Raw genomic sequence first — 144,179 nt, forward strand, 5'->3', positions numbered from 1 at the left:
TATTTATAGCGTCTTTAGTCACAATCGCCAAAACTTGGAAGCAATTAACATGTTCTTCCATTGGTAAATGGATAAATTAACTGCAGTAATATGGACAGCAGAATATAATGACATGAAAAGATAAAAGGAGCTACCAAACACAAAGAAATGAGGGACCTTAGTGCTTATTACAAAGTAAAAGAAACCATTCTGGAAGAGCTATAGGTTATATGATTGTGACTGTGACATTCTGGAAAAGTTAAGACTATGGAGAAAATAAAAAGGATCAGTGATCTCCAAGGCCTTAAGGGGACCTGGTGGAACCTGGAGGATTTTTAGGGCTGTGAAAATATTTTGTATGATACTACAATAGTGAGTACATGTCAAAGCTCATAGAATGGACAGCAACAAGAGTGAACCCTAATATGAACTACGGCTGTTAGGTGCCAATGATATTTCAATATTTTTTTGTTGCTAGCAAATACACCTCTGTGGTGCGGGATGCTGATGGCAGGGGAGCCTGTGAATTTGAAGGGGAAGGGTGTATATGCAAAATCCCTTTGCATTGTCCACTCAATTTTACTATTAACTTAAAATTGTTCTAAAAGGACTGGTTATAGGATCACAGAACTTTTTCTTTAATTCTCTTGGGAGGAAAGCTTTTTTTCTCATTGGACATGACTGTTCAAATACTCTTTGAAATCTGTGAAACTACTGTTGCTGATTTGTACATCATCAGTGATATATAAAAAGGGAGATATTGATATAACCATTAAAGGTCAAATCTCAAGGAAATTCAGAGATAATAGACCCAGCGGTTTTCAAGCTTTTAGTATAGACTATTTTATTAAAGCATTTTAAAAATCTGAAACGTGAAATGGAAGCTAGCAGACCAAAGAGATGAAGTTGAGATTAAAAATGGAGTTGGGGTGGTAAATCTGAAGTACCACCAGCTTGGTTCCCCCTCTGCTTCAGTGGATATCTGAAAAACATTTTCATGACTTGGAGGTTACTGATTTTGCCCAATATTCTCATTTTCCTGAGAGATGTGGCTTGCCTCAGGTTAGCCAACAGGCTGGTTGAGCTCCGGTTTTTTTTAATCTCAGGCCAGAGCTTTCTCTATTCTGTTCCATCTTGATTTATTTGGAAGGGTCCTCAGGCCAGGTTAACAGAGTTAGAGCACAAAATGGACTCAGTCAGAGGAAGACAACAGTCAGACAAGGGAAAGTAGATTGGGAAGAAGAGCCAAATCCTGTGTAAGTCACAGACTGGAGTCTGTTTGGGGTAAAGGAACCCATAAAGGTGTGAAATCATCAAATGTGTTTCTATTCTCTGGAGGCCCAAGGATCTAAGAGAGATTCATTCATCATGAATCTTAACCAAGTGGGAAAAGACTTTCACAGATAATGGCAAAGGAGTAGCATGTGGGCTTGTAATGGGTTCGGCTACTCTGCAGCATCTAGGACTGGAGCTGACATTTCACAGGTGTGCAATAAACACTGGGGGAAACGAATGACTTTATTAGACAATGAATGCATCATTACACTCTAAAAAGCTGTCTAAAAAGGCAATGCCCCCTCCCCCCCGCCCATGCCTTCTGGAAAATAATTCTGGCCTTTGAATGTGGAATTATGTCACTCTTTAAATAATGGGATGTGAACTACTGATCCTCTCCCTTTGTTTTAAAAGGTATCATCTTTTTTTTTTTTTTTTTTTTTTTTTTTTGACAGGCAGAGTGGACAGTGAGAGAGAGAGAGACAGAGAGAAAGGTCTTCCTTTTGCCGTTGGTTCACCCTCCAATGGCCGCCGCGGTAGGCATGCTGCGGCCGGCGCACCGCGCTGATCTGATGGCAGGAGCCAGGTGCTTCTCCTGGTCTCCCATGGGGTGCAGGGCCCAAGGACTTGGGCCATCCTCCACTGTACTCCCTGGCCACAGCAGAGAGCTGGCCTGGAAGAGGGGCTACCGGGACAGGATCGGTGCCCCGACCGGGACTAGAACCCGGTGTGCCGGCGCTGCAAGGCAGAGGATTAGCCTAGTGAGCCGCGGCGCCGGCCTAAAAGGTATCATCTTACCCAGCATGGATTTTCTACCTTAATTTTAATTTTAAAATATTGAATTAAAATATTATTTGACTCCTGAGTTTTGCTCCCTTAATTTTGTATCTGAGGTACAAATCTCACATGCTTCATCTGAGGTCCTTATGTGAAGTGATATTGAAAACAGAAGGCTGGGACCGGCATTGTGGCGTAGTGGGTAAAGCTGCTGCCTGCAGTGCCGGCATCCCATATGGGCGCTGCTCCACTTCCGATCCACCTCTGCTATGGCCTGGGAAAGCAGTGGAAGATGGCCCAAGTTCTTGGGCCCCTGTACCCACGTAGGAGACCTGGAAGAAGCTCCTGGCTTCTGACTGGCGCAGCTCCGGCTGCCGTGGCCAACTGGGGAGTCAATCAGCAGATGGGAGACCTCTCTCTTTCTCTCTCTCTGCCTCTCTATATAACTCCGACTTTCAAATAAATAAATAAATCTTTAAAAAAAAAGAAAATAGAAGGCCAATATTTGTACATACTTATAATTTGGGACACATGCGTAGGTTTTTCTTCTTTTTCTTGCTTTTTTTCACTACCCATCTTTCAACAGAAATATAGTCAGTATTAGTTATGTGAGAAGGAATGCTGGGGATTGTCAGAGTTGACACCCTGAAAAATCAGCAAGTTAACTACAGCCATAGGAGTAAAGTAGGAGCATGATTTCAATTTATGGTAGAGAAATGCTGTAAGAAGATGGAACTTAAAGTAGGGACTAAAAATGGCTTAGATATGGCCCAGAACCTTTTGAAACTGCATAGGAAATCAATCAGTCAACCGACCAATCACTAAAACGGGTAGATTTTGTGATGATCCAAAGAATGGGTATGACAATAGCATGACTATTTTTCTTTGGTTTAATTCCACACAATAATGCAAAAGCAGACTTTAACAATAACGGTAACAATAAATAACTCAAAATGACTACCTCTCTTTTTGTAGGATTCTAAATCCATTTTAAGTTCTTGAGCCTGCCAGAGATAGCTGACACTGAAGGCAGTGGGATCCCATAAGTGAGACACACATCCTTCTGTTAGGAAAATTTAAACTAATGATACAGTAATCCCCAAGTATGCCAGGGATACTTTTGCCCCCTGCTGGTATGAAAAAATGTAGCAGGTACAGCAAACTTTTTTTTTTTTTTTTTAAAGATTTATTTGTTTATTTGAAAGACAGAATTACAGAGATGGAGGAGAAAATAGAGATGGAGGGAGAGAGAGAGAGAGAGAGAGAGAGAGAGAGAGAAATCTTTCATTGGCTGGTTCACTCCCCAAATAGCCATAACAGCCAGGTCTCAGCCAGGCCAAAGCCAGGAGCCACTAACTCCATTTGGATCTCTCACGATGGTGGCTGTGGCCAAGAACTCGGGCCATCATACATTGCCTTCCCAGGCACATCAGAAGGGAGCTGGATTGGAAATGGAGCAGCTGGGGCTTGAACCAGTGCTCATATGGGATGCAGGTGTCACAGGCAGTGGCTTAACCTATCTTTCTTGCCTATCTACTGCACTCAGGTCTGCATTGCTTAGATTATTCTTAGTGAGAAGGTTATCTGTATTGATCAAGCAATAGTAACAACAAAAAGATGTGACTAAAAATTGAAACTATACTCCAGAGTTTTGATGAAAATGCATTAGTGATAAACTGTATCTTCTTAAACAACTTTTTAAAAGGCTTGTTTGTTTATTTAAAGGCAGAGTGACGGGGAGAGTCAGAGAGAGAGAGAGAGGGAGGGAGGGAGGGAGAGAGAGAGAGAGAGAGAGAGAGAGAGAGAAAGAGATTGTCTTCTCTGGTTCACTCACTAAATGATTATAGTAGCCATATCAGGAGCCAAGAACCTTATCCAGGTCTCCTATGTGAGTGACAGAAGTGGAAATTTCACTTTTATGAAAATGTAAAGATTAGCCACAGATTGGGAGAAAAATGTTTACAAAATATATATCAAATAAAGGACTTACATCAAGGTGTATATGTGTGTGTAGACTCTGACACCTCCAAAGTAAGAAAATGAGCAAATTAAACATTGGGTATTTGAGCTGTCACCCAAGAAAGGTACATTTAGCAAATAAATCCATGAAAGGTACATTTAGCAAATAAATCCATAAATCCATGAAATAAATCCATAACATTAGGGAAATACAAACTGAAGCAATTACCCAGCAATTAGAAGACACAAGTAAGAATAAAAAGGACAATAACAAGTTCAGTATGAGGGTGCAGAGCAGAGATAAGTCTCATAGATGCCTGGTAGAAATGAAAAATGTAATAGTCTCTTTAGAAAACTATGAGGCAGTTTCTTATATGGTCAAAAATATAATTTTTATAAGGCCTTGTGATTCTATTCCTATGTAATAAACCAAAGGAAATGAAACCATGTGCCTATACAGTGATCTGTATGTAAATGTTTATAACAACTTTATTCATAATCACCCCAAAGTGAAATAACCCAAAGTCTATTAACTGGTGAATGGATCATGGTACATGCATGCAATGGGATACTAGGCACCTATAAAAAGGAACAATATATTGACAATAAACAGCACCGATGGACCTCACAAGTATTATATGAAGTGAAAGAAGCCATACAAAGTCTATAAATTAATTCCATTTGTATGACATTCTGGAAAGGACAAGACTACATGAACAGAAATCAATCAGTGAGTACTAGGGGCTGGATGTGAAGGGAAATAATTGAATACAAAATAGTACAAAAGGAGTTATTTGGGTTGATGAAAATATTCGATATCTTAAATCGAATATATATATAGTATATATTTATATATATAAATATATAAATCGAATTGGTACAATAATTGAATTGGTTTTATATCAGTCTATAGTCATCAAAACTCATCTAATTAGATATCTGAAATTTATTTTACTCTATGTAAATTATGCCCCAATAAACCTAAATTTAAAAATTAACAGGGTGGATGAAAACTATGTATATTTCTTATTGGCACTTAGGTTCAAGTGATCGTCATTATAAAGCGCTAAGAACCTAACCAAGGCATGCTGTCTTCAACTAACAAGTTAACCCCTACCTGTTTGTGCCCGCTTATCTTCCCCTACTCATCCTTTGCTGAATACTTACAAAGCATATGGATTCCTTTCCTGTCTCTAACTCAGGAAGATTGTGATGGTCTCAGGCTCCTTGCACTTATTATCTCTGGGATCTCTGCCCAATTCAGTCTTCATCATTCATGTCATTTTTCCAAATCTACCTTCTTGTGCCACGCTGTCCTAGCCACCCACTTATAAATTAGCTTCCTCCAACCCACTGTGCTATCACATAATTCTATATTTTCTTTTTCCTTATAGCCTTATTTGCTTATCTGTCTTCCCACTAGAGGGTAGGACTTTTGTCTGTCTTTTTAACCTTCTAGAAATGTGCCTGGCACAGCAGACACAATATTAACTATTTTAGTAAACTTGTTAAACTATAGTAGGTATTTTTAAAAATATTTATTTTTATTTATTTGAAAGGCAGAGTTACTGAGAGAGAGAGATCTTCCATCCACGGATTCACTACACAAATGGGTGAAAAGACCAGGGCTGTGCCAGGCCAGAAGCCCAGAGCTCCTTCCCTTCTCCTACATGGGTGCGGGGGCCCAAGCAATTGGGCCATCTTTCACTGTTTTCCAAGGCACATTAGCAGAGAGCTGGATCGGAAGTGGAGCAGCTGGGTCTCTAAGTGGCACCCATATGGGATGCCAGCATAGCAGGCAGCAGCTTTACCCACTTTGCCACAGTGTCAGCCCCTTTGGCAGGCATCTTTAAGAAACAGACTTTCCATTTAGATTCTGTAAGTGTTGGGCACCAAAAAATATGTTGTGCCCAGATCATTAGATCCCCGCAGAAACCCCCAGAGAGTCGATCACACCAAACTGCAAAAACAAGGTTTATTCAGGAGTACAAGCTGCGACAGGGACCCCATCCAACCAACCGGCACAGTGGAGGAAGGAGTGAGGCCCTGGTCTTTGTTTGGGAGAGTTTTTAAAGGAAAAAAGGGCTACATCAGCAGGAAAAGAGTTACATACAGCATGGGAGCTCTGGGTACAGGGAGTTACAGTGGGGGCTTACAGCAGGGAAGCTTTGGGCGCAGGGAGTTACTTTGTTCAGTAATCTCTACTGTGCTGTCCTTGGTCTACCGAGCTAGCTGTCCCTGGTAAGCTTTGATATCTCCGGAATGCCTGAATGCCTGCTTTTACTAGGACCCGGGTCTGCTACGGGAAATGGAGGCTGCTTTTTTTATTGTTTAAAAATGGAGTCACTTTGGTTCTTCATTTCCATTTAGATTCTGTAAGTACTGCCACATAAATCAATGTTTAATATACAGTATATTTTCTCTAGCCCTTCTCATGTATTTCATCATCATTTGCAATTAATTGGAAAGAACACTACCGTAAGAATCAGGAGTTCTAGATTCTAACCCTCACCCTATCAGTAACTATAAGACACTGTACTTTGCAAGCCAGTAGTTCCATCTCTAGAAATTTGTCTCAAGGGATAAACTGTGCTCATATACAAACATATATGCACTAGGATATTCATAGTCCAGTGTACTTATAATAGCAAAAATTGGAGGAAAATAATTTCAAACAGCAGGATTTTTGCTAAACAGTATGTGATATAACTACCAAAGTCACACTATAAATTCATTTGAAAATGATGAGTACATTTTGTTCTTTATTCAGTAAATGTGCATTGAATTCTTGTCACTGTCAATACTGTTGTGGGTGCTGCACGTACAGCAGTGTCTGAAATTGATGCCCTATGCTAATAAACCTTGTGTTTTAATGGAGAAGGAAGACAACAAAAAATCAGATAAATATACTTAATAGGCTGATTTCAGATGGCAAGTTCTATGAATGAAAGGTAATACATAGAAATAAGTATGGGGTATCTCCCAAGTGAGTAACTGGCATGTGCTATCCTACGTAGAGTGGCCAAGGAAGAATTCTCTAAGTCAAATCTGCCCAGAAACCTGAGTGAAGTGAGGAAGTGAGGCATGGGGACATCTATGGGAAGAGTTCCCATAAGTGAATGCTCTGAGGCAAGAGGGTGTTTGGTAATTGTGAGGGAAAGAAAGAAATTCAGTGTAGCTGGAGAAGAGGGAGCACGGAAAATATGTGGGAAACAACATCTAAGAAGTAGGCAATCCCTAGAACGTGCAGAACCTTATGAAGGTCATGGCGAGGACGTTGGACTTGATTCTTAATGTGATAGAAAGGCTCAAAGAATTTTGAATGGAGGATCTGACTGGACTTATATTTTAAGACACTGTGGTAATCAAACTAAGGCATGACAAACTGATAGCAAGGAAAGCAGCGAGCAGGCTATTTTCAAAGTCCAGATGAGAATCATGGCATAGAGCAGGATCACAGCAGTGGGGATGGCGGAAATTAGCCATATTTGAGGCTTTAACTATGTTAACTATGAGGGCGCTTTAAAAAGTTTGTGGGAAAATGGAATTAAAAGATAAATTTATTTTGGTACAAAAAGTTTTTTAAATCCATGCATAGTTTTTATACAATACACACAAACTTTTTACTGAAAAAACCTCACCTGGATTTCAAATTTCTTTTGCACCAAAATAAACTGAGCTTTTAATTTCATTTTCCACAAACTTTTTGAAGTACCCTCCTAGAATTAATACAAAAGCCTGGTATTGGGAGACAAACACATTTCCTTAGATTTGAGCCTTTGCAATCGGGTGAAAGGCAGTTGAGTAAAGATGTCTAATCCTGTTGGATTCAAGGTCTGAAACACAGAGAAGAGGGTATTCCAGGGCCCAGGTGATTGAAATTCCCTGGAAGTTAAGACCCGGATGAAACCTGACTGAGAAGTCGTTCTAGAACTAAGCTCTCAGGCAATCCAAATGAACAAAGGCTGAACTGCGCAGACAACTGGAGTACAGTGAGAGCTGAGAATGGCCAATGGAAGTCACTGGTTTGGGACATACTGCGGTCAGTAGTGGGGAGAAAGTCTTGGTTGGGGTAGGGTCAAAAATGGGTGGATTTCTTGATGAAATAAACTAATGTGTGTGTGGCAGTAAGGTAGAGGGAATCAAGATGGAAGAAGGAAACTATAGACTTAAAAAAATAATTAAAGGCCACATTGGCCCCAGCAGGCACTGTGGGCATTAAGCTGCTGCTTGCGATGCTGGCAAACCATTTCGGAGCACTGCTTTGAGTCCTGCTGCTCTGCTCATCCATCTCCTTGCTTATGTGCCTGGGAAAGCAAGGGAAAACAGCTGAAGTGCTTGGATCCCTGCTACCCTCGTGGGACACCTGGATGGAGCTCTGGGCCCCTGGTTTCTGCCTGGATCATCCCCAGGTATTGCAGCCTTTTGAGAAGTGAAATCAGCAGATGGAAGATCTTTCTGTCTCTCAACACCGCCTTTCAAATAAATAAATAAATCTCCTAAAATAAATACATAAAGGACACATTGGCCAGTAGAAAAAGAAGAGGCTTACTTGGAACCTGAGGCACTCAGAATTCAATTACTGGCCTGATATTTGATATTGTTAAATAATTGATTTATCTTTAAATGAGCAAATGGTTATACTAAAAGGGTCCTTAATCTTTTAGAAATGCACGTGCTGATATAGAGACCATTTTTGAAATTGTGTGGTAAGTAAACTGGTCTCTGCAATTTTTTTATATGATTGAATTTTCCATAAGTTTTTAAATAGTAAAGTCAAATAACTTTATTTTTAAAGAAGTCTGAATTTTTATCAGCAAAATTATCGCGCATTTTATGTGCAACGTGCTTTTGTAAGACTCCTACGAATTTAGAAATTTGTGACACTTCTTGTGAAAACAGCCCTCCAAAGAAACATTTTTCTCAACTTGGTAACTTGTTGCATAACAGATAAGAGATAACTTGCATATTAGATAATAGATATCCCCGAATTCCCAAGTGAAAATAAAAGTGAACAGATGGTGAAGAAATGGAGATTCAGAATATGTTGCTGATTCTCATGTTCACAACACTTTCATATTTAAAGGCATATATAAATAGCAGCGTCCAATATCATTTTTAAAATCTTATTTCCGACAGTGGGTTTGGAGTTGGAACGTTTAAAAACATCTGCTTACCTGTGCTTTCCAACTTTTACTTAAGACATACAGATGCCCTTCAATTTCAAGCATTACATTTTAGAAATAAAAATAAATAAACGGAGAAACCAGCTGCTACTTTTACTGATAAAAAGTACAGAGATCCAACCCCAGCCCGCAGGCCACTATGGTGGGCGGGTTGGGGGGAGGGGGGATGGGACATACGCAAGCGCAGTACCGCGCTCTAGCTCTGGGGCGGGACTGGAGCCCAGGAGAAACGGCAGCTCGAGCAGCCAATCAAGGGCAGCGTCGGTGGCTGCTTCCTGGGGAGGGAGAACGGAAGTCAGATTTCGGTTGCGGTGGCGAAGGTAGATTCTGGCGTCAACCAAGTGTAGAGGTGAGTGGGCGGCGTGGGCTTGGGGCCCCGTGTTGTTGGTTTTTCCTCCCGGACCCCGCTGCTTCCTCTCGGCCGGATTGGGAGTTCGGGAGGCCGTAGGGCGCTCGCTGGTTTTCCTTTTCTGCGGTCTTCCAGGGCCGTGGCCTGGGGCGGCGGGCTCCGGGTTTCCTCAGTGTGGGGTCGGCGCGGGGACTGGAGGTTGGGAGGCCTGGGTTCTGGCCCCGGCGCCGCTGGTTTTCCGAGGCAGGGGCCCCCGGAGAGGCGGTTATCCTGGCCACTTGTACAGTGAGAGTGGCCCTCCCTGCCTGTTCCCGTCTCTGAAATCTGCCGAGTTAGTGAGGGGAGAGCGAGGGCGGCGGGTCCCAAGCCTCAGAATCGTCACACCCACCTCGAGAGGTTCTAAAAACTCGGTAGTCCCAACGGTAGAGAAAGGGAACCAAATCCCTGAGGGTGGACCCTAGAATAGCTTCCTGGCTTTGGTGACGTGAAATCTCCTCGCCCCCAGGGACCCCCCGAACATTCTAGAAGGTGGCTTTTCAGCTAGAGAACCGGTTTCGACGCTCCGCGCTGATCTTCCTGAAAACAAGTAAAACAAACCTCCATTAGTTCAGAAAAGTTCTGTCTAGAGAGGTGATACGGAATAAACATAATTGTGTTAGAGTCCCAAGTTTTTCTTGGACCCTTAGACGGTTCGTGGCTTAGGGATTTGTGATTGAAGAGATTTCGCGGGTTGGAGCTGAAAGGACGTGGGGTTAGCAGTTGTGCGATCTGCAGACACGTGCCCTCGAGACTTGGGATCCTCATCCGAAGAATAAAATTGATCGTGTACTTAGGTCATAGCATTGGCAGGAAGATGATGTGGAGAGGATGTGAGACAGTGATGCCTCTTAGGGAGTTGACCCTGGGAAGATGCCAGCTGAAATCGAGGGGTGTGCATCCGCAGAGGCACACGGTACTTGCCGCCTCCTGACGTCGGAGAGTTGTGTCTTAAAACTGTTCAGATCGGTTTAAAAGAGCACTTGAGACTCTTCAGATCGGATGATAATACCTATGTTTAAAAAGGAGTAAGTAGAAGTGATTGTGGCCATAGAAGCTGTGGGTTTGGATTTGGGTTTCAAGTTTCTATAGTAGATACAGAAAGGTTAGTAAATTGTAGCATAAAATGTAGAAAAAAGATACAGACTTGGATAATCATTTCATCTAGGAGCCTTGGATGATACTGGGTGTCTAGATTTTAGTAATGTTAATTTTGTCAAAATGTTTGAGTTATTAGTATTTACTTTGGGAAATCACTTTGTAATAGTAAAAGTGATTGTAGGGGCTGGCATTGTGGCGCAGCAGGTTAAATGGCTCCCTGCAACACCAGCATCCCATATGGGCACTGGTTTAAGTCCTGGTTGTTCCAATTTTATCTGGCTTCCTCTCATATGCCTGGGAAGGCAGTGGAAGATGGCCCAAGTGCCTGGACCCATATCACTCACAGAGGAGATCCTGATGAAGTTCCTGGGTTCTACATGGCCCAGCGCCAGCCCCAGCCCCAGTCATTAGCAGCTATTTGGGGAATGAAAAAGCAGATGGAAGATAGTCCTTCTCTCTCTGTAACTCTGCCTTTCATATCAATAAAGTAAATCTTAAAATCATCTACCTTCTAAAAAAAAGTGATTGTGATATGTGTTTGGGCGACAGCATGTGTAGTTTTGCTATAAAGAGATGTGGAGAAATGGGACATAAAAGGTAAGTGGTGTAGAATCCAGAAGACTTTTCTTTATAAATGAAAAGGTACTCCAAGATACTGGGAGAGAAGTATTAACAGGGAATGAAAAATAATGTGGGTTGTTGAGAATATAGTGCTTAATTAGAAAAGGATGGCAGCCATTCTGAGTTGTAAATGTTAGCTTTGAAACTACCGGAAGAAAAGGGGAGTACTCTGTAAACACTAAATGTGACAGGTTTGTTTTGTAGTTCTTCTGTGAATCTTTGGTTTATTTTTGTAGGTGCTTGATCTTCCACAATGGGTGAGCCACAGCAAGTGAGTGCACTTCCTCCACCTCCTATGCAGTACATCAAGGAATACACTGATGAAAATATTCAGGAAGGTCTAGCTCCCAAGCCACCCCCTCCAATCAAAGACAGTTATATGATGTTTGGCAACCAGTTCCAATGTGATGATCTTATTATCCGCCCCTTGGAAAGTCAAGGCATCGAAAGGCTTCATCCTATGCAGTTTGATCACAAGAAAGAACTGAGGAAACTCAATATGTCTATCCTTATTAATTTCTTGGACCTTTTAGATATCTTGATAAGGAGCCCTGGGAGTATAAAACGAGAAGAGAAGCTGGAAGATCTTAAGCTGCTTTTTGTCCATGTGCATCATCTCATAAATGAATACAGACCCCACCAGGCAAGAGAGACCTTGAGAGTTATGATGGAGGTCCAGAAACGACAGAGGCTTGAAACAGCCGAGAGGTTTCAGAAGCATCTGGAGCGAGTGATTGAGATGATTCAGAATTGCTTGGCCTCTTTGCCTGATGATTTACCCCATTCAGAAGCAGGAATAAAAGTAAAAACTGAACCAATGGATGCTGATGATAGCAACAATTGTACTGGACAGAGTGAGCAACAAAGAGAAAATTCAGGTCATCGAAGGGACCAGATTATAGAAAAAGATGCTGCCTTGTGTGTCCTAATTGATGAAATGAATGAAAGACCGTGACTCATGTTAGTTTTCTTTTTTTCCCTTTTGGTAAATAGTATAATATTATTGGTTTATTTTCTTTTGGGCAGTCTTAAAATGAATAACTAAAAGTTTAAATGGCCTTTTTCTTGACTCTCCAGCTTTTTCACTTACGTAATGTCATAGGCAGCAATTTCAGTATATAACAAGTGTAGGCAAACAGGGACCTGTGAATTAAGAATAATGACCTGAAAAAGAATGTTTGCTGCTGATATGTGGGGCATTCTTGTTTTTGGAGTTGCAGTAAAACTTTGACAGTGTCCTTGGTAATAGCAAGCTTTCATCCTTAAAAAGTAAATTTGTCATTTGCTTTAAGAATGATGGATAAATACTCTAAAATGTGAAATTACATAATATTTAAAAATTTACCTAATCTACATAATGTAGAATAGCATTTTAAAAGAGACCCATTTGTTATAAAACAGAAACTTTATTTTTCCTTGTGATTCTTGTAACTCTACTACCTCAGTAGACTCTTTTTTCTTATCTTGAACCTTGGTAGGTCCCATAAATTGGTTTTTCTCAGTCACTTGGGTAGAAAGTCTTTGGTCAGCTTAGTTAGACATTTTAGATTACAGATTTTAGTAATTAAGAGGATTGAAATTACAGATTTTTAAAAAAGATTTGTAATTATTTAAAATTACACATTTACTTAAAGCTAAGCTCAGACATGATCAAGGCTGGTAGACTGCAGTGGGAAAAGGGTTTGGTGGGAGCAACTGCTCGATGTTCACCAGTGATTCGCGCTTCTTGTTGTTGAGATATCACTGTTCAGCCAGTGACCACATTTCCCTACTGCCCTCTATCTGTGAGACCATGTGACTAAGGCCATGTGAAATGGAGTCTGTGCCATAAGATTTCTTGCACTATCTTCCATTCTATTCCCCAGTCTGCTAGGTGTATGCCCACACCCATGCAAGCCTGGTGACAGCAGTTTATAGTAATTTGGTTCTAGGATGTGAAGAGTAGGTCCTCTTTTCATTAACTCTATTCTTCCTTCTACAGCTAACTTGACTTAATGTGAACAAGAAATAAACTGTCTTGGGTACTGAGATTTTATTTCTGTACTTTCTTCTCTCCTCCCTCCTTCCCCCTCCCGCCCATTGGCCTCGTATTAGGATCTTTGCCTGCTATTCTCTGACAGAAGCCAGTGGTTCTCCAGTGTGCTTTTGGACCAGCAGCATTAGCATCACTTGGGGATTTGTTAGAAATCAAGCTCCTCTGGCTCCACCCTGGACCTTCTGAACCAGAAACTTGCTGGTGCACAGCGCGTGGCAAGCTGGGTGTTAAGGCTTCTTTCAATTCTGATGCATGCTCAAGATCACCATCTATAGAGATAGGCCTTTTCCTGGGTGATGTGCTTTTGATTTCTCCCTCATTTCCTGTTTACTAGCATAGGGATTTGCTGCATTAAGGTCTCACCGACTCACTGTAAAATGGTTACAGGCCAGTTTCCCTGTGTGAAATACGCATTCTTTGCATTCAGACAGAGGCTGTTTCCAATTAACACTTCTAGCAGACAAGAACTAATTAACAAGTCTCAAATTTAATTTTTTTTTTTTTTTTCTCCCAACTGGAATATGTTTGGTGTAGACCTTGGGACCAGAGACCCCCAAAGGACATTCTGGTTTATCTTAATTGTTTCACAAATGTTCCACACCTCCTCCCCCATACCTTGGTCAATGAGCAAGATGGAAATGGCTCTTGAACAACTCAACAACCATTTCTCTTTTGACTTTTTAAAAAATACATTGCTGTGCGAGGAGTGTTGGGCTGAGGTACAAAACCAATTTGGGACTACTTTGAAAATCCTTGCATGTAAGAAATGAAATAATTTAACATTGTTAAGAGTCACAACAGTTACTTGTAAATTTGTGTGTGTGTGTGTGTGTTTATTGAGGGGAGAGGTATTGATGGATTGCAATGCCATAGGTTAGCTTCACTTTAGCTCAGAGCTGATCAAGGAGTTCTGTGCAGTTGCATCTGACGTAACTCTTGATATTACAGTGGAATGAAACATTAGTGTTCTGATAGTTGCTGCAATTTTAAAAACTTACCATACATGGACTTTTGTGAGGATTAAAACACATCTCTGGACATCTGTTTATGATGAATATTCCTGAAAGATCGATTTGCCAGGGCCAGTGTTGTGGAGTGGGTTAAGCTGCCGCCTGTAACACTGGCATCCCATATAAATACCAGTTCAAGTGCAGGTGCTCTGCTTGCAATCCAGTTCCCTGCAAATGCGCCTGGGAAAGCAGAGAAAGATAACGCAAGTACTTGGGCCCCTGCAAACCATGTGGGAAATCCAGATGGAGTTCGAAGCTCCTGGCATTGGTGTGGTCCTAGCTGTTGAGGCCCTTTAGGGAGTGAACCAGTGGATGGAAGTGTGCATGTTGTCTCTAACAGCCTTTCAAGTAAAATAATTTTAAAAAATTGATGGAACAAAGTAAAATGTCTGCAAGAATCAACGCAAGTTGTTCTTGAAATGCCTGATGCTCAAACTGTGGAAACGTTTAACTTCATTTTATTGATTGAGGGCCCAGGCATTTTGTTTTTAAATGAATGCTAGAAATTTTTTTAGATGCATGTATTCATTTGAAAGAGTAATATGGAGGAGAGAGAGAAAGATCTTTCATCTACTAGTTTATTTTCCAAATGGTTGCAACAGCTGGGCTGGACCAGGCTGAAGCCAGGAGCCAGGAGCTCCATTTGGGTCTCCCATGTAGTTGGCAGGGACTTAAGTCCTTAAGGCATCATCTGCTGTTTCCTAGGCACATTAACAGTGAGCAGAAAATGGAGCAGCCAGTACTGGAACCAACACCCCTATGTGGGCTGCCAGTGTCCCAGGTGGTGGCTCAATGCACTGTGCTACTGAGTCCATCCCCTGATGTTGATTTAAAGAAATCTGCAGGTGATTCTGCACAGTGGTTCAAAAGTTTTATTAGTCAGTGTTCTGTTAATTGGTGACAAAATGTTATGCAAGAAGATGAATTTGTTGGAAGGATAATCGGATATGTTACATGACTGAACAAACTGAAGATGATATGGATGGAATTGAGTTAGTTGCCCTATAGACTCTCCTGATTAGCTCCATTCTCTGGACAGACCAACTTCTTTAATGATACGGGTGGAGAACATGGCTGCTAACAGGTCCCAAGTGTTAGGTCTTTTTCTATCTTTCTTGTTAGCTAAGTGTGAGGAATTGGTGTTTACATACCTGATTCCAACTGGACCAATCAGCTGGGGCCTGGATCCTGTAAAAATGAACAGTCCCCACTATGTCCATGTATGGAGGAAACCATCCATTTTTCAGAGAAAGGAAGTGGTGCTGAGCTGACAAACTGTAGCTATACATGGCAAATTAAGCACATGCAAAGTATGATATAAATAGCCAAATTAAACAGATTGTCACAATCATGTTCTTGTGGAGGATAGTTTACCCCAGTTTCTTGACTCTATTCATTTAATGGATGTTTATTGTGGTTCTTTCTCTCTGCCTAAGTGATTTAGGTTTTGGATGTGTGGGGAGGGAGAAGGAAATGTAAGAAAGATAAATTAAAATTTGAAAGCAGTTTTTGTATTAATCACCCCTCCATTACAGTACCCTCAGAAGAACCATGCTGCTAGTTATGTTCCTGTTTTACTTATTCAAAACAGCTTGTCCACATTATCTTCATTTTAAGATATATTTGCATGTTCATGTTTGTTTAGGGCTTTGGAAGGCAGCTTCAACTCACGTGCTGTGTTGTGGAGAAAATGCCTGTGCCAGGATTTGAGGTCAGTGGAAATAGCAGATGCAAGCACTTTCTGAGGAAGACCTAAAGTTGGTATAATTTGAGTGAGAAAAGGTATCATGGCTGCAATATAGTGAGGGAGGAAGTTGGAGATAGAGAAGCAGGTGGATTTAGGTGGCCATGGGAAGGAACTTTTAGTCCTGAATCTGATGGGAGGTCAGTTGCAAACACATGCATAGGATGTTGCTAGCATTGTTCTCATCACTACTACACAAGAGTCATTTTATCCTCACAACATCCCAAGGAAATCATTCAGGTTTATAGTCATATTACAGATGAGGAACTGGAGTGCAGAGAAGTTACCTAAGATTCCTGGGGCCATGCAACTAGTGAGTAGCAGCCCAGATTTTAGTTTCAAAGCTTAGCACCAGGTCTCCATTCTCCATCACACTTCTATTCCATCGTGTTACCGACAAGTCATAGAGGTGAACACATAGTAAAACAGAGTGAAATCCAGTATTCTGACCCTGAAGGCTATGCTTGCATTTACTACATTGATACTGGACTGAAGGAGGAACAGGTTGAAAGGTGGAAATCATGAGTTTCCTTTGAACCTGTTAAGATACCCACATCTTAGGTTAGACTTCTATGAATATCTTTTTTTAAAAAAATTGTTTTTAAAGATTTATTTTATTTGAAAGGCAGAGTTACAGAGAGCGAGTGAGAGAGAGATCTTCCATCTGCTGGTTCACCACACAAATGGCTGCAGTGGCCAAAGGTGGGCCACACTGAAGCCAGGAGCCAGGCCTTCTATGTGAGTGCAGGGGCCCAACCACTTGGGCCATCTTGCGCTGCTTTCCCAGGCACATTAGCAGGGAGCTGGATTGGAAGCAGAGCAGCTGGGAATCGAACCTGTGCCCATAGGAAATGCTATCCATATAGCTCTAAACTTAAAAACCCTTTTGGATTTTGGTGTGGCTCAGTGCATTCAGCTGCTGTCTGTAATGCTGGCATCCCATATGAGTGCTGGTTAGAGTCCTGGCTGTGCTACTTCTGATCCAGCTCCCTGCTATTGTGTCAGGGAAGGTAGTGGAAGAAGGCCCAAGTGCTTGGACTCCTGCCACCCACATGGGAGACCTGGATGGAGTTTCTGGTTCCTGGTTCATCTTGGCCCAGACCAAGGCATTGTGGCCATCTGGAGAATGAAGCAGTGGATAGAATAGTCCCTCCTGCCCCCAGCTTCCCGTTCCTTTCAAATAAGTAAATAAATAGATCTTTAAGAAAAACTCTTCTTAGTAGGTATCCCCAGTTTATTAGTAATGAAAACTGGGGCTTAGGGTTTGTGGTTTGCTCAGGTTGAAATTTAGATCGAGAACTGACAACTTTTGTAAATATTCAGTTGGTGAATATGTTAGGCCTTGAGAGCCACACAGTTTCTGTTGAAATTATTCAACTGCATGGCTTCAAAGCCCAGTGGAATGATTTTCTATTCCTATAGATAATATGTATGCAAGTTACAGTGTTGTGTTCTCATATAGCATTATGTATGCATGCTGATATTTGAATTTCAGTAGTGTTCACACATGAAATAGCCTTATGGCTTCGTTTGACTCTTTGAACATGTAACATTCTTAGCTATACAGCATCAGACAGCAGACTGGATTTGACTGATAAGATATGATCTAGGTAGTTGAAATCTAACCCTATAGTGTTTTCTCAAAGCTACCAATAACTACACACAGTAAAAAAAATTTAGAAGTTTCTTCATAGGATTTTTCTAAGGTTTAAATGACAGACTGGGTATAATATACTTAACAAAATTCCTAGTACTTGCTAAGCTATCAAAGTTCAGCTAAAATCCTTCCTATGGGGTCTTCTGTCTTTTGACTACCACCAACATTTAGAATTAAATCTAAGAGCTGGTTTGCGGTGTGAGGCAGTTAATACCCATCTTGAGATGCCTGCATCCCGTATTAGAATGTGCGGGTTCAAGTACTGGTTCTACTTCCTGTTCTAGCTTCCTGCTAATGTATGCCCTGGGAGGAAACCTTGGTGGCTCAAGTACTTGGGTCCCCGACACTCATGTGGGAGACCTGGATTGTATTCCTGGCCCCTGACTTCAGTCCTGACCCAACTCTGGAAATTGTGAGCTTTTGAAGAGTGAATCAGTAGATGGGAGATCTTTGCCTTTCAAATAAAGTGAAAATAAAATTTAAAAATTGCAATGTGAGCAGGCTGCCAGTAAGTGGCACTCTTACCTCAAGTTTAAGGGGCTATAGCAGTGGAGAGGATGAAAATGAAGAAACCCGGAGGCACCTCCTAGGGTACTCAAACTCGTGACACCCTAATTCCGAGTACTTTGTGTAAAGCATTAGATTGAGTCATTAGATCCTCATTGGTACCTGTTGAGTCAGAATGGGTTGGTGTTGGAAAACATGTCAGAATGTTGAAATTTGGGCTCCACCATTTATTAACTGTGTAGCCTTGGTTTGGTGTATTAACTTCCATGATACTTAATGTCTTTAGCTTTGGTAATTACAGTACCCATGTCTAGTGTAAGTAGCATCTAATGTTGAGAATGAAAGAAGAGACTCCCACTAATTCTTTCTGAAGCTCTTTGGCCTCCAAGCCACATGCTCAGGTCTCAAGACTCGCTAATCACCTTCGCAGGAGGGAGGGACAAAGGAAAAACAATAGCAGAAATTAAGGGAGGGGGTTGCTACTATAGATATTGCAGAATATTCTGCAGATACAGCAGAATAAAACAATATTATAAATAGCTTTGTCCCAATAATTTTGAAAACTTAGACAAAATAAATTCTTACAAAATTACCAAAACTAATTCAATAGGAAGCTGAGTAGTTTTCTAACAACTTAGAAAAAAAGATCAGTACTCAAATTTTTCTTACAATGCAGACCAAACATTGCCAGAAAACACACACTTAAACAATTCTAATCTATACAATCTTTCTTACAGAAGAGAAAAACAGTAAACATTACCCCATTCCTTTATGGGGATTGTGTAAACTAAATTAGCAAGTTAAGTCCAATAATATATATATAAAAAAATTTGAGTGTTTCATGGTTTATCTATCTCACAGTGTAGAATAGAAAATTAATGTATTCTTTCACTATAATAAAGAAGAAAAACAATTTGATAATTTCAACAAATGTGCAAAAGGCATTTATAAAATTTTGCATCCACTCATTAAAAAGAAAAAAAAAAAACCTCCTAGAACATTGAGTATAGAGGAGAAGGTCCTTAGTATAATAAATTATTCTATAAATTTGTAGCATGTATTATACCCAAATTAGAATATGAAACCTTGCCTTTGAAATCTGGGGAAGAATGTATACTAGAGTTTCTAACCAGCATAGCATGGGGAAAAAAATGAGTAGTATGAAAAGGAAGAAACTAAGCTATCATTAGCTGTAGAAAATAATTGTCATCATAGAAAATTCAATACAATCTCTGATGACTTGTTAGAGTTTATGGGCTGCTGAGAAAAAAAAAACAATATTCAAAAAATAATATACCAGCAGAAACAGAAAATAAAAATTTTAAAATAAGATACCATTTGAAATAGCATCAAGAATATATATAGTGCCCAGGAATAAATAAAAAAATGAAGACTTTTTGTGGAGAACATTTTTAAATGTTTTTAAGAGATGATAAACCTCAATGGAAAGGAAGACAAAATGTTTATGGGTTGAAATACTTAACATTGAAAGAGGTCAAATTTTGTCCAGACTAATCTATGGATTCAACATAATCTAATCATTTCTGCCAAGTTGTTTTTTTTAATTTGATAAGATGATTCCAAAATTGTTGGAGTTACAAAGAACCTAGACAGATAACCTCAAAAAAGGACAGAGGGGAAGGATTTTCCCTACATGACATCAACCTTTATTATAATGCTGCTGTGATTAAGACAGTGAGCAAGTTTAGAGAATTTGAGTAGAACAGAAGGACAGGAATCAGATCCATGCTTAGATGATTTTTGAAATATAACAGATGACATTACACAATAGTGGGAAAATGCTGGAATTTTCTAGGACAGGACATTGAGCCTAGTGGTTAGGAAACTGGCATCCTCCACTGGAGTGCCTGAATTCTGTTCCAACACTGACTCCTGGTTCCAGCATTCTTGCTAATATAGACCCTGGGAGCAGTGGTGATGTCTCATGTAACTGGAACACCTGGGCTGTACTCCTTGCCTCAGCCCCAGCCCTGGCCATTCAGGCATTTGAGGAATGAACCAGGAGATTCTCTCTGTCTCTCTCTGACTCTCAAATAAAAATATAATAAATGCTGGAACTTTCAATGAAATGGACTAGGATAGAACATGAGAAATCCATTTCAGGAGGATTAAAACCTAACTGAAAGATAAAAGTACGAAGCTTTTCAGGCTAATGTGGGTAATAATTTCATAATCCTTGAATAAGAGAAAATTTTCTTAGGTAAAATACAAAATGCACTACTTATAAAAGAAAAGATTGGTCAATTTCACTACATTGAAATCAAGAAACTGTTCAAGAAAACATTCCATAAACAAAGTGAAAAGCCATAGTGTGAGAGGAACTATTTGCAACAGATGAAACCAGCAGGGTAGTATTACCCAGGATACATAATTATTTGTATAAATCAGTAAGAAAAATATCAACCCAGCAAAAAAAAAAAAAAAAAAAAAAGCCAAAAAATTAAACAAGCACTTACCCAAGGAAAAATTCTAGGGGCTGGCATTGTGGTATACTGGGAAAAGCCATTGCCTGTGATGCCAGCATCCCATGTAGGCACAGCTTTGAGTCCTGCCTGCTCCACTTCTGATCTAGCTCCCTGCTAGTGCACCTGGAAAAGCAGCAGAGAATGTCCCAAGTGCGTGGGCCTGTACATCCACGTGGGAGACTCAGCCCTGGCTGTTTGTTGCTGCCATTTGGGAAGTGAACCAGTGAATGGGAGATCTCTCTCTGTATCTCCCTTTCTCTCTCTGTAACTCTGCCTTTCTGATAAATAACAAAATAAACCTTTAAGAAAAACATCCAAATTATTCATAAACAAAAGAAAAAGTGCTTAGCATGTTAGTAACCAGGGCAACGCAAATTAAAGTCACAGTGAGATGCTATCATATCTTTACCACTTTGGCAAGAATGAAGTGCAAAAACTGAAACAGTTAACAAAGTCATCTCTGGCAGCGCCAAGTGTTAAAGATATGGATAAGAAATTCTTACATGCTGCTGGTAGGAGTCTTGGAAACTAATCAGTGTTATTTAAGAGGGTCCAAGTTAGTTATACCCTCTGACTCAGTAATTCTACTCAGAAATATATCCCTGTGAAGCTCATACACATGTGCTAGGATCTTCTATGAGAAAGTCCAGAATGGCTTTGTTTATGGTAATTGAAATGGAAAATGACGTGTCCATTTAGGATAGACTTAACAAAGAATTTGAAATACATCTATTCTCAGGAAAATTATTTTGTCATGTAAATAAACAACCTACAGAAACACACTGGAGCGTAGATAGATCTCACAAGCACACTGTCAAGTGCAGCACGTTTTAATTCATGCAGTGTAAAAACCAAGCAGAACTTTAGATACAATTTTGAGAAGTAAACATGGATGATGAAATTATACACTATAGATGAACTCAGATCTGTCTTTTATTATTAATGCTCTATAACAAATGCCTGTAGGACAAGGGAAAGGGAGACTGTGTGATTAGCAAGAGGTACCCATTCTTGGGGTGGAGTTGTCAACACAACTTTGGGAGGCTGGCATCGTTTTATGTTTTGTTTGAGGACTGGTTACTTGAGAGTTTATTTCAAAAGTATATGTAAGCTCTAAATTTATGTTAATGCCATGTTTGGTATGTCTTGTATTTTCTATTAAATAATAGTTTAACCTTAAAGCTATATTATGACATCATCATATTCTGTTGTATTGGAAAGAGTTAAAATGTTTCACTAAAAATTAGTCTGGTTAAAGACTTGGAGCCTCAGAAGCTCCTCACTGTCATTGGGGGTAGAAGCTAGAATAAGCATTTTAGACAGTGGCTTAACATGACCCTGTGTAGGGGATGCCAATGAAAAAACAGAAAAATGAGAATGCAGGTCAGATCTAGAGGGAAAAATAGTAAGATGATATAAAACAAGAAAGGGACCTCCTTGGGACTGATGGTGAGTGTGTGAACTAAAGAGGATGATCAGCTGAGCTATGTGAACCCAGAGTAAAAGATGAACAAGAAGGGGCTGGCACTGTGGTGCAGAGGCTTAAGCCACCATCTACAGTGCCAGCATTCCATGTGGGTGCCCGTTGGAGTCCCAGCTACCTCACTTCCAATCCAGCTCCTTACTGCAGATGGCCCAAGTACCTGTGCTCCTGCACCCATGTAGAAGACCTGGAAGAAGCTCCTACCTCTGGCTTCAGCATGGCCTAGCCCTGGCTGTTGTGGCCATTTAGGGAGTGAACCAGTGGATCTAAGATCTCCCCGACCCCTGTAACTCTGCCTTTCAAATAAACAAATAAATATTTAAAACAACAACAACAACAACAACAAAAAAGACCAGAAAGCAGAAAGAAAGAAAAGATAGCATGCAGGGGAAGGTACTCTGAAGGAGGGAGGCCATTCATGTGCCCCTCCACCAGCAGGGTTCTTGTAGGGTGCACAGGGCCTGTTCTATCAAGAGAAGTCTGCAGGGGTCAGCACTGTGGCACAAAAGGTTGAGTCTTTATCTGCAGCACAGGCATCCCATGTGGGTGCCAGTTTGGTCCCGCCTGCCCCACTTCCAATACGGCTCCCTGTGCATGGGAGGGCAATGGAAGATGGCCCAAGTGCTTGGGCTTCTGCACCCTTGTGGGAGACCTGGAGGAAGCTCCTGGCTACAGCCTGGGCCCTTGTGGTCATCTGGGGAATGAACCAGTAGATGAAGGATCTCCCCCCCCCCCCCCCCCCTTTCTGTACCTCTACCTTTCAACTGAATAAATAGGTTAAAAAAAAGAACAGCCTTACCCACAGAGCAGCTTTAAAAAAAAAATAAAAAGAGGAGCCTGCCCAGGGACTTGGCACACTGACTCACCCCTCCGCAGAGTTTCCTTGCTGGTGGACTCCTTTTCTCTCTTTCAGTTTTGCTCACTGAGGGTCCAGTTGGACCATTAAGGGTGCTATTTCCACAATGTCACTCTTTCCCCTAGCTGAAAGAGGTTTGGTTCCTCAGGCAGTAGCGGCACTGCCTTCCTGTGAAAGCCACTTGCTGGGGAACTGTTGTGACGTCTCAGACCACTGACCCTTGGTGCTGTGGGGCAGAGAGCCCAGGAGAGGCTCTAAGCTGGCTCTGGCACTATGTCGAGGGTGACCTTGACCCTCATCCGTCTGGCTGTCGCTCATGGCTACTAATACAAAAACTACAAACACACGAGCTCTTTATCTCTTGTCAGGCTTGTGAAGAGTGTGTCCTGGTAAGCTTAAAACCATTGCATTAGTAAAATGCCATTTTGTTAGTAAGAAAAAAAAAAAAAAAAACCTGTCTGTTTGGAGGGGCAGGTTTCTTTCCCCATCTCCTCCACCTCATCCTTTTCTTGGAGGAGTCTCTAGTGGCCAGTTATCTTTGTTGCTCAGCATTCAATTCTCCTCCTGCAATGCACTGCACCCTTCTTTCACTTTCAGGACATGAGGTTGGGGCAGACGATCCAGGCCTATGCTTTTTCAACCTTTTGGTACAGTGATCATCCAGAAATGAGTCAAGTTGAGCCTTTGAGGATGCACGAAGCCCTGAACCTGTGTGAGAATAGCCAAGAGTTGTTCCAGGTGTGTGCATGTGAATACTGTAGGTGTGCAAGAGGGGTCCTTGTGGAATCTGAGAAAGAAGCCAGCATTAGACAGTCGCGTGCCTATTTCAGCTAGAATCTAGGTCCTCGGTCACTTCACTGGGGCCAATGAATCAAACCATGATGGAACCTGGATTTTTCAATATTGTCATCCACTCAATCCATTTTATAGTTTAAGCCACTTGCCACTGGGCTCTCTGTTATTTTCAGCATAAATAAATCATTGGGTCTTCATTGAGACAGTTTACTGGCAAACATACCCTCTAATATCCGTGTAAGAACACCCAGAGTCTTACTGTGAGAGATAGTCAGTAGCAAAGGAGAAATGTATTTGTAAACGTTCTGAAGGCCCTGAGAGTTCCTTCCAGGAATGTCCAGGATCTCATGGTCTGAAACACCGTCTACCTTGTGGGGAGGACAAAGGTGTCGAAAGTAACTCACCACAAATGAGAGGATTGAGGCCACAAAAATAAAATTATTTCCATCTGATGTAGTGTCTACAAACTGAGGCTTAATAGGGAATACAAAAAATTGTTTTGTCATGGATGCCTGTGTGTTCATGATGGTCACAGTTGTCCGCAGCTTTTTCTGATAATATACCCCTGGGACATACTGACATTAACAAGGAATGAAACGTTTGTGAATATTTGGAGGCCTGTTGAAAAACAGTGGACCTGTTATGTTGAAAGTGGTTATCTCATGGTACTGGCATTATAATCTTTGTTCTATATCATTTCAGAATTTTCTACAGTATCTGTTACTTACATGATGAATTTTAAAAAATACTGTAGAAACACACCCGGTGACAAGTACTTTTAAAGGGAAGTAACAAAGCTAGCTGCAATCTTGAAGTCAGAAGCTCTCTCAGAGTTGCTTAACTTAACCTCTTACCCTTGATAATTAACCTCAGCGTCTCCCTCTACAAAACTCGGGACCGATGGTCCATGTAGCATACTGATATGTTGTACTTTAAGTAATTGTGGCTTATCAACTGCAATCAAGTACATATACCTCAGTGATCATTGTGGTTACTCCCCAGTACCCACTCTACTGCTCTTCCCCATCACATAGCGTAGATTCCAACTGGACTGAGCTTTTCCAGGTAATCTCATTTATGTCAACCATGTTTTTCTGTCTCCTGACCAAGGTAAAATTCTTTGACTTTGACCTGATGAATTTTGTCAAGTGGTCCCTTAATTATCTATTATTGTGCAGTTCTAATTAGGCATAATTCTCATATTTTCATTCAGAGCATGGAGGCTATATTTAAGGAGTCTGAGATTTCCTCCATTTTTCTTGATGCCTAAAGGGTGAAAAAAAAACTTAACCTCTACCAGAATATCCTTTTAAGTAATTACAACCAACATGTAACAAGTGGCCATTCAAAAATTTCATGATTCAAGTCTCTAAACATAGTTCAGAAGCTAATTAATCATAATAGAAAAGACTTTGTCAGAAACATCATACTTTACTTTTATTTAAAAAAAAAACTTTTATTTATGTATTTTCATTTTTTTGAAAGGCTGAGAGAGAGAGAGAGAGAGAGAGGGAGAGAGAGATCTACCATCTCCTGGTTCATTACTCAAGTGTCTGCAATAGCTGGGGCTGGACTAGGCCAAATCCAGGATCCCTGATCTCTGGATGGCAAGGACTAAAGTATTTGAGCCATTGTCTGCTGTCTCTCAGGGTGCATATTCTCAGGAAGCTGGATTAGAAGTGAAGTAGGCAGAATTTGAACCAGGCACTCTGATATGGTTTGCAGCAACCCCAAGTTTAACCTCTGCACCAAACGTCTGCCCTCAAAGGCTCCTTTCAAAAAGCGAACTCCCACTATGTGTAATTAAAAAACTGTAGACTTCGGTGGATCTTTCAGGATCACCTTTACAAAAAACTGAAGCAGGAAGAGTTCATATGAAAGGGAATTAAAGCTTTGCTATTTTCTCCCAGTGTTTTCCTCCACTGTGATTTTTATAGGTGTAATAAAGGATGAGGATATTCTATGTGAGCTAAAATATAAAGAATTTAAGATTATAATGTTAAGTGTAAAAAGAAAGATGCAAGTTGGTCAACCTTGACCTCTGAACATGTGGAGCAATAGGACTATTATGATGAAATATGAAGCACAGGTTACCAGCTCTGAAGTATTTTTTGCCAAAAATTTAAACCTGAAAAGTTAAACCCAAACCTCAAGTGACTAATTTCATTTGCAGGAAATACAAAGAAAAGAATAACAAGGCCAATGATACCACAAGGAAACAGACAAACCCAGGATGTAGAACATTCCACAGGACAACTGGTTTGTATGAGTGTAACCACTTGTGGCTGGCGGGTGGAGGGAAGACTGGCTTAGATTAAAAGAGACTCTAGAGACACAACAGATGCCATGTGTGGAGCTTGTTTGGGTCTGGATTTAAACAAACCAATTGAAAATGTATAATCTGGGAAATTTGATTATGGACTGCAATATGAGGTGTTGTGAGGGCATCATTATTAACTCTGTTATGTGATACTGGTATTATGCAGCAGAATTCCATTTTAAAAAAGAAAGATGCACACTAAAGTTTCTAAGACTGAAATAACCTGTCTGGGGTTTTTAAAAAAAACACATCAGCAAATACAATAGCAAAAATAAAACACAAGGTAAAAAAAGTGTTATGAGGTATACTATTTTGTCTAGTAAAGGAGTGAATACAAATACATATTTCACTTTGTTATTTTTGTATTAGTAGTATACATAAGAGACTTATGAAAACAGAAGCCTCAAGGGCAAGTGGGAGAAATAGGGAGGGGTGAGAGGAGGGCTTCTTAATATTAGCTTTCTATATTGCTCTATTTTTTTCAGTCATTTGATCATATTACCTGCTATGCTTTGGAGGTGGTTTGTCTTCCAAAGATTCATGTGTTGGGAGCTTGGTCTCAGTGTGGAAATATTCAGAGGAGTGGCGACTTTAAAAGGTGAGGCCAAGTAGTAACTGATTAGGCCATAGGAAGCATTGCCCTTGGAAGAGATGAAGCTAGTTCTCCTGGGATCCAGAGTTTGTTTTCCAGAGAGGGTTATTTGGAGAAATCCTGGCCTCTCCCACACTCTGGTTTCCTGTCTCACCATGGGATCTCTCTCTCTCCCTGTCTTGCACATGTTCCCACCGTGATGCCATCTGCCATTGGAAACTCACCAGAGGCTAAATCAATGGGACTGTCTTTCAGCCTCTGAAACTATAAGCAAAGTAAACTTCTTTGTTAGGTACCAAGTCCCAGGTATTTCATTAAAGCAATAGAAAAACAGACTAATACAGAAAATTGATACCAAGGTGTAAGATTGTTACTACAACTGTTCCAGAAAATGTGCGAGTGGGTTTGGAACTGGTTAATGAGCAGAGGGTGGAAGAGTTTGGGGGAACAAGATAGAAAATGCTATAGGTAGAGCATTATGGATGATTCTGCTGAGACCTCAGGAGATGAGGACAAGGGAGCTACTCTCAGGTAGAAATGAGGGTCCATTGGAAATTGGTAAAGGTCATCCTTCTTACATCATTGCCAAGAGCTTGACAGAACTGTGTCCACATGCTTGAGCTTTATGGGAAGCTAAATTTAAGAATGATGAGCTAGTTTATCTGGTGGAGGAATTTCTAAACAGCAAATCATTCAGACAGTGGCAATGGTAACATGGGCGCTTTTAATCAGAGGCACAGTGAGACTTGAGATCAAAAGGAAACAGAACAGAAAGACTTGGGAAATTTGGAGCCAGGTCTGTGATGAGGGAAAAGGAAAAGGGTTAACGGATGTGGCTGAGTGACCTGTTGCTGAAGAGAATAGTGCAGATAGAAAGGACTCGGTTGCTTTGCATCAGGACAATGAGAGAGAGAGGCTCAGGGAGCATCTCGGGAATCTGTGAGACTGCCTTTCCCATCACAGACCTTGAAAGCTCTCAAAGCAGGATCATTTTAAGAAAGTGCCCTGGAGTGTCCAGCTCAGGTTTGCTGCCCTGGGCTGCCTTGGGATTCACCTCTCTTCTTTTGATTGAAGTGCTCTGGGCATTGGCTATGTGGTACAACAGGCCCAGGTGCCACTTAATTCAGGTGGCAGAACTTTGTGCTGTCTGTGTTGTGCTGGTTGAAGACAGAATGCAGGAGTTGTAGGGAGATGGCATTTTCTACCACGATTCCAAAGCCACCATGGGAAGCGAGGCAGAAACTGGCTCCAGGGACAGCATTCCCGCGGAGATTCTCCACTGGGAGAGTGCCTTCGGGAAGCTCTGGGGGCAGAGCAACAGCAGACATGACAGCAAGGCAGAGCCATCAGCACCGGGCCATGTCAGCCTCTCGCAGGCACCAGTCACAGAGCAGCTGTGTGGCCTCCAACCTGCAAAGCCACAGAAGCAGGGCTGCCTGAGGCCTTGGGGGCCACCTCACTGCTGCAGTCTGTACAGGATGCCAGACTTGGGGCTTTCATATTTAATGTCTACCTTGCTGGGTTTTGGTCTTGCTCTGTGCTGATTCCTCATTTCTAGTTACCTGTATCTTCCTCTTGGGATACGAATGTGTATCTTATCTCTGGGCTGCCATTGTATCTTAGAAATAGATAACTTGTTTTTCAATTATATAGGAACTCATAGCTGAAAGAGTTTTCCTTGAATGTCAGAGGAGATTTAAAAATTGGACTTTCGAGTGGTGCTGGAACAAGTTTCGACTTTGGGACTGTTGACACAGAAAGAATGCCCTTTGAATTGTGGGGACATGTACTGTGAGGCCCAGGGATGAGTGCTATGATTTGGTCGTGGTTTGTCTGCCAAAAGTTCTAGAAACGTAGTCCCCAGGTGGTGATGTAGTTTTCGATACCAACAAAAGCTGAGCCTAGTTGGAATTGATTAGGCCACAGAGGATATCACTCCTAGAAAGGGTGAAGATAATTCTCATGGGTCTCAGAATTAGTTCTCAAGAGAGGCTGGTTATAGGCCGGCGCTGTGGCTCACTTGGCTAATCCTCCGCCTGCAGCACCGGCACCCTGGGTTCTAGTCCTGGCTAGGGTGCCGGATTCTGTCCCGGTTGCTCCTCTTCCAGTCTAGCTCTCTGCTGTGGCCCAGGAAGGCAGTGGAGGATGGCCCAAGTGCTTGGACCCTGCACCCTCATGGGAGACCAGGAGGAAACACCTGGCTCCTGGCTTTGGATCGGTGCAGCGTGCTGGCCGTAGTGGCCATTTGGGGGGTGAATCAACGGAAAAAGGAAGACCTTTCTTTCTGTCTCTCTCTCTCACTGTCTAACTCTGCCTGTCAAAAAACAAATAATAAAGAGGCTAGTTATAAAGAAAGGAGGCCTGAACTCTTTCCTTCCTTAGTCTTCCTGCCCTACCATGCGGTCTCTCCCTTGCATGTAGACTTCCTCCCCTATGGTGTTATCCATGGTGAGATCATCACCAGCGTCAAGCTAATGCCAGTGCAATGCCCTTGAACAAGGAGCTAAATAAACCTCTTTTTTATTTTATTTTATTATTTATTTTACTTGAAAGTCACAGTTACACACACAGAGAGAGAGAAGGAGAGGCAGAGAGAGAGAGAGAGGAGAGGGAGAGAGAGAGAGATGTCTTCTGTCCACTGGTTCACTCCCCAGATGGCTGTAACGGCTGGAGCTGTGCTGATCAGGAGCCAGGAGCTTCCTCCGGGTCTCCCACATGGGTGCAGAGGCCCAAGGCCTTGGGCCATCTTCTATTGCATTCCCAGGCCCAGCAGAGAGCTGGGTCGGAAAGGGAGCAGCTGGGTTTTGAACCAGTGCCCATATGGGATGCCGACACTGCAGGGGCAGCTTTACCCACTATGCCACAGCATGGTCCCTAAACCTCTTTGTGAGTTTTTAAGGTGCAGGCATTTTGTTACAATAATGGAAAATGGGCTAGTACATTATGTACACAATTTTCAAAAATATGGAAGAAGTAGAAATTAACCACCCCTCCCCCACCACATACACAGAAAAAGAAAGGATTAGAGCAGGTCTCTAGGCTCCTTCATATCTAGAAGTTAAGGGTCAGGAAATCATTAATATGTTAGAATGCAGGTCTCAGCAGCAATTCCAGAGATGCACAGACAAGAGAGTCATAAAACCAAAACAAGCACAGAAACTGAGGACTGATGCTTTCAAGACCGCTGCCCAAGGTCATGCAGCTTGTAAATGTCAACCCAACCCCTGTTTAATCCACACTACCTCATACTTCAATATGAGCATTTGATGGTTGTTCTTAGTTATGTGAGCAGACAAATTGAGGACAAAATTAAGTTTTGCAACAGTTTATAGTCAGAAAAATTTGGAGCTTGGGGACTTGCATTCTATAAAATGAGGAAATTAACTATGACCTCTTGAATACCTGCCATTCTATGATACTATAAAAGTATGCACTTGGAGCAAGTTCCATATTTATAGTAAATGCATTTAATAGCATAAAGGTGACTGACAAGGTAACTCAGGAAACCCAGACATTGAGAAAGGCCACAGGATTTTCAGAAGCCACTGTCTGTGAACTCACTTCCTTTTTGTCAAGAAGCTTTGGCTCTTAAGATATCCAGATAAAAGTCACCCTCCTTGAGTTTGAAATTTTACCTCAGTATAATGGATACCATGGCTGGAAATCAGCGTTTTCTGAATTTCATACCTGAAACCTTCCAGGAGGGGGAAAAAAGGGCTGCCTGTGTGCATAAGAGGAAGATGGACATTGAGGTCCCCCCAGTTGCATCCAGGGCAGAGGGAAAGAAGCAGTGCAGAAGGAATACATCTTTCTTTAGATGGAAAGTTTGAGGGTATAAATGTTAAAGTCAAAAAACGAGAGCTGAGAGGTGTCCGTCTTCACCTAACACCATATCCCCATATTATACATGTTATAAATGAGGAACACAGATCTTGCAAGGTTATAGAACACAACCTTACCTGTGTTATCAGGCTCATGACTGGGTGTAAATGGTCAATAAATATGGGGATGAGGTGCATAGCGGTCATTACTGCACTCTCGGGCTCCTGGTCCAGGGTCCGGCAGCAAGCAGGTGCTTCCTAGACATTAGCCACAGTCTGCCTGGTGGACTGGCTTGACTGGATCGATGCATGAATGATACAGTCATACTCTGTGTTACCCGTTAGCTGGGTGGGCTGATCCATTTCAGGTGTATTTCATCTGAGGTTTTAGAAGGCTCTTTTTATTTGCCCTCACTAATACATTGCTTCCCCTCTAGAACTGCTTCCTCTTTGAAGACATCTGAGGCTAAATATCAGAATGCATACAGGATGTGTGTGGTGTGGCATGACAGAAAACTGGGGCTTCCTTTTTTTGTGACAATAGACGTGGTAGCATCAGTACAGGAATCATTGGTGTGCTTGTGATCCTCAAGGGTGACTACTGCTCATATGATTGTGGAGTGGAGACACAGGCAGAGAAAGCACTCAGTTCAAACAGTGCCTAACCAGAGCCATCCTTTGGTGTTTCTTCTGCAGAACCCATGTTTTCACATCTTTGCTTTGACTGTGTCTTGCTGCTGCTGTTGTTGCTACATACAAGTAAGTATGGGTGTGCGCATTTACAACGGGAGAATGGTGTTGTATGGAGTGCACAAGAGAGGGATATAAGCATGGCCATAGAAACATTGTTTGTGATAACAAAAGTATTGAAGCAGCATAAATATCTGTAAGTGGAGAGTGAGGAAATACATGTGATATATGTATGATGGGGCAATGAAGTTGACAAAACTTAATGGTATAGAATGCCTCCAAGTCATATTGTTACTGAAAGAAGCATAGGACAGACTGATGTTTGTTTTAGGTTTCTGTGTGTGTGTGTGTGTGTGTATTCACATTGCAGGGGAGCAGGACATAGTAGGACATTTCCTAATGTGTAGGCTCCAGGAAGAGCAGCTGGGAAATAGGAGAGATGGGAGAGGGAATCACCGTTTTTATGCTACTTGAATGGTTTACTGCGTATAGATGTATACATGTTATACTTTTAAAGAAAATGATTTTAAAACTCCAGGCAACCTGTGTGTGGTTTCAAATGTATAAGCTTCTTATTTGGACAAATGTTTTTACCTAACATTAAAGAAAAAAGTAAGAGAGAGGGGCGGCGGTTGAGGGATAGTGGGTTAAGCCGTTGCTTGGGATTCCCACATCCTGTATTAGAGTGCCAGTTGGAGTCCTGGATACTCTGCTTTCAAATCCAGCTCCTTGCTCATGTACCTGGGAGGCAGTAATGATGGCCCAAGAACTTGGACCTCCACCACTCATGTAGGAGACCTGGATGGAGTTCCTGGCAGCTTCAGCCTGGGCTGGCCTGGCTATTGGAGCCATGTGGGAAGTGAACCAGTGTATGGAAGATCTCTCTCTCCCCACCCATCACACACACTCTCTCTGTCTCTCTTTCTCTCTCTCTCTCACTTATTCTGCCTTTCAAGTAAGTAAGTAAATAAACAGGTTTTTAAAATAAGAGAGCAATTTATGTTAGTGAAAACACCATTGGTTGATGAACAGACAAGCCTTGTCCTCTCATGTTCACAGAGCTCCTAGGACACAGTTCTCTCCTAGGACAATGGTTCTGAAAATGATATTTCATGACCAGCAACACCTGGGAGCTGTAAGAAACGCAAGTTCTCAGGCTCCACCCTAGACCAACTGAGTAGTTGAGGAATCTGCATCTTAACAAGGCTTCCCAGTGCTTCTGATGTCTTGCAGATCATTGCCACAATTAGTCATCCTCCAGACTTAACAGTGGCAGTGGTTTCATCTTCATTCTGTAAAGCATTACCTTCCATTTTCCTGAGATGCGCCCACTTCACACGTTGCAAGGGACTTAATTTCTTTCCCTCTCTCTTCAGGGTCTTTGGAGTCGACAAACATATTCAAGGTGGGTCAGAATGCCCTTCTGCCCTGCAGATACACTCCAGCCTCCTCAGGGAATCTTGTGCCTGTGTGCTGGGGCAGGGGGGTCTGCCCTGTGTTTCAATGCCACGATACGGTGCTCAGCACTGGTGAAAGGAGTGTGATCTATCGGAAGTCCAGCCGATATCACCTAAAGGGAGATTTCCACAAAGGAGACGTGTCCCTGCTCATAGAGAACGTGACTCCAGCAGACAGCGGAACCTACTGCTGCCGAATACAGTACCCAGGCCCAATGAATGATGGCAAATTAACCCTGGAGTTGGTCATCATACCAGGTGAGTGGGACTTTGCAGCCTTTTTATGTGTAAGATTTACCTATGGGTCCTATATTAAATATACTGATATTTTCACCTCTGGCCTCTTTTATTATGGCCCTGGGGGTGGGCTTTCAAGACCGAATATTTGACAGGGCCTACCAGGGATGCCCAGTGATGTTTCATACCTTCCATCTGTTTTGCTGCTTACAGCCAGGATCTATGGAGGAAAGGCCTATACCTATGGTTCAAGATCCCAATTCTTCTTTGGAATCACGTGTAGAGTTTTTTTTTTTTTTTTTTTTTTTTAACAACTGCAGATGCCCAGGCCCCACCCTCAGTCTAGAGAAATCAGCATCTCTGCAGGCTGAGTCTGAGAATTCGTGTTGTACAGAGTCTGTGCCAGACGCAACCTGGATTGTGAACCACTGGATTGTGCGTGGGGGGGGGGGGGGGGAGTGCATGGGATTGTATGTTTCAAGATTTACAGAGTACCTATTTTGTGCCCAGTAAGGCAAAATTCAAATTCCAGTGTACCTCTTCCAAGCCATGTAATCTTGGGCAAGTATTTAAACTCTGTTCTCCTCCTTGTAAAATATAGCAATAATATTTACCATTGAGGTCACCAGAAAGATTTTGAGATAATTTGTATTCAGATGTTTTAGCGTAGCCAGGTGTGTGGTTGTCAGTTCTGTTATTAACAAGGAAGCTGTAATAGTGAGGACTGCATCTCACCTCTGCCAAACAGTGGAAGTGAGTGACACCCGCTAGATGCAGGTGTCTGGGTAGGTTTGGGAGCTGAGGATATGTTTCTCTTTATTTGTTGTCTTTCCTGGTTTTCCTGCCTCTCCTTTAATTCCCTGAAACAAGCTCTCTGCTCTCAGAGAAGCCTCACCTTTATGTCGGTTTCTGTCATTAGCCAAGGTCATCCCTGCTCCGACTGCACAGACGGACCGGACTACAGCCTTTCCGAGGACTCTCACCACCAAGGAACAAGGCTCAGGTAATTACGCACGGGACATGGACAGAAGCCTTCAGCTGGTTTCTCAGTTCAGAGGGTTCTAAACATGGGAAAGGTTGGGAAAACAGTCTAGGAGTCCAAATGTGAATGTTCTCTGTACCTGAGGTATGGCATAGTGTTTGAGGGGAGGGAGATGGTGGAGACACACTTGTGTTGGGGAAAAGGCTCCGTGGGTTAGCAATCAGAATTAGCCAGCCATGTGACCTGGGCCAAGGTCTTTCACTTCTCTGGAATATAGCTTCCTCTTCTGTCTAAGGAGTGGGTTCAGAGAGTTTTAAATTTCATGGCCCAGGAAAATTCCCCACTTCCCAAGAAAAAGTTTTGGTAATCTACATGTTTTGCCAAATAAGGGAAAAACAAGTCTTCTATTCATGAAGCCATCCTTGTGCTAAAAAGGACACTCTTTTAGTCATTATTTATGTTTTCACTTAAAACTAAATTAAAAAGCTGGCGCCACGGCTCACTGGCACCCGGCACCCTGGGTTCTAGTCCCGGTTGGGGGCGCCGGATTCTGTCTCGATCGCTCCTCTTCCAGTCCAGCTCTCTTCTGTGCCCCAGGAAAGCAGTGGAGGATGGCCCAGGTCCTTGGGCCCTGCACCTGCATGGGAGACCAGGAGGAGGCACCTGGCTCCTGGCTTTGGCGGTAGCGGCCACTTGGGGGGTGAACCAACGGAAGGAAGACCTTTCTCTCTGTTTCTCTCTCTCACTGTCTAACTCTGCCTGTCAAAAAACAAACAAACAAAAAAAAAAACAAAAACAAACAAACAAAAAAAAAAACAACTAAACTAAATTAAAAAACAAGTATTTTTCTTAAATATTAAGTACATTTGATTTAGTGAAAAAACTGCTAACATTGCCCTTATCAATGTCTTATTTACTCCTGGATTGGTGCTGTTTTATCATGGATTGGCCCTAGGCTGTGTCTGGAGACTAATATGAGAGTATTTCTTTCTTTATTTTCTTTCCCCCCAAAGATTTATTTTAATTATTTGAATGGCAGAGTTACAGAGAGAGGGACACACACACACACACACATTCAGAGGGAGAGACAGAGAGAGACAGAGAGATCTTCCATTTGCTGGTTTACTCCCCAAATGGTCATAACAGCCAGGGTAGGGTCAGACCAAAGCCAGAAGTCAGCGGCTTCTTCCGGGTCTCTAGGATGCAGGGGACCAAGCACTTGGGTTGTCTTTGGCTGGTTTCCCAGGCACCTTAGCGGGGAGCAGGATCAGAAATGGAGCAGCCATTGCTCAAACCATTGCGCATATGGGTGCTAGCATCTCAGGCAGTGGCTTTAACCATTATGCCACAATGCTGTCTCCAAAATGACAGTATTTTAAGAAGTTCCTGGAAAGTAGAATTAAAAGATATGTTTATTTTGGTGCAAAAAATTTTGAAATCCACACATGGATTTCTCACAATACATATTTTCATGAGCTTTTGATTCTCACTTCTTCTAACTGGGATAAAGCTCATCAGCTTCTTTGCATTCCCGCCTTAGAAGGAGCAGCTGAGTGCTTCAGGTAATTCTTCAAGAACATTCCCAGGCAAGAAAAGGGAGAGCAGAAAGGGCAGACCTCAGACTCACTGACCCAGGAGGTTAATCTTGAGTTATTTCCGGTCAGAGCCCTGGTCTCTCTGACTCTTTGGAGCTCTTTTTTTTTTTCCCCTACAAAATGAGATGATAATTGGTGAGTCTATTAAAACCAATCTCATACGATAAGATTTAAATGCAAAGTTGAAAGTCAAAATTGCTTAGCTCAGGGTGTGAGTACAGTGTATACTCAATAGCTATCGTCATTAGTGCCATCAGTAAGATGATGAGGCAGAATGAAATTGTGGTTAAGTACTTCTGTAATAAGTGAGCAGGTTCTCAGTTCAGCTCTTCTCATGAGATCTGTGAACTTAGTAAGGTTTTTTTAAACACTCTGACTTCAGTTCCTTTATCTCTACCTTAAAGGGTTTTCCATCCATACTTCCTAAGGTGCTGTAAAAGTTCAGCATGAGAATGGAGGTGAAGTGCTCAGCAGAGTACCTTGCCCATAGGAAGCACTCAACTATTAGTTATTGTTATAATAATAACAATTTACTTTTAATTTATTTTTAAGAAAGATTTATTTATTTGGAAAGCAGAGTTACAGAGAAGGGGAGAGGCAGAGAGAGAGAGAGAGAGAGAGAGAATTTTCCATCTGATGGTATACTCCCCAGATGGCTGTAATAGCCAGGGCTGGGCCAGGTGGAAACTAGGAGCCAGGAGCTTCTTCCCGGTCTGCCGCATGGGTGCAGGGACCCACTGCTTTTCCAGGCACATTAGCAGGGAGCTGGATTGGAAGTAGAGCAGCTGGGGCTCAAACCGGCACCCATATGGAATGCAGGTGCTGCAGGTGATGGATTAACCTACTGTGAAACAGTGCTGGCCCCTTAATTTTTAATTTACAAGGGTTCTGAACTATATCCTCCCAACCCCCCAGCCCCACCCCAGTGATTGGGAGCCAGTACATCTTACACAGTTGATGAAGTTAATTATGGTGGGAACAGATGATCACTCAGGTTTTGGGCTAATCAAGTCATATCAGATATTTATGGTATGTCATTGTTATATTTTAAAGAACTTAAATTCACAGGCATGGGAAGGACTTGAGGAGTTGTTTAGTTCCAATTTCCTATCCTGGGCTTCAATGTACTTTGCAACATCAGCAGTGAGTGGGTAAATACTGCATATGCTCATACATACAAGCATACAGGGATGGGAGTTCACTTCCTCATGGGACAGTACCTTCCCTTGCACGTAAGCATACCGCAAACAGAAGTCTCCTTCTCTGTAGTTCCTTCCCTTCAGGGCAACAAAAATCAGGCCATCTATTGCATAAGGGAATATAGGCTTAGTACATAGAGTCTCTGAATTTTTGAAGGATGTGGTTAAGAAAATATTTAAATAAGTAATGATTCAAAAATAGAAAGATAAAAACCGGAAATGAATGAATATTTAATGGCTTGTCTGTAACATGTAACATTACGTCAACCAGTCCCCAGCAAGTCAACTCTTAGGTAGTTAAATATATATTTTTTTTAAATGTGGGATGTGGGTGCATCTGATAGGTTTGGTATAAATGCAGTGGAATCTTTAGATTTCCAAGAGCTGTGAAATCTCCTAAACCCACCTTGAACACAGAACAAACACAGCCATTCTCTGTTTTGCCTGAAGAAGGCAGGACTGGGTCGCAGGTGTGTCTCCACCTCTGGGACAGAACTGTTCTGAACCCCAACTTTCCAATGAATAGCTGTATGATCTGGGGCAAAGAAGCTCTTGGAGAGTCAGTTTCTTCATCTGAGAAATGTGTGAAATAGTAGTAGGTCCTTATTGTGGTGAGTGTAAAATTACATTGTGCTTTTATATTGCTAAGCAAAGTGTCTATCATGTAATTAGTTTTGAATGGGTGGCAACTACTAAGTTTATGCAGTAATTTTGCATCCCACCGCCACTGCCTTACCCTAGCCAAGTCTTGCATTCTCTAAGAAAGATGTTGCTCTTCCTCTCACTGCCCCACTCAGCGTGGTTGATGGCCAAATCTGTATGAAAGTAATTGTAACACAACAGCACTATGTATTACTGATCAGTTTCATAACAAAGTTAAGTAAAAAAAAAAAAAAAAAGCTTTGCCATTTAAACTAAGAGAAATCATTATTGGGAAGTAGGAACTGAAATTCCCTTTGAAATTCTTACTTGTGGTTAAGATTCATGTTTACTTAGAAGTTCTATCTACATGGTTCCTATGCTTTAAATTTCTTCTGGGTAATAAGAGAAAAGGTAACTGAATCATTACCTCTGTTTTTTTTTTTTTTTTTTTCTTGAATAGTTTTAAGTTTGAGACTGTGCCTTTTATATGTAAATTATAGTCTGTTAACTGAGCATTTGGTTGAACACTTTACACACATTAAAATAATTTAGATTTTAAAGCTTTCAAAAGATGATCCTTACATTTAAGGAGTTACAAATTCTCTGACTTAGCCAGAAAATGTGTAACCATGTTTAGTTTTCCCAAAGATGACAGTCTATTTATTTTTAGAACGCAGTATCCACAAGGTCGGGGCCTGTGTCCATCCAGTTTGCTTTTCTGTTCCCTGTGCCTGGCATAGAGTAGAGAGGTATTGCATAGCCTTTGAATGGCTAAGCAGATGAAGAAATAAATGAATCCAAAGGAAAGATGAGCAGGCACCTGAGCACGGCGAACCTCTGCATAGTGTGGCAATGCAAGGGGAACGTTGTTGAAGGCAGTTTAGTTTAGAGTGCATGTTTAAAGGCACATGTGCTCAATTGGAAGGCTATTTCTGTCACTCACGAAGCTGTGTGACCTTGGGTAAGTCACTTTCCAGTTCATCTATATAAGCAGAGTAAGGATACTGCAGGGTAGTTGTTTTGAATGCTAAATGAGATACTTCATTAAAATGTTTAGCATGATGCCTGGCTCCTGGTAAATTACAGCTATAGTTTTTAGTTACTATTTCCATTTGTAGGCAACCGAATACTTTCTTCTGATAAGCAACGGGTAAAAATTTTCAAGAAAATATTTTTTTGTTGTCTTTCAAAATCTAATTTGAATACAATACCTGAGTATTATCTACGTCATTGGATTTTTGTAGAACTCATGATGGTCCTGTGGGCAAAGCAGATTACATCTTCAACATAGGACTTCCTGGCAGAAGTCTCCATTTCATCAAACATGGAACAGGGGTCATTAACTAAGCAAAAAAATGTGATCAGACTAAAGTCAAGTCAATTTTGTTGGTCTCCCATGTATTACAAACAGTATGGAGTAAAATGAGTTTTAAATGAGTTATAGACATCTTTAAAATTTTTCAGATATAAGAAAATATTCTTAACTATTATTTACTTCTCTCTCTCTCTTGTTGCAGAGACACAGACACTGTTGACTTTCCATGATAGAAATCAAATAGTAAGTAACTCTTTTGCCTGTGAGCCAATATAATGCTCAACTTAAAAAAAAAATCTGGTTTTAGACTATCTTCATGCCTGCCATTTGCTAGGGGCAGAGTCTGAACCTCCCTTAGCCTCAGGTCGCTGGGCTGTACCAGGTGGATGTTGACAGTCCTAACTGCATAGGCCCATCGCAAGGATGGAGCAAGGTTATGTGTGGGAAGTTCTTGTCCCACAGTGAGTGCTGGAAAGCCAGAAAGAGGAAGCAGTAGAACTTTGTCCCTGTTCTCCACTTTCACAAAACTGTGTGCCATTGTGGAGGATTCAAAGACTGCTTCTCTGTAAAATATACTTCTTTTTGCTTCCATTGCAATCCAGTAAGAAAGACTGTTTAAAGTTGTTTACTTACATATGCTCAACACCAATCAGGAATATTAAAAGCCAAGAATTTATGTCTTTAACGTAAAGAAAACAGTACTTCAGTTAATCATGATTTTAGTGACCCCTACCCTCTCAGAATAAGAGGAAAATCACTAGACAGCAAGCTTGTATCAGTGACTTAAAAATTTTTTGCAGATTTATCCAGGAAGCTGTATTCACTTGATTCTCTCACCTACTTGGGTATTCACAACCCATGATCTGAATCTTTTGCTTGTCCCTCCTCTCTTTGTGATCAAAGACTGCTTTTTAAGTACCTCTGAGTGCCCCCAGTGCTTAATGCACAATGTCTTGCGTACAGGACTTCTGCTACTGCAGGGCTAGTGTATATGGAATAAATGTACAAATGTGTTTTGAATAAATGGAAGATTAAATTACCTTGACTTCTTTGCTTTAAAATTTTTTGAAAATAGTATTTGAGAGATAGAGCAGCAGAGAAAGACAACTGAGAGAGGATACTCCCATCCAGCAGTTCATTCCCCCAAATGCCCTCAGTGGCCAGAGCTGTGTTGGGTAAAAGCTGGGGGCTGGGAACCTCACCCAGATCTCCCGCGTGGGCGGCAGAGACGTCAGTACTTGAGCCTTCACCACTGCTTTCCAGGGTCTACGTTCAAAGCAGCTGGAGTGAGAAGCTGTAGCCGGGAATTGAGTCCAACTATTCCAGTGTAGGACATAGACATCTTAACTGCTAAGCTAAATGCCTACGTCCTACAGATGTTTGCTATTACTGTTTTCAAAGAGAGAAAATGAACTAAAATTTTAGATATAGAATTTTTTTTAAAGGTTTATTTATTTATTTGAAAGGCAGAGTTACAGAGAGGCAGAAAGAAGAGAGAGAGAGAGAGGAAGTCCTCCATCTGTTGATTCATTCCCCAGAATGCGCCGATCTAAAGCTAGGAGCCAGGAGCTTCCTCTGGGTCTCTCATGTGGGTGTAGGGGCCCAAGGACGTGGGCCATCTTCCACTGCTTTCCCAGGCCATAGCAGAGAGCCGGATTGAAAGTGGAGCAGCTGGGACTCGAACCAGCGCCCATATGGGATGCCAGTACTGCAGGTGGAGCTTTACCCACTATGCCACAGCACCCACCCCAGAAATAAAATTTTGTGTTTGACTTTGAATTATCAGAATATCAAACTGAGGGGCCAGTACTGTGGCACAGCAGGTTAAAGCCCAGGCCTGCAGTGCTGGCATTCCATATGGGCACTGATTGGAGTTTTAGCTGCTCCACTTCCAATCCAGATCCCTGCTGACGCACCTGGAAAAGCAGTAGAAGATGGCCCAAGTGCTTTGGCCCCTGCACCCATGTGGGAGACCTAGATGAAGCTCCTTGCTCCTGGCTTCAGAATGGCTCAGCTTCGGCTACTGCAGCCATTTGGGGAGTGAACCAGAGGATGGAAGGCCTCTCTGTCTCGACCTCTTTCTGTGAATCTGTCTTTCAAATAAATAAACTAAATCTTTTTTTTAAGAAAAGAAATCAAACTGAATAGTAGCCACAGTAACTATCATTTACTTCATCATGTACTATGCCCTGTGATAAGCATGTTGTACTTTTTGTCACTTAATCCTATCAGTAATTCTACAAGGTCCTTGGGCTCATGGTGATAGAACAGGAAGTTCAGCCAAGGACTTTCTGGCTTCAGAGTCTTACGTCTTAAGTCACTGCTTTTCTGTGAAAATGGAGATTTCGATGTTTAGAGAATAGGCCACTCCAAAACTCTGTGGAGCTCCAGGACCTCCTGAAAGAACAAGACTGTGCTCCAGCGCCCACCTGTGCTCGGGAAGGAGCAGTCTATTTACTAAATGCTCCATGTCTGGCTGGTGCACAGAAGGGCATGTATTTTTCCCTGCTGACTCCAAATATTAGAGTAGCCCTTTTCTTAGGGTGATACTTTGAGGCCTGTCTACAAGAGAAGAGATCAAGGATGGTTTTAAGGTCCCTGCAATCATGTAATACTGTGGTGATGGTGGCTTAATTCCTAAATCATGAGATTGACTGAGTGTACAACCAATTCCTGGCTGTTTGCTACTTAAGTTCTGTTTATGTCTTAACAGCAAGGATTCACACTGGCTAGTGAATTCCAAGGTTCCACAGCAACCACCAGGATCCATGTCTACGTTGGAGTAGGAGTCTCTGCTGGGGTGGCTGTCATTCTTGTTTTTGGTGCTTGCATTCTTAAATGTAAGTCATTTGATGTTGCTTCTCTCTCCCTTGATTGGAAACCAATACGAACTTAGATAGAAATACAAGTTTATAGGGATATGGGAGGATGATCAGGCTGAACACCTGTTCATCCTCTAAACCCTAGCAGCAATACTAGCCAGTTTTTATTCCGTTCTTACCATGTGCCAGTCAGGCCTTGTGTGAGAATGTTTTGCATACATTTTATTCTCATCACCGTATTGTGAGACAGTATTGTTATGCCTGTTTTACAGCAGAGGAAAATAAGGCTTTGAGGTAGTAAGCCACTTCGCTAAGGTTCCGGAATCAGTAGGTGCAAAAGCTGGAGCTCACATTCAGGGTGTGCTTCCAGACCCCACTTTCTTTTATTTGGCTAAGAAAACTAATGTTTTCCACTCATGACCATGTCTAGGTGTGTTTGGAAATGATAACAGTAATAGCACCCATTCAGTTCTGGGCATGTGTCTATGATTGTTTCTTAGGCAGAGTTCTTTATGGAGGGGTACCAAGCTCCTTTAACACTGGGTTATGACCAGGGTTACAGAATTTGTTTTTCTCCATCATGGCACTCATCACAGACAGCTCATTCCAAGCCTCGTATTTACATTGAAAAGACCTTTTAAAAGTGTAATTTACAGATGATAAACCGTACTTTTAAAGTATGTTTAATGTATGAATTTTGATGGGTGATTACACTGAGAACACCACAACCATGATCAAAATATTCCCACTATCCCAAAAGCCTCACATCCATTGACAATCATGACATATGCTCTTTTCCATCAGGGCAGAGGCTGAGGTCTTATACCAGCTTTTCTAGCTAATAAAAAGCAGAAAGCAAAGCAAGGACTGTGAATGTAGATGTACCCATCATCCCCAATTTGCCCAGGACTGCAATGGGTTCCTAATATATGAGACTCCCAGTGCTAAAAGTGGTACATTCCAGGGAAAAGTGGGATGAGTTAGGTTGCTTGATTGATCTTGGCTTGAACCTGCCAAATTCTATATATGCATTGAGCCTTGCATTCACCACATGAGATAGGTACAAAAATTATTCCCATGGAGAACCAACATGTGAAAAGTGAAGTGGCTTGCCCAACTTTACACAGTTGATTGATTGGGTATAGGATTTGAAACAAGGGCTGTGCTGTTTCTCACCACTATGTTTTCTGCCATACCCTGTCCACACTCACCTGGGTTTACTCACAGAAGCAAGAGGAGTTTGTGGATTGGTCATATGAATTTTTTTTTTTTAAGAAGTAGTGTTACAGACAAAGAGAGAAAGGTCTTTGATCTGTCCACTGGTTCATTCCCCAATTGGTCACAATGGCCAGAGCCAGGCTGATCTGAAGCCAGAAGCCAGGGGCTTCTTTGGGGTCTCCCATGTGGTTGCAGGGGCCCAAAGACTTGGGCCATCTTCTACTGCCTTCCCAGGCCATAGCAGAGACCTGGATCGGAAGTGCAGGAGCTGGAACTCGAACTGGTGCTCACATGGGATGCTGGAACTATAGATGGAGGCTTAGCCTACTACACCACAGCACTGGCCCCAAATATGAAGTTGAAGGGCTGTTAAGGTGCAATAATAATTTTCTGAAATCTGTGAAGTTCTTCATCTAAGGGACCACCCTAGTTTGTATAATGGATAAGAGGTGTGGGAGAAATCTAACGCTTTGTATACACATAGAAGTGGCTGGCCAGCCCTGACAGTTCTGCATTTATGGTTTCATCTAATCTCAAATGGAAAATAATTGAAAACAATTAGCATGTGTACTTAACATGTGCAGACTTTGATTGCTGGCTGTTATTCCCTAAATGAAACAGTATGACAGTTATTTACAGAGCATGTACGTTGCATTAGGTATTTTAAGTAACCTAGAGGTGATTCCAAGTGTACAGGAGGATGGACATAGGTTATATGCAAATATTATGTCAGTTTTTAAAAAGGCATTGGATACCTGCCAGTTCTGGTGTCCCCTTTAAGTTCTGGAACTGGTTCCCCATGGATACTGAGGAATGACACTGCATTATTCCCCAAACCTAGCTATTCAAAAGAACAAACATGAAAGTGCTGTTCAGTGTGCAACCTTTCCCTTGCAACCTTCTCTGGAAAATCTTACCAAAAAGCTGATGGGTTTTTAAGTCACGTTCTCAGTACCCGAATGTTCCCTGATAATGCCTGGCAGTTGTGTCTCTTTCTTTTTTTTTTTTTTTATTAAACTTTTATTTAATGAATATAAATTTCCAAAGTACAGCTTATGGGCTACAATGGCTTCCCCCTCCCAAAACTTCCCTCCCACCCACAACCCTCCCCTTTTCCGCTCCCTCTCCCCTTCCATTCACATAAAGATTCATTTTCAATTCTCTTTACATACAGAAGATCAGTTTAGTATATATTAGGTAACGATTTCAACAGTTTGCCCCCATATAGCAACACAAAGTGAAAAAAAATACTGTTGGAGTACTAGTTATAGCATTAAATAAGAGTGTACAGCACATTAAAGACAGAGATCCTACATAATATTTTTTAAAAAAATTAATTAATTTTCTATGCCATTTCCAATTTAACACCAGGTTTTTCTTTTTTTTTCATTTCCAATTATCTTTATATACAGAAGATCGATTCAGTATATAATTAGTAAAGATCTCATCAGTTTGTACCCACACAGAAACACAAAGTGTAAAAATACTGTTTCAGTACTAGTTATAGCATCACTGCACATTAGACAACACATTAAGGACAGATCCCACATGGGATGTAAGTACACAGTGACTTCTGTTGCTGACTTAACAATTTGACACTCTTGTTTATGGCGTCAGTAATCTCCCTAGGCTCTAGTCATGAGTTGCCAGGGCTATGGAAACCTTTAGAGTTCGCTGACTTTGATCTTATTCCGCTAGGGTCATAGTCAAAGTGGAAGTTCTCTCCTCCCTTCAGAGAAAGGTACCTCCTTCTTTGATGGCCCTGTTCTTTCCATTGGGATCTCACTCACAGAGATCTTTCATTTAGGTCTTCTTTTTTTTTTTTTTTTTTCTTTTGCCACAGTGTCTTGGCTTTCCATGCCTACAATACTCTCATGGGCTCTTCTGCCAGATCCGAATGCTTTAAGGGCTGATTCTGAGGCCAGAGTGTTGTTTAGGATGACTGCCATTCTATGAGTCTGCTGTGTATCCCACTTCCCATGTTGGATCTTTCTCTCCCTTTTTGATTCTATCAGTTAGTATTAGCAGACACTTGTCTTGTTTGTGTGATCTCGGAAGTTGTGTCTCTTTATAGTGCACTCTCTGAGATGACCTTCCATACCTCACTGCCATTGCGTACGTCTCCCTCTACTAATGAGCTCGCATAGGCCTGTGCCGCATATGTTGTCTCCATAGAGACTTTGATACTCTTTGTATGCCTTTCTTCTGACTCGTCCATCCCTCCTTTTCTGTTTATGCTGCTTTGGTTAACATAAAATATGTCCTGGTCTGTATGCTTCCCTGCAGCTGCTCCATCTGGCCATGTCCTCCTCAGCAATGCTTCTTGAATGGGTTGTGCCCACTTCCCACCCCTCTGTGCTCTTTGACCGCTGTCATCTGGCTTCTAGCCCTTTGGCACCACGGACATAGTTTTGCTCAAGTTCACTCATGGCTTCCATTTTTGCCAGTTCTTAGACATCGTAGTCTTCCTGGTAGCCACCCTTTCATTTTTCTCCCAAGTTGAGTCCCACTCATTCTAGAAAGTCTTCTCTTGGCTTTGGGAACACTGTCCTCCTGCTTGGTTGGTCATTCCCTTTCAGTTATTGTTCTGTTTCCTCTTCTTCTGCCTGATATTTAGATGTCAGTGTTTCTCGGGCTGGGCCTAGCCCTCTCTTGAAACCTTCTAGATAATATATATTCCTATGGACTTAGATGTCATCTTTAATTTCTGTCTCCTTCTATTTTTAATTTTCTTTTTCTTTTTAAAAGATTTTATTTATTTATTTGATAGGTAAAGTTACAGAGAGAAAGGTCTTCTATCTGCTGGTGCACTCTCCATATTGCCACAATGGCCAGAGCTGAACTCATCCGAACCAGGAGCTTCTTCTGGGGCTCCCACATGGGTGCAGGGGCCCAAGCACTTCGGCCATCTTCTACTGCTTTCCCAGGCCATAGCAGAGAGCTAGATAGGAAAGGGAGCAGCTGGGACAGGAACCAGTGTGCGTATGGGATTCCAGCACTGCAGGTGGAGGCTTAGCTCACTATGCCACAGTGCTGGCCCTCTTTTTCTTTTTAATTAACATGTAATGATTGTATACATTTATAGAGTCCAGTGTGATATTTCATGTATATAATGTACACTGGTAAAATCAGAATTTCTATCTCCTTACTGTGTCTTTATGTTTGGACATTTCAAGCTGCTCCCTTCTTCTTTTCCATAAAATACACACAACAAGTTACCATGAGATCCTCTGTGTTGTAGAACTCAAGAACTTACTCCTCCGTTCAGTTCTGTTTTGGTACCTTTTATCCTTCCTCCCTGTAGCCTTCCTAGCCTCTAATAATTACTAGTCTACTTTGTTCTAAATTGAGATCAAGTTTTAACTTCCACGTATGATAGGAAACGTGCAGTATTTGTCTCTGTGTATGGATTATTTCACTTAACATAATGTGTTCTGGTTCCATCATTGTTGCCGAAAATGGCCAAATTTCATTGTTTTCTATGGCTGAATAATATTCTGTTTTATGCCTGTACTATGTCTTCTTTGCCTATCCATCTGTTGATGGGCACCTAGATTGATTCTGTATCTTGGCTTTTGTGGGTACAATAAGCATGAGAGTATATGTATCTCTTTAATATGCTGACTTCCATTTCCTTTGGATATACACTCAGAAGTGGGGTAGCTGGATCATATGGTACATTTATTTTGAGTTTTTTAAGGAACCCCCATATTTTTTCTGCAGTGCCTGTGCTAACATTTCCATCAACAGTGTATAAAGATTCTCTTATACATTCTCTGCATTCTCATCAGTGCTTGTTATTTTTTGATAATAGCCATTTGGACTGAAGCGATACCTCATTGTAGTTTGATTTGTACTTCCCTGCTGAGTTTTTCTTTCATTTACTTGGTGGTCACTTTTACTTCTTGTGAGATATGTCATTCAGATAATTTGCTCATTTTAAACTGGATTATTTAGGCTTCTTCTTCTTCTTCCTTTTTTTTTTTTTACTACCTTATATAATCTGGATATGGATTCTTTATAAGATGAATAGTTTTCAAATATTCTATTCTGCTATATAGATTGTTTATTCAGTTTGTTGAATGTTTTCTTTTTTGCATAGAAGCTCCTTAGTTTACTAAAATCCATGTCTTTTTTTTTTTTTTCACTTTTATTGCCTGTGTTTTTGGTAACTTATCCAAAAAAAATATTGTCTATAATAGTGTTTTAGGAGGCAGGCACCGTGGTGTAGTGGATTGGACTTCCGCCTGTGGTGTCGACATCCTGTTTGGGCACTGGTTCAAGTGTGGCTGCTCCACAACTGTTCCAGCTCCCCGCTAATATGCTTGGAGAAGCAGCAGAGGATGGCCCAAGTGCTTGGGCCCTGAACCCAATTGGGAGACCTGGATGAAGCTCCTAGCTTCTGTCTGGCCCAATTTCAGCCATTGTGTCCATTTTGGGAGTGAACCAGTGTGTAGAAGATCTCTGTATCTCTCCTTCTTTCTGTAACTCTGCTTTTCAAATAAAATAATTCTTTAAAAAAAAAAAAAACAAAAAACAATGTTTTAAAATGTTTTCTCCAAATAGTTTCATAGTTTCAAGTCTTACTCTTAGGTCTTTTGATCCATTTTGAGTTGATCTGTGTATATGGTGAGAGAGATGGATCTAGTTTCATTCTTCTATTGTGAATATCCAGTTTCCCCAGCACTGTTTATTAAAGAGTCTATGCTTTCTCCAAAATATATTTTTGGTCCCTGTGTCAGGAATCAGTTGACTGTACGTGTGTGGATTTATTTCTGGGATCTCTTTTCTGTTCCATTGTTCTTAGGTTGGGTTTTAATGTTTTTTAACTTCTTGGTTACTATAACTCTGCAGTGTATCTTGACTTCAGGTACTGTAAGTACCACTGGTCGTTTGATGGAAACTACATTGAACCTGTACATTGCCTTCTATAATATGGGCATTTGAAGGTATTTATTTGAAAGGCAGAGAGACACAGAGGGTGAGATATAGATAGACAGTGAAAGATCTCCCAACTCCTGGTTTGCTTCTCACATGTCTGCAGCAGCCAGACCTGGGCCAGGAGCTCAATCTGAGTCACCCACATGGGTGTAAAGGACCCAACTGAAATTGGAGATGACCCCCTAAAGTCTACATCAAAATGTGGCCCCTTAAAGTTCCCCAGAAGTGCTACCTGGGGTGCCACATATGCTACCGGAATTTGGGGTGCCATACGATTTCACCATATGCTTATTAATAAATCCTCAGAGGCTTCTTGCCTAATATTTAGAGAATTCAAAATACTGGCACAGATAAACGAGGCAACATGGTACATTTTAGGCTTTTATTCAGTGCCACAGGTGCCTCGGAAAGTGAGGGCTTTAGTTCAATTTGAAGAGAGGGGAAAATCTGGGAACTAGGGTAGTGTCCATACCAAGCAGAGAGCAGGTCAGAAGCCACGTTCAGCAAGCACTTTGAGCTGCTCTCCACTGCTTATCACCAGCAGCAAAGCAGAGGCAGAGCCTTTTGGGACGCTCCTTGCCTTTTTATATATTTTCCACAGGGGAGTGTCTTGTGGGCAGGTGGGCGCTCAGGTATGGTCAGGTAGAGCCTGATGTCACATGGGGGCGTGGTGAGGGTATCAGGTAGGACATGAGGTCACACAGGGGCGTGGTGAAGGCGTGATCTTCCAGCTCACACACCTAATCAATTTTAGCCTGTATGCCTGCCTACTTCACAACCACTTGAGCCATGATGCATTGCCTCCTAGGGTGTACGTTAGTCAGAAGTTGGAATCAGGAGTGGAACCAGGATTCAAATCTAGACACTGTGATATAGGATGTAGCATCCCAAGTGCAAACTGATCACTGTGCCAAATACCTACTCCATGGACATTTTAACAATATTAATCCTTTCATTCCACAAACAAAGGTGGTCATTCCATTTTTTTTCCCTGTCCTGTTCAATTTCTTTTAGCTGTGTTTTATAATTTTCATTATAGAAGTCATTTACCTGCTCAGTTAAATGCTTTGTTATGCATTTTTTGTAGCACTTGTGAATGGAATTGCTGTCTTTATTTCTTTTTGAGCAATTTGTTATTGTTGTATAAAAATGCTGCTAGTTTTTGTATTTTGATAATGTATCCTGCCATTTATTGAATTGGTTTATTTGAATTCTCATTTAGAGGAAATACGGCTGCAACCAGAGACAGAAAGAAAGAAAAGCGGACCCCGCTCCTCCCAACACAGACCTTGAAAAGTGGCTGCTCGCAATTAACTAGTGAAGCACTGCCCACTGTTCTCTTGTCTAGGGTGGGACGATGTCCTAAGTTCTGCTTCTGTAACCTCCAGTCATAAACCTGTCCAATAAATCTGCCCCTGGTATCTCTTTTACAAACATACCAGGCCCACTGACCATTGGAAGTGTGGTCCTAAGTCACGTGACCTGCAATTTAAACCCACCAATGCTGTAACAGCTAAGGTATGAAGCTGATGAACCTATAAATATTGTAAGGAACTGGGGATTGTTGCTCAGTTCTCGGGAAATGATTCCAGTTGAGCCCACTGGCGTAATGGGTGCCTGTTTGAATGGAGAGAATTTTCCCACCTCAGATTTCTGTAACACTAACAGTCTTTTGATAGCATCTTCAGGTTTTTCTGTACACAATATCATGTTATGTACAAACAGGGATAATTTGATATTCTGTGTTCCTTTCTCTTGGTTAATTGCTCTGGCTAAGATGTCCAGTATTGTAGTGACTAAGAGTGGTAAGGTGGACATCCTTGTCTAGTTCTTGATTGTGGCCAAAAACATCCTGCAGCATCCTGATCCAGTCCACACCTCAGACCTTCCCTGGGGCCTTTCTCTTATTCTAGCAGTGTTTTCAGTTTCAGACATTCATCAGGATCTTTACTATTGATTGTCCCTATTGGGAGAGCTCTCCCAATAGTTCTTTTCTCTCACAACTGAGCTCAAAAGCCATCTCCTCTGAGAAGTTGTTCCTGACTACCGTCTCTGTGGTCTCTGTGATCTGTTTCAGTGTTTTGTAAATTTCCTTCATAATATATCACAATTGGAAGTTATCTGAGTTTCCTATTTACTGTTTTCTTTTAAAATTCTCCTTATCTCTCCCTCTCCTCCCTCTGTCTCTTTCAGTAAAATGCAGCTGAAGACTTTCATGAAGTTAGGGCTCACAATTTGCCATTGTGTCCCTGGTGCCTAGCACTCTTCAGAAACATGGATATGCTCCATAATAGTTGTTAAATAAGAAAAATCCATCTTTGTTGCTTTCAAGCACCAACCATATAGTCAACTAAGGCATACGAAGGAGTTTGTTTTAAATCATACTAAGATGAGAGCCAAGTTCCCTAAACAACTTTTGCCTCCAGTGAGTCTGTCTTATTTCTTGTCTCATTTACTTTATGAAGGCATTTGTATTGACTTTTCTTCCCTGTTTTACTTAGGGCATTCTCATAGCAAAAAGAAGTTACAGAATTCAAGGTAAGAATAATGGAATGGGGAAGGGGGATGGGAAGTCTTGAAGGCCCCTACTCTAATATGGCTTTGCTCTGGAAAGTTCTGCTCTGGGGCTTTGAGACCTAAGCTTACACTTGCATTTTGCCCTAGCTCTAATAACAAAATGAAAAATTCAGCATGCTGCTCCAGCTCCTCCTTCATACCCCTAGTGGCCTGAGCCAAGTTAAAGTATAAAATTTATCTCTCTATTAATAAGGAATGCTTATGAATCTGCAATGGCTTTTTCCCAATGAGCTGAACTTTGAGCTGTCTGAGCACATACTTTTAGCTGTCTGAGCTGTCTAAGTAGCCAGGAGCTGGGCTGGACTTTGAGGGTAAACAAGAAGCCTAGAATCTTTTCACAGGGTTTTTACAGCTCAACCCGGGTTATTTGCAGCTCTGATTGCCTATTAGGATCACCTGGGCACTTAAGCATACCAATGCAGGATCAACCCTAGAATTATTCAGTCAGCATCTCTGGGCATGAGGCCCAAGTGTAAGTATGGCTCGTGAGAGCTCTCTAGGTGATTCTAATAAACAATCAGTGCTGAGAACCACTGGGCTAATGTATATCAGTGTCTTAATCTCCATTCCTGACTATGCATACATCCATCTCAAATAGCATAGCTTATATAACTTTGACTAGATTTCAGAGTTTTAGTGACATTTGGTGTAGAGATAAAATATAATAGCTTTGGGGAAAAAAAGATCCTGTCCATCAAATTCTATCTAAACCACTGATAATTTTAGACTAATAAAATATGGAATACAGTTAGCCATCTCTATCTGTAGGTTCTTTATCCTTGAATTCAACAAACTGCTCATGAGAAACAAAAACAATTGTGTCTATAGAGTATACAGACTTCTTTTCTTGTCTTTATTCCCTAAGCAATCTATATATACAGAATATACAGGAATATACAGATTATAAGAGGTGTGATCAATAATCTAGAGATTATTAAAAGTGTTTGAGAGGATATGCATAGATTATATGCAAATACCATGTCATTTACATAAGGGACTTCAGCATCTGTGAAATTTGGTTCATGCAAGTATTCAAAGACAAAGTAATCTGAAGTAAAAGTCAAAGGCGTGGTGTTTAACTGAACAGTTAAGCTGCCAGATAAGATACTCAAGTGGGTTCAGTATCTGCCTCTAGTTCCTGACTCCAGCTCCCTGCTAATGCAGACCTTGGGAAATACCAATGATGGCTCAAGTTCTGGGGTGCCTTCCGCCCACTTGGGAGTGCTGGGTTGCATTCTGAGATATCCTGGCTTTGGCCCCTGGCCCTGAGGACGGTGCAGGCATTTGGGGAGTGAACCAGGGGAGTGCGCTTGCACACTCACGCTCTGTCTCTCTCTCTTCTCTGTCTCTTTCCCTTCCTCCCCCCTGTCTCTGCATTCCCTGTAACTAAATAAATGGCAACTCAAAGTATTTCTTTATCAATGCTTTTAGATTATCTGTGTGAGTATTCTTTATTAGAACTGAAACTTGGAACTATGATAACATTCATCAATAACATTTATAAACATTCATTCATTATCCATGAAATCATGGTTGAGGTTCATCTCTAACTATAAATTGTAAAGTCCATAGCATGTCAGAACTGGTGTGCCATGTGAATAACTATCCCCACTACAGTTCTTGGTACTTAGCAGGTGCTTCATCAGTGTGGGTGGTTGAATGAAAAACAACTTGCCAAGCAGTCCCATTAGGCAGGGCTCTCTATCCTGTTTGATAGCTTAGCATGTTTACACGCTGTGTTTATGGGGTTTTCGTGTTTTGCTCACTTCTGTATCTCTAGATGCACAGAAGTGTGTAGCACACTAAATATTTCTCAATGGACTGAAGGAAAAAAAGGAAACAAAATAGATTTGCCCAAAGTAAAATAGATTTGCCCAAAGTCATATGACTGGCCAATGACAGAGAATTCAAACTCAAGTGTGATTCGATTAAGACATCCATTTCTTTGTCTTTTTCCTTTTGAAATTTCTCAAGCCAAAAAAAGAATTAAAATAACAACAAAGAACAATAGAATATTTTACCTAAAGTCCTCATTTGACATTTGGAGCAACCTGCATTTTCTAGTTCTTTATGTATATCATTTCTTTTTTCTGAACCATTTGTAAAGAAGTTGCAGACACTTTGACACTTCACCTGTAACTCCTAAGAAAAAGTATATGCCATTTTAAAGACTAAGAAAATAAAACTTCCTCAATTGTTCTCAAGTTATATTATAGCCATTTTATGGCTTTCCCCCTTAGCCAGTTACTGATCATGGTTTGTGCACTGCATTTGGTCGCTATCTCTTCAAAACCTCTCCTCTTAACCCTATCCTGTGTTACGTGGGAAATACTTAACTCAGCCTCAGCATTTACTTCCACAGCCCCATCACCTTGGACAATGTGCCCCCATCAGGGTTAGCAAATGCAGTGGCAGAAGGCATGCGTGCAGAAGACAACATCTACACCATTGAGGAGAACGTGTATGAAGTAGAGGATTCTGATGAGTATTACTGCTATGTCAACAGTGGGGTTCAGCGTTGACTGCTTCTGGGTTATCACCTTTCACCTCCATTGCATTTAATCACTCCAATTTTGATCTTGGCATTGTTTTTTTGAAAATGATGAGATCTGTCAGCTGACTGATTTTGGAGGTGCCATCTGTCTGAGCAGAATAATCCCATTTTCTGAAGATTGTTAGCTCATGTGCAGATGGGACTGTGTTACCTGCACTGGACTTACACAGGCAAATCATTACCTCTGTATGTAGCCAACAGAGCTATGCAATCTCGGGATTGCTAATCATGGATGTTAAAAGGCAAATGGGCTTTTACATGGATTAGGAATCCTTGATATGGAATCCCTGGAGTTCAAGGAAATTCAAGCACAAAAGCTATCCATGAAGCTGCTGAAAATGTAGGTAAAATTGTGTTTTGGAATGTATGCATGTGTTTGTGTGTGTGTGTGTGCAGAAAGATGGAAGAGGCCGCTGACTTTCACAGAGACTCGTGCTCCTTAAAAGGTTTAGAATGGACTGGCACAGGACCACACGATCTTGAAGATAGCCTCTGAAGTACGCCTTTTTGAGTGTTGCATCTGCAGCAGTGTGTGCCAGTGCACAGATCTCCTCTGCTTCACTTAAGGACACTGCTCGGCAGGAGTACCTGGAGAAAAGGGAAGTGTGCTTGCTGTGCTTGTTGTATGTTGCTAAGTCTTTTCTGTGTGCTTGAAGAGCAACCATCTCTGACCAACTTCTCCATTTGTGGAGAAGACTGGAGCTGTATTTTTCAGAGAAGCAGCAGCAGTGACTGGAACATAAATTCTGTTTCCTGGTGGAAGGAAGGCAAAGGTCTCTAGCAATTTGTATTGCTAGTGTCAGGACCACTGATGGAGACAGTGGTCCCTGAACTTGAATTCTGACGCGGTGCAGACAAGGCTGTCCTGCTTGTTGTTGCCTCCCCAGGGCCTGGCGTGGCTTTGACACATATGGAAACTTACTGAATATCTTCAGAGTGAAAAAAAACCAGATAAGCAAAAGGTAGCTTTCTGAGAAGACGTCTTCACTGGTGAGCTCAGACATAGCCTGCCTTTGTAACTTCTTTCTTTGGAGAACTCTCAGATAAACTGAAGCTCCCTTATCTGCTCTTATCCATGCCAAAGTGGCAGTTGATTTTCGACATCTCCAAGCTCAAGGTCTTGGGAGTCCATTTCCTTGTTCCTGTTGAGCCCTCCTCAGCCCACAAAGAATGAATCAAGAATATGGATCTGTCACTGGCTGAAAACTGCTCATCCCCAGGTGATGCCGCCTGCAGCAGACTTCGGTCAGGGAGGACGCAGGCAGCCTGTTTGTTTCCAGGAGATTTTTTGGCTGTCTTGTTATATGAGTGACAGTGTTAGAGCTGCATCTGGATAGTTTTGTAAGACATTGGCTTTTACAGCAGGATAAGTAATGGAGATCATTTCCCAAAGTTAATTATAGGCATCAGCTTCCATTCAGGCTGAGAAATTAATCTCAAGTATTTTGAAGTCATGCAGTTCCAGTGAGAGGAACTTCAGAACATATTGTGATCAGATCAGTGGTTTCCCTAGGAGGAGATTCTTATCCTACAAAAATCTTTAGGATGATCATTGCAATGGTGTTTTAAGAGACTTTTTACATCAGTAGTTGCAGTAGTTGATTATGTTATGGTATATCAATACACTGGTGTAGTTGAAAATAATTAGGCAGGCTGGCGCAGCGGCTCAGTAGGCTAATCCTCCGCCTTGCGGCGCCAGCACACCGGGTTCTAGTCCCGGTCGGGGCACCGATCCTGTCCTGGTTGCCCCTCTTCCAGGCCAGCTCTCTGCTGTGGCTAGGGAGTGCAGTGGAGGATGGCCCAAGTTCTTGGGCCCTGCACCCCATGGGAGACCAGGAGAAGCACCTGGCTCCTGCCATCGGAACAGCATGGTGCGCCGGCCGCAGCGCGCCTACCGCGGCGGCCATTGGAGGGTGAACCAACGGCAAAAATGAAGACCTTTCTCTCTCTCTCTCTCTCTCTCACTGTCCACTCTGCCTGTCAAAAAAAAAATAATAATAATAATTAGGCAGTTTTGCCAATGAGCTGTTTTGCTAATTCAACAAATACTTATTAAGTGCTTACCATGTGCCAGGCACTTTGGTGCTGGGACTACAAAGGGGACCCAATAGACACATCCCTGGTTCCATGGACTTTCTAGTCGATCTGACAAGAAGGAGGATTCATGTACACTCATTCATTCAGTGGACATTTATTGACATTTCTTTTGAACCAGATACTGTTCTAGACTCTGGAAAAGTAGCAGCAATGCTGCAGGCAAAATCCCTGCAAGCAGTGGCTTTCAGCACTGTAGCACAGCCCTGGCCCTGAGTATGCACACATTAATATGGTTATCCCGTGGGGACAAATGGTGAAGACCAACTTTCATATTTTTCTTTAATATACCTCTGCTTCAGTTTGAATTCTTTACTTTCTTTTATAATTAAAAATTAAATTGAAGAGTTATAGCGGTGTTTTCCTGTTCACCCTGCTCATGATAAGAAGAAATGAAGACCTGGATGGGTCATGGTCCGGAGCAGAGCGTGGTGGCAAATGAGAGCTGGAACCCTGGTTTTCAGTGTAGGGGCCACTCTACATCAAATATTTGGAATGGGGAAGATGGCAAAGAAAGCAAAACAAAATGAGCAACAGCAAAACCGAGCAAAGGAAAGTTATTACAACGGGTCCAGGAAACAGTAAATAGTAACCTAACTAAAAACAGTGGTAAGAGTGAATGTGTGATTTGTTCACACGAGTACATTGGGATTTTTCTTCCAGACTTGTCAACAGAGAACACACAGGCTCTGAACAGAGGTACAGGAAAGGTACCCGATTTTTTTTTTTAAACTGAGAAAAGTGAAGTCTTACTATGTTTTATCTGCCTGTTGCTTCATGTAGATTTGGAATTCTCAAGGCAGAAATTCCAAACGATTTAGTTTCTTTCTAATTGATTCAGGTAACCTTAATTTATATGAAAAAAATTAGTTTTTCCCTTTTTTAATGTCATAAAAGGATGGATTTATGAAAATATCTTACTGATTTTTAATCAGCATAGTCATCATTTACATACAATAAAAAACACTCATTTTTTTAAGTGTACAGTTTGAGTTTGACAGATGTGTGCACCTATGTAAATCACTCCAAGCAAGATATAAAGCATTTCCCCATCCCAAAATATGTTTTGAATGTCCAATGTTCTTTATGCCTCCTTTTCCCAAAGGTGATATCTTGATTTAAAACACTGAACTGAACACAAATTAATTTTGTCTCCAGATTTCTATGGAAAAAATCTGGATCGTTCTGGAAATAAGTGGAGGTGGTCTTAGGGCAGTCATTTTCGACATTCTCTCTTGTGCTTTTCTGGGACTTAGTTGGGAAGAGGGGAGAGGGTAGGGACTGCTGGCTGTTCAGCTGGGAGATTCTCAAGCTTGAGGAAGGTTCAGATTTCGGTCTATGCTTGGTGGAAAGCTGCCAAGGGAGCAGTATGAGTCAGAAATGTTAGTTTCAGGCTTCTAGATCCTCTTAATCTCATTCTCAACCACACTGACCACAGTAATAAAGGTCATTTCAAGTCCCTCATTTACTCATAGTGGTGAATTTATTTTTTGAATTGTTATTCTAATTCCTTCTGCTTGTGGTGTGACTTTCTTTTGCCAAAGAGAGCAGAGAGATTTTAAAAACTGGCTGTTTAAACCACTCATGTACGACTGTGGTGGAGGACATCTGTCTAAATATACACATTATTTTAATACAATGATGTTGGAAATGGATCACCTTTGGGAAATATTTCATTATAGTTTTATACCCCATGTTTGTAATCTGCTTTGTGATGTTATCACTTATAATTTCTATATTTTGTACCTGTACCTTTTCACTTTATTTTAAACTTAGTGTAAGTAAAATAAAAATATTTTATGTGCCAATGCATTGTTAATTTCTTTTTGTCAGTTTTGAGGGAGCCGTATATCTTCATCTAATCTTTTTTCTTAACTTTGTTATCTACAGTTGTACTTGCCATTAAGACTCAAATGCACACTGAATTTATTTCTTCTTAGAAAAACATATAAGGAAAGAATAACAACTGTATTAGTATAGGTGAAATTATTTCACATATTTTTGTTCCAATATTATAGGTTTCTTGTTTCATTTATTTATCCTAATGTTCACCACAACAAGATTTTAGCAAAAATTCTTTTTTTTTTCCTCAGAAAACTTTATTTATTTGAAAGACAGAGTCACAGAGACAGGGAGAGACAGAGAGACAGAGAGAAAGAGATCCTCCATCCCTCCATCCACTGGCTCACTCCCCAAATAGGAGATCCACAGCAAAGTTATGTTGAGTCCGATTTTCCCAATCAATGCACAAGGCACAGTCGCAGATGCAAAAGCAGAGGTTTATTTGTTACCAGCCAGCTGGGACCCCCTACCCGCACACAGCCCTCTCATTTGCATAAGAGAGGTTTTTATAGCCTCATACTTACAAGGGTGCAGGTCATCTCCTACGTCTCCTAGTCTCCTACGTAGGTTACCTTCTTACTCTCTGTATGGCAAGGTATTGGGACCTAACATGTTCATTGGTTCATTTAAACTTACAGGCTATATATATGTTATGTGGCGGGAAGGCCACACAAAGGAGATGGCATGGGGAAGAACTGGCGGGAAGCATCCGGCCATAAATCCCAGGGGAGCTGGTGGGGGGCAGGAGGTCATAAATTCCAGGGGAGCATAGCAGGCCAAGCAAGCAGCCAGAGTACAGAAGCTGAACCAGCATTTAGCAAGCTAGGGACTCCAATCCCTACAGTTAAACAATAGTAGAGAGTTCTCATGTTCACCCCACCTCATATGGTATTAACAACATACATAACCATAGTATATTTGTTGAAATGAAGTAAAAAATGTTGGTATAGTATGATTAACTAAACGATATATTTCATTTATGTTCTTGCTTTTGGATTTTAAAATGTAAAATGAAATGCTGTTAGAAAAATATACAGTGGAGTTTAAGGTAAAGCTATAAGTCCCCATCCTCTGTCCCTGCCAAGAGACCTTCTCTGCATGCCCACCCTCTAGGAGTAATCAGTGTGATCACTTTATCTTTCGAGACCAACAATGTTCAATACAAATACAATAGGAGCTACCTGTGTAACTTTGAATTTTTTACCTGTTAAAAAAGTAATAAGAGGGACAGGCCTTGCAAAGATGTGAGTTAAACCACCATGTGTGAGGCCAGTATCCCATATGTGGACCTCCAGTTATTTCAAAATGAAAAGTTAGACAGCAATAAGGGAAGCAAAAATCCAACAAGATATGCGTCCTTAAACAGAGACGCTTACTCAGGGCCCCAATGTGCTATAAAGCAATTGCTTTCTAGTTAGTTATCCCATCCCGTGTCTTCCTTGTATACATATTTGTTGAATTTTCCTGAAATCCTGTCAGTTCAGGAAAATCCTGTCTCTTGAAGAGATTAGAGGCAGTTAGGCTTTTGTTTAGGATTAAGAGTGTTGTTGGAGAGAAAAATAAAAACTCCAGAGAACATCCCTGAGGCCTGGGAAACTGGGAGTTTCTAAAGCCCCTCACAGGGGATCTTCATGTCAACCCTCAGACCTGGTCAATACTAGGGTCAAAAGATTTTTTGCCGGGGCCAGCACTGTGGTTGAGGCACCCATGTGGATGCTGACATCCCATGTGGATTTCATTTTGAGTCCTGGCTGTTTCAATTCCAATCCAGCTCCCTGCTAATGTGCCTGGGAAGGCAGCAGCAGAAGGCAAGGGGCCCTTGCCACTCATGTGGGAGATCTGGATGGAATTCCAGGCTCTTGACTTTGTTGTAACCATCTGGGGAGTGAACCATTGAATGGAAGAATAAAAAATAAAAACAAAAGTAATAAAATACAGATGAAATTAATTTTAAGACTATATTTAATTCATTCACTTAGCATGGGTGGGGAAACTTTTTTTCTGCCAAGGGCCATTTGGATATTCATAACATCATTTTCAGGCCATATGAAATTATCAATTTAGGCGCTAGTGTTGTGGTATAACAGATTAAGCTGTTGCTTATGATGCTGGCATTTCATCTGAGCACAAGTCAAGTCCTGGCTGCTCCACTTCCAGTCTAGCTCCCTACTTATGTTCCTGGGAAAGTAGTGGAAGATGGTCCAAGTATTTGGCTTCCTGCACTCAAGTGGGAGACTCAGATTTACCTCCTGACTTCAGCCTGGTCCAGCCCTGGCTGTTGTGGCCATTTGGTTAGTGCACCAGCAGATGGAAGCACAAACTCTCTGTCTCTCCCTCTCTTTCTGTAACTCTGACTTTGAAATAAATAAATCTTTAAAAAAAATTATTAGCTTTAAAATTAACCTGATACTGATTTACTTAATTTTGATTCCCACTTAAGGTTGCCTTGGCAGGATCAAGCCAAATGATTTTATGGGCTTTACATGGCCTGCTGGGTGGGTGTTCCTCACCCCTGGAAAGTAATGTCATCTCTATGAAGAATAAATATAAAATTGTTAATAAGCATTTATAGTCTTTCTTTTGTTTCATTGTAAATCTTAAGTGTTCATTGTGTGTGAGGATTCTTCAAGTTGTCCATGGAAAATGCTTTTTGTGAAAAAACTATGCATGAATTTTGAAATTGTTTTGCATCAAAATAAGCTTAAGCTAATTGTGAGAACATGTTGGAATGGGATCTGCTCTGAGATACTAAGGATAGGATATTAGTTTGAAAAGAGCCCCTTATCACAGCAATATGAATTCTGCTAAAAAGAAACAACAGCAGTATCAAATTTATGGTGAAGAGTAGTTGGAAGAATGTTGAATTTGTTGATGCTTTATGAAAAATTTATGGAGATAACAACCCAAAGAAATTAATGGTTTACAAGTAGGTAACTCATTTTTTAAAAGTTTTTATTTATTTTGGAAGTCAGAGTTAACAGAGATAGAATGAGAGAACAAGAGACTGTGATCTTCCATCTGCTGGTTCACTCCCCAGCTGACCACAATAGTCAGTACTGGGCATTGCTGAAGCCAGAAGCCAGGAGCTTCATCTGGATCTCTCACATGGCTTGGAGGGGCCCAAACACTTGGACCATCTTCAACTGATTTTCCCAGGCCATCAGCAGGGAGCTGGATTGGAAGTGAAAAAGCTGGAACGTGAACTGGTGCCCAAATGATATGCCAGCATTGTAGGTGGGAGCTTAACCTGCTATGCCACAACACCAGCCCTGACAAGTAGTTTCCAAAGGAATAAGACCGTTGTGAAGATGAAGCCTGCAGTAGCATACCATCCATATCAACCTGTGAGGAAAAAAATTATCTTGTCTGTGCCCTAATCGAGGAGTACTGAGGAGTAGTAGCCAACTGCTCAGCTTACACAATCTGGCTGGAAAAGTTGAGCAAACTTTGTTCTTGATGGATGTCGAAACAGTTGTGACCAGGTCAGTTGCAGACAAGAAAAGACCTTTCAAAAGAAATTTGGAAGTGGAATAAAGATCCTGAGGCATTTCTTGGAAGATGTGTAATAGATAAAAGATGTCTTTACCAGTATAATCCTGAAGACAAAGCACAAACAAAGCAATGGCTACCAAGAGGTGGAAGTTGTCCAGTCTAAGCAAACATAGATTACTGACGAGCAAAGGCCATCACAACAGATTTTTAGGATGCTAAAGGCATTTTACCTGATGATTTTCTGGAGGGCCAAAGAATGATAATATCTTCCAATTATGAGAGTGTTTTAGAGAAAGTCAGAGCTTTCACATAAAAATGCCTGAGAGGGCATTAGACAGTTTCTCACACTGACAATGCTCTGCTCACTCCTCCCAGTAAACAATGGCAATTTTATGTGAGCTTTGGTGGGAAATCATTAGGTATCCATTTTCAATTCCTTATTGGCTCCTTCTGACTACTTGTTTCCCAATCTTACAAAAGCTTTAAAGGACACCCATTTTTCTTCAGTTATTTGTGTAAAAAGGACTGCATTGACATGTTTAGGTTTCCAGGACTCTCAAGGTCCTTATGAGATGGGCTAAGTGGCTAGTAGCATCACTTAGAAAAGTGCATCTTAAGAACTAAAGTTTTTATCTTTTATATTTGCTTTTAATTCCATTTTCTACAACCTTATGAACTACTGATATTTTTCATTTATAACACCTCTAAATTATGACCAGTCACATTTCAAGTGCTCAATAGCCACATGTAGTTAATGGTTACAGTTTTAGCACAGTTCTGGGCCACTTTCTCTCCTTTCTCACTCTCTTCCTCTCATGCATTCAGATTGTAACTGCCTTCTTTCTGGTCTCTGTAAAAGATCAATGATACACGTCATAGTATTTTGGAGAACACACTTTATATAGTGTAGTATTAAGTAGAGCAAATTGTGCACACACTCAGTTCTCTTCCATTTCAAATAAGGCAGTGAGGAATATCCTTAAACAAAAACCGGTGTGCAGGTTACTAACCACACCAGCCAATCGTGGGCCTCCCGTAGTGAGCCAATGCGGTGGCCCCACGGAGCACCCCACAGAGCCGCCATAGTCACCCGCGTGCCTCAACCCAACGTCTTTGCCGCGGGCTCGGCGTCGCCGCTCAACGCGGAAGAGGCCCAGGAGACCCGCACTCTGTCTTCTGCAGGAGCTCAGGCTCAGAGTCGGGGACGCCGAGATGTTCTCTCTCAAGAAGTGGAACAAGGTGGCCATGTGGAGCGTGGAGTGCGATACGTGCGCCATCTGTAGGGTGCAGGTGATGGATGCCTGCCTTAGATGTCAAGCCGAAAACAAGCAGGAGGACTGTGTTGTGGTGTGGGGAGAAGTGCAACCATTCCTTCCACAACTGCTGCATGTCCCTGTGGGTGAAGCAGAACAATCGCTGCCCGCTCTGCCAGCAGGACTGGGTGGTGCAGAGAATCGGCAAGTGAGCGCGCACAGGCCTTCCCGGTGCTTTGTTGGGAGCCCTGCTGGATCTAGTGACCAAGTGCCCTACAAAGGCCCGGCGCTGCGGGAGTTAACTCTTCACATGGGAGCCCATGGATCTGTGGGGCTGTGGGACTCCTCAAAGGCCTGGGTTCGCATTTTGTCAGGTTCATTTTCAGAAATCCTTGACAGTTAATAAGATCATTTATTAAAGATGTTCTTCCCTACCTCTGTGGTCTGTGTTGTGCACAGTGTTTATAAGAACTCAAAGACTTTTATAACTTATCTGTTGACGTACGAGAGGCAATGGACCAGTTCCATTCAGAGCAGAACTGTTTGTGTGCCTGTGGTTGATCGGTTATCAAAAAGAAAATGTTATTGTTTAGTAAGTGCAGTTTAAAACCTAGCTTTTATCCCTAAAACAACCAAACCAAACAACAATAACTTGGTGTGCATTTCTGACCTTTCAATGCATAGAGTTCTATACACAAAGTTATTGTGTCCAAAGGTATCTTCTGTTGAAAGCAGGATTATAAAACAAAAATTATGATTCACTCATGAGTGTGTAGCTAAATATATTTCTCTTTTTCAAGGCAATCATTTTAGAAACCAAGTTTTTATTCCAGTAAGTTGCTTTCACTAAACATTTATTTCAGTTTTTACTGTTTGAACTTTGACTTAAGAACCAGTTTGAGGTAAAAGCAAGAACAAAAACAAAGCGGAGTGCCTCTCCTGGGGAGTGTTGTTTTGTAACCAGTTATTTTTACTGTGATTCGTTTCTTCCTTCCTCCCTTCCTCCTCTTCTCCCTTCTGAGAAGTAGCTTCCTAATTGGTAGCCTTCTGTCCACTTTCATTCTCCTAGGAGTACATTTATTTTGTTTTTCCTTGTAAAAAATCATCAGTTGGATTCAATCTCTCTGTTGTTTGAGATTTGTTTGCAGCTTCCTGTGGAACTCACTTTCTGCCGACTTCACCTGTCTCTCGTTGCTCTCTGCTTCAGGCTCACTGGCGTCCTTTCTGCTTCTAGGACAGCCCTGTTTCTCTGGGTTCCAGCCTCTTGGCAGGGGCTCCTCCCTCTCCCTGGAACACTGCAGAGCTGCCCTGTTCTAGTTTTTCAGTTTGCAGTTTATATTTGAGCTAAGAGATTGCCCCAACCACCCTATCTAAAGTAACAATCTGCCCATCTCTAGTGCAGTTTATTTCCTGCATATCTGGACTTCTCTGAATTTGTTTTTTAAATATTTTGTGTGACTTGTCTGACCTAACCCCTAGCTAGAAAGCAAACACTGCCGTTCTTGCAGTATCCCAGGGGTTTAGTGCAATGCTTGAGTCACAGCGGATACTCAGTAAGTACCTGTAGGTTGACTGAAAGGATGAACATGTGCCTTCTCTGTTGCAAACTCGAGCTGGGACACAGCTGCTGCAGATAAAAAGATTCATAAGTGTTTCCTTCCAGGCAGGGTTCATCAGGCAAGACCAATATCTGAGCAAATATTTATAGTAAAAGGCAATAAGTGTAGAGCAGACCTGCAAATTGTTTGATTCTAAATGATACAGAAAAGGAGTTTTGGGTGGTATTTCCTTCTTAGCTTTACCACTGACCAAACATATCTAAAATGTCAAATGACTCATAAATAAGGATAGCCTGACTCATGAGGTATCTCATAATTATTAACTGATGATTTCATGATGTGACCCAGGTGACAGTGACATGTGATCCAACAGTACTGACCTGATGTAGTTCCTGCTTTGTAGATGAACACGGGCTTCACAGTGTTGCCCTTGCATGTTTATTAAAGTATTATTTCAAAATCTTCCATCTTTCTGTCTGCTTGCTGATGTCTGAGTGTAGCTTTAAGCAACTTTTGTTGCTTTCTTTTATGTCTTTCTGGGATAAAGAAAAGTATGATCGACATCTGGCCATGAAAACTTTATCAGATTATTATAACATTTCCATTTTTGAGAAATGCACAGTTTTAGGACTTGTTCTTTTTTGATTTGAAAATATTTTTAAGTATTAATTTATTTGAAAGGCAGAGTGACACACACACACTCACAAATATCATCCGTCCTCTGTTTCATTCCCTGAACACCTGCAGCAGCTGGGGCCAGGCCAGGCTGAAGCCAGAAACCAGGAACTCCCTCTGGGTCTCCCAGGAAGGTGGCAGAAACACAAGTACTTGAGCCATTTTCTGCTGCCTCACAGCTGAATGAGTAGGAAGCTGAATCAGACGTGGAGGTCAGATCCAACCCTAGGCACTCTACTATGGGATGTGGGTATTCCAAGCAGCAGCTTAACCTGCTGTGCCACAACACCTGCCCCTGTTTGTTTTGTAGTTAAAACATTTTATATACATTATGCTATGGCACCATGAAAAATTCATGGAAAAAATTGAACAGTAAGTTTATTTTTTTGACAGCCAGAGTTAGACAGTGAGAGAGAGAGAGAGACAGAGAGAAAGGTCTTCCTTCCATTGGTTCACCCCTCCCCAAATGGCTGCTATGGCCAGCGCGCTGCACCCATCTGAAGCCAGGAGCCAGGTGCTTCCTCTTGGTCTCCCATGCGGGTGCAGGGCCCGAGGACTTGGGCCATCCTCCACTGTACTCCCGGGCCACAGCAGAGAGCTGGACTGGAAGAGGAGCAACCAGGACAAAATCTGGCACCTCGACCGGGACTAGAACCCATGGTGCCGACACCACAGATGGAGGATTAGCCTATTGAGCTGCGGAGCTGGCCAAAAGTACTCCTTTTCTTAGTGTGCTTCCCACCAGATAGGATACTCTGAAAAGCTTGGTGGGTTCATTCCCATGGCATTTATATATATGTATATATATATATATACACACACACACACACACATAAATATGCTGTCATTTGTGTTTTGAAATAAGTTGTTATGTGAATTTTTTCATTTAATATTGGAAATACTTCCATATTAGTGTCCCAATAAAATACTGACTTTATAAAATTCTTTTTATTTATTTACTTAAAAGAGAGAGAGAGAGAGAGAGGGAGCGATCTTCCATCTGCTTCTGTCTGATTCACTCTCCAGATGGCTGGGCTGAGGTGAGACCAGGGGCTTCATCCAGGTCTCCCATGTAGGTAGCAGGGGTCCAAGCAGTTGGGCCATCTTCCTTTGCTTTTCCCTGGCCAATTGTAAGGAGCTGGGTCAGAAGTAGAGCAGCTGGGACACAAACCAGTGCCCTCATGGGATGCTGGCATCACAGGTGTCTTTACCTGCTATGTCACAACACCAGCCCCAGAATACTGACGTTTTTAATCAACCTGTATTGTTAGTAAAAGAGTTAACGTTGTTCAAAGTCACAGTGCACACCACCAGCACAATGCCTTGATGAAAGTTTTTAGCAGAACTCAGTATCGGGGTTGCTGCTAGCATGACTGTTCAGATTGGTATTGGTACCACTCCTGTGGGGAGTCCAGGTTTGGGAGTGTACAGAGTTCTTTATGAAAACTATGCTAACACCATCTGACAAAAGCCTAATACTGCTAAATCTCTTTGGCTTGTTTATCTTCAACAAAATGTGTATTGAAGAGATATATTATCATCATATTAATGATAATAAGCAGCAGGGATCACTGGTTAAAAGTGAAAGTTTTTAAGGATTACTTGAGAAATCGAGCTGCCATCTACTGGTGGACTACTTAAGTTCCCACAGGAGCGGGAGTTGGGCCAGGCTGAAGCCAGGAAATCAAACCTAGTCTCCTGTGTGGTTGACAGGGAACCAACCACCTGAGCCAACAACACTGCCTCCAAGCATGTGCGTTAGGAGAAAGCTGGACTCAAGAGTGGAGCCACGTATTAGATCTGAGTGCTCTGAAGTGGATTGTGCTGTCTCAATTGGCATCTTCACTCCTACGCAAAGCACCTACTCCAAAAAATTAAAGTTATAATCCTAAAGCAAACCCATGATGTCATCCTCAATGTCTTTAAGTAGACAATGCACATTGTTTTGATTTCCTGATTCCTTGGGGACACATTCTGCTCTACACGGGGTAGTGCCCTGCAGCTGCCTGGAGAGAAGGTGATCACATTCAGTTTCTTAACATCCTTGTCATGTATACAATTCAAAGTCTAGGAGGTCTTGGTGAGTGTGTTTCTAACATAAATTATGCTGGGGCATGGTGTAACTGCTTCCATTTTTTTTTCATTTATTAAACTTTTATTTAATGAATATAAATTTCCAAAGTACAGCTTATGGGCTACAATGGCTTCCCCCCTCCCATATCTTCCCTCCCACCCGCAACCCTCCGCTTTCCCGCTCCCTCTCCCCTTCCAATCACGTCAAGATTCATTTTCAATTCTCTATATACAGAAGATCAGTTTAGTATGTATTAGGTAAAGAGTTCAACAGTTTGCCCCTATATAGCAACACAAAGTGAAAAAAATACTGTTGGAGTACTAGTTATAGCATTAAATAACAGTGTACAGCACATTAAAGACAGAGATCCTACATGATATTTTTTTAAAAAAAATTAATTAATTTTCTATGCCATTTCCAATTTAACACCAGGTTTTTCTTTTTTTTTTTTCATTTCCAATTATCTTTATATACAGAAGATCGATTCAGTATATAATTAGTAAAGATCTCATCAGTTTGTACCCACACAGAAACACAAAGTGTAAAAATACTGTTTCAGTACTAGTTATAGCATTACTGCACATTAGACAACACATTAAGGACAGATCCCACATGGGATGTAAGTACACAGTGACTCCTGTTGCTGACTTAACAATTTGACACTCCTGTTCATGGCGTCAGTAATCTCCTTAGGCTCTAGTCATGAGTTGCCAGGTCTATGGAAGCCTTTTGAGTTCGCTGACTTTGATCTTATTCCGCTAGGGTCATAGTCAAAGTGGAAGTTCTCTCCTCCCTTCAGAGAAAGGTACCTCCTTCTTTGATGGCCCTGTTCTTTCCACTGGGATCTCACTCACAGAGATCTTTCATTTAGGTCTTCTTCTTTTTTTTTCTTTTCCATGGTATCTTGCTTTCCATGCCTACAATACTCTCATGGGCTCTTCAGCCAGATCCGAATGCTTTAAGGGCTGATTCTGAGGCCAGAGTGTTGTTTAGGACATCTGCCATTCTATGAGTCTGCTGTGTATCCCGCTTCCCATGCTGGATCCTTCTCTCCCTTTTTGATTCTATCAGTTAGTATTTCTGCTTCCATTTTTAAAGATGACAGCTTATCCCTAAACTTGGGAAGGCAGGAACTGTTGGTTTGTTTCATTTGGTTAGCATGGTCCCTGCTTAGTATGGGGTGCTCTATAAACACTTGCTGAAACAATGCTTGGTTGAATAGCAAGGATAGTGAACTAGAAGTACTGAAGCCTGGCTTTCACTTCTGTCTCCACCCCGGTGGCTTCAATGGGTCTCATACTTTATTCCTCTTTCTGGACTTGTTTATGCACTTATAAGTTGAGGGAGTTTGCCACAGGTGGTTTAAGGTCCCTTTGTGTCCTGGAGTCCTGAAATCAAGACCTTGGCTGAATGCATAGAAACAGTCCAGCAGGGATCAAGTACAATTTCAGCACAGTAAAGTCACTCTGGAATCTGTTTATGTTGCTTTTTTTTTTTTTAAGATGTATTATTTATTTGAAAGGCAGAGCTACAGACACACACACACACACACAGAGTCTTCCATCTGCTGATTCACACCCCAGATGGCCACAACTGCCAGATCTGCACCGTTCTGAAGCCAGGAGCCAGGAACTTCTTCTGAGTCTCCCACGTGGGTGCGGGGGCCCAAGCACTTGGGCCATCTTCCACTGGTTTCCCAGGCCATAGCAGAGAGCTGGATGGGAAGAGGAGCAGCCAGGACTTGAACTGGCGCCCAAATGGGATGCCAGCACTGCAGGTGGTGGCTTTACCTGCTACGCCACAGCATCAGCCCTCAAAGTTACTTCAAAGTTCTTCTACAAAAGTTTGGCAAAGAGCTAGAGAATGGAATTCTGGGAGAACTGTCTTTATCCATTGAAGATATTTGGAGGATGGGTGTTGACAAATAGACCCAGAGAATGAACGAAGAGCTTTAAGGGGAAGCTCAAGAACTAACTACCTTTTGACTAACCAGTAAGTGGAGTCCTCTGGAAATGTATGCAGAAGAGAAAGCTAGAACCTTGGTGATTGGACTTCTTCAGAGTTATATTGAGCATTAAGACAAAGACTATTGAGGCAACAGCAATTAGGATGTTGCTAACACAAAATAGAATTCTTTGGATTTCTTGGAAGGTAGATGTTCATTTAACTCCAGAATAGTGGACTTTCATAGCTAAATAAGTCCAGCTTTTCTTGGGCAAGTTTAGGCAGTAAAAGGATGAAATAAACTGCTGAAAATAGTGTGGTATCTTTGGCTTAGCAGTATTTATTTAGGCCAGCCTGGACTGGATGATTTTAGACTCCACACATGCTTATTTTTTAATGATCTATTTATTTATTTATTTAGACAGGCAGAGTTAGACAGTGAGAGAGAGAGAGAGAGACAGAGATAAAGGTCTTCCTTTTCCATTGGTTCACCCCCCAAATGGCTACTACAGCCAGCGCTGCGCCGATCTGAAGCCAGGAGCCAGGTGCTTCTCCTGCTCTCCCATGTGGGTGCAGGGCCCAAGCACTTGGGCCATCCTCCACTGCCTTCCCAGGCCACAGCAGAGAGCTGGACTGGAAAAGGAGCAGCTGGGACAGAATCCAGCACCCCAACTGGGACTAGAACCCGGGGTGCCAGTGCCGCAGGCAGAGGATTAGCCTAGTGAGCAATGGCGCCGGCCTATATTTATTTATTTGAAAGGCAGAGTTACAGAGAGAGAGGGAGAAGCAGAGAGAGAGAGAGATAAGTCTTCCATCTTCTGGTTCATCCCCCAAATGGCCTCAACTCTCAGGGCTGGGCCAGGCTGAAGCCAGAAGCCAGGCCCTTCATCTGGTTCTCCCACATGGGTACAGGGGCCCAAGCACTTGGGCCATCTTCCACTGCTTTCCCATGCACATACATCAGCAGGGAGCTGGTTTGGAAATAGAGCAACCAGGACTTGAACTGGCAGCCATATGGGATGGTGGTGCTGCTGGTGGAGGCTTAACCTGTTGCACTGCAGTGACAGCTTTTGTTGGTTCTATTGGTGGTTTTGTTCATGGATATTTGTGATTTGTAAAATAGAAATAGCTGTAAAAAATAACTCATTGTATAAGGTGTCATGATCAGGGAAGGAGGAGCCTAGGTTTGGCTGCTGACTTTTAAAGGTTTAGTGGCTGTCTCTTTGTGTTAGAAACTGTGGACCCAGCAAAGATGAGTCTCTGATAGGTTTGATTTGGTTGGGATTTTGTATGTGTAGAGTAGGAGGGTCTGGCAAGCGTGGGAGGGTTTTTCCAGGAAGCTGGAGACCATTGTCATCATCATCTTCATCTTCATCATCATCATCATCATCCTCTCTCGCTATCTTGACCTCTACTTTAGTGACCTACAAGTGTTACTGGGCCTCGTGGGTCTTGTATTAGTTTTTTGTCCATGTTCTATGTGCAAGCTCTCTTCAAATCCACCAAAGCTATTCTCCATAGCCACTGCCAACTTTAGACTGAGCTTCCTGCCTTATTGAAAAAGCAGTCAGTCCAGTGCTTCCCTGGACATCCTAGGCGTGTCCACTGATGTGGTATCCCAGGACATGTCTCAGATGAATCCTCTACTTCAGCACTGGCTTCCATCCCTCTGCTGTTCAGCTCACTTTCCTGTAATCAATTTTTCTTCCTCCTCTTGTTCATCTCCAGATTGTTCATAGAAGCTCTTATTTTTACCATTAAAAAAACACAAAACATTTTCTTGACCCTATTCGTCCACCTGCCCCTTCTGCTTTTGCTCTTCATTACAAAATTTCTTGAAAACATTTCTGTTTCCAATTATCTGCTGATTTTCTTTTCCCTTGCAAACTCTTTGCTGGAGCATAACATGCTAACATCACTAATGCTCTCCAGGTTGCTCAGCTCTGTGTGCAGATCTCCTTCCTTGTCTACATGTCGTTGGACTCAGGGTCATTAGCAGCTAATTTTTAGCTTCCAAGACCCCATTTACCTAATGTTTTACCTCTTGCCTCCTTGGCCCGCTTTTATTTGGGTGTTACAGCCTCTTCAAATTTTAATGGTGGAAGGCCCCAGGATCTAGTCCTTAACCACATTCCTTCCCTTGAGTATCCCATTCAGGCTCAAGGCTTAACTTTCCATTTTTTAGTCAGTGACTCCCCAAAATGTATTTTAGTTCAGATTTCCCTCATGAATTCCAGCATTCTGCACTTGGGTTTAAAATGTGCCACATTTAACATGCTCTAAACCCAGGACACTTCTGTGGCGCATGCAGTTTTTGGTGTCTAAGTGACTTCTCCAGTCATTCAAATGACTCAAGCCAAACTCCTTGTAGTCTTTTTTAGGTTTCCCCTCCTCCTCACGCTGTCCTGGAAATCCCATCTCTTCTACCTTCTAAGCATGCAGAGCCTGAGCACTGGGTGTTCACTGGTTGTGTCTGCTGTCGACCCTTCCCTTCTGGATTCTTAGAATAGGCTCTCAACAAGTCTCCTTGCTTGTCAATCTATCAGGCACAGCAGTGCTTCTCAAAGAACATCGTGTTCCATCTCCTTCTGTCTGTGCAGTTCAGCTCCTTTTCAGATGGAGCAGAAGCCCATGTCCTCAAAAAATGGCTCCTGAGCCTCACATGCCTGTCCGTTCCTAGTGCCAATCTGGGGTTCAGTGTGTCTCACCCTGTTCCAGTCACCCTGCCCCACTCCCCCACTCTCTGAACACAACAGGCACCCTGCTGCCTTGAGCCTCTGCCCTCTCAGTTCCCTGTTTGTGGAGAGATCTTTCTGGCATGGCCAACTGCTTGTTCTTTGTGCTGAAATATGTTCTCTCAGCAGTTAGAGTGGGAGATGCTTTCCTCAGACCTGATCATTTGATTGAAAGTTGAAATCCACCCCTTTCTCCCTTTTCTTCTTTCTCCCATGAGCACTCAACTTGTAATATACAAGATGTTGCTTATGTCTTTAAATTTTACATACTAGTCTTCCAGTTAAACGTAAGCTACATGAGGGCAGGGATCTTTTAGACATTCCAAATGAATGGAATTATGTCTAACAGATTGCAGATAGTCAAGTATTTGTGAAATGAGTGTATTTTTAAAATTGTTTTTATTTACTATGATAAATCTGAGTGCCTTGTAATTTTTATATCTGTATGATGTTAAAAATAGGAGCATCATAAGGGGGTGCTTCAAAATAGTTGTAGACCAGGCTAGGCCAAACCAGTAGCCAGGAGCTTCCTCCAGGCCTCTCACATGGGGGAAGTGACCCAAACACTTGATCCATTTTCTGCTGCTTTCCCAGGCACATTAGCAGGGAGCAGCCTGGACCTGAACTGGTGCTCATATTGGATACCCGTGCTGCAGGCAGCAGCTTAACCTGTTACACCACAATGCTGGCCCCAGTTCTTGATTTTTGTTCATCATTTCTTCCACTAACACATTGCTTACCCATTCTTTTCCAACTATTAACCTTACGTGCCACTTTTTTAGGGATTTCCTCCTATTCTTTTCACTGGCCAACTCCCATCAATATGAATGGTCTCTCTAGTGTCTTTATGCTTCTCTTTGATCAGCGCTTAAACTGACTTAAAGAAGTTTGTGGCCTTGAGTTGGGTGTTGCTCAACACAGTAGTATGTATGGAAACTTAATAATTAAAATCAAATTAAATGAAAACAATTCAAAATTTCTAGGATGTACTAGGAGGAAATGAAGTGCTCTGGGATTGCAGGTGGCTAATGGTTACTGTGCTGCACAGTGCCTGTGCTGAACAACTCCATACAGAATAACTCCATCATCAAAGACTGTTCTGTCCAGGAGAGGAGAAAGAGCCTACACCATCTCACTCACACAAATAAACACATTAAAGGAAATAAGACAGTGCTGCATAGAGAATTGAATTGGGGTGATAATAGAGAAAAGGACTGGTTGATTGATTGGATATTTTAGAATTAGGGGCCACAGGAAATACTCCAGAAGTGACATATAAATCAGGGATCAGAAGAAAAGGGAAAAGTGTAAAACAGTAGGATGAGGAAATGGGAAGTGGAAGACACAGTCTAAGTGGCTGTGGCCAGGGTGGAGGGGAGAGAGGGAAAGAAGAAGAAACCTGAGAGGTAGATAGGGGCCATATCACTGGGGTTTCTGAAATCTTGATAAGGAGTTATGTTTTTGGCTTTTTGGTTTCATTTTAGCTTTTGCTGAGAGCAGTGGGAGAGTTGACCATGGCGGCGTGACATTTCCTGATTATGTATTTACACTTAGCTCATTGTGCTTCAAATTATTAGTTACTTACTTATCTGTGTCTCTGCTGGATTGTACAACCCTGGATTTTTCACATCCTTAGTATATTGAGTCATGCCCTGTTAGCCTCTGTACATTAGTAATAATTTGTAGAATTGAGTTAAATTTAAAACAATTTGTATCATTGGCCTACTGGGATTTGGCCCAGTGTCAGAATAATAAGGCAGGATTTAATTCTTTGTGAGCGATTTCAGCATTTGTCACCTAGCCGTGTGGTGTTGACATGGGATTAGTAGTGTCTCTGCCACGCACATGAGAGTACTTGTGGAAGTTCATAGGTTGTGGAATCAAAAGATACCGTGCTCAGGTATAAAAAATTTTTTTTGAAATCCATGGATAGTTGTTTTATAAAATACATTTTTCATGAACTCATTGAAGTTCTCTTGTATGCTTGGATTTCAAAAAATTGTGCACCAAAGTAAATTTACCATTTAATTCCACTTTCCATCAGCATTTTGGAAGACCCTCATATCAAATAGGGGATGAGAAGATAGAAAATTTCCAGAAACATGCTTATTCTTTGGTAGAACTCATCTTATTATTCAGTTGAATTCAAGAGGCAGGAAGATTTGCTATTTTAAAGCAGAAAGGATTTTTTAATGCCATGGTCCCACCCCTTTGTATTATGGAAGAGCAGAATTTCAGCCAACAGGACGTAGAACAGCCTGTGGGGAAGGTTGGTGACAGGAGAACAGCTTGTGTTCAGGATAACGGAGGAATGTCTAAGTCACGGTCCTCTTTCCCTCCAAGGCCCAGGTAAGTCCGTGAAGCTCCCAGGTGGAAATGGGGCAAGCTGGAAAACTCTAAGGGGGTAGAGTGGTAAGGGCTATGTGTTGCCACCTCATTTTATTTTGCAAAAGATTAAAGATCCAAGTTTCCTGTGAACTCTCTGAAGTTTTAGATTTTGATCATTGATTAAGGAGTGCACTTTTAAACACTGTCATATAAAATAATTCTGAAGGTCAAATCCGGTCTTTGAGCCCCTAGTTTGTAGCTTTACGCTTTGTATTTTATGTGTGGAGACTCCTGGAGTCAAGAGGTCCCCCTCTGAAGTGGCAAGTGACTCATGGCCACAGTATGCCAAGACTATCTTCTTCTACATGAAGTGTGACCAGCAGGCTGGAACTGGAACACTGTTGCCTCCCTGGAAGTTACTGAATCTTTAGGGCAGAAGGGGAGTTAATGAAGTACTAGGCAGGCTTACTCCTGTTAACATGGATTAATGATTAAGAGCCAGTGTTCAAATCCAGAAGCCTGGAATCTAAGCTCAGTTAACCTCCGCAAGCCTCAGTTTCCCCCTGTCGACTGAAATTATGAGGTCTTGCTAAAAAAATAGAAACTGATTTTTATTCAGCTAGTGCAACAGAGGATCTGAATTTGGAAACAAACCAGTCAGTTGCCTGAGTTGGCTGTTCCACAAGCCTGAATTTGGTTACAGCTTTTAACCTTTCAGGATGGGTATATGCATTGAGCAAGGTTTAAACAATACAGATTCATGTGTGGTTATTGGGCACAATGAAAATCGCAGGGATCAAAGGGTGCTCATTGGCAATCAAGGAACACATGATAAGAGAAGAGCTGATCCTCAATTAGGGGGTGCATCGCATTCCCTCACTCATTCCCACACCAGATGTGTTCTACATGCAAGGAGAGGCAAGCAATGGCGTTAATCACTCTTCCTACCATGATGCAAAGACAGAAACCTTGCTCCTTTTATTTTATTTTTTGAAAAACTGTTTACTTTTTACAATATGATATGAAAGTTCATTTTCAATGAACAATTCTTAAGGTACAGTAGGTGTTTCTTTGGTCATTGTTCGAATTAGTTGAAAGGTTGTATTTCCTGGGAACAAGCTGCAGGTCAGTGTCACAGCACAGGACCGTATCCTGACTGACTTAGGCCTCTGCAGTAATCATTCCAGTCTTAAGTCCACACCCCTCCATCAATGGGGTTAGTAACAGCACCTCCTTCAGGAGGCCTGTGGGGAGTAAATGCATGTGGGTGCTTGGCATACCTTGCAGTGTAGTAAATTTTCCAACAATTTTAGCCAATGTGATTAATGCATATGAAGATTCAGTTTCCAAAGTTCTCCCCTAGTCCTTTGGCTCATTATACCAATCCTTTGAGAAAGACAGAGTAAGTGGTTTTTCATTCATTTTGCTTTGTTCTTGCTATCTTACAAACCAAATCCAATCTTGGACAGGCTCACCGATTCTCAGGGCTACCTAGCTTTGTGAATGGCAGAGTTCAGCTCTGAACCCAAATGTGGTCCACACTTCTGCTTCATGAAGACTTCTCTTGGCAGCCTTCAGCAGGATGCGATCATAGTATCCTGTAATATGAATGGTTAGGCACAATGATTGACTCATGTTCTTGCTCAATTTATCTTGCTAATGGCAAACTTGGCCACATGATTCTCTGGTTGAGGCTAGGGACTAATAACCATGGTGGCTCCTGAGCAGAAAAAGTTCTGCCACTGAGCTATACTCTATCTCTGCCTTCAGTTTCCTTTCTGTTTGCTCCCTTAACTGCTGTGTCAGGATTCAAAGTCACTGTGGAGGTTATATATAGGGAAGGAGCTATTTCCAAGGATATTTTTCTCCGTGTTTTGCAAGCTGCAGAACCCCCAACCACCAGGAGCTAACAGAGCCCTGAAGCCACTGTGAGTGGGCTTCTCTCGTCTGCAGCACAGCAGGCTCACGTGCTTCCTCTAGTCAGGGTGAAAGGAGAAGTTGCAGTCTAGAGCTAAGACGTGCTGAGACCATCCAGCCAGTCTGCCCAGTCCTTTTCCTTCTGGCTGACACCATCATGCTACCCCAGATATTCTCTTTAAGCCTCATACTACTTTTCACAGGTGAGTCGGTGGGCTCGGGGTGTGGAAGCCCAGAGGAAAGGGCAGGGGAAGGGTAGGAGGTGGGGCAGAGGAGGGAGGTAGATGTGCATCTGCCTTGGGGCTTTGTTGAAGGGCTATGAGTTAACCAGTGAGCAGCAAACCAGGGTGAAATCTTAATCCAAAGAATTTGCTAAGCTGCTAAGAATTACAAAATCTGTGGCCAAGTGAACAAGGGAAGATGAAGAGCAGTGTGTCACATGCTACAATTCGTGTTAGAAGAAAAGAAAAAGAGTGGGTGGATATGTGCACATACAACAAATGTATGTAAGTATAGCAACTGTGGTTTCCATACAGTGGGGTGAGGCATGGGGGGAAGAACTGGGAATCGGGGTCAAAGGGAGAGTTAGCTCTTCTGTGTATTCTTTTGTGCTTTCTGGACAAAAAAACCCAAACATGTTCAATTATTGTGTTAAACTAATTTACTTTTGCTTATTTTGTTTAAAAGATTCATTTATTTGAAAAGTGGAATAACAGTGAAAGAGAGAGAAAGAGAGAGAGAGAGAGAGAGAGAGATGAGGATAGAGATTTTCCATCTGCTGTTTCACTCCCCAAATGTCCATGACAACCAGAGCTGGGCAAGATTGAAGTCAGAAGCCAGGAACTCCATATGGGTTTCCCCAAGTGTATCATAGACTCAATACTTGAGCTATCATCTACTGTCTTTCCAGGCTCATTAAAATATTCTGTGAAATAATACAAAATATTGGAATATCCTAAATTTTAAAAACTAATCTCTGGAGGGTGGGAATATAGGGAATTTTTTGTTGCTGCATATTTCTATAACCTAATTATAATGCCTTACATGTGTAACCTACAAAGTATTAGGCAGAATTCAATTATAAGAATTCCAGTGAGAAATATACTCTTATTTTGTGAACCAGTGGCATTTTTTCCTAGAATAGCTCCAAAAGTTACAGCCCAGTACCAAATATGTTTAGGTAGTGAATCCTCTCACTTTTCCTTTCAGGGTCACCTTGAATGCATTTGGCGGCATGATTTTAATGCCACTATCTCAGAGATAATTTTATTTTGTTTTTAAGTGGCATGATTTAGTACTTGGTTGGGTATTCTTCAATTCTGTGGTTTCACCTGGGTAAGTGGTTCTTGCTCAGTCACTAGGCTGTCATCAATTTAAGACAGAATCACTGCTTGGAATTTTTTGTCTGTTTAGGTGAGGACAGATTCAAAAGCCCATAGAAGCCCCCATTCCTGCTAAAAGTGTTATAAACTCATTTTCTAAAAATTGATTTCTGAATAGTTTACTAGACTTCTGCCTTCAAGTCAGCAATGCTTCAAATAAAATATTAGCTCTGCTTTTTAGGTGATCTTATTTACAACAACAATTTAAAAATTACAATAAAAATCAAAAGTTTGAAATTTAAATGCAATAGAATTTATTTTTTTAAACAAATGAATGTCAGTGAATATGGTGAATGAATCTGGGATAGGAGTTTGGGGCCCTAGAAAAGGAGGCAGACTTTTCACTGCAAGGCCTTTGGCGTTGTCTTCATTTTAAAAAGTCATATGCGGCGCTGGCGCCATGGCGCAGTAGGCTAGTTCTCCACCTGCGGCGCCAGCATCCCATGTGGGCTACGGTTCTAATCCTAGCTGCTCCTCTTCCAATTCAGTTCTCTGCTGTGGCCTGGGAAAGCAGTAGAGGATGGCCCAAGTCCTGTACCCTTGTGGGAGACTGGGAAGAAGCACCTGGCTCCTGGCTTCGGATTGGTGTGTCTCTGGCTGTTGCGGCGATTTGAGGAGTGAACCAACAGAAGGAAAACCTTTCTGTCTCTCCCTCTGTCTGTAACTCTACCTCTCAAATAAATAAATAAATAAATAATCTTTTAAAAAACATCATCTATTACCTATTATAAAAGCAGTAACAGTAGATGTCTGGCAAACACAGAGCAAAATACACATTCGTGTTTTCACATAACTGTCATTTGTTTCAAACTTAGTGGAAAGCCATTTGGCTGTATTCATCAAAGGCTGAAAAGATTCCTGCCCTTTGTCCTGATAATTTTCCTCTTAGACATCTATCTGGTAGGCATCCTAAACACAGAAAACTTATGTAGAAAAGTTTTTCGATGTTATTTCCAGTGGTAGAAATCAGAAACAACCTGAGTATCCTACAGTATAATATGTTGTTTTATTTACAAATATATCCATTAAACAGTCAAAAAATACTTTAGGAAAATAATGGGGCCTCATTCTCTGTTTATCTTCTCTTTATTGCAGGTGCTGTAGTTTCTTATACGCAAGTGAGTGGAGTAGTGGGTTGGCCGGTCACACTACCCTGCACCTATTCAGTAACAAATGGAGCGGTCACATCCATGTGCTGGGGTAGAGGGGCATGTCCTACATCTCGGTGCTCAGAGCAGCTCATCTGGACTGATGGATCCCGTGTCACCTTTCAGAAGGACATGCGTTATACGCTAAAGGGGAATATTTTGCAAGGGAATGTGTCTTTGACCATAGAGAATGGTACTGAGGCTGACAGTGGCCTCTATTGTTGCCGTATTGAGCACTGGGGATGGTTCAATGATAGGAAGATCACCCTATCATTGGAGGTTAAACCAGGTAAGCTTATCTTCTTTACACTGATATTTTGTGTGGGTTAACTGAATTTTCTGTTACGTAGTAATTTTCTCTTTTCCTTTTATAGGGTAAAAGGAAGTTCCTATAATCCCATTTTCCAATAAACTCTGGCTCTTGGGAAATAGAGTAACTTTTATTTGTGTGGATGCAATTGTAAAAGCAACCTTGATCCAAGGCCAATGGCTAGGATCAGCAAATAACCTCCTAAAGCAGGACTTCAAACAAGCTATTTGTCCATGAAATAGCATTCACTGTTCCAGAGGGAAATATAGTGAAAATTTTTATCAAGCTGCTTTTGTTCAACTTAAAGAATGGCCCCCTTTCCTTGAGATTATACCTCACAAGAACGTTACAATGTCCATATATAACATGTTAAGACCACAATGGGATTCAAACATGAAAAATAGGCAATATAAAGTTTTACTCTATAGATAAATCATTCAGGTTTAATAGTTGTTGACCAAACTTTGTTGAGCATATATATTGTATAAGCATGTAATTCAACCACCTCTCTTGGCCCTATGGAGGATTTTTTTAAGTATATAACATCACTGCACAAAAATTTATCCTTTAAAAATGTAAATGACCTTCTATGAAAAGATTTGCATTCTAAGAACTGTTCACTAGTGGCTTTTAAGATGTTCACAAGACAAAAATATCTACATTTTCCATGTTGATGTAGACATGCTAATTCTCCTCACTGTTTGATGAAGAGTAGGTTTTTGAGGATATCCTGGTTTCTGGTATTGTTTCTCAATGAATCTCTTTCCATAAAGACCTTCTATTGACACTAGAAGCCAATACTTATGGCCTTAATAACCTGCTTCTTGTTTTTCCTTCTCTTTTTCTAATTAAGAGGAACATTATTTTGCAACCTATTGGCTTTGGACTTGGTTTATTTCCTGTTAAAGACAGGAAAGAAAGATGAGGTTAACTCTGATGGAGCTGACTCTGGGGAAACTACGTCTGGGAGGGAATTTAGGGAAACTAGAAGAGGCTGGTGGTGTCATGTGCTAGGGACACATGTTGGGGGTGGATTGTGGAGAAGAGATAAGAGTTACGTCTGCACACTTCTTAGAGTTGTGAAGTGACATTACCAACCCAGCTGAATTTTAAAAAGTGGCATGGAAATAAATTAGTAGGAGACTTCCATAGTGCTTACAAATTTTTGATAGGTGAATATTTATGAAATGACTGTTGTATCCATTTGGAAAGTAGGTCCAGTCAGATTAAGTAACTAAGCACAAGTGTCTCTCTGCCTTGCTCCCCAATGACCAATTCTTTGCTGAAGTTTTCTTGCAGTTTCCAAATGCCAAGCTCACTCTTCAGCTCTCTTAGGGCCTCCCATCAGCTCCTTCCACCTTTATAGTTCCCCAGCTTTCTGGGGAAAATGCTCCTTTGGAAGTAAAGTTCATGAGTTGATGAAATTTCCCCTCCTTTATTCTTCCCGTAATGATCCATTGATCAGAACTTCTGCATGCTAGCTTTTCCCTCTAGATCAGATTTTAAACTGTTGAGGGAGAAGGTTGAATTGTGCCCATATCTCTGACTACACATTAGAACTATAATGAATAAACTGTAGCCTCAGGACCAGATCAGCTTATATAACAAGCCCATTAAAATTTCAATAAATAAGTTTTATTGGAACACAGCCACCCTCACTCATTTACATATTGTCCATGACTACTTTCAGATAGAGTTGAGAGCTGCCTCTGAAATCACAGGGCTACAAGCTTAAAACATTTATTATTTGGCCCTGTTTAGCTAAAGTTTCCTAACTTGTACTTTAACTAATGCCTTGTACCTAACAGGTACTCATAATAATATTTTTTTCTCTTTAAGACAAACACTGACCAGATCCCAAATTAAATTTTATCCCTCAATAGAAGAGTTTTCAAACCCACTTCCAGGAACCTGAGGTTTTACTTTATAATTAGTAGAGTGGATATTTAAGAAATGTTATAGGAAACATATGTGCCTGCTTAGAGAAAAGTACAAGTTTACTCTTGATTCAGCCCATCATTGGCTCTGCTTTTGTGGTCTTAGTGTCTCTCTCTCTCTCTCTCTCTCTCTCTCTCTCTCTCTCTCTCTCTCTCTGCCTGTCTCTCTCTTTCCTCTCTGAATAATTCTCAGATTTAAATAGCTATTTGGATTCCTCTAGCACTGCTGAACCTGGAAGAGGTTATTACCTCTTATGAATTTGTAAATCGTCTCTCAGTGGGAAGGAACCTTAGAAGGGCTTGCCTGCCTTCTAACTCTCCAACAAATCCTTTGTTTGGCCTTACCTGTGATTGGCATGGCCTGGGAAATGTACCTCAGGACTGACTGAACTGAACTGTCTTTATTTGGTGCACACACCAGAAGTTACAAGTCTTAGTCATTTATCTCTGAGAGCCTACAGGGCAGCTCCTGCACTAACACTTTCTCTTATTTCACAGATGTTTGTGAGGATGCACAAATCTGATATGCATGATTGGTTTTTAAAAAGTGCATCAATACAAGTAGGAAGTTTCTGTTCTGACCTCCTGAATACAGATGTGTCAGTGCAACTGCTTCCTTTTTTATGAGCATGTTTCCAAAGCCCCCCTTTGTCTAGTTGGCCAATGGCAAAGAACAAGAGAGTTCAGGAGAGATAATTCTGGCTGGGGAGTCTCTATCATATGCTGGGGTACAATTCCAGCATGAAGCTCTGTTTCTTGCCTCTTGATTGATCTTCACTTTCATGTTGATTTCTAACTCCAGCTGAGGATACAAGTGTTCCAACATCACCTAGGGTCTCTACCTCTGCTTATCCAACGCCAGCACCCACGCAGAACCACAATCCAGGTAAAACATATTTTCTGAGCTCAGAAGCTTTCTGGTGCAAAGCTGTAGGCCATGAGGGGCATTGTGTCAAGGCAGTGGTGTCATCTGTGTAAGGGTCCTTACCTGGGCTCAGTGTGTGGGCCTCACAGGGTCTGTGATCTTCCTCGTTTCCCAAGTTGTTATTTGTATGTGTTAGTATTTTCAGAGTGAGGGCGTCCATCACATTTCATCAGACTCTCAGAGGGATTCAATATTAGCTAAAACAGATGGACTCTGCGCTGGCGCCGCGGCTCAATAGGCTAATCCTCCACCTGTGGCGTCGGGGCGCTGGATTCTGTCCCGGTTGCCCCTCTTCCAGGCCAGCTCTCTGCTCTGGCCTGGGAGTGCATTGGAGGATGGACCAAGTGCTTGGGCCCTGCACCCCATGGGAGACCTGGATAAGCACCTGGCTCCAGCCTTCGGATCAGCGTGGTGCGCCAGCCACGGCGGCCATTGGGGGGTGATCCAACGGCAAAAGGAAGACCTTTCTCTCTGTCTCTCTCTCTCACTGTCCACTCTGCCTGTCAAAAAATTAAATAAAAATTAAAAAAAAAAACAAACAGATGGACTCCTGAGGTAGAATACCCACCAGGGTTCTGGATCTCACCCAATGGCTACAGATGTACAATGAAAGAGTAGGGAATGTCAGAGAGTAAGGATCTGATATTCTGTCCTCCCAAGGAGGTCTGAAGAGAGACCATTTAATCTGCTCTGAAGTTGGACCCAGCACTGGAGGATAATAGTTCAGTGATAACTTTTACTGTTTCCTATATAGCGGGCACCATGCTATAATGCTTTAAAATATTGGGGCTGGCACTGTGGCACAGAAGTTTGAGCCTCCATGTGCAAAGTCGGCATCCCATATGGGTACCATTTCAAGTGTTGGTTGCTCCACTTCCAATCTAGTTTCCTGCTCCTGTGCCTGGGAAAGTACTTGGGCCCCTGTACGTATGTGGGAGACGCAGAGGAAGCTCCTGGATCAAGACTTCAGCCTGGCCCAGATCCAGCAAATGTGGCCATTTGGGGAGTAACCAGCAGTTGGAAGATTGATTCTCTTTCTGTTTCTCTGTCTCTCTCTTTCCTCTCTGAATAATTCTCAGATTTAAATAGCTATTTGGATTCCTCTAGCACTGCTGAACCTGGAAGAGGTTATTACCTCTTATGAATTTGTAAATCGTCTCTCAGTGGGAAGGAACCTTAGAAGGGCTTGCCTGCCTTCTAACTCTCCAACAAATCCTTTGTTTGGCCTTACCTGTGATTGGCATGGGTTAGAGGGCAGGAGTTAATCCTCTGCTAGGATGCAGGTCCCTGGGGAATGTACCTCAGGACTGACTGAACTGAACTGTCTTTATTTGGTGCACACACCAGAAGTTACAAGTCTTAGTCATTTATCTCTGAGAGCCTACAGGGCAGCTCCTGCACTAACACTTTCTCTTATTTCACAGATGTTTGTGAGGATGCACAAATCTGATATGCATGATTGGTTTTTAAAAAGTGCATCAATACAAGTAGGAAGTTTCTGTTCTGACCTCCTGAATACAGAGGTGTCAGTGCAACTGCTTCCTTTTTTATGAGCATGTTTCCAAAGCCCCCCTTTGTCTAGTTGGCCAATGGCAAAGAACAAGAGAGTTCAGGAGAGATAATTCTGGCTGGGGAGTCTCTATCGTATGCTGGAGTACAATTCCAGCATGAAGCTCTGTTTCTTGCCTCTTGATTGATCTTCACTTTCATGTTGATTTCTAACTCCAGCTGAGGATACAAGTGTTCCAACATCACCTAGGGTCTCTACCTCTGCTTATCCAACGCCAGCACCCACGCAGAACCACAATCCAGGTAAAACAAATATTTTCTGAGCTCAGAAGCTTTCTGGTGCAAAGCTGTAGGCCATGGGGGCATTGTGTCAAGGCAGTGGTGTCATCTGTGTAAGGGTCCTTACCTGGGCTCAGTGTGTGGGCCTCACAGGGTCTGTGATCTTCCTCGTTTCCCAACTCGTTATTTGTATGTGTTAGTATTTTCAGAGTGAGGGCGTCCATCACATTTCATCAGGCTCTCAGAGGGATTCAATATTAGCTAAAACAGATGGACTCCTGAGGTAGAATACCCACCAGGGTTCTGGATCTCACCCAATGGCTACAGATGTACAATGAAAGAGTAGGGAATGTCAGAGAGTAAGGATCTGGTTAATGATATTCTGTCCTCCCAAGGAGGTCTGAAGAGAGACCATTTAATCTGCTCTGAAGTTGGACCCAGCACTGGAGGATAAGAGTTCAGTGATAACTTTTACTGTTTCCTATATAGCGGGCACTGTGCTATAATGCTTTAAAATATTGGGGTCGGCACTGTGGCACAGAAGTTTGAGCCTCCACGTGCAAAGTCGGCATCCCATTTGGGCACCATTTCAAGTGTTGGTTGCTCCACTTCCAATCTAGTTTCCTGCTCCTGTGCCTGGGAAAGTACTTGGGCCGCTGTACGTATATGGGAGACCCAGAGGAAGCTCCTGGTTCCAGGCTTCAGCCTGGCCCAGACTCAGCAAATGTGGCCACTTGGGAGTAAACCAGTAGAAGGGGAGTAAGCCAGCAGACAGAAGATTCTCTCTTTCCCTCTCTCTCTGTCTCTCTCTCTCTTCTCTAAATAACTCTCAGACCTTCAATAGCTGTTTTGATTCCATTAGCACTTCTGAACCTGGAAGAGGTTATTACCTCTTATGAATTTTAAATCGTCTCTTAGTGGGAAGGAACCTTAGAAGGGCTTGCCTGCCTTCTAACTCTCCAACAAATCCTTTGTTTGGCCTTACCTGTGATTGGCATGGGTTAGTGGGTGGGAATAATCCTCTGCTAGGATGTAGGTGCCTGGGGAATGTACCTCAGGACTGACTGAACTGAACTGTCTTTATTTGGTGCACACACCAGAAGTTACAAGTCTTAGTCATTTATCTCTGAGAGCCTACAGGGCAGCTCCTGCACTAACACTTTCTCTTATTTCACAGATGTTTGTGAGGATGCACAAATCTGATATGCATGATTGGTTTTTAAAAAGTGCATCAATACAAGTAGGAAGTTTCTGTTCTGACCTCCTGAATACAGATGTGTCAGTGCAACTGCTTCCTTTTTTATGAGCATGTTTCCAAAGCCCTCCTTTGTCTAGTTGGCCAATGGCAAAGAACAAGAGAGTTCAGGAGAGATAATTCTGGCTGGGGAGTCTCTATCATATGCTGGAGTACAATTCCAGCATGAAGCTCTGTTTCTTGCCTCTTGATTGATCTTCACTTTCATGTTGATTTCTAACTCCAGCTGAGGATACAAGTGTTCCAACATCACCTAGGGTCTCTACCTCTGCTTATCCAACACCAGCACCCACGCAGAACCACAATCCAGGTAAAACAAATATTTTCTGAGCTCAGAAGCTTTCTGGTGCAAAGCTGTAGGCCATGGGGGCATTGTGTCAAGGCAGTGGTGTCATCTGTGTAAGGGTCCTTACCTGGGCTCAGTGTGTGGGCCTCACAGGGTCTGTGATCTTCCTCGTTTCCCAACTCGTTATTTGTATGTGTTAGTATTTTCAGAGTGAGGGCGTCCATCACATTTCATCAGGCTCTCAGAGGGATTCAATATTAGCTAAAACAGATGGACTCCTGAGGTAGAATACCCACCAGGGTTCTGGATCTCACCCAATGGCTACAGATGTACAATGAAAGAGTAGGGAATGTCAGAGAGTAAGGATCTAGTTAATGATATTTTGTCCTCCCAAGGAGGTCTGAAGAGAGACCATTTAATCTGCTCTGAAGTTGGACCCAGCACTGGAGGATAATAGTTCAGTGATAACTTTTACTGTTTCCTATATAGCGGGCTCCATGCTATAATGCTTTAAAATATTGGGGCTAGACTGTGGCATAGAGGTTTGAGCCTCCACGTGCAAAGTTGGCATTCCATTTGGGCATCATTTCAAGTGTTGGTTGCTCCACTTCCAATCTAGTTTCCTGCTCCTGTGCTTGGGAAAGTACTTGGGCCGCTGTACGTATGTGGGAGACCCAGAGGAAGCTCCTGGATCCAGGCTTCAGCCTGGCCCAGACTCAGCAAATGTGGCCATTTGGGGAGTAAACCAGCAGATGGAAGATTAATCTCTCTCTTTTCTTACTTCTCTGTATCTCTGTCTTTCAAATCTGTGAAAAATATTATATCATTAATTCTTAGAATGACTATCCATTTGATGAAATCTTATTTTATTCTTGTGGGAACAGAGTCCAGTGTTCATTGCTCAAAGTCATATAAGATAGAAAGTGAGTCCTGATTCAGTCTCTCTGATTTGAATTTGAGGCTGGTGCCTTTAAATATTGGATCTTGCCTCTTATCATGAACTCTGAGTTTATACCTGGATAACTTTGTCCTGATTTGACATCCTTACTGAGAAAGACTTCATACAACAGGGCAGTTGTTGACTTACATAGTCTTGCTTCAATGGTTCTTTAATGTAGTTATGTAGGGTAGAAGTTGCAAAAGATGCTATTTATACTGATGAAAAAGTAAACATCAGATTTAAAGACTGCACGGATTTAGAATGTATATGTCTTTTTTTTTTCTTTTTCAATTCAGCCCTCTTTGTAGTTGAGGACTAGATGCTGGCATTAGGGTTATACTTAATCTAATCAGAGTTTTTAGGAAAACACGCCATTGGTTAACTTGTAACACCTCCTGAAACCCTTCGACCCTTGAAGTGGCTCTTGGTTCTCAGTAACAGAAATGACATAGCTCTTAGCCAGAAATATCTGATGGAATATATTGAGTTCCCTTGACTGCAACTGAACCATGTGTGTATTTAACCAGGAGAGATCTGAGGGGTTGTGCTATGAGCTGAGTTTGGAAGAGAGGGCTTTAGATTATAACTTGGATTTTAGAGTCATATAAGTTTAGAAGAAAACTATCTTTGTTTCAGGCAGCTGAACACACTGCAGAATCCATTAGACTTTCTCAATAAAACTCTTTAATACTGAGTTTGTGGTTGCTAAAGTAGATGGATGAATGGACCTGGTTTGGAGAAAATATATGTTACTGATTTCACTTAAAGCTGAAATTCAGAAGAAAAGTGTTGGTTTATATGTCCATATGACCTCCTAGAGGTGATATTAATGGAACCTTATTCTTAATCTGATAGTTTGCTAAGGAGCTTTGAGTTTGAGTTGAACTTTACAGTACAGGGGATAATGAGCACTGTAGCTAATCTAACGCAGGGACATTTATCATTACATGCATCCCTCTCTGTGCTCCTTCTAGCTGCCTAAAATATTCATGGAACAATTGGATGTCAGATTATAAAAGCAAGGGAGAAAATAAAAAGATGTCACTGGATCCAAACCTGAAATAGAAGTTAAGCTCAAGAGCTTCTTTAGCACAGAACTAAACTGAATACTGACCGTCTGACTCTCTTGTGGCTGTCCTGGCTTTAGTTCTGAAAGAAAGCCACTTCCTCTAACAGATTTGAGCTCTAGAGGAAAGCAGTTCAGAATGTGAGAAGACAATGTGAGGCTGTAGTGAGGAACGGTAAACAGGAAGACCAATTAGATGCAATTAGGAAAGCCTAGGTTGGGAATTCTTCGGCAGACACCATCACTAACTTTCTCCAAAATTTCATGGTGCTTGAAAAGAAGGCAATCATGTAAAGTCCTTATAAAGAGGTGAATCCTCAACTCTGATGGTAGGATGAGCCATTTGACCAAAAACAGAGGAGAGACTCCAGAACAGGAAAGAGGAATGTAGCCCTGTATTGGAGCATTCCTAATGGCAACTTTTTGTCAAGAAGTAGAAGCTGAGTCAGACAACACAGGAAATCCTTCTTTAAAAATGAATGGCTAGAATGTAAGTGTAAAAGGAGCTGGGATCAAGTTCTACCAAGAATTCTGCTCTGAGGGTTGCAAGTCATTACCAAGCCCAAGACACTGGAAATGTTGTCATCTTGAAGAGATCTTATTGAATTAAATACCTTGAGTATCTGTCTGTGTTGGTCAATAATCTGTGTCTCCCTGAGAAAATGTGTGTGTAGTGTGGATTTGAATAAGGACAGGAAATCCAAAAGGAGGAGGAAGGTCAGTAGAAGCTCCCAGGCCCTGTTCCCTGAAAGTGAAATGTCATTTGTATAAGTACAATAGATGATTCATTGAGTGTTACACATGGGATGCTGTTGTAGGCTTTATACATTTAGAGGAAACCAAGAAGGGTGGGAAAGGTAAAATAGTCTCATATATTGAAAAAACTGTCTAAAATAATATAGAGATCACATTTACTTGTGATAATGAATTAACTTTTTTTAAAAAAAATTTACTTTATTTATTTGAAAAACAGAGTTACATAGAGAGGTAAAGCCAGAGAGAGAGAGAAAGAGAGAGGTCTTCCATCTTCTGGTTCACTCCTCAAATGGCTGCAACTACCAGAGCTTAGCTGATACGAATGCAGGAGCCTGGAGTTTCTTCTGGGTCTCCCATGTGGGTTCAGAGGCCCAGGAACTTGGGCCATCTTCTACTGATTCCCCAGATCATAGCAGAGAGCTGGATTGGAAGTGGAGCAGCTGGGTCTTGAACCAGCACCCATATGGGATGCTGGCACTGCAAGCAATGGCTTTAGCTGCTATGCCACAGCGCTGGCCCCTGAAGTAACTTGACAGCAGTACAATGTCTAATGGCCAGCTCTAAATTAACTTCTAGTGGGCTAGAAATGAGTAGGTGGGAGCCTTACCTCCAGAAGGCTAGGTGAACACACTATGGTAAGTTGGTGGTAATTCCTGATTTTATTTTAATTTTTGTTGTGGGTACGAATTTCCTCCATAAATGGGACATAGTTCTTCCACTCTTTTTCATTCTAGTCACTACTTCATCTTCTTCAACTCAGCAAACAGAAATCCAGTCTACAACACTACAGGGAACAAGAACACAACCCACCAGCTCACCTTCCTTGTATTCTTGCCCAACAGGTAACTGTATTCTCTTTCCTAAATACTTGAGAGCATTCAAATATTGATAATCATGGACATTGTTGAGAGCACACTTTCTGGGATACATATTTCTAACTTGAGTGTGGGCACTGTCCACTCAAATCAGCTGTGTGATTTATATAAACATCTACCCTTTCTGAGTCCATGTTATTATTTGTTAAATGCATATCGTACCACTGGTATTGAAGAATGCTTGTGAGGAATAACTGAAATGGAGGACTTCAGACATAGTTTTAAGGGTGAGGGGTAAGTTATAGATATTACTCAGGATATATAGAATCCATATGCCTGTGTGGTACAGGTAGTATGTATGATTTGGGAACATCTATGTCCAATATTAGTATATTTTTATAAATCGTATTATGCAGTCTTGACTCCGGGTTTATCACTGGGGTTAATCTTTTGGGCCAAGGCCTTAAGCCCATTAAAATCAGCCCTCTGGTGTAGATCAAACTGGTCCCAGGCTTCCTCCCTGTCCTTGACCCTAAATACAGTCAGGAGCTTCCCATGCTGCTTTATCAAACTTGTATTGACACGAGCATTCTGATAGGCTGCATCCTGCCTATTTGTGTTCATGTGCCCCACAATAGTCATATGTTGATATGTAATCCCAATGCAATAGTATTAGCTCCTAGGGCTTCTGGGAGGTGATTATGTCATGAGAGTGAATTGGTCATGAATGTGCTTAGTGCCTTTATAGGAGTTTGTTTGCCCTTTCCTCCTCATGAGGACACATAGAAGGTGGGTCCTCACCAGATATCTGGTCTGCTTGTGCCTTCATCTTGGACTTTGCAGCCTGCAGAACTATAAAAGCAATACATTTCTTTTATTGTTTAGAAATAACTCAGACTAAGGTATTTTGTTAAAGCAGCCTGAATGAGCTAGGGCAGACAGGCTGAGATCCCGCCGTGGCCCCCAAACTGTCTCCAGGATCTGGGCAGGTCCCTTATGATATCTGCTCTTTTTTTTTTTTTTAACTTTTATTTAATGAATATAAATTTCCAGTGTACAGCTTATGGATTACAATGGCTCCCCCCCCATAACTTCCCTCCCACCCGCAACCCTCCCCTCTCCCGCTCCCTCTCCCCATCCATTTGCATCAAGATTCATTTTCAATTCTCTTTATATACAGAAGATCAATTTAGTATAAAGATTTCAACAGTTTGCACCCACATAGAAACACAAAGTGAAACATACTGTTTGAGTACTAGTTATAGCATTAAATCACAATGTACATACAGCACATTAAGGACAGAGATCCCACATGAGGAGCAAGTGCACAGTGGCTCCTGTTGTTGACCCAACAAACTGACACTCTAGTTTATGGTGCCAGTAACCACCCTAGGCTGTCGTCATGAGTTGCCAAGGCTATGGAAGCCTTCCAAGTTTGCCGACTCTGATCATATTTAGACAAGGTCATAAAAGACAGAGTGAGGATAGTAACCAATGATCCTAAGAGTGGCATTTACCAGGTTTGAACAATTATACAGCATTAAGTGGGGAAGAGGACCATCAGTACACACATGTTGGGAGTAGAGCCATTGGTGGTAGAATAGAGGTTATGATTACAAAGGAATGAGGCCCAAGTGCACTAGACAGGGCCTAGAACAAAGGACAGAGTCATTATTAGAGGAGCTAAGAAAGGTGCTGTCTAAGCTACAATTAAGTTTTCTGATTGAGAGGCAAATAGAACCTGATAGAAGGGGCTTGATAATAATCTGGTGGGCTTTAGGCCTTGTAAGTTAAGAGGCCCAGACCTATCTATCTCTTCACATGGGGTATATCCTAAGGGAGGTGTGAACCTCCTAGGGGAAGGCACTCTGTTGACTTTCATTACTTAGCTGGCCTGGGAGGAGAGCTGGCCAGGTAAAGGCAGGTGGCATCCCTAACAAGAAATTTACAGTTCTGCCTGCAATGTTGCTGACCCTACTTGACCATCCCCTCAGCTGCAGTGGTCACTTTGGAAGTTGGGCTGAGTGAAGGGCTTTTCAGCTTAGAGCCAATAAGATCTGTGGCTCTGACCTGGGCATCCTTCGACTCCAGGGCAGGTCCATTTCCAGTGATCCAACTCTTGGCAGAGCTGCCAGGGCTCTTCACAAGCTGAGTTCTGCTGAAGCCCAGGCTTACCACTTTGAAAGCCACTGCAGTAGACTGGCCTGTTGGGTCTCCTTGAGGGCAGATCACTGTACAGATCAGCCATTAATAGGCCTGCCCCCCATTGCTTCTGATGCCGAGCTTTCTTTTCCTCCTGGTTTGTGTTAAAGCAGACCAGAGGATGCAAGTCAAGGGAGTGCCCAAGTCCCATCTCTAATCTTCGGTGGCCTGAACGACAAGTCTATAGTCACAGGCATGTTCTGTAGTAGTTTTTCTAAGGTAGACAATGCCCATGAGGAAAATTATATTCTCACTTTAAAACTTTCTTTCCCTTTGGTCTGAAAGTGAGGTTTTTTCTACTTACTGTATACTTCGCTGATGGCGAAGTGAATCTAGCTATGAGATTATTATTTGAGTTCTTATTTTGGCTATGCTATTGCAGAAAAATGTTAGCCATCTCTTTTATAAGGTCTAAAGATTAAATTGTGCATCCTACAGATTCCTTCATAATAGAATTAGTTTCCTACCTTGAAGAGAATAGAGAAATGAAAGAACAAGTTGGGCTTAGAATAGAGAAATGAGGGAGCAAGTCCTAGATCGCTTGCTGACAATAGCAATATCACATGAATACTTAGCAAACCGTTTCAACCATTAGATAACAACTTAAGAAAACATTTACCAGAAGGTCCAATGCCTTCTATAAATTTTAAGAATCATGTATTTGAAAACACCTCTTAAATATCTAACATGGTGTAGTTTGTTTAGCCAGTAAACTTAAGCACAACCATCTAAAATGTTTTTAGTTTCTTTCTACCAACAAGTCTAAAACATATGATACACAGATTCAGGTCCCACAAATTAAAATGTATCTTTGATTGATTTTAGCAGCTTAAATTTATGGACAATCTTATCTATAAGCCATTTAAAATAAAACTCTTAATAAAATTTCCCCATGTGGACATACAATATGTACACACATATAATATAGCATAATAGACCAATATAGCAATTTTAATAATAGCTTTTAAAATCTTTAACTCTTTTTGTAGATTGCCAATTGATTTGAATTGCTTTTTGTTTTTAGTAACCTCAGATATCTGCTCTTTAGAAATGTAGAACTGACTCCTCCTTATTAAGCTGGAGACAGGAGAATCCTGTCAGCTTTCCCAGATTACTCTCTTTGTCACCTGCAGAGGTGAGTTTTGGGAGTGTCACATGCTAAATCCTTTTGTGATGCAGAGCTGGCTGTTGTCCCTGTACCTGTGTTCATCCCAACCAGGTCCAGTCTTGCAGGACTCCTCCTGGGTGTGACTCATTCTGCTCAGTCCTCGTGGGTCTGCAACTCCTTCTACCCACTTTGGCCTACCTTTTGCTAATCATTCCTGGAAGCTGATTAATTTAAAATGGACTTGCAATGAAATTCACAGAAGGACCCATTCAGTTGGGATTAAATAACGGTGACATTTGGTTTTGAAAATGGAATCCTTGATGGGAGCTGTTTCTGGGCACAAAAACAAAATGAAAATAGATAAAAACACAAGGTAGCAGCAGTAGGAGCAGCTGCAACTCAGTCTTTCAGGGTATGAGGAGGAAGACAGTAGGAGTGGGAAATCATTCTCTAAAATATCATGTCAGGAAAACCTGGTCAACGTAGAGCTTTCCAGAGTGGAACAGACATCGGAGCAGCTGTGTCCCCAGGACTCATGTAAATGCTGCCATTTTGGCCGAACATTGGAGTCTCTTGGGCCAAGTCCTCACTGTGTTGATGTCAGCCCTCTGTTGGCTAAGACTTCGTGGAAGCAAAGCATGCAAGGCCTGGAAGGTATTGTCGCTGTCATAGGACCTGCCACCCACCTTTGATAGATGTATGGGGCACAGCACCCATACACATTCTCATTTAATTCTTTCAAAGCAGCCCTCCTTGATTGCCATTGTCAGGTTGGAGACACCCTATAGATCTGCTTTGGAGACACACAGCTCCCCATTCAGCTACCTGTGACTAGCTGCATGACCATGGACACGTTGTTGAACATCCCTCTCAGGATGATTAAAATAAATAATACTTGGAAGGTGCATTGCACACGATCTCTTCCCCCTCTTCACTGCTCCTTTCCACATACAAACAATAATAATAGCTGATATTTATCTAACATGGTATCTAGTGCTTTACATGCATCATCTTATTTAATTGCAACTTTATATATAAATTGTGTACCTTTTAAAAATTTAAAAACTATAGATATTTGAGAAGCAGAGGGAGACAGAGAGAGAGAGAGAGAGAGAGAGAGAGAGTGCCAATCTGCTAGTTTACTTTCCAAATGCCAGAGGCTGGGACTGGGCTTGGTTGAAGCTGGGAACTCAATCCTAGTATCCCATATGGGTGGCAGGAAACCAATCATTTTATCCATCCACCGTGCTACCCATGGTCTTCATGAGCAAGTAACTGAAGTCAGGATTGGGAACCAGGTACCAAACTTGGGTAATATGATATGGGACAAATGAATCTCTCTCTCTCTCTCTCTCTCTCTCTCTCTCTCTGACTAGCAGTAAGCATGCTAGTCAACTTTAAAGAGAAGTAATGAAGACAGTACATGTGACAGATCAGGCAGGCATTGTGCTAAGAGAATTGGGACAAGAGCAGCTTAATCCCTGGTTGAATCCCACCTCTAAGTTTGGTACTAATAGTTGGTAGCTCGATGTTATCCCAGCAACAGATATACAGGGGTACTTTAAAAAGTTCATGTAAAATAGAATGAAAAGATACATATATTTTGGTGGAAAACTTTAAAAAGCCATGCATAGAAAAGATCCTCAAAAAGTTCTGAAAAATGCATATTATGAAAAAATTATGCATGGATTTTAGAATTTTTGATCCAAAATAAGCTTTTTTTGCCGTGCACTTTTTGATGTAGCTGTGTATGTGTCTGCATTCATATGTATGTACATATATACATATGTGTGTATGCAAAAGAACTTGAGTATGAAGGTCACATTAATAATGGACATTGTCAGTACTGAACTCAAATTTTATTTGACTGAAGTCCATATTATTTTTATTTTATCAACCAGTCCTATCCTTGAAGGTTTTATGTAAGATCAGAACATAAATCACAAACTGACCTTGGAATAGCTATTGCCTAAATCTAGATATTACCTTTGACACTGTATCAGGTAGTCTCAGAATGATTGAAATGTAAACACAGTAGTATACATTTTGGGGGATATCATTAGTCCAATTTTATTCATGTTGGGACTCTCGGGCTTTGTCAGTAGTTAGGACATTTTGTAGAATATACTATGTAGATTTGATGGGAGTGCAATGTATGTGGTAGTTTGCAGAAAAGGCTCTTATATATTGCAAGCTTGTTTACCCACCCCCTGTCTGTTTCTTCCTCATTAAAATGGGACTAAGGAACCAGTTTTTAGGATGGAAAATGCATAGAATATGGTGGATATTCAGCAAAAAGAAAACTCTGTATTTGATCTACAGTTGCCTGGAATGGTCAGCAGAATAATTATCTTTCTTTTTAAAAATATTTATATATTTATTTATTTGAAATGCAGTGTTACAGAGAGAAAAGGAGACGCACACACACACACACAGAGAGAGAGAGAGAGAGAGAGAGAGATCATGCATCCACTGGTTCATTCTTTAAATAGCTGCGACGTTTGGGCCTGGGCCAGGTCAAAACCAGGAGGCAAGAGCTTCATTTAGGTTCTGATGTGGATGCAGGGGCCCAAGCACTTGGGCCATCTTCCATTGCTTTCCCAGGAACATTAGCAGGGAGCTGGATTGGAAGTCGATCAGTGGGGAATTGAACTGGTGCCCATATGGGGTGCTGATGCAGGTGGCAACTTGTGACACTACCATGCCAGAGCCTTATTCGCTCTCTCTTTCTTTCTTTTTTTAATATTTTTATTTTATTTATTTTGAAAGGCAGAGTTACAGAGAGAAAGAAGAATAGAGAGGGGTCTTCCATCTGTTGGTTTACTCTCCAAATGGCTGGGCCAGGACAATGCCAGGAGCTAAGAGCTTCTCATGTGGGTACAGAGGCCAATGCAATTGGGTCATCCTCCACTGCTTTTCCAGATGCATTAGCAGGGAGCTGCACTGGAAGTGGAACAGCCAAGACTTGTAGTTTAACCTGCTAAATGACAGCACCAGCCCCCACATTGTCTATTTCAAGATAGGTGAACACTTCCAAAACTCTGAGGGTTCAGAATTCTAAGAATATTATATCTTATACTGAATAAAATCCTAGTCACTATATGATATGAGATATATTGGTCTTATGGCTAATGTAGTTTCTAAAGTACTTCTAGACACATTGGCATATAATATACAAGTTATGTGTCATCTCTCTTGGATAGCATGGTACATTTTACCCATATTCTAAAGGTAAAGCCAATGTAACCATTCTGAATTGGGTGGTTCTGCTCTTTGGATATGTGTATGGCCTTGGAGTTCTCCTCTATGACTTTTTAGCTGCCATGAAAGTGTTGATTACCTTTAAGTGGCTTTCTTAAGCTGGTTCCATGAATGGACCTCTATGATTCCCATAAAATTGTAGGTAAAACCTCCTGTGTACATGACTTTTTTTCCATGAAGAATAAAAGTGGTCTATTTTCAAAGAGCCCATTACAAAAAGGTTGCAAAACACAACTTTACTGGATAAATTAATAAAATGTTAATAACTTGGTAGGCTTTTTGAAATGCACGCAGCTTTTGATCATATTATAATTCAACTTTTCATTCATCACCAGAAGGCAAAGTGAATATATTTAGTGTCTGCAGTAAAAATTCAATATTTTTGTAATTCTAATTAATTTTCCTTCTTGTTGAGCAGATGGGAATGGCACCATGACACAGTCTTCAGATGGCCTTTGGCATAACAATCAAACTGTAAGCATACCCCTGCCTATTTTATTAGCCAGATTACTTGTACATCCTCCTGGAAGCAAGTTGCATTTTAAAACAATTTCTGTAAGACTATCCTACAGATTGATATCTTCTCTACTTAAAAGAAATGAATTTGCTTTTACAAAGGATAATTTTGAAAGTTCATTTAGGTGAACTTGTTTGCTAGAAATACCCAGTAAATGCTATTTTACTGAATCACACACACACACGCACGCACACACACACACTACACAGACGGTCCTTTGGTGAACATGTAGAAAAAGAGTATGAGCTGTTGAAGGAGTACAAGTTAACGTTACACTCCAAGGAGGGCCTCAATTATTTTTAGAGAAACACATGCTTTGAATTGGTGGGATAGAGTAGAAGTCATTCTAAACATAAATATGATGCAGGTGAAAGTATGCTTATATCAAGGTAGACTCTCTAAATCCTTTTCTCTGGCAACAGCCATTCTATATAGAAACATTTTTTTATTTGACATGTAGAGTTACAGACAATGAGAGATAGACAGAAAGAAAGGTCTTCCTTCTGTTGGTTCACTCTCCAAATGGCAGCTATGGCTGGTGCTGCACGGATCCGAAGCCAGGAGCCAGGTGCTTCTCCTGGTCTCCCATGTGGGTTCAGGGGCCCAAGCACTTGGGCCATCCTCCACTGTCCTCCTGGGCCAATGCAGAGAGCTGGACTGGCAGAGGTGCAGCCGGGACTAGAACCTGGTGCCCATAAGGGATGCCGGCACCACCGGCGGAGGATTAACCAAGTGAGCCACAGCGCCAGCCCATATAGAAACATTTTTTAAAAAATATTTGTTTATTTCTTTAAAAGGTTGGATTAGAGAGACAGAAAAAGACATCTTTTATCTGCTGCTTCACTTGCCAAATGGCTGCAATGACCAGGGCTAAAACAGAAGCCTAAAACTCCATCTGGATTTCCATTGTGGGTGGCAGGGAACCCAATACTTGGGCCAACTTCTGCTAATTTACCAAGCACATTGGCAGGGAACTGGATGGGGAGTGGAGCGGCTGGGACTTGAACTGGTTCTCATATGAGATGCTGGTGTTGCAAACAGTGGCTCACCTGATATACTACAATGCCAGCCCCGCTTTATAGGAAACTTTGAGGCCACTGTTGATTGTTTTCATGTGTAAATCTTCCCACATGATGACTTATTAAAGTATTAAGATCTTAACTCTGGTTCTGTGAGTTGTTCCTATAATTTTCTCACAATATTCTTGAGAAAAAGCTGAGTGGCCATAGTCTTAAGCTTATCTGAGTCTCATCTTTACAAATTATTGAGACAGCTTTATCAATAGGACCCTTTCTTTTGGCTGCTGAGAGAAATGATTTTCCTTTCAGTATGAGCAAGTAGCTCTTAGAGGCAACACCAAAAGAAATTATTAGAATAATCCTTCTGATAGCAGTTGTGAGAAATGATAACATGGCCATTATAAGAGAAATTTAAAAGGCTCAGGCGTGGTGGGGCTGTTTAGGGCAGGGCCAAAAGTCCTTTTGCTGGACCTTAGTGACAATAATATCACCACATAGGGGTGATACCAATAATTTTTGTAAGATTGATTTTTATTTATTTTAAAGGCAGAGTTACAGAGAGAAAGGAGAGAGAGAGGGAGAGAGAGAGAGAGAGAGAAAGAGAGATCTTCCATCCACTGGTTCACTCCCCAAATGGTCACAATGGCCAGGGCTGGGCCAGGACAATTCTAGGAGCCAGGAGCTTCTTCCAGGTCTCCCACATGGGTGCAGGGGCCCAAGCGTGTGGGTCATCTTCTGCTTCTTTCTGAAGTGCATTGGCACGGAGCTGGATTGGAAACAGAGCAGCCAGGACTTGAATCAGTGCTAATATGGGATGCCAGCATTGCGGGCACAGGCTTAACCTGCTGAATGGACAATGCTGGCCCCAATCCTGGGCCATAAAAGGAAATAAAAAAGAGTGTCACTGCAGGGAACCTGCTGACTTGGGAAGGTGTGGGTCACCATGTATTTTTAGGTGAGAATAGCAGCTTCTACAATAGTATATATACTGTAGTATACATAGAATTTAGTAGTTGTTTCTATTAAATAACCCCTGAAGAATTAAAATTCTAGAGAGTATATAAAGCAAGATGGTAATAGAGCTTGTTTCTGGATATTAAGGTTATGGTTGATTTTGGTTTTGCTTTTTTATGCTTAGCTGCACATTCTAAAATGAGTATGCAGTGTTAATGCATTGTAATTTAACAATAAAAGCAAAGCTTCCCTCCAAAAACACATCTTCCATCCATCTACTCACTCCCCCTCATTGGTAAGGAAATAACACAGTTTTCTCCTCCTAGATATGGGCTACAACTCCTCTAAGTAATTAATGGCTCAGATGTCAGTCATTACCCTCCTCTATATTCTTAATAGTGTTTATCAGGAAGTACCTGAAAGTACCTTACCCAAGAACTTTTCTGATTCTGCTGTTTACAGACACTGAAACAGAGACTCAGGGGAGGCTGAATAACTTGTCCATGTCACCCTGCTGCTAAGCAGAGGAGCTGGGATTCTGACTTCAGAGTTCAGTTCTTGCCTGCTGGTAGAGACTTAATCCTCTAGTTCTCTACTTCCTTTCTGTTAAAATACCTGCTCTGTTGGATGCCTTGGGGGTCAGAACTGAGCTATGAAAAAGTTCTAGTGTGAACCCTGACATGTTTTAGTCATGTTCCAGGAGGTAGCGATTGCTTATGATCTGCACTAGGAGATTTAAAAACAATTCTGTGTTCTTACCTGGTTGCACGGCCTTAACTTGTTCATCAGCACCATGTGTGGGAGAAGCTACTTTGCAGTCTATGTAGGCAGACATAGAGAGCATCTCGAATTACAGTTTACAAAACAAGTAATGACTGTAGTCAAATTCACGAGTTGAGCACATTTAGATAACTTTAGATCAAGTCAACATATATGAACAAAAATTGTTTCCATTCTTTTTTTATTATCATAGGAGGACATATTTAATGGAAATAGCTGGTTGATTTTTGAACTAGATGTAATTTACATACATTATGTATAAACCCATTTTAAGCATACAGTTTTTAGTTTTGACAAATGTATCCACCTATGTAAATACCACTCTAAGGAGGATATAAAACATTTTCATCACCCTAGAATATGTTTTGAATTTCAAATTGTCTTAGAATTTCACAATCCAGTCATAACCTCAGATTATTTAGTTTTACCTTCATGTTTCAGAAGTAGCCAAGGGCCAATAAAGGTAAATGTGTCTGGATAGGTTAAACTAGGGAATGTTTTCCATTCATAATTCTAACAAGGTACTTTTTCCATCTGCTGATGTTTTCTTAGCAAGTATTCCCAGCACAAAATCCATGGATGACCACCACGAAAGGAATATATATTGGAATCTTTGTTTCTGCCTTGGTGTTGCTTGCTGTTTTTGTTGTCATGCTCATCAAAAGTAAGTCATTTCAAGACTGTTCCTAAGGGACTTGAGTAAGGATTCCACAGCCAGAGTGCCTGGATTCAAATATCCCATATGCAACATGATTGTGATTTTTATTAGCTCCTCCATGTCCCCAAATTCTCATCTGTAAAATGCACCTGGCACTGTAGCACTGTCTACCGCAAGGGGGGATGTGAGGTTTAAGGGCATTAGCACCTCCAGCCTACTGAGCATGGTGTTTGGCTCGCGGTACATGCACAGCAATCTTAAACTGTTATTATTGTAGTTAGAAAAGAACTTTTCTGTAATAATCTCTGTAAATCTCATGGAGCTTATGTTTGAGAGGAGTTCTTGCTTAACACCATTTTTTCTTAACCGTATTCTTCGTTTTCAATTATAGGCCTTCCAAGGAGAAAAATTAAATTTAAATTCCCCATAAGAGAAATTAAATAGTCATCCCTCCCTGTTGCTGAGGACTGGTTCCAGGATACTCCCTCCCCTTTCTCCTATGGAAACTCAAATCCAAGGATGCTGAAGGCCCTTATAGAACATGTAATTGTATTCACAAACAACCTCTGCACATCCTTTCATATACTTTAAATTATATACAGATTACTTATAATACCCAATATAATGTAAAAGCTATACAAAGAGCTGTTATACCATTTTGCTTAGAGATTAAGAGCAAGAAAAATATCTGTATGTGTTGAGTACACGCATATTTTTTTGTTTCTGAATATTTTTTTTCCTTGTAAGATTGGGTTGAGTCCATGGGTATTGAGCCCGTGGATACTGAGGGCTGACTACACTAAGAAACAAGTTGGGAAGGGTTAGATGGCGACAAAGCCCTGTAATATGTAAGATTTGTTCTCTTTCTAGGATCCAATATTTGGCCCTAAGGGGTGATGGTGTTGAAAATGCTACAACAGCCATCTAGCAGAGGAGGCAAAGGAGACAGTGCAAGGGGGAACTGGTCATAGGACTGAGTCTAGAGCAAAGGCTTCAAAAGGCAGCCACTTGGGCTCTATGTCTGCCTTCTGCCAGTTGTGCGTGTGTGTTTCTCTCAGTATAACCTGCCCCTGTGAGAGAATCCCAGTCATCTATTTTGCAAGACCTCATTTTTGAATCCATTATTAGGTTTTATGTGTCTGCGCAGAGGAGAGTTAACAAATCTAGGAAATTCTCAGCACGTTAGTCAGTATAACTATTAAGACAATGGAAAGATTTTTTAAAAAGGTGCATGGGACAACATTTGACCTAGCAGTTAAGACACCTGCATCCCACATCAGAGTGCCTGAGTTTCATTGCTGGCTCTCCCTCCTATCTCCAGATTCCTGATGCCGATTCTGGGAAGCAGCAGGTGATGGCTCTAATAACTGGGTTTCTGCCACCCACTTGGGACACCTGGACTGAGTACCCAGTTCCTGGCCAGGCCAATACAAGCACTGGAGAGTGAACCAATGGATGAGAGAGTTTCCTCTCTCTCTCCCTCTCAAATAAGTTTTTAAAAAATTAAATAAAAGAAATTGTGAAAAATGCCTCAAACACACTTCCCCCCTTAGCTAAACCAATTCTCTAATCCCCTTTTAAGGGAAGGGATGACTGATGGTGTAAAGTCTGGCAAAGTAGGGCTTTGATAGAGGTGACCTTAGAATGACCTTACTTCCTGGTTATCCCAGGACAGCCCTGGTTCATGGCTGCTCTCTGGCAACCCATCAGAAAAATCTTGGGCTTTTCCATTTTTTTAAAAATGAAAAGTGATTTAGCAACAGTATTAAAGTAAGTTAGGGTGTGTGGCAAGTGCCCCAGACCTTAATGAAAATGAGGTGGTGAGCAGTGAAAGGCTTGTTCGAGTGCTCCATGCTCACAAAGGGAAAATGGAAAGAGTTAGAAGTTACTGGGGAAGGGCCCAGGTAAGGAGAGGAATGATACACTTGGCTGGAAGCTGTCCTGAACACTGGCTAACATGTTTAATGTTCTCTTTAATTCTCCCTTCTCCATGCAGAGTATTTCTACATTAAAAAGAAAATGCAACCACTAAGGTAAGCTTGAGAAGGTTTGTGTCAAAGCCTTCTGATGTTCCTATTCTAGTAAAGAAAAGGATAATGTTTTCTCTTTCCTGCTCCTCTTTTTCTCCTCAACTTTCTATTTTATATCCTGGATCTTCAAAATCTAGTTTAATGAGCACCTCTATATTAGCCCTACTTTCATTGAAATGTTTAGCTTTCTGTGTTTCCCAGAATTTTAGCAAAGCTGGTCTAGAAAGAGCACCTAATTCTAACCTACTAGAACAAGAGAGCCGAATAGTAAATTTTTGCTTGATGGAACTGAACTTGCAGTGAGTTGCTTTGGCTTGTTCTTTCATTTTAGTCATGTCCCTTTTTATTGAGCATTTACTGAGTGCTTACTATAGTCCAAAGAACTGAACAAACAGAAAGCACATAAGCAAATAAATGGGGTCCTTTTAGGGGCTTCCAGACAAGCATCATATTATAAAGCAGGGCAATGGGCTGTCTGAATTCCAAGCAAGTGCAAGATTTGGAGGAAGAGAATGTCTGGCCGAAGGGGCAGGAAGCACCAAGGCACTGAGGGAGGGCAAGTGTTTCTAGCTGCCCCAGCTTCTGTCACTCCCTGCTGCTGCATTCCGAGCTTGAACCACTCATTTAAGAGTTGTCTGGCCTTGTAGGCGCTTGGACTTACTGTATTTGTGATTATATTTCAGTCCGCCCTGCTGTCCCGTTAAAACGTAAGACTCCTTTGCTCTCTCTGTGCTCCAGTGCTTGCAGTGGTAGGGGATGGCTACTTCGTTCTAAGGCCAGCCAGTGTGCTTCATTTGGTTCAGGCTGAGCATGAAAACATGACGTTTTTGAATCAAGATCTACCCCTTGGAGGTCGCCATCCATTTTTGCTAGTTCTTCATCATTGATTATTTATACACAGACTCTCCTGTATCTGAGTTAATTACATGAGCCAATCCATAGAACATGGCTCCAGCAGGTCCAGGATATTGTAATTGTTCAGTTGGCTTGGCTTTTATTATTGCAACCATGCCCTTCACAGCAATAAAAACTTTGAGACAGCACTGCAATTATTTTCATTTTATAGATTAGAAAATAGGTTCAGAAATGTGAGGTGACATCTAAGGTCACAAAACACATCCTATAAAGGACTCAATCTTCGAGATCCAGGCTCATAAACAGTTTTGACGAACAGCTCCTGAGAATGGGAAAGCAATGCTCCTCATAGATAGAAAGGTGTGAAACAGCATCCTCTTAGTTCTTTAATTTCTGTCCCTGTGGTAACTTACTATTTTTTTTTATTTTACAAAGTTTGCTTTTTATTACTCCATTACAAAGTAAAATATTGGGGAAAATGTAAACTTTTGAAAAAATAAGCTGCTTAACATAATGTGCGTTCCCTCATGACATTATCTTTCTGGCACTTACATCAGTTATGCCATACTGACTCATTTGAGTTTATTGACACCTAAGTGAGTGTTTTCACACGTGTGTGACTGACGTGTTCCAGGACCACAGAGTGGCTACGTCTCTTGAGATATGTCCAGTGGGGCGTGCTCTTCCATTTGGGCTGAGTGAAGTCTCAGGTTCCACATAGCGCAAGTCACCATAATTAATGCCAGAACATCAGTTACAACACACTGTCTAACGCTAGCTAGTCTGTTTTCTGCCCTTATACCTCCTTGATTGCTCCAGAATCCAAACGTCAGTTCCCTCTGGCCACCCTGAGCAGCAGGGTGCTCTTGAAGCAGTCGCAGTAAAGTACATCCTGTAACTTGGCGTGAGAGGCAGACACACAGAATACCGAAAGCGCTATGCAAAAATTAATCCTTAGTCTCCAACACCTGACCCTTTTGTACACCTGGCAGATATGAGTTTATGTGTTCTAACTGCAACTGGGGATGAGTATTTGGCACAGTGGTTAAGATGCTGCTGGGGATGCCTGCAGCCCCTGTCAGAGTCCTGGCTCCTCTCATGCTGCTCCCTGCTACTGTGCACCCTGGGAGGCAGCAGCAATGGCTCAGGCACTTTAGCCCTTTCCATCCTCATGGGAGACCCAGGTTAAGTTCCTGGTTCCTGGCTTCGGATTGGCCCAACCCTGGCTGCTGGCAGCATTTGGGGAGTGAACCAGTGGATGGAAATTGATTTCTCTCTCTCTTTCTCTCTCTCTCTCTCTTCTCCCTCTTTATGTCTCTCTCTCTTCCCCCTCCCTCTCCCTCTCTTTCCTTCTCTCTCCTCCTTCTCATTCAAGTAAAATTAAAATACATAAAGAAAAATTTGAAAAGGTAACCTAATCCTAGCTTTTGAAATTTGACCCACCAAGATTTATTTTTTAGCACCATGGCCCAGCATACACTTTTTTTTTTTTAAAAAGATTTATTTATTTATTTGAAAGAGTTACACACAGTGAGAGGAGAGGCAGAGAGAGAGGGAGAGAGAGAGAGAGAGAGAGGTCTTCCATTCGATGGTTCACTCCCCAATTGGCCGAAACGGCTGGAACTGTGCTGATCTGAAGCCAGGAGCCAGGAGCTTCTTCCAGGTCTCCCACACGAGTGCAGGGGCCCAAGGACCTGGGCCATCTTCTACTGCTTTCCCCAGGCCATAGCAGAGAGCTGGATTGGAAGAGGAGCAGCTGGGACTAGAACGGTGCCCATATGGGATGCTGGTGTTTCAGGCCAGGGCGTTAACCCACTGAGCCCCCAGTATACACTTTTGAAACAGTACTATTTTCCTGCATTCTTATTTTTCTAGTCTATATTAAACACAGGATGTATAGCACCGAGTGGGTTTAATAGCATTGCAAAGAGTCACAATGTATAGCAAGAAAAGCTCTGGTCAGTAAGTTCTTAGCCATAGTTGAAAATAAGCATCTTGATTAGTAACTCAGTTTGATGTCATGTATCTTTTTTTTAGATTTTCTATTTTTATATTCTCTTACATGAGTCTCCCAAAGGAGAACAGTCTGAGGTTTTTGAACACTTCTTAGTTTGTTTACACGCTTATAAAACAGATTTTTCCTGCAACTTAATACTCAGGGCCACACTGCTCACAACCCCAGAAAGTGCTATTTTGTTCATAGTCTGTATGAATGGGGCTCCTAGAAATGCAGATAATCACTCTTGTCTGATCATAAACGTATGCACTGTGGTCTGGTTTTTCCTTCCTGACACTACTTTTCAACAATTCTTTCTGCAGTATGGTTTCATTTAATGCCCCTCAAACTGGAGCTCCGCAAACTGCAAATAAAGTGCGAGTCCGAGCAGAAGACAATGTCTACATTATTGAGGACAATCTTTATGTTATGGAATAAGACCTGGTGCGGCTCTCCAATGTGGCATGGTGATTGCAGAAGACACTTACCAGATGTCACCATGCTGGATACCCGTTAAGTCCAGGACCATTTTTCTGTGTCAGTTTCATTCGACATTCCAACATGTCAGCGACAGGGCCTGGGAGACCCTAACTGAAAACTGTGTAGTGTCAATGTCATTGTTAATTCAGTGCTAATTTGTATACTAAAACTGTCTCAATCTTTCTGGTCATTGCAGAGTTCTCTCTCAAACAAGAACATTTTTGAGTTATTTGTTCCCTCTAGACCCTGTGACTCATGTATCCATCAAAGAAAATGGTAACTGGAAGTACAGGAAATGATTGTCCTGGTCTCCAAAATGATCAAGAGGAGGGGACTAGAACTTAAAAATCAGAAAATCCAATTTGAGATTCATTTTGGAAGCATTTGTTGATTACTTTTTTTTATTGTAATATCAAATGTTGCATTTCTTAGGTCCTTCAAGGGTTTCAAATCACAGGAGTGCACATGTCTTTATTTTTCTGTAGACTGGTAGGAGTTTAATATCACCATTACAGATATATCTACTTTCTTAACAGCCCTGGATGCATTAAGTGCTTGATCCCTGGATCAGGAAGCCCATTTTAACAATCAGATGACACTATAGTAGTGAGTATGGACAAAATAGATACTAAAGGAAGGAAATAATTGACGCTGTGATTTTACATGTTTGTGCTATTTCTACTACACTTGTACCACCTGCAGTGCAGAGTGTGTGATCCTGGGCCTGGCTGGGGGATTGCCTGCCTAGCCCATGCAGGAGGTTAGGAGGGCATGGCACGCCATGCCTTCCCCAGTGGCCTGACTGCGGGCAGGCAGCAGGAGCCCCCGGCGCATTTCCCCCACCCAGCTCCATGTTGAAGGGTCTTGTAATTATCAACCAGGTAAACAGCTCCCAGGTGTGGGCCAGGCCCATTAGGCCCACCTGGAAAGCTACCGTAGCCCTCGTGACCTTCAAGCTGGTTGGAGAAGCTTAGCGGCACCAGTATCGGCTCATCCTATAGAATTAGTGTTGCGCTAAATTAGCTACGCCCCCTCTGCCTGTCCTTTAAAAGGTGTGTGTAGTTGTTAATAAAGCGGACATGTTCGCCAAAACTTGTCTCCGGTGCTTCTTGTCGAAGAACGCCATCGCCCCCACGATCCCAGTGGTGTGCAGGCCTTGCAGGACGAGTCCACGGTGTGGTACAAGATACTTCCCTAGGTAACCAACAGAATCTTCACGATTTTTAGAATGAGACAGCAGAAATGAAAGGGGAAAAAAGGAGGGAATATAAAGAGACTTCTGCCTCAGCAAGGTTTTATTGCAATTATAATAGTATTTGAACCAACATTTGAAATTTCTTAATTGTCTCCAAACTACTTACATATTTAACTTTGTTTCAGAAGGGTAAAGATTCTTTTTCAAATCGAATCCATCTAGCCGATGCTCTTTTTCACAATTCAATTAAATTTTTGGTTTTGCCGGGAGAACTAAAGGCTTCTTTGTAAAGATATTTCAGTCACCTTTCGATGGCTTAGAAGTGAAGATTTGTAAGGGCCAGAGTGGTCGGGAAAAAATTTCTACACAGTTAAGCAGTCTGGGTGTTTGTTTCTATTTCAGTTTGAGTAAACCTTGGAGTGATTTGTACTCGGGGTTCAGAGCTCCTGACACCATGGTGGTCCAGCAGGGCAGGATATTTGCTGTTAAAGGTCACATTTTTGACACTGTTCTGTGGAGTTTGTGGAGATGAATGGACCCTCTACATTCAAATTCTGTGGCAGATAAGATTGTGCCACACTATGTACCAGGTTTCCAAATGGGCCAGCCTAATTTGGCCCAAACATTGATTAGGTTTTTCCCCCTTAATTTTGAGGCAACATGCCCAAGCTTGGAGGTTTGAAATTAAAGCCCTGATTTGTAGCTTCTCAGGAGAGACTTGATAAGACTGAATTGCATTCCTTTGGGACCAAGCTACCTGCTGAGTAGCTTAGGGCTTTGGGTTTATGATGCTGGCTCTGTTCCCCATGCCCTTCCTGGAGATTGATGATGTACAGTAAGGGCTCTGGGATTCTGAATACCTTTGTTGAATTCAGTGTTTCTCTGACTTGTTTGAACATAAGAGTATTGTAACTCATGGCATCCTGTGAAACAGAATGTATGAGGGCTTTGGGGAAGGCTTTGGGGAATGTATATAGGGCTAAAGATAGGACCTGGGTTCTAATCCCCACTCAGCATTAGCACTAGATGACATTGAGAGAAATTGTTCTTTTTGCCTAAATTTTCTCTTCTTTTGTCGTTTCCATATCTATCCTGGTGTATAGTGGTAACTTCAATGAATTGTTGTTTGTGAGAAATCTTTGAGAAGTGAAAAACATTACAGAAATGAAAGGTTTTTTTTCTCCAATAGGTTCTTTAGTAATAGTAGATGCAGCATGAATCTTGGTAAATAATTTCAGTGGCTTACTGATCAGTCTTTTTTTAAAATAATTTCTTTGCAAAATTTGATGTTGGATAATTTATCACCTTATAATAGAAACAAATTGTCAATATCTGAGTGGGAGAATGGGTAGGAAGAGAAAGGAAGGAAATTAGTTAATACATATTTTTTGTAAATATCAGTCTTAAGAAATGTGAAATTATAAATATCAGTCTTATAAATCATACTGTACTGTTGTTTCTGATCCTTTGAAACACAATTGAGATTGCATTACATACAATTTATCTTGGGATATGAGGGCACTGGTGTGATTCAGACTGTATATTTAAACCCAAGAAATTTCGTACATCTTTAAGAAACAGCCAAGTCAATGTGTTCACAGATGGTGGTAAGGATCAATTAATTTTCTGAGTACTTCCAAGTGTCAAGGGTTCTTAGTGGTTGTGCACGTTCAGGTGAAGGTATACACATTAATAAAGGACTTTAGTTTTCTTGGTTTGTTTTCATTTGAAAACTAACTCGCCAGCTCCTGAGGCCCCTCAGTTTGGGCCAGGCTGAGAACTCTCGCTGTGAACTCCCAGGACGTAGTTTGTTGAGAGTCAAGCAGGTGTCATATTCTTCTAGGTTCTGGGGCAGAGAGCACAGAACAAACCTAAACTCCAGTTCCTGAGAAGCTCCGATTTAGTTGGAAAGAAACACACAGGAACCACCATTGCTGGTATATTGAACATTCAGGAAAAAATATTGTGACAGAGGCCGGCTTCTCAATTACGGCTTTTGGGGCCAAGAAACTGGGCTTCATCTTTTGTCCCTTCTATGAAAGATGCCAGTCATAGCCTTCAGCTGGGACTTGTGAAAACGTCCCCTGAGGGGCAGCAACAGCCCTAGCTGAGAAACTCTGTGTATCGGGCATGAGAGGTGGGGGTGGGGAGTGAGGGAACCTCAGCTGGCTGGTCGGAAGGGGTGACCTGTGGGAAAAAGGTCATATTTGAACTGCAACCAAAAGGAAGTGTGTGTGGCAGCCATATGAGTATCTGGTGAAAGGAAACCACCAAATGCAAAGGCCCTGGGGCAGGAAGAAGTGCATGTATTAAGAGAGAGGAGGTTGTGTTCTAAGGATAAAAATGCCCCTGGGAGAGCAGCCAAGTATGTGAGGAGAGTAGCAAGGTGGGCAGTGTGCCTGTCCAGGTAGGAAGGGCTCCGGGAATACATCTCTTTGAGAAAGGAGTCCCATGCTTAGAAAATAAAGCCCGTTAGCACATTCATGGTTAACATTATCCATCACCAAACTATATTTGGACATCTATTAACATCCCTCATTCTTTACCTTTTCGAAGTTCAGGTATGGCTCACTGTAAAAAATTCAGGATGGTCACGGCAACAGAAGGGAGGCAGGTAGGGGAGAGAGGGCAAGTGCACACTTCGGCAGCCAGGGGCATTGCACAGAGCTCATCCAAGCCCAAGAGGGGGATCTGCAAGTAGAGGGTGCGGGTAGCAACGTTTGGCTCTGACTGCATTGGACCTGCAGCAGCTCTTCTCACATCGGCAGCTTTGGGAGGCAGTAGGCAGGAGCCCACTTAAATTGGTCCATAAATGGATCTTAGAAATAATTATTTGTGTATTTTTAAAAAATGCATCAAAATCAATGATTTATCAGATATTATTTAGGGCAAACACATTTTTAAAGTTAAACAACCTGAGTGAATAGTAGCAAATGGCAAAGGGAGGATGGCAAAGGTTCCATGGATGTCTGAAGTCAGGGAGGAAAGGGGTTAAATCAGTTGGGAGTTTGTAAAAATCCCAGCACTGGGCTTGACTTGCAGAGTTTCTGACTTAGTAAGACATGTGAGTCCTAGGGATTTTTGTTTGTTTAAATGCCCAGAAGATAACACTATTGGAGTTGTTTTATATTTCAACAAGAACACTCAGATTTCACAAAATAATTTGAAGAAATAAGGACATACACTAACCCCGGATTTTTACTCATTTCAGAGGTAAATTCCAGGAAAGGAATTCCGGAAACTTTTTGTTTTTTGAATGTGGATGTGTTGAGATGCCACTTCTGAGGTTAAATCAATATCCTTACTCAGAGTTCCAGAAACATAGAAAAGCACTAAGAGAGACATTGAAACATTGAAAGCTCTAAGCAGGGAGGGCTATTTACAGCGTGGTTTTCATAGCCAAGTTTCTGCAGAAATGTTTCTGCTGGGGTCTTCGTGCTTGCTGGAAGGAGAGGAGTGGCCATATGTCATTTGGTCTCCTGCTGATCCAGGTCCTCTTGTGTCTGTTGGTTGTGAACAGGTTTGAAGGGTATTAAGAAGTGTGTCCTCCCAAGAATCTTTCTTGTCTGACTGATGGTGGTATCTGATTTTCTAAGGAACTTCCCTACACACACACCATGGCTCCATCCACTGCAAAGGTTATAGAAACTGAAGGGGTGCAGAATGTGAGCAAGGTGTGTGTGAGGCTGCAGGAGAGAGTTGAGCCATCAGGACTCTAAGGAATCAATTCCTCAAGTCCCTTTGAGAATCCCCTGGTACACAAGGGCCCTTCCAACTTTGCTTGTCTTGATGGCCATTTGTCCCTTTCCTGAGTTACCCTGTGACCTTGCTCCATATGGCCTGGCTACTGGTGTCATCTAGAAGCCAAGATCTGCTTGTCTTACATCTTAGCTGGAAATCCTGCAACTGCTCCCCATTGGATAAAAGTCCCAAGTCCATCATTAACTCTTCAGTGCTTATACCCCACTCAACTTGCCTGCTTCAAGGAGTCACTCTGTGCTGTGCTTTAGTGGATATAAATGACTCAGGTATCAGATGCCCACTGTCCACTCCACAGAATAATGCTCACCTCCTGTCTCTCTGAAGGCCATGTCATGCCTCAGACTGAGCTCCAATATTACCTAGACGTCATCACTCTGGATAGAATTAATCCCCAACTCTGCACATTTTTATATAGATCCTTTTAGTTAGTGTGGAATAATTGTGTACCTGCTATGTGTCAGGCATGGTGTTAGTGCCTAGCTTGGTCATTCTGCATGAGGCTCAAGTCCACCCCCCCCCCCCCCCCCCCGCCTTGCCTGTGTCGCACTTTTGAGTGAATTACAAAGAGCAACCCCTACAAACACCTCTGCTTCTGGCTGACACAGCCCTGAGCCAGGACCGTGTCTTGTCGAATGGAGTCTGGCCTGAGATCTTGTATGGTACATAGGGTCACCATTTATGGTTTCCATATAACTTAGTCTCCTGTATTAGACAGGTTTAGGTTGACAATGCTCATTTTTCAGCATCCAACTTAGTGGCGCTCCAGACACATCTGCTAAAATTCTGGAATAAATGGATGAAAAATACTTCCTGGAATCTTCCTGGGTGTGCTGGAGATGAGTAGGGTGGGAAAGAGTGTCCTTGAACTGATTTTACAAATTTATGTGACTGGGGGGTGGTGCCTGTGAATCCAAAGGGCTCTCCGAGACCAGAAGCTTGCAAGCGTGATTACATGTTAGAGTCACCTGGGAAGGCAGTAAACTGCTCCAGATCCAGGCCAATTGAATCAGAATCTCAGGAGGCAGAGGCCAGGTGTCGGCCCTTTTTCAATCTGCCCAGGAGATTTCAGAGCTTAAGAACTACCGACCTAGAGAGACTTGGGGAGGGGAAATGACGGCATGTTTTCATGATCGCTATGTGAAGTGCTCTGGAAGAACAGAAAAGGCACAAAATAAAACAGGTAAATATCAACGGTGGGCTCGGGCAGGTGAACTTGCAGGTGTGGGGAAGGGCGGGAAGCCCGTGACAGCAGATCCGCCCTGTGTCTTGCTTCCATGGCAACAAGTCTGTTGTTGGCTGTTCTGGGAAAGGAAGTCTGAAATCTGCCGTGTTTTTGTTGAGCTTCCCAGAGGCTGGCTCACAGCTGGCTGTTCAGCTGACTTTTTCCCTGGGCCCTCTAAGAGCTTAAAACTGTAGAAATAAGCAAAGAAGAAAATCCCCTTTAGTCTGCGAGGAAATGATCGAAGGTAACCTTCTCTGTTTGATAGTGTGGATTGCTGAGATGGGGTTTGTTCTGTCTGGCTGTCCCTGCACCATGATGATGGCTGATTGACGCATTTCTTAACGGACTTCATTTAGTTTTTTAGAAAAATCTTAGGCTCACGGTAAAGTTAAGTGGAAAGTACAGAGTTCCCAAACAACCATCCTTTCCACCCGACACACACACAAGGCTTCCCGCCCTGGTCATCAACATCCTCCACCTGTGTGGTATATTGGTTACAACTGATGACTTAGCAATAGCACACCACTGTCAGCAGATGCTCACACTACATATCAAGGCTCATTCTTGGTGGTTCATATTTTCTGGGTTTTGACAAATGTATTAAGACTTGTATCTACCACTCTAGTATTACCCAGGGTAGTTTCCTTGCCCTAAAACTATTCCATATCAACCTAAAAATCCCCTGTAATCCATCTGGCCAACTCCCTCTCCTTCCATCCCTAGAAACACTGACCTTTGAACTGTGTCCAAAGCATTACCTCTTCTATGATGTGATACAGTTAAAGTCACACAGTGCTAGCTTTTTCAGGCTGGCATCTTTCACTTAATATACATGTTTCCTCCATTTCTGTAATTAACTTCATAGTTCCTTTTTTATAATGAATTAAAATATCCTGAATAATAGCCTATGGTTTGGTTCTATCACAGTTTGGATATTCATTAGTCTGTTTAGGGATATTTGTGGCTTCCAAGTTTTGGTAATTATTAATGAAGCTATTTTGAACATTAATGTGCAGGTTTATGTGTAGGCATAGTTTTCAGTTGATTTGGGTAACTTTCAAGGAGCATGATTGCTGTATCATCTGAGTAAGAAAATGGTTAGTTTTGTAAAAAACCACTAAAGTGTCTTCCAAAGTAGCTGAGCTGTTTTGTGTTTCCATGACTAATGAATGGAAATGTGTTTCCATGAAACGTGAATGGGAAGAGTTCTTGTTTGTCTGTCCTCACCAGCATTTGGTGTTGAAGTTTAGCCATTCTGCTAAGTAATGTAATAGTGTCTCACTGTTGTTTTAATTTGCATCCCTAACGTATATGATACTGAACATACTCTCATATGCTTACTTGTCATCTGGATACCATCTTTGGAGAGCTGTTGATTCTGACCTTTCAACTATTTTAAAATCAACAGTTATCTTACTGTTGAATTTTCAAGAGTTCTTTCTCTATATATTGATATTATTTATACATTAGACAAGTACTTTGAAAACATTTTCTCCCAGTGTATGGCTTCCATTCTGTTGAAAGTGTTGTTTGAGAGCAGAAGTTTTAAATTTCCAACTTGACATTTTCTTTCCTTTTGTGGTCTAGGACTTTGGTGTTGTATCTAAAAAGTCATAACCAAACTTAGGGTTATCCAGATTGGTTTTGTAGGCTATTTAGGGCCATGGCTCCCTTGGAGTTAATTTTTGTTGAGAGGACAAGGTCTGTGTCTAGACTCATTTTTTCACATGTGGATGTCAAGTTACTCCAGCACTATTTGTTAAGACTCATTGCTCATTCTATTGTTTTCACTCCATTGTCAAAAGTTGGACCATATTTATGTGGGTCTACTTCTCTGTTCTCTATTAGGCTTACTTCTTTGTCTATTACTTCACCCATAACACACTGGCTTGGTTACTATAGATTTCTAGTAAATTGAGTACTCTCAGTTCTCTGATTTTGTTCTCCTCTTCTAATATTGTGTTGGTTACTCAGGGTCATTTGCTTCTCCATATCCACGTTAGAATCAGTTTGTAAGTTTTCTTTTTAAAAGATTTTTATTTATTTGGAACGCAGAGTGAGGAGCAGAGAAAGAGAGAGAGAGAGAGAGAGAGAGAGAGAGAGATCTTCTACCTGCTGGTTCACTCCCCAAATGGCTGCAATGGCATGGACTGTGCCAGGTCAAAGCCAGTAGTCCAGAGCTTCTTTCAGGTCTCCCATATGGGTGCAGGGGCCAAGAACTTGGACCATCTTCTGCTGCTTTCTCAAATTAGCAGGGAGTTAGATTGAAGTGGAGCAGCTGGGACTTGAATTGGTGCCCATATGGGGTACCAGTGGCACAGGTGGAGACTTAACCCACTATGCCACAATGCTGACCCCCAATTTTCTTTTCTTTTCTTTTTAGGATTTATTTATTTAATTTGAAAGGCAAAGAAACAGAGAAACAGAGGCAGAGAGCGAAGGAGAGGTCTTCCATCCACTGGTTCACTCTGTAAATGGCTGTTACAGCTGGAACTGAGCTGATCTGAAGCCAGGAGCCAGGAGCTTCTTCTGGGTTTCCCGCATGGGTGCAGGGGCCTAAGCACTTGAGCCATCTTCCATTGCTTTCCCAGGCCATAGTAAAGAGCAGGATTGAAAGTGGAGCAGCCAGGACTCAAACCAGCACCCATATGGGACGTTGGCACTGCAAGTGGTGGCTTTACCCAATACTCCACAGTGCTGCCCCTCCCAATTCCTTTTTTTTTAAAGTATCTTTTACTTATTTAATTTTATTTTTTAAAGACTTACTTATTTGAGAGGAAGAGTTAGAGAGAGAGGGAGAGACAGAGAGATCTTCCATCCACTGGTTCACTCCCCAAATGGCTGCATCAACTGGTGCTGGTCCTGTCTGAAGCCAAGAGCCAGGAGGTTCTTCTGGATCTCCCAAGAAGGTGCAGGTGCAGGGGCCCAAGGACTTGGGCCATCTTCTACTGCTTTCCAAGACCATCAGCAGGGTGTTAGATCAGAAGTGGAGTAGCCAGGACTGGAACCTGCAGCCATATGGGATGCCCATGTCACAGGCAGATGCTTAACCTACTATGCTACAGTGCCTGCCCCACTTTTTAATTTCATGATTTTTTTGTTGCTTTATTTGTTGAAACTAAATAGACAATCTTATGTGAATGAAGTTTCATTTCTTCACTCCCAATCACATACCTTTTATTTGCTTTTCTTTTCTTTCTTTCTTTCTTTTTTTTAATTAAATCAGCTAGACCAGTGTGATGTTGAAAAGAAATAGTTTAAAGAGAATGTTTTTGCTTTGTCCTGTGTTGTGGTGAAAAAGCATCTGATTTCTTACCACTAAAAATTAGCTCTGTTGTACTTTTGTTGGGTAGATATTTATGATAAGTTGGGAAGTTTTCCCTTTATGGATTCACGTATATATATATTTTTAAAATCACATTAGTATTTTTCAGTCCCTTCAATACTTCCCTCAACATTTACTTTATTAAAAAGATTTATTTATTTATTTGACAGGCAGAGTGACGGAGTCAAGAGAGGAAAACGCAGAGAGAAATATGCCTTCCATCTGCTGATTATTCCCCACTGGCTGCTGTGTCTGGTCTGGGCCCGGCCAAAGCCAGGAGACTGGAGTTCCATCTGGGTCTCTTGTGTAGGTGGCAAGGCCTATGCACTTGGGCCATCTTCTGCTTCTTCACCAGGTGCATTGTTAGGGAGTTGGATGAGAAGTAGAGCATCCAGGGGTGACACAAAAGTGTTCTACAATGGGATGTCATCATTGCATGTGGTGGCTGTGCCTGCTGTGCCATGATGCTGGCCTTCACTTACCAGGACTCGAAGGACTAATTCTCCAGAGATACCCAGATAATCAAGAAGCAAATGTAAAGATGTTTCATACCATTAGTCATGGACCCAGCATTATAGCACGATGGGTTAAGTCACTGCTTGGCAACGTCAGCATCCCATATTGAAGCACTGGTTCGCATCCCAGCAACTCCATTTTGAATTCAGCTTCTGGCTAATGTACCTGGGAAGGCAATGGAAGATGGAAGAAGTGCTTGGGCCCCTGGCACCCATGCTGACACCAGTATGGAATTATAAGCCCAGATTTGACTGTTGTGGACATTGTGGGAGTGAACCAAAGAATGGAGGATCTCTCTCTCTCTCTCTGCCTCTCTCTGCCCTTCCCTCCTTCCTACTCTGTTACTTTGCTTTTCAAATAAATAAATAAATAAATACATCTTAAGAAAAAAAATGCCATTAATTATTAAAAACATGGAAATTATGAGATACTCAGTTGGATAATTATAACTAAAGCAATTTAGTCAAGAAGCTAAGATGTTGTCATAACACATCAAAGTGTCTGGGTTCAATTCCTGGATCCAGCTGCTAGCTCTAGCTTCCTGCCAGTGCACACCCTGGGAGGCAGGATGACAGCTCGAGTAATTCTGTCCCTAACACCCATGTGAAAGACCTGGATTGTATTCCTGATTTCTGGCTTTAGGACTAACCCAGCCCCGGGCATTGAGGAATGAAGCAGTTGATCAGAAACCTCTTTCTCTCAAATAAGAATAAAATACAGCAGAAAACATTATCTGTTGGTGAGGATGTAGAGAAATTGGAACTCTTGTACAATGTGATTGTGAATGTAAAATGGTATAGTGACTTTGGAAAACAGTCTGACCATTCCTCAAAAAGTTAAACATAGGGACCACCGTTGTGGCATAGCAGGTAACATCGCCACCTGCAATACTAGCATCCCATATGGGTGCCAGTTCGTGTGCTGGCTGTTCTGCTTCTGATCCAGTCCCTTGTTAATGGCCTGGGAATAACAGCAGAAGATGGCCCAAGTGTTTGGGCCTCTGCCACCCACGTAAGAGACCTGGAGGAAACTCTTGGCTCTTGGTTCCTGGTGTCAGCCTGCCTCAGCCCTGGCCTTTGCGGCCATCTGGGGAGTGAACAAGTGAGTTGAAGAGCTCTCTCTCTGTCTCTCTGTCTCTCTCTCCTCTCTCTCCTCTCTCTATCTCTGTAACATTGACTTTCAAATAAATAAATAAATTTTTAAAAAGTTAATGTACAGTTATCATATGACCTAGTAATTCTACCTCTAGGTATATACCCAAAATAACTGAAAAAATATGTTCACACAAAAATTTGAGCACAAATGCTTTTAGCAGTATCATTCATAAAATCAAAAAAGTCCATAAATGATGAATGGATAAACAAAATATGGTATGTTCATATAGTAGAATAAAATTAAATGAAGTGTATTGATCTGTACTACAATGTAGATGAATTTCAAAAACATTATTCTAAATGAAAGAAGCCAGATACAATGGGACATGAATATGTGCTTTATGCTATGAATTACCCAGAATGTGCATATACGGAGAGTAGATTAGTTGTAGTAGATTTGTAGAAACGGAGAGTGGATTAGTTGTTGCTACGGGCTGGAAAGAGGGGAGAATGAGGAATGACTGCAGTAGAGGTATAAGGGATTAGGGGTTCCTTTCGGAATAATAAAAATGTTGTAAAACTAGATAGCAGTGATGGTTATATAGCCTTATGAATATAGTAAAACTACTTTAAATTGGTGAATTTTATGCTTTGTGCATTATGCTTCAAGATAAATTAAAAGTAGGAGGCAAACTTGAGTTGATTAATAGAGGGGGATGTGTGATTTGAGGACTCTAAGAGGAAGAGTATTTTTTTACATGATATCCATGTACAGGAATAGAAAACAGACTGAAAGCATTTGGGCTTTGAACAAGGACCATGAGTATGAGAGCTTTATAAAATCTCTTGATAAATGTAAATTCCATTCTCGTTTGTTTCCCCCATCTTCTGCTTTGTATTGGAAACTTACCCTCTGCCTATGAGTGTGTTCAAATCCCCACATGTTAACCAACACAACAAAATGACAAACAACATCCCCTAACAATATTCACTTAACCTTATAACAACTTTTACTTTCCTATCCCTTTCCTTTACTTCTGACCACATTTTTTGTTCCAAAAATCTATTTCCCTGCCTCCCCTTTACTCCTTAAAGAAATTAAATCTAGTTCCAGCCTCACCCTTTTAAGAAAGTCAAAAGTTCACTGTAAATGCAGTTGGTATTTTTCAATTCTTATCATACTAGACATCTTTATAGCCTTTGACCCCACTGATAAAGCAAAATCTAACAATTTTCTCTCACCTTTTGCTTTTGTACAATGGTAACATTTATCCTGTTTTTTTTTTTTCTCTAGCTATTTTTGTTCTCAGCATCTGTGGTTGTGTCCTTAAAGTTTTCATGTCCCTCAGAACTCATTTTATTGTTCATGTTTTTAGTTTTAATTAATTTATTTTCCTTTTTATTTGAAAAGCATAGAGAGAAAGAGAGAGAGAGAGAGCAAGAGTCAGTGAGAGGAAGAGATATTTTCCATCCACTGGTTTACTCCCCAGACATTTGCAATAGCCAGGGCTGAGCCAGGTCAAAATGAGGACCCTGGAACTCCATCTGGATCTCCCACCTGGGTGTCAGGAGCCCAAGTTTTGCATCATCATCTGCTGTCTCTCAGGGCGTGCACCAACAGGAAGCTGGGTCAGAAGCAGAGCAGACGGGACTTGAACCAGACACTCTGATGGGCGATGTAGGCAGCCCAAACAATGCCTGTCCCCAGTAAAAAGACATCTCTCTCTGCTTTGTCCATCCTCAAGTTTCAGCTGTCCGCAGCAGCAGCTCGTTCTCTGGAGCTGCAGACCCAGCTGTGAACTCCCAGCTGTGAACTCCCAGCCGGTCATTTCCACCTGAATATCTCAGAGGCAGCTGGAGCCTTGTGTCAGGATTTTAACTCAGCATTTTTTTAAATTTTAGCTTTATTCCTCTGTAACAGCTTCTAGTTCAAAACCCAGATGCAGCCTGGATTCTTGCCTCTTGCTTCCTTCCCCCGAGAAACTCTTTCTCCATCCTCTGTGAGAAATTAATACATCCTGTGATTGCATCTCCAGCTGTCTTGGATACATGTGCACCCTTCCTTTTCCCTCAGTTCAGGCCTTGGTTAACCATGGGTAGATGCCTGAGGTGGCCTCCTCAGCCCCTCTGCTTCATCCTTGTTCTCTGGCTTATTCTCTGCACAAGTACTGTAGAGACGTGTTGCAAAAGCAGAACATGTCATACTTCTCTCTGACTTAGGGCTCTGCCTTCTACCTCATTACCTATGAAATTCACGCATGTTGACATGTCCTCACTGCACTCTTCACAGGCCACTGTCCGCCCCTAGTCCTCCCTGTTGGCAAGTGGCTTGTCATTCTCTAAGTATACCAGGCCCTTTCTCACTTCAGCTGTTTTGCATATGCTGGTTCCACTACTTGGTACAGCCTGCTTAATAACTACCCCTCTCCTCTCAGCACCTGCTCAGACTTCACCTGTCACGCCTTCTCCTTATCTTCTTTGTCACTCTATACAAATTACGTATTTCATTCATGATTCAAAGGTCTGTCTTTACTATTGACCTGTGGCCTACGTGAGGCCAGGTGCTGTATCTTAAGCTCATATTTCTTGGGTCTACTCTGATGCCTGTAAGATACATAACTGGCACCCAGTAAATGCTGAAGATAGTAATCTCTGTCAGTTCCTTTAGTAGAACGTCTTTAGCAGAAAGTCCCTTTGGTAGATGAAGGATGGGCCCACATTATTTTTAACTTAGGATGGGCAGACTTCCAATGTTCCCAGGGAGCCCCACACCTGGAATTCACACCATTTTGAAATTTGCTGCTCATGAGCTTGAGCCAGCCTTATGATTTCCTTCTAATGAGCACATGAGCTTGGAACTTTTGTCTTCTAGATGACTTTTGGCTTTCTGACTTTGATGAAAAAAGCCATCAAATAGAAAGACTCACACGGCAAGGAACCTAGCGCCAACCCTGCATGCCAGACTGTGAGGAGCTGAGGGCTCGGCCTGACAGTTCACAAAGACCTGAATTCTGCCTGCAGCCATGTAAGTGAGCAGTATGTCCTGTCTCAGTTGAGCCATCAGATGAGACCGCAGGCCTGGGTGAGATCTTGGTTGCTCACTTTTAAGAAACCCTAAAGAAGAGGCCACAGCCAAGCCATAGTGAAATTCTTATGTTAGGATTTCAGTAGGATATGGCTTCCAAATACATGCATGCACTTGATTTCCAGCATTATAAATTAATGACATTTATAGGGTGGAAACTTAATTCCAATCATGGTGTGGAGGTGAGCCTAGTGGGATGTTCTCATGCCACTGGAAGTGTGTGATCAGAAGGTAATTCTTCCTAGAGGCTTGGTTATAAAATCCTGAGAGTTGAGCCCAGCTCTCTTTAGCACATGGTGTACCATTGCTATCTTCTGACCTCACTGGTCAACTGAAACAGTGAGCCCACTCCAAACTGTGAGCCAAAATAAACCTCCTTTCTTCATAAGTGGCTTATGTTAGGAATTTCCTTGTAATAACAAAAAGCTGACCAATGCATTTTGAGCTGTAAAAATTGCGTGATAATAAATATATGTGATAGAGTATCCATGGTATGGTGAGTTTTCCACCAGAATTAGAGATAATTAATACATATCCCCTCACTGACAGATAGTCCAGTTTCTCCCACTTTGAGTATGCATTAGCCTTAGTAATGCTTGACCAGTAGAACATGATAGAGATGACCTTCAGCGTTTTCTGAAGCTAGGTCATGAAAAGCTTGGCAGGTTCCACCAAGACCTCTTGAAACACTTGTTCTTAAGATTCTCCCTTTTTCTTGTTCTTGCTCAGAACCCAGCTACGGGAAGAGCAGTCCATGCCAGACGAGGAGGCTGGGTAGATGCCCTGGTTGACAGGCCAGCTGAGTTCTCAGCTGACAGCCAGCAGCTGCTGACAGCTACAGAAGGGAGACACATTGGAGGCTCAGCCCAACGAAGCCTTCAGCAGACTGCAGCCCCAGACTGCCCATCACTGAAACCACATGAGTGTGACCTCAAATAAGAACCCGGTCAGCCAATGAAGAAATTTGAGAAATGGTAAGACACTGTGGTTTTAAGCCACAAAATTTTGACCTGTTATGCATGCAGCAAAGTGAAACAGAGCCCTTAAACCAATTTTAATAACAGTCAAGGGAAGGGATTCACAGAATATAGGGCTATTATTCTTCCAGTTCTGACAGAAGAAGAGCTCTCTTTAAAAAGCAAGTTGTATCACATAACGCACATGGACATAGCCCTTAAGCTAAAAGCCCTCCTGACCCTGGCTGTGTCCTCTGGCTTTTGTCTGGTTGTTATTCCATTCTAACCATTTTCCCTCACGTAGTGCTCTGTGGTCGCTCTGGCCTTCTTCACCTTTAAGAATGTCCAAGTACTATTCCCACTTAGTGCACCTGCATAGGCTGCTTCTTCCATCTAGAACAGCCATGCTTTCAGCTCGTTTCATGGCTGACTTAATTAATTTTAGCTCTTAACTTAAATGTTACTATATTAGCATTTTTTGGAGCAACAGAACCAATAGGAAACCCACCCTTCCTTCCTTCCTTCCTTCCTTCCTTCCTCCCTCCCTCCCTCCCTCCCTCCTTTTCTTCCTTCCTCCTGTTTTTCTTTTTCTTTCTTTTTTCTATCATCTATCCATTGATTCATTTATTTAGGAGGACATTTATTGTATGGTCTTGGCTTACAAAATTATGGAAACTGAGAAGCCTTGGCCATGCTGTTTTTAAGTTGAAGACTCAGGAAAACTGGTGAAGTGATTTGAAGGCCTAGGAGCCAGAGGACTGATGAAGCAGAGGCCGAGGGCCTGAGAACCAGGGGGAAGAAGATTGATGTCACAGTTCACATCTTCAAGCAGAGTTCAGCCTGCCTTGGCCTTTCTGTTCTATTCAGGCCTTCACAGGCTGGATGATGCCCACTCACCATGGGGATTATCTCCTGCTTTACTCAGTTCACCAACTGTTAAACTCATCAGGAATATCACAGATGCTCTCAGAAACATCTGGACATCAGCGATCCAGTTGAGGTGAACATAAGATTAACCATCACTGTCACTTTCTCAAAAACACCTTCCCTGATAAATTTTCCTACCAGTTTCATGTGTTTTTAAAACTATTTTCTTTTCGGAATAAGATCAAAGTCAGCGAACCCTAAAGGCTTCCATAGCCCTGGCAACTCATGACTAGAGCCTAGGGAGATTACTGACGCCATGAACAGGAGTGTCAAATTGTTAAATCAGCAACAGGAGTCACTGTGTACTTACACCCCATGTGGGATCTGTCCCTAATGTGTCGTCTAAAGCAAAGTGATGCTATAACTAGTACTGAAACAGTATTTTTATACTATGTGTTTCTGTGTGGGCACAAACTGATGAGGTCTTTACTAATTATATACTGAATTGATCTTCTGTACATAAAGAGAATTGGAAATGAAAAAAAAAAACCTGGTGTTAAAATGGAAATGGCATAGAAAATTAATTAATTTGAAAAAAAAATTATGTAGGATCTCTGTCTTTAATGTGCTGTACATTGCTATTTAATGCTATAATTAGTAATCCAATGGTAGTTTATTCACTTGGTGTTGCTATGTGGGCAAAATGTTGAAATCTTTACCTAATATATACTAAACTGATCTTCTGTATATAAAGAGAATTGAAAATGAATCTTTACATGAATGGAAGGGGAGAGGGAGCAGGAAAGGGGAGGGTTGCGGGCGGGAGGGAAGTTATGGGAGAGGGGAAGCCATTGTAACCCATAAGCTATACTTTGGAAATTTATATTCATTAAAAATAAAAAAAAACTATTTTCTTTTCTTTTATGCATAGGGTTCATTATTAAATGCAATTTGGTTATTTATCTTCTCTCTGTGTCCCACTAGAGTCTAAGCTCTGTGAAGGCAGTGGGTGGGGTAGTTCCAAAAGTTTCAACATCTCAGGGTTGTGAGACAGGAAGGGAAGAGGGGCAGGGAATGAGAGGGGGCTTTGGAAGGGCAAGGATCCAGTGGTGCCTCAGGCTAACTCTCTGAAGAGTCCTTAAAACAGGGGCAAAAGAAGAGCAGTCTGTCCTCTTAGGAACCCCTGAGTTAGCTATTTCTGAGTTTATACCCTGGCAATTCAACAATGCCAGCCTTCGCTGATAAACAGCTCAAGGGGGAAGTAACGCTCAAGCTGGATTTTTTTTTTCTATGCGTGGAAAAAAGATCCTATAAAGCCAGTGAAGATTTAGCTTTCAAAATATATATTTTAGACAAATCATGGAAGAAATACTTGTTTATTGTGAAAATTCAAACAACACATAGTGTTAAATAAAAATTAAAATAATGATATTTTCAATATTGACGTTTCAACAGATTACACAATGACTTTACTAGTAGAAAATTCCTGTTATCCCAATTGATGAGAAAAAAAAAATCAAAAAGTCCAGAAAGGTACTCCCAAATAAGCAATTCAGAAGGGGTAGAAATAGGATGTGGATCCATCTCTACTGATTCTAGAGCTATACTATTCTATTAAGTTAATCACTAGCCACATATGGCTATTTTAAAATTTAAATTAACTTTAAAAGTAAAAGTTCAGCCCTGGGTTGCATTAAGCCACATCTCAAGTCCTCAGTAGCCACAAATGGCTAGTGGCTACCCTCATGAACAGCACAGTTGAGACATTTTTATCATCACAGAATGTTCTATTGGGTGCTGCTGCTGTAGAGACTGCCTTGAGTCACATCTGGAAAAAGCATTTTCCTCCATTTCCCTTTTTCTGTGACGGTAACCATTATTCATCAGCTGTGGTTTCTTCCACATCTTTTTATAGCCAAATAAAAACACAATACCTATACAACACACATTTGATTTTGCACTTTTTTAAAAAATGGGATCGAATTGTGCATATTGTTCTGTAGCTTGCTTTGTTATTTAACAGTTAACTTTGAATCTACTTTTGAGTCAGAGTTTGAGAATTCACCAAACTATTTTTCACAGTAGTTGGACCATTTACATTCACATCAGCAAACACAAATGATTCAGTGTCTCTGGGTAATTGTCAGCATTTAATATCATTAATGTTAATTTTAATGAATCTGATAGGTGTGTAGTGTTACCTCATTGCAGTTTTAATTTACTCTTCCCTAATGGCTAACAATTTTAAGCATCTTTTCATGTGCTTACTTGCCATCTTTATATCTTCTGTTTCCTTTCAAGTCGTTTGTTCATCTCCAATTAGACTTCCTTCCTTCCATCTTTTTCTTTTGTTTTTTACTGTTAAAGTTTGAGAGTTCTTTATATATTCTAGATATTAGTCTCTTGCTGTATATGTGGTTGTGATTATTTCCTTGCAGGCTGTATCTTATCTTTTACTTTTCATAGACTCCTTCATAGAAGAAAGTTTTTAATTTTGATGTGGCTCACTTTTGTTTTCCTTTCATGAATCGTGCTTTTGGTGTTGAGTCTGACAGTTCCTTGCTAGACCCTAGATCCAGATTTCCTCCTGTTTTCTTCCCCTCTACAAGTTCATGCCCCATTTGAAGTCTCCTTTTTGTATAAAATGTGAAGTTACGTTGAGGTTTTTTTTTGCCTAGGTGTATCCAACTGCTCCATTATCATTTATTGGAGGCACTCTTTCTTTCACTGAATTGTGCTTGCAGCTTTGTCAAACATATTTGTGTGGGTCTACTTCTGGATTCTATTTTAGGTTCCATTGATTGGTATGTCTACCAGTCTTCCAATACTGCATAATCTTGATGACTATTATTAGCTAAAGCTATTATTATCATTACTAAGTCTTAACGTTGAATAGAATCATCCTTCCCAAATTATTTTATTAATTGTTGTACTTAATGTAACAATTCCAAAATTGTTTCATTTACTCTAGTTCTTGTGGTTTTCCATACAAATTTCAAAATAACTGTCTGTAATACTAGAAACTTTGCTGGGATTTTTTTTATCTAAATTGTATTTAACCTGTATGTCTATTGATGGATAGTTGACATCTTTACCATGTTGAATTTTCCAATTTATGAATGTAGTATATCTCTCTATTTATTGAAATATTATTTGAAATTACTTTCTTGACATTTTGTAGTTTTTATCATACAAGTGCTGTACATTGGTTGTTAGACTTATATTTAAGTATTTCATTTTTTGAGAAACTTTAATGGTATTTTAATTTCAGTATGTACAAGTTCACTATTTGTATATCAAAAGTTTTGTTATAATTTTCATTTAATTCAAAGTATTTTAAAAATTTCCTTTTTGATCCATGGATTATTTAGAACCACATTGTTTAGGTTCCAAGTGTTTGGGGATTTTGCTGTTATCTTTCTGTCATTAGTTGCTAGATTCATTCCATTTCAGTCAGAGAATATATTCACTATGGTTTAAATTCATTTAATTATTTAAGGATTGTTTTATAGCTTATATGGTTTATTTTGGTACATGTGCTATGGTAACTGAATGTATATTTTTCTGTACATTTTTTTTTGTTTTTTGTTTTTGTTTTTTTGACAGGCAGAGTGGACAGTGAGAGAGAGACAGAAAGGTCTTCCTTTACTGTTGGTTCACCCTCCAATGGCCCCTGCGGCCAGCGCACTGCGGCCGGCGCACTGCGCTGATCCGAAGGCGGGAGCCAGGCACCTCTCCTGGTTTCCCATGCAGGTGCAGGCCCCAAGCACTTGGGCCATCCTCCACTGCCTTCCTGGGCCACAGCAGAGAGCTGGACTGGAAGAGGGGCAACCGGGACAGAATCTGGCACCCTGACCAGGACTAGAACCCAATGTGCCCGGCGCTGCAGGCAGAGGATTAGCCTATTGAGCCGTGGTGCTGGCCATGTACATGGGTTTTATAAATATCACTTAGATCCCATTGACTGAAGAGTGTTGTTAAATTCTTGTATTGTTGAGAATTTTTAATTATAATTCAGCTTTGTTTATTTAAAAGGAAGAGACCCAGAGATATATTTCATCCAGTAGTTCATTCCTCAAATACCTATAAAAGCAAGGCTGGGTCAGCCCAAAGCTGGGAGCCCAGAACTCAACCTAGGTTTTCCACATATGTGATGGGAACCTAACTGCTTGAGCAATCATCTGATGCCACCAAGATGCATAGTAGCGGGAAGCTGGAACCAGTAGCAGAGCTAATTCTTTTGTACATTTGTTTTAGGGTTTATTTATTATTTGAAAGGGAGACTTACGAGAGGGGAGATATGGAGATAGAGAAATAGATAGAGATCCTCTACTATCTGATGGTTACTTTCCAAATGACTACAATGGCCGGGGTGCACCAGGCCAAAGTCAGAAGCACTGAACTCCATGTGGGTGTCTCACATGGGTGGCAACAAGCACTTGGGCCATCTTCTGCTGCTTTTCCAGGCTATTAGTAAGGGCTGGATTGGAAGTGGAGCAGCTGGGACACAAATCAATGCCTTTAGGGGATACTGGCTTTGCAGGTGTGGCTTTAGAGACTAAATCACAAAACTGGCCTCCATGTTGTTGTTTAAATTGTTGAGAGAGGGATGTTGAAGTTTTGAAATATTTGTGAGTTATCCTGTTTCTCTTAGCTCTTTTTTTCCTTCACCAATTTTATGGCTCTGTTGTTTGGTGCATACACATTCAGAATTTCTATGCATTTTGGTGGAGTTACCCTTTATATCATTATATAAATGATCTATCTGTAGTGCTTAGGTGTGTATCCCTATATAGCTTTTTTAGTGCTTCCTCTATGCTTTACTTTATAGATACATAGCTTATCATAGTCTATGGACATTGGTATTTTAACAAATTCAGTGAAGTGTTGGACCCTAATCTCACTTCACCATTTATAATGTAATGTAATATAATATAATATAAATCTTAAATATCTTTATGTATATTAAGGATCTCCTTAGATTATTGTATAATTTATTACAATATGAAAATTATTTAGAAAACCTAAAATAGAGTAAAATCTGTTGCATTTTCCCATTTAAAAAAATCATATTCTTTCTCCCTTTTTGATATTCTAAGGCTCCTTCACTTATCCTTTATTGGTTGAGGACATTGTTAAAGCATCCTTCTAGTGTAGGTCTACTGTCAACAAATCCTCTTAGTTTTCCTTCATCTGAGAATATCTTTATTTTCCCTTCAATTTGGTGCTATTTCTGTCAGATGTAAAATTCATGTCTCATTGTTCTTTTCTTTGATCAGTTGAAAAATTTAGTGCCACTTCCCCTGGCCTCCATTGTGTCAGATGAGAAATCTGTTGTCATTCAAATTGATGTGTTCTTATAAATGATGCAATATTTCTTTCTTGCTGCTTTGAAGAATTTTACCTTCATCTTTCATTTTCATATATATCATTATGATATTTTGGATGTGAAATAATTTTCTTTCTGTGCTTGAGATTTGCTAAGCTTCTCAAATCTTTAAGTTTATGTATTTTATGTAATTTGAGAAGTTTCTAGCCATTTTCTCCCATTATTCCAGCCACACTATTTTGATCCTCTGAAACTCCAGTAATATGTACATTACCTCAGGTGACTAAGATTCTATTATTTTTCTTGCATATTATATTTTCCCTTTATTTTTCAGATTGGGTCAGTTCTATGAATCTGAACCTAAGTTAACTTTTCTTCTTTTTTTATTTATTTGTTTGAAAGTCAGGATTACAGAGAGAGGAAGACATAGAGGGAGAGATCTTCCATCTAGTGGTTCACTCCCCAGATGGCTGCAATTACAGGCGCTGGGTCAAGTTTAAGCCAGGAGCCAGCAGCTTCTTCCAAATCTCTCATGTGAATAGAAGGGGCCCAAGCACTTGGGTTATCCTCTGCTTCTTTTTCCAGGCCATTAATAGGGAGCTGAATCAGAAGTGGGGAAATGAATTGGCACCCATATGAGATGCTGGCATCAAAGACAGAGGCTTTACCCACTATGCTACAATGCCAGTCCCTCAGGTTAACTTTTCTATCCTTTGTAATCTCCATTCTAATACTGATTCTGTCCATCAAGATTTTGTTTCAGCTATTGTATTTTTTATTTCTATAGCTTCTAATTGGTTTATTCTTATAACCTTTACTTTTTTGCCCACAGTTACTGTTTTTTCATTTGCTTCAGGAGAATTCTTGTTGCAGCATTTTGATAACTATTTTAAAATCCATGTCAGAAAACTCCAGTATCTGAGTTGGCTTATTTTCCATTGCAGCTCATTATCCTTCCTCATTCATATTGTGACTGACCTGATACTTGGTTTGATGCGTGAAGTTGGGTTATATCTTTGGAGAAATTTTGGAGATTAAATTATAGATTTGTTTGTTTCTCTCCAAAGAAAACTTTCATTTAATGAGTACAAATTTTATAAGTACAACTTTAGAAATAGAGTGATTATTCCCACCATAGCGGCCATCCCACTCCCACTCCCACCCTACCTGCTTCTCTCTCCCATTCCTTGTCCCATTCTCCATTAAGATTCATTTTCAATTAGCTTTATATACAGAAGACCAACTCTATACTAAGTAAGATTTCAACAATTTGCATACACACACACACACACACTTGCACACAAACTGTTTGAAGACAACTTTTACAGTTCATTCTCATAAAACAACTCATTGAGGGCAGATGTCCTGCAATGGAAGAAAGTGCACAGTGACTGATGTTGTTAATTTAACAATTAACACTTTTATGTATAACATCAGTGATCACCCAAGGATCTTGACATGAGCTTCCATGACTATGGGAGCCTTTTGAATCCACAATCTGAGTCAGTATTTAGACAAGGCCATCAGCAAAGTGGAACTATTCTCCTCCCTTCAGAAAAAAAGTACATCCTTCTTTTGTAGCCTCTTGTTTCCAGTGGGGTCTGACTCAAAGAGATCCTTCATGTAGGACATATTTTTGCCTTAGTGTCTTGGCTTTCCATGCCTGAAATGCTCATATGGGCTTTTCAACCACACGAGAATGCCTTAAGGGCTGATTGTGAGGTCAGACTGCTGGTTAGAGCGATTGTCATTCTATGAGTCTGCTGTTTGGACTGCTTCCCATGTTGAAACATTCTTTCCTTTTTAATTCTATTATTATTAGTACCAGACCCTTGATCTTATTTATATGATCTCTTTAACACTCAATGCTATCTATATGTAACTTTACCACTTCATATGATTACTTTAACAATTAAGATGCCTTTTTACCACCAAGCTTAATGGGATTTGGAGTTCTATGACAAATTTTTAAACTGTACCCTTAGAAATAAGTCTGTAGGAATGTATGCAGAACTATACAGCTTTGCAGTTACAAACTTCTTCCTCCCTCTCTTAGTCCTGTGTTATTTTTTACTGATATCTATTTTCAATTGGCTTTATACACATATGATTAACTCTATGTTAAGTAAAGAGTTCAACAAATAGTATGAAGAAAAAAAAGATGGAAAAAAAAAAAAACCCAAAGAAAACTAAACTGTTCCTCGATAGTCAAGACAATGGAAGCTGAAGTCATCCCTTCTTGAAGTGTCAATTTCACTTCTACAGATTTAGTTTTAGGTACTCTATAAGTTCTCACAGATCAGGGTTATATATTTGTCCCTTTGGGACTGGCTTATTTCACTAAGTGTGATGTTTTCCAGATTCATCCATTTTGTTGCAAATGACCCGATTTCTTTATTACTATTATTATTATTATTTTGACAGGCAGAGTTAGAGAGAGAGAGAGACAGAGAGAAAGGTCTTCTTTCCGTTGGTTGACTCCTCAAATGGCCGCCATGGCCGGCAGGCTACGCCGATCCGAAGCTAGGAGCCAAGTACTCCTCCTGGTCTTCCATGCGGGTGCGGGCCCAAGCACCTGGGCCATCTTCTACTGCTTTCCCGGGCTACAGCAGAGAGCTAGACTGGAAGAGGAGCAACCGGGACAGAATCTGGTGCCCCAACTGGGCCTAGAACCCGGGGTACCGGCGCCGCAGGTGGAGGATTAGCCTAGTGAGCCGCAGCTTCGGCCTATTATTATTATTATTATTATTTACTGCTGTGTGGTATTCCTTAGTTTACATATCCCAAAATTTTTAATATATATTTATTTATTTATATGAAAGAGTTACAGAGAGAGGAGAGGCAGAGAGAGAGAGGTCTTCCATCCGTTGGTTCACTCCTTAGATGGCCGCAATGGCCGGAGCTCTGTTGATCTGAAGCCAGGAGCCAGGAGCCTCTTCTGGGTCTCCCAGGTCAGTTCAGGGGCCCAGGGACTTGGGCCATCTTGTACTGCTTTTCCCAGGCCATAGCAGAGAGCTAGATCAGAAGTGGAGCAGCCAGGACGTGGTTTCCCAGTTCTTTTCTATCAACTCTTTTTAGTATTTCTGAGGTTTCTTTTTATTTCTGTGGTGTCTTTTGTTAGCTTTCCTTTTTCACCTCTAATTTTATTGATTTCTATCTTCTCTCTCCTTTATCTTCATGTTGAAGATATTTTCTGGTTTTGTCTATTGGGAGTTCTGTGTACTTCCTGTACTTGGATGTCTCTTTCTTTCTCCAGATTGTGGAAGTTTTCTGTTATTATTTCATTAAGAAGGCCTTCTAATCCTTTCTCTCTTTCCATGCTTTACATAAATCCTAGGATCCATATGTTGGGTTCTTTGATAGTATCTTACAGGTATCCAACCATGTTTATTAGTTTTCTAATTTATTCTTTTTTTTTCTTTGTCTGACTGTAATATTTTCAGAATTTTTTCTTTTAATTCTTATATTCTTTCTTCTGTCTCACCTAATCTGTTGTTAAGGCTTTTCACTGCATTTTTTTTATTTGATCTATTAGATTCTTTATTTCTAGTATTTCATTCTGACTTCTCTTAAATTTCTCAGTTTCTTGGGAGCACTTTTCATTTAGATCGTAAATATGCTTCTCTTTGCTTCTAAGTAACCTGATGATTAAATTTCTGAATTCCAACCTCCCTGGTCCAAGCTCCACTGCTTTCCTTTCTTATTTGCTCCTTTGGCACAGACCTACCTAGTCTATGTTGCTCTCCTGGCCTCCCATTGAGAATTTCCCGTGGCTCTATCTTTGGCATGCATCTTCTCTCCTTTTTAACTATCTATTTTGCCTCTCATGACTTGGATCATCCTGTTGCTATACCACCATCTTTGGATTTCCTAAGATTCTTTTTAAAAGATTTATCTATTTATTTGAAAGGCATAATAACACAGAGAGATGGAGAGATACAAAAAGAAAGAGGAAGGGAAAGGGAGGGAGGTAGAAACAGAGGGAAAGAGAGAGAGAAAGAGAGAGAGTGAGAGAGGGAGAGAGAGAGAGAAGAGGGAGGGAGGAAGGGAGGGAGAGAAAGAGAGAGAGAGAGAGAGAGAGAGAGAGAGAGAGAGAGAGAGAGAGAGAGAAAGAACCTTTTCCACCTGCTGGTTTACTCCCCAAAAGGCCACATCAGAAGGGGCTGCCCCATGCTTAGAACCCAGAGCATGAAATTCTATTCAGGTCTCCCATGTGGGTGACAGAGTCCCAAGTATTTGGGCCATCTTTCTCAGCTTTCCCAGTGCATTAGCAGAGAGCTAGATCAGATCAGAAGCATCTGGGACTCTGACACTCATAGGGGATGCTACTGTCACAGATGGTGGATTAATCAAATATACAACAAAAACAGACCCTATTGTTGACTTTCAAGGGAGTTTGTGTGTGTGTGTGTGTTTTAGATAACAGACCAATATGAAATACAGATGTTTTATGTAAATATTTCTTTCAATCTGTCACTTGTCTTTTCATTCTCTTGAATGTGTCTTTCACCAAGCAAATGATTTTAATTTTAATGAAGCCATGCTTATCTTATTTCTTTCATGAATTACATCTTAATGTAATACATGAAAACTCAGTGTTAAACTGAAGTCATCTAGATTCTTTGCTATGTTATCCTTTGGGTCTTTGGGGATACTGAATTTTACATGTAAGCCCATTCATCCATTTTGTATTAATTTTTATGATAAGTATAAGTTTGTTAAGGGGACCTGTTTTGGCAGGAGGTGGATTTCTGGTTGTCCTAGCACCATCTGTTGAAAAGACCAGCCTTCTCCATTGAATGGCCTTTGTCCCTGTGTCAGAAATCAATTGAGTGCATCTGTGTGAGCCTATTCTGCTCTCTCTAGTTTCCTCCACAGATTTATTTGTCTATCATTTTGTCAGTACCACACTGTCTTGATTACTGTGGCTTTTGTAGTAAATCTTAAGGTCTGATAGCTTCAGTTCTCTGATTTTGTTCTTCTCTTCCAATATTGTGTTGGCTATCCCAGATCTTTTGCCTCTCCATATAAACTGGAGGTGGAGCAGAGGGGAATTGAACCAGTGCCCTTATGGACTGATGGCATTGCAAGCAGTGGCTTAACTTGCTATGCCACAATGCTGACCCTTTCTAAGATTCTTTTTTTAAAATAAGATTTTTTTAAAAAATTATTTGAAAGGCAGAGTTACAGGGGGTCAGAGGAGAGACAGAGATCCATCCATTGGTTCACTCTCTGAATAGCTGCATTGCCTGGGGCTGGGCCAGGCTGAAATCAAGAACCAGGAACTGCATCCTGATCTTCTACATGGGTGGCAGAGTCCAAGTACTTTGTCCATCCTCCATTTACTCCCCAGGAACATTAACGGAGAACTGGAATGGAAATGGAGTATCTGGTACTCTAATCAGTAGTTGTATGGGATGCCTGTGTTGCCAACAGCATTTTAACCTGCATGCTGCAACACCAGCACCAGATTACAAGACTCTGGATCCTACTTAATCCTTGCTTCTTAGCAGGCAGTCTCTTTATTGAGGAACACAGCATGGAACTGTGTGGCTGTGTGGACTCACATTCTACTGAGCTCTGCCAACATCATTTCAGATAAGAGGGTGGAAGTCCAACTTTTTTTTTTGATCCCAACTTTCCCATTTCCAGCAGCAGTAGAGCACTATGTAGCACTGCCTCTACACATGGATAAGATCAGTTCTCAGCCATGTCTTGCTGCCACCAAAGGTTAGATGTTAGAGGGAAGCAAAGTTCTGATTAGTCCCTGCTCTAATATAGTAAATACTGAGTGTGTATGTGAAAGCTAAGCAGCCACTGGACTCTGCTAACATCAGGGGATGGAGGAGAGAGACAGTATCAAGTAACTCCTACTGCTTCTGCTTCTGTGTACATCGTGCTGATTGAAGAGTTGACGTTTAGCTCACCAGGAATTGGTCCTGCTCATGTGAAGTTGGTGGAAAGTGATAGGAGTGTTAATCCTGCTTCCAACTGCCTTATTCATTGTCTTTGCTGCAAATTAGAGTGGAGACTCAGATATCCACACACTTGGGGTGGTGGTGGTGTGAAACTTGATGGTGACTAGTCCCACTTCGTGGTGCCTTGTGAAAACTTACTGCTGGATGGGAGTGGAGGGCTGGCTTTCTGATGGACTGCTGATGCTGCTTTTGCATGGGAATTTGATTGCTAATAATTAGCTCTGCCTGCTGCCACTGGGCAGGGAATGTATAATCAACATAAGCAGCACAATTCCATGTGGGAACTCTGATTTCCATAACTTCCTTCTGCTTGACAGTAGACTTACTGCCTGCTTCTTTTGGACTATAGGATGAAGTCAATGTACAACTCATTCCACTAGGGATTTTAGTTGTAGGAGGGAGGATCTGGGAGGAATGAGGTTATTCCATGTTGAAAGTCCAGGGCTAACATTTTAAAAGATCTTCAGTCAAAGGAAAGTGACACAGGAGATCTTGTGGAGCAAATTCTTGCTACTAGTAGGAAAATGAGTAAGTAAGATTTATAGAGGAGTGTTGCACAGCATGTACCCAAACATCCCAAATTAGCCAGTTATTTTCCTTCTAAGCAACTCTTAAGGCATCTCATCATGATTATGCATAAAGATTTGGGGGTGAAGATACTTTTCAAGGTAATGATCAATTACTCATTCTACTTAAGTGCTATTTTAATTGATTTAATTCCTTGACTACAACATGAATACATTTCTCCTTGTAAAAGTTGCAAACAATACATAAAAATAGAGAAAGTACTTAAAAATCTGTCTCATCAGCATAGGAGGTGGTTAGCAGTCTACTCCACAACAGCAAGTCACCCACCCGTGCCTTGACATAGGGTGGCCATCCTGTTGGTTTCCTAATATGTTGCACATGGTGAGCTGGCATATCCATGGGACCTGGAACCCCCAACAAGGGGATGTACATCAGGAACCCAGAAAACTCTGTCACTGTGTCCTTGTTATCCATTTTGGGTGAGCTGGCTGTGAACATGGCTTGTCTCCAAGAGACCAAAATGACCAGGGATGAGCTGACAGAGTCCTTGGCTCTCATTGAGGGTTATACCTCTTATTTCAGCTTCATTGGGAACCATAGTGGCTATTCTGGCATAATCACCTTCTGTCCACACAGTGCTACCCCAGTGGCTACTGAAGAAGGCCTGAGTGGCCTATTTGCCACTAGGAATGGTGATGTGGGTTGCTATGGAAACATGGATAAGTTCACTCAAGAGGAGCTCTGGGCTCTGAATAGTGAAAGCTAGGCCCTCCTCACACAACATAGTGTTCATACTTCAGAGGGAAACCAGAGGACCTTGCTTCTAATCTGTGTTTTTTGCTCCAGGTGGATCCTGGGAAGCCTGAGTGTTTGACCTTTAAGATGTAATTCTACTGCTTCCTACAGATCTGAGCATAAGCCCTGCTGGCCATCGGGAGCCATGTGATCATTCTGGGTGACCTGAATGCAGCCTGTCACCCCATTGACCACTGGGATGCTGTCAACATGGAACACTTTGAAGAGGACCCAAGACGCAAATGGATGGACGCTCCTTTGGTAACCTGGGGTGTCAGACTAAGTCCCATATGGCGTCCTTTATTTTTAGCTCCTGCTGCTTTCCACAAAAGCAGGAGTGGGTTTTCACCTGCTGTTCAGTGGTCAGGAGTGCCTGTCATCTCATCAAAGGTTCTTGGATTAACTATGTGCTGGGGGACAGGACTCTTCACAGACACCTTCCAGAGCTCCTTCCTCTTGCCTGAGCTGATGGCCTCCAACCACTGCCCTGTGGGTGCAGTCTTCAGTGTGTCCGTGTACCCACAAAACAGCATGCCACTGTGTACCTGCCTCCTCCCTGAGTTTGCAAGCACTCAGCTTAAGACCCTCAGCTTTCTAGTTCCCTACTATGAAAGTTCTGTGTTGGAACAGCTGGCACCGCAGCTCGGCAATCAAACTCGGGTACTGACACACCAGAACAAGACCCGTATCCACTCAGCCGGGTCTTGAGCAAGTCAGCTTGGCTTCAGCAGAGGCCAGAAGAACACAAGGAGATATTTTCAACCCCCCTCTAGCCATCTCCAAACCTCTCCTGACTCGGAGCCACCTCGCCCACCCTGTTGATGCCAAAGATTCCAGAAGAGGAGCTGATAGCCAAAGTGGTAGAGGGATAGGCTAAGGCTTCAGAGGTCAAAGATGCCAAGAAAGTATAGACCTTGTTCTGGAATTTTGTGCAAGGTGGGAGGGCCCTTACGACCCTCTGTGGGGGCCATAGGGAGCCATGTGTCTTATGTACCATGAAGAAGCCAGGACTCAACCTTCTACATGTGCACCAGGTCATGGGTCCTCCTACAGACCCCTCTTCCTGCTGCAACTTCTTCCTCTGGAGCAGGACCCGCTGAACAGTCCAAGGCACAGGGATGTATGACAAGGTCACACATCACAGGATCTGAGGCCAGTGTCCCTCCTAAGCAGCTGGAGCTATCTCTTCCTCCCTCATGGCTACGTTTCTTCCCTTCATCCTCCTCCACCACCTCCTTCTCTTCCTCCCCTAAGGTCTCCTCCTCTTCCTCCTCCCTATCTCTTCTTCCTGCCACATTCCTCCTTGTTGGTGAGCTTCCCGCGCATCAGTGCTGTGACCCAATTACCCTCCCCACTTCTCACCTTCCTGTCAGAAGGGCGTGGGAGCCACCTGCTCCAGAAAGTTGTGATTTGAAACTCCTTCTGTCTTGCAATGTATATTTGTGTATAAATAAAGTCTGTGTCTTTATTTCAGTGCAATAACAAAAATTATCTTGATTATCTGTCCATGCCTCCATTTACTCATTGTATAAAGAATTTGTTGTATACATTCTTGTTCCTTTGTTCATACTCACATATTCATAATAATAATCATCCATAAGTTTATTTTATACATACTGTTTTTCAACTTGTTCTTTACTAGTAACAATAGATCTGATATTTTTAATTTTGCAAATACAAGGCTACCTCTTTCCTATTTGCATTTCCTATCATTAAATTTATATTTACTTATTTTTATATTTTCTATTTTAAATATTTTCTATTTATTTTTATGTTTTATATAATGGAATATTTCAAGAACTATAATGATTCTAGCCAGTAATCATCAATGATTCTTAATATCACAAGAAGGAGTCAAATAGACATTATTTGTCTCCTGATAGAAAGTCAAGTCCCCAACTCTGCCAAAAAAACCAAGCATGAATCTTATCAGGGTTGTAAATTATGATCAGTTTAGTGGGAATACAGTGGGAAGAGGAGCATGTTAATTAAGTGTTGGTACATAATCAGCAAAATCTAGACAAGGGGAATTCCTATGAGACAGCCAACTTGGTTTTTCAACAAAAATTGAAAAAGAATAGAGAGATGGAGAGGAATCCATAGATGAAAAGAGCTTTAAAACTCATATTGCAGGGCTGGTGCTGTGGCGTAGTGGATAAAGCTACTGCCTGCAGTGCTGGCATCCCATATGGGTGCCAGTTTGAGTCCTGGATGCTCCACTTCCGATCCAGCTCTCTGCTATGGCCTGGGAAAGCAGAGGAAGATGGCCCAAGTCCTTGTATCCCTGCACCCCTGTGAGAGGCCCAAAGAAGCTCCTGGCTCGCACAGCTCCAGCCATTGGGGCCATCTGGGGAGTGAACCAGTGGATGGAAGGCCTTTCTCTCTCTCTCTGCCTCTCCTTCTCTCTCTGTGTAACTCTCACTTTCAAGCAAATAAATATTTTTTTAAAAAATAAAACTCATATTGCAGTGTTCTAATTTTGCTTTTTCTTGATTTAGAGAAATCACAAAACTCAAAAATGTTTACAAGGCCTATAGAAAAATTTAAGCACTTACTGCTCATTTGATTCTGTTAAGGTGTTATTGTTGGATGACTTTTAAATATTTATTAATTTATTTTTACTTGACAGACATAGAGACAGAAGGGTTGGGGGCGGGGAGAGAGAGAGAGAGACAGAAAGAGACACACAGAGAGAGTGAGTCACTTTCCAAATATCTGCAACAGCTAGGGCTGGGCCAGCCTGAACCTGGGAGCTGAGACCTCAGTCTAATTCCCTCCATAATAGGTGGCAGGGACCCAGTTACTTGAGTTGCCACCAGCTGCCTCCCAGAGTGCACATCAGCAAGAATCTGGAATTGGGAGCAAAGGCAAGACTTGAACCTAGGCACTCCAGTATGGGGTACAGACTTTTAACTTCTAGGTCAAACACTCACCGCTAAATTTTAGTATGATAATTATGATAATTATATATGATATATATGATATATATATGATATATATGATAATTATATTGTGCCTGGGCCCCTGCACCCGCATGGGAGACCAGGAGTAGGCACCTGGCTCCTGGCTTCGGATCAGCGTAGCTCTGCCTGTTGAGGCCATTTTAGGGGGTGAACCAACGGAAGGAAGACCTTTGTCTCTGTCTCTCTCTCTCACTGTCTGTAACTCTACCTGTCAAATAAATAAATAAATAAATACCTCTCATCCTTTAGAGACACATACTAAAGTATTTATGAATGAATGATAGGAAGTGCAGAATTTGTTTTGAATAATATGAAGGTGAGGAAATGGGAGGTGATATTGAGAAAGTAATATTGACCATGTATTAATGAGAGCTGAGCTTGGGTAATGGGTGAAGGAAGTTCACTATTTCAAAATTCATTTACTTATTTGGAAGGCAGCATGATGAAGAGATAGCGAGAGACAGATATTTCTCATTGGCTGTTCCACTCCACAAATGTCAACAGCCAGGGCTGGTCCAGGCTGAAGTTATGAGTGAGGAATTCCATCCAGGTCTCCTGTGTGGGTGGCAGGAACCCAAGTAGTTGGGCCATGATCCACTGCCTCCCAGCCACATTCATATGAAGCTGCATGGGAATAGCAGAGTAGTTGGGAGTTACACCAGGCTCTCCAAATTGGGAGGCAGGCATCGCAGACCACAGCTTAACCTGCTGTCCCACAATGCCTATCCTAAAAGGGAGTTCATTTAGTATTGCTTTGACTTTTGTTTGTGTTTGGGATTTTCTGTACAAAGGAGCCAAAATATTTTTTAAGCATATATAAAGTGGAAGGCCTTGAAAGGAGCCCATCTAGATTTAATTAGCCAGATTTAAGCTTAGTAGTGGTTACTAAATGTTCCTCTCTTATTCTTTTTCCCTGCAATTTTAAAGCAAATCTTAGACATTGTTAGGGATCAGGAAACTACTATTTTTTTAAAGATTTATTTATTTGAAAGAGTTACACAGAGAGAGAAGGAGAGGCAGAGGCAGAACGAGAGAGAGACAGAGAGAGAAAGTCTTCCAGTCTTCTATCCGCTGGTCCACTTCCCAATTGGCTGCAATGGCCGGAGCTGCACGGATCCGAAGCCAAGAGCCAGGAACAAGGATTTGGGCCATCTTCCACTGTTTTCCCAGGCCAAAGCTGAGAGCTGGATTGGAAATGGAGCAGCCGGGTCTCGAACTGGTGTCCATATGGGATGGCAGAACTGCAGGAGGCTGTCTAACCCACAGCGCTGGCCCCTAGGAGACTTCCTAAGATGATGGCCATTTGTTATTTAAGTGTTTCTGTATGTAACATGTATGGATACATTTCAACATAATTGCCATTGTTGAACCTTAGAAAACCAGTGGCAGATCTTCAATACTAGTCCATATTTGAATGCCACTGTTTCTCCTCCTCATCCCCAAGTATTCTTTTAAAATTGGTTAATCCAAATCAATATCCAAATAAGACCTATACACTGCATTTTCCTACGATGTTTTTAGTATTTTTTCTCACCTAGAACAGTGACACCCACCCTCCTTGTATGCTTGCCAGCAACTTGCTGAAAATGCTAGCTGCATAGTTCTGTAAAATGTCCCATGTTGTGTACTCTTCGGAATGTTTCATTTCCTGTATCGTGAAAGTTAGAGCTAAATGTGTAATTAGATTTGATTTGATATTTTTGGAAAAAGTACTTCTTAAGTGCTGTTATTAACGTGTTGTTCCTAAAAGCAAAAAATTCCTTCACTGGGAAATCTATCTGGTAAGGGAGCCTTATTTAAATAAATTATCACATATTCATAGAGTATGCCACTGATCATGAAGACATTAAAATATTCAATAGAAGAAGGTTCAAATTAAAAATGTAAGAATATGCCACATGTTCATGGTGCAGAAAATGGAAAAAGCTGGTTAGAAAGCATAAACATGAGTATGCATGATTATGAATGACAGGTTCAGCATCATAACACGCCGTTAGTGGTGGGATCAGAAGCTGTTTGCCCTTTTCTCTTTGGAGGAAATAAAAAAAAAGAGCTATGTAATGATGATGCATTACTTTTTCATAGTACTAGCATGAAACTGATGGAAATTATCTTTGAAAAGCATGCCCAGAAGTATAGAGATTGGGTGAAGCTGGGTCCTGTAGGTCCTTCCTGCAGATTCTTCTGCTCCTCCAGCCCACCCTCTCTGAAGAATGAATACACAGAGAAGTCAAGCCAGAGGTGATGGACTCCAGGGCTCTTTTACCTTAGCTGTCCAAAAACTATGAAGAGGACCTGACGAGACCCATTAGAAACAAAACGTACAGTAGTGTAAGAAGTAGGGTTGGCACCAGCAGCGTGGCAGAGGGTATTAACCTAGCATTCCATATCAGAGTCCTGGATGCTCTGTTTCCTGTCAGCTTCCTGTGAATGCTCTTGGGAAAACCTGGGAAGATGGCCCCAGTGCTTCAGCCTGGCCACCCATGTGGGAGGCGTGGATGGAGTTTCTGCCTCCTGGCTTCGGTCTGGCCCAGTCCTGGCTGTTGTGGCCATTTAGGGAATGAACCAGTGGATTGAAGATATTTCTCTGTCTCTTTGTTTCACTCTGCCTTTCAAATAAAAATAAATAAATCTTTTAAAAAGAAACAAAAAGAAGCAGGGTTTCTAACGATTCATTTTCCACCTAGAGGTTCAGGGAGCCCTGTTATGATTCCCTCATCCCATGACTGAGACATGCTGGGCGGTCACCCTAGACACAGTCCAGAGAGTGTCATGTGGTCAGCCTGCCCTCGTGTCCACAATGAGGGGTACCAGAGGCCAGCCAGGCCGCAGCTGTGAAAGGAGGACCTGATGTCTGGCCCCCTGCCACTTCTCCCCAGGCTTCCTTCTTTGGTGGCCTCCCACCTTAACCACTTCTTATTTCCAAGTGACTTCTTCCTCCTCGACCCTTCCCTGTCCTCTCATTGATTCTTCTGCAGACAGCTTTCTCTCTGGGACAGGGCTGGCTGGTGACCTGGCATTAGGGCTCCAGGAGACAGCGGGATCTGCTTCTACCACTGACTAGCAGGCAACCCCAGGCTACTAATGGACAGTTTGTAGCCTCAGCTTCTCTAGTGTTGCTGGAAATGCAACGTTTCCAAATATTTAACATCTGATGGATGTTTTGCAAGGTTACTAATGGCAGGATTTGGGGTGAAAGCTGGGAAAATTTTCTTCTATAATTTCCAACTGTGTATTCAGTATAGAACAGTATTAAAATAACTTAGCGGATATATATTTTCCCCTGAACTTTTATGTAAAGTTCAACACAGCTAAAAGAAATCAGGGGAACAGATAAAATTTATTCCTTATTCTCCTTGCTTATACCCAGACAGACCCCTTTTATCAAAGGAAATTTTCATTAGCTGAGTATTTTCTAAGGTTACTTCTTTGTATTTTGCTTTGTTGTAAAACAAATTCATTCAAGAACAACATCTTACATTTTGATAGATCTTTATATTTTGCAGTGTATCTTCACATACTTTGATAGTTTTTTTTTTAAAAAGGTCTGTTGCATACTTTAAACAATAGTTACATTGTGATATAATTTCCACATCAGAAAATTCACCCATTTCAGGCATACATCAGAATGACAAGTGCTTACAGTTGTGTGACCATCACATTCAAGATACAGAATGCTTCCAGGCTCCAGTTAGTTCCTGTGTCCTCATTGCTGGCAATTCCCTTCCCCTCCCTCCATCTCAGACAGCTATTGTTCTGCATTCTGTCATTACAGTCTTAGAATTTCATACAAATGGCATGTTAAAGCATGTAGGCTTTTATAGATTGTCCATCTGGCTTAATGTTTGTGAGATTGATCACTATTGCATGCTTAAGTAGTTTGTCCTTTTTATTGCTAAGTAGCGTGTTGTATGAATACTTGGGTTATCTCTAGTTTTTGCCTAGTTAGGATACTGCTGCTATGAACATTCATATACAAGTCTTTCTGTGGGCGTCTAGTCACTTGTGTTGAGTTAACCTACACTGAAGAGTGGATTTGCAGGTTCTCACGGCTGTTAGTGGGAGGCTGTCTGAGTCCTTACAAAGGCTCTGTGCCAGAGAAAGGCAGATATTCCTGTTTATAGGGAAGGAAACTGAGGCTCAAGGACAATTGGTGACTTGCTCGGACTTTTCTGCTCTTGCACTTTGGATGGACTAAGACCAGGACCAGTTCTCTTGTGTTCACTTGCTGCCCCCCACCCCTTCCTGTTTTCTCCCCTTGTAAGACTTTGGCTTTAACACAAGAACATAATTATGATACAAAATTAGAAAATATAAGGATACAGAAGAAAGGGGCACCACAAATCACCTGCTTTCTTGCCTGGAGGAGAAAATTGTTAACATTTTTGATGTCACTTCAGGTTTATGTCTCTGCTTGTGTGTATTTCTTCCTACAAGAATGGGTCAAGGCTGTATACAACTCTTCTATCCTGGTTGTCACACTCAGTCACAGAGACTGTTTTTCTCACTTCTGTCTTGGAGATCTTTACTCATCCACAGATGTACACTTACAGCAATGAACATGTTCTTTTTAAATAGTTGCTGATGCTTCTTCCATGACCCATTTTTGACATGTGAAATTTAAATTATTTTCAATTTATTTCAATATTAACACTAGCCTTGTATCTGTTCTTATGAATTTATTTGCATTTCCACATCTCTGTAAGCCATGTTTCTGTAGTTAGAGACGACCATTTGATTCGGAGCTTTGCCAGTCTTGAAAATCATGATGTTGGTCTCGTATTCAGGAACCGTGGAAATGCTGGTGAGGCGACTGGACGAGGAGTGCAGCTGGAGGACTGGGACTCAGCATGGTGAAGAAACGTGCTTATTACGCAAGGCACTCAGGTGAAGCATTTGCCTGTTGGCTTCAATATATTCTTATTTGAGTATGGAAAGAACAGATTCTCCTAGCCCTCAAAAGAGGAACTCAGTAAAAATCTGGCAGAGAAGTTTCTGAAAGGATGAGCTTCCTTTAGTAATGCAACTCTGGAAGTTTCACTTCTCTCTCTTCTTCTCTTCCCGAGCCAGAAGATACTTAAATTATGTGGACCCAGTTGAAAAATGTCAATAGTAGAATGGGGGTTAAGGCTGATGACCAGGAAAGAGCCAGTTCAATCTTGAGCCAAAATGATGATGGTAAAAATATTCTTCTCCAAAAGTGTCCCTTCCCAAATTGTGCACATTGTTATAGACTAAAATTATTCCTACGAGTTCCCTTAAAGAATAATTGTTTTCAAAGTCACTTTGCCAAGGAAAATGATAGAATAGGAAAGTCAACAGCAGAGATTAATTCACACTGAAAATTATTTTTCCATCCACTTGTCTTCATTTTCTAATAATTTTCGGAGGTTTCAGGCCGCAGGAAGCTCAGATATCATCAAGCACAGCCTCCTCACTTTACAGAAGGGGAAGTAGGTAAGGAGTATGTTGTTCAGATTTTAGTCTGATCTTAAATTTATTCTTCTCTGTAAAGGTTTAGTTCTTCAGTTCCTGGTGGTTGTTTCCCTCCGTAGTTCATGGTGACTGATCTGGATTTTCTATTAGGAAATTCTTATTTCTCATGAAAGGATGAGGTTAAATTCCTGAGGATTGTGGGGTTACTTCAGAAAGTTCACATGGAAATAAAATTAAAGAATAAGTTTATTTTGGTGCAAAAAGTTTTGAAATCCATGTGAATCTTTTTCATAGAAGACTCTCTCCATGAACCTTTTGAACACTTTTCATATTCAATTGAGGAGTGAACTGTTCAGTTTCTTTCACTTTATCCACTACATTTTTTTTCTGTATCTTTAACCTTTTTATTTCAGTTCTTCCTGTGTTAGCAAAAGTAATGACCTTATTCTTTGGAAAGGCAAATTTTTTCTTTTTTTAATAAATAAATAAATATTTATTTATTTATTTGAAAGTCAGAGTTACGGAGAGAGAGAGAGAGGGAGAGGGAGAGGGAGAGGGAGAGGGAGAGAGAGAGAGAGAGAGGTCTTCCATCTGCTGGTTCTTTCCCCAAATGGCTGTAATGGCCAGAGCTGTGCCGATCCAAAGCCAGGAACCAGGAGCTTCTTCCGAGTCTTTCACGCGGGTGTAGGGGTCCAAGCACTTGGGCCATCTTCCACTGCCTTCCCAGGCCACAGCAGAGAGCTGGATTGGAAGTGTAGCAGCTGGGACTCAAACCGGTGCCCATAAGGGATGCCCGCACTGCAGGTGACGGCTTTACCTGCTACACCACAGTGCCGGCCCCCTGGAAAGGCAAATTTTCTTCGGTGCTCTTTTCTCCTCTTGTGTTACCACTTGTTTAAAAAGTAGTTGATGCTAATACAAAGTAGAAAATAGTTAAAAAGCCAACAGCATTTTCCTATATCTGCAACAATTATCTAGAAAATATAAAAGTAAGGACTAAATCACATTAAAAACAAAAAAAAGTAAAGCATGCAGTAATTAATCTAATCAAGATTGCTTAAAACCTAGACTCCATTAACCGTTCCCTGAAAACCTGCTGTCCCAAGTTCATGGATGAAATGACAACGTTTGTAAACATCTCAATTCAGTTCCTATTGAATCAATCAGGTCATTTAAAGCACTACCAGTTGAAAAAACCTAATAGGATCTTTTAAAATATTCAATAACAGAGGTTAGAGTTTTCAGTTTATAGTGTAAAATAGCTTACAAATTGTCTAAAGAGAGAAAAGGCAGTAGGGGATTTGGAGTCACCCCTAGCAATATTACACTTGTTACAAAGCCAAAATAATAAATCGTATGATCCTGGTACAAAGACAAAAAACCCATTTCAACTCTGTTAATCACATACAATGCCGACTGAGTCACAAACATTGATCGACCTATCTAAAATCCTATGTAGCATATGAGAAGGATGGCACCACATATCAATGAAGAACAGATGGATTTTTTAGGAGGATATAGTGGGAAAACTAGATTAATATACAGAAAAAATAAAGTTAGATCTGTACTGCATACCACATAAAAGTGAACTCTACAGGGACTAAAGGTTGACTGTGAAAGCAGAAATAAAAACTTAAAGAAAGAATATAAAGAAATAATACAATCTCAGGATGGGAAAGAATCTCTCAAACAAGACTTCCAAAGCAGAAATTGTAAGGACAAAGCTTGATACATTTTAATACATTGGTATTAAGGATTTTAGTTCAGTGAGGTATTCAATGAAAAAGTTGGGAGAGGGATGATGGAGCAGAAGAAAAGACTTCTATTGTTGAGAGAAAACATTACACACAGGACCGGCATTGAGGCATAGTGGATGAAGCTGCTGACTGTGACACTGGCATCCCTAATGGGCACTGACTTGAGTCCCAGCTATTCTATTTCCCATCCAGCTTCCTGCTAATGACCCCGGTCACCCATGCAGGAGACACAGATGAAACTCCTGATTCCTGGCTTTGGCATGGCTCAGCCGTGGCCATTGTGGCCATCTGCGGAGTGAATCAGCCGGTGGACGATCTCTCTCTCTCTCTCTCTCTCTCCCTCCCTCCCTCCCTCCCTCCCTTCCTCTCTGTCTTTCCCTGTAACTGTGACTTAAAGATAATAAATAATAAATAAATAAATAAATAAGCAAACCTTTAAAAACAAAAAGAGAACACTAGACACTTATTCCTTCCCACTGCCCCAAACAAGCATATAGGAAGAGAGATAAAGAGAAGAAAATAGAAAAATGGACAATGATGTGAGAAATTAATGTAAAGGGGAAACATAAAGAGTTAACAAGTATGTGAAGAGGGAATTAAACTCATCAGTAATAAAAAAAAAAGACCCAAAGAGATCAACCATGAAGTAGGACATTGTATCCATCAGCTTGACAGATATTAGACAGCAGGGTAATGTTGTTAGCAATCATGTGAGTAATCAGAGTCCTGTGCAGGAATAGTAAGAGTAAAGCTGGTCAGTTTGTTCTGGAGAGATATTTAATATACTTGGTGAGATGAAGTGTGTGACTATTCTAGGATTAAAATTTCTTTTGCTGAATACTCATCCCTAATAAACTTTCCCAAGTCCATGTTTGAGGGTGTTCAATGAAACATCTTTTGTGTTCGTGTGAAGTTGTAGGCAACTCAGGTATTCATCAACAAGAAGAGAATTGCTGAGTATAAAAGGGGTATACCCATAATATGTTATGTAGCAATTAGAAGGTATAAGCTAGGGGCCAGCACTGTGGCACAGCAGGTTAAAGCCCTGGCCTGCAGTGCCAGTATCACATATGGGCACTAGTTTGAGTCCCAAATGTTCCACTTCTAATCTAACTTCCCGTTAATGTGCCTGGGAAAACAGTGGAGGATGGCCTAAGTCCTTGGATTCCTGCACCCATATGGGAGACCCAGAAGAAGCTCCTGGCTTCTGACTTCGGATTGGCTCATCTCCGGCCATTGTAGGATTTGGGGAGTGAACCAGTGGAAGGAAGACCTCTCTCTCTGTCTCTACCTCTCTCTGTAACTCTGCCTTTCAAATAAATTAAAAAACTTTTTTTTTAAATAGAAGGTATGAGCTCAATATATATGTATCATAATATACATTTCAATAACATAGGGATGAGTAAGGAGTGAAACAGAAAAAAAGGTCTATAGCAAAAATATTTTGTAACTTTAAAACAACATACAATGCAATACTGTGCATTTCTCAAGGACACTTGCAAATCCAGTGACATTTATTTAATGCAGTAGAAAAAACTGGAGTATGTATTGAGATATCAGGAAAAATGTGAGGAAATTTTAAAGGACCTATGGTGATATTTTGCTTTAACCATAAGATAAAGTCAACTCTGCACCTTTGAAAAAATACATCCATTCACTCACATAAAGAAAATGTATTCATTCAACAAATACTTATTGAACACCTGCTGAAATGAAAAGACAAATCATCCAAATCCAGCCAGCTAGAAATAACCACTTTTGATATTTTGCACACCTGGGCTCTTTTTTCTACCTCCTACTCTTGTTTCTGAATTCTGGACCGACAGAAATACTTTTCTGCTAAAACATGCTTTCCATTCTAATAATTTTCCCTATGCTACAAAACTTATGGTTTTCCATCGTAAAGATAACCCCAAACATTTTGACCATCATCATGTATTTATTTCTCATCTAAAGACAATGTCTTCAAATTGTTAACCAAACTTTCTTTATCATTTATTCCTCAATCTAAAACAATTTTTGTTCCACTTTTCCTTTAAAACTTTTTTTCCTCAAAGATCATCAGCAGATTCTTAATTTTTACTCAAATGATCTTTTTTTTCCTGTTTAGAGCAATAAAGAATTTATTGGGTAAGCATCTGATATATGGCGTGATGCCAGGATTTGTGCAAG

General features: G+C 41.4%; 3 protein-coding genes and 2 pseudogenes across 7 annotated transcripts; all 5 read left to right on the plus strand.

The window, feature by feature from the left end:
- The first annotated feature begins 9,436 nt into the window (after nucleotides 1–9,436).
- On the plus strand, nucleotides 9,437–31,300 carry MED7 (mediator complex subunit 7). 4 transcript variants are annotated; one of them, XM_062188779.1, is made up of 3 exons: nucleotides 9,437–9,525; nucleotides 11,520–12,243; nucleotides 31,286–31,300. In XM_062188779.1, the coding sequence occupies exon 2, from the start codon at nucleotides 11,537–11,539 to the stop codon at nucleotides 12,236–12,238; it is 702 nt and encodes a 233-aa protein (XP_062044763.1). In that variant the 5' UTR covers nucleotides 9,437–9,525; nucleotides 11,520–11,536; the 3' UTR covers nucleotides 12,239–12,243; nucleotides 31,286–31,300. The 4 variants fall into 4 exon arrangements, with proteins under 4 accessions (XP_062044763.1, XP_062044762.1, XP_062044761.1 ...); XM_062188778.1 differs by lacking the exon at nucleotides 31,286–31,300 and adding an exon at nucleotides 26,030–26,100; XM_062188777.1 differs by lacking the exon at nucleotides 31,286–31,300 and having other exon boundaries at nucleotides 11,520–15,937.
- On the plus strand, nucleotides 12,156–56,709 carry HAVCR2 (hepatitis A virus cellular receptor 2). Of its 2 annotated transcripts, XM_062188774.1 has the most exons (10): nucleotides 12,156–12,243; nucleotides 15,974–16,039; nucleotides 26,030–26,115; nucleotides 31,286–31,348; nucleotides 32,656–32,994; nucleotides 33,893–33,976; nucleotides 38,909–38,949; nucleotides 41,420–41,546; nucleotides 50,189–50,225; nucleotides 52,627–56,709. In XM_062188774.1, coding segments are annotated over exons 1-10 (1,005 nt in total). In that variant the 5' UTR covers nucleotides 12,156–12,241; the 3' UTR covers nucleotides 52,787–56,709. The 2 variants fall into 2 exon arrangements, with proteins under 2 accessions (XP_062044758.1, XP_062044759.1); XM_062188775.1 differs by lacking the exon at nucleotides 50,189–50,225 and having other exon boundaries at nucleotides 52,627–52,748.
- Nucleotides 56,710–61,437: 4,728 nt separating this feature from the next.
- On the plus strand, nucleotides 61,438–61,716 carry LOC133758518 (RING-box protein 2-like; annotated as a pseudogene).
- A 13,032-nt stretch (nucleotides 61,717–74,748) lies between these two features.
- On the plus strand, nucleotides 74,749–104,247 carry HAVCR1 (hepatitis A virus cellular receptor 1). Its single transcript, XM_062188776.1, has 7 exons — nucleotides 74,749–74,934; nucleotides 77,209–77,550; nucleotides 87,259–87,366; nucleotides 94,329–94,384; nucleotides 97,733–97,844; nucleotides 99,835–99,871; nucleotides 103,043–104,247. Exons 1-7 carry the CDS (start codon nucleotides 74,889–74,891, stop codon nucleotides 103,155–103,157), a joined length of 816 nt encoding a protein of 271 aa, XP_062044760.1. The 5' UTR covers nucleotides 74,749–74,888; the 3' UTR covers nucleotides 103,158–104,247.
- Nucleotides 104,248–131,425: 27,178 nt separating this feature from the next.
- On the plus strand, nucleotides 131,426–132,559 carry LOC133758763 (DNA-(apurinic or apyrimidinic site) endonuclease 2-like; annotated as a pseudogene).
- Nucleotides 132,560–144,179: the final 11,620 nt, after the last annotated feature.

This window comes from Lepus europaeus, chromosome 4 (genome assembly GCF_033115175.1).
Source record: "Lepus europaeus isolate LE1 chromosome 4, mLepTim1.pri, whole genome shotgun sequence".
Classification (NCBI taxonomy): Eukaryota; Metazoa; Chordata; class Mammalia; order Lagomorpha; family Leporidae; genus Lepus; species Lepus europaeus.

Bases quoted from the DNA above. Each gene is read 5' to 3' on its own strand.
- HAVCR2 (XM_062188774.1), top strand. The intron at 33,977-38,908 runs GTAATTACGCAC...CTCTTGTTGCAG, and splicing joins CACCAAGGAACAAGGCTCAG to AGACACAGACACTGTTGACT. The intron at 38,950-41,419 runs GTAAGTAACTCT...ATGTCTTAACAG, and splicing joins TCCATGATAGAAATCAAATA to CAAGGATTCACACTGGCTAG.
- MED7 (XM_062188779.1), top strand. From the start codon at position 11,537: ATGGGTGAGCCACAGCAAGTGAGTGCACTTCCTCCACCTCCTATGCAG.
- HAVCR1 (XM_062188776.1), top strand. From the start codon at position 74,889: ATGCTACCCCAGATATTCTCTTTAAGCCTCATACTACTTTTCACAG. The intron at 94,385-97,732 runs GTAAGCATACCC...ATGTTTTCTTAG, and splicing joins TTTGGCATAACAATCAAACT to CAAGTATTCCCAGCACAAAA. The intron at 99,872-103,042 runs GTAAGCTTGAGA...TTCTTTCTGCAG, and splicing joins AAGAAAATGCAACCACTAAG to TATGGTTTCATTTAATGCCC.